Source organism: Malus domestica, chromosome 10 (genome assembly GCF_042453785.1).
Source record: "Malus domestica chromosome 10, GDT2T_hap1".
NCBI classification, from domain to species: Eukaryota; Viridiplantae; Streptophyta; class Magnoliopsida; order Rosales; family Rosaceae; genus Malus; species Malus domestica.
In genome coordinates this window covers 33,969,520-34,113,698 of record NC_091670.1, presented here as the reverse complement: position 1 = coordinate 34,113,698, position 144,179 = coordinate 33,969,520, and the positions used below count along the sequence as shown (strand labels likewise).

The following is a 144,179-nucleotide window of genomic DNA, read 5'->3' as shown; positions in this document are numbered from 1 at the left end:
TAAAAAAAAATATCAAGGAAATTACTGATATTTTCAAAAATCCATTCATGGTTTGTTGGCAATAGTGATATCAAAATTAATTCCCGAGAAAACGTCGGTTTCATAACTAGACTATTTAAGTAGTGCAAAACGCAAAAATCAACACTGCCGGCCAGACACATCGACAATTTTGCAACCATATTAACTTAGTTTTGTAGTCCTTACACGCTAAACCATGATTGGTTTCCAAAAATCATGCCTATCACGACCAATTAGTAAACAAATTCGTAGAGATACGCCTATATTCAATTCTTCAATGACATCAAAGACAAGGTAACTCAAGTAATTGCATCGAAATTGGCGCGTGGAAAATGAAATTTTGATTGGAAAAAGAAAAAAACAATTACTAAGTTAAAGTGCAACTGTACAAGCACAATGTTCTGTTATTATATTTTATTTTATCAAAATGTTGTCTTTGCTTTCGGAGAAGGATTATCTACCCTCCTCCTAATCTCCCTACCCTTCCATGTCCTTATATTTGAATGATCACGGTTAAGCCACGTCAACATCTTATATTGATTTTTTTTATCGAGATAACAAGACAAAAAACAATATGTGAGAGGAGGGGATGGAAAGGGTTGGGAATAGGAGGGTAGAGAATCATCTTCTTTTGCTTTCCCTATTACATGCTAATAAAAAATTCAAGGAAATACATTTTTTCATGAATGTTTATATTTCCATAAGAATTGCATGTACATGATACAAGAAAATAAAAATACCAAATACCAGATATTAAACATCTCAAACATTCCAACAAAAAAAATTGATGATGTGCGACATATATTTGTGGATGTCAAAATCAGATTATTTGTGTATACTAACTCGACTAATTTATTATTCTTATTCCTAAGTTTCAGCTTTAAATTGTGGTTATACTTTGATACTGATGGTAAGAATATCCAATCTCCCTCTAAACTTAAAAGGAAAAAAAAAAAAAAAAACCTTCAAAGGGTTAAGACTATTACCCCAACTTTACTTCCTTTTTACAAATAAATCAGTTTTAAGTAGCATAAAGCCTTCGTGCATGATGTCCATAAAGTCCATTTCATAACTAGACTATTTCAGTAGTGCAAAACGTATCAATATTGTTTATTGGTAAAAATCAACACTGCCGGCCACACACATTGACACACTAAACCATGATTGGTTTCCAAGGGATTAGGGTTCTGATCCGGAGGATCAATCATATATGTTTATCGTACATCGTGCGATTAGAAATTATTTTAAAATTTTTATTTAAAATTGAATACAAATAATACCTAAAAAAAACTAGACACATAATATACCATGAAAGAACACAATTGATTAATTTTCTAGATCCCTACAAAAAAATCCGGAGATGATCCTCATCCGTTTCCAAGATCATGCCTATCACGATCAATTATATATTTTAATTACCATATACCAAGACTTTTTTCATACATTAGCCTCTGCCTCTTTAAATAGTCATTGATTTGTTTTTGTTGCCGTTGGTTCAAGATTGGCCTGGTTCTCTTGGCATTGCTGTCAGCTCTTGGGGTGATCTTTGTAATAAACCTTTTATGTACTGAAGAAATAAAAACAAAAGTACCGAATTGGCAAGTTAAGCAGAAAACATTGAACATTTACGTACTTAATCAACCCAGGATAAAACAGAGAGTGGTTTGATTTTTACTTTATTCAAACCAACAGTAGTTCATTCGGTTGTGGTCTCAAAGGGAACCTGATTTAAACGTGACCGTGACCATGTCACCTTCGAGTGAAGGGAATGCACCCATATTTGTTGAGCCGAAAATGACACAAAAAATAAGTTTTATCTTACGTTTTTTGTGAAAGATACAATTGTTTATTTCTCAGGCTTTTCTAATTTTAGAATCGGCAAAGAAAGTATTTGGAAATATTTTTGCCCTCCACTTTACTTATTTATCATCGTTAGATATGTTAAATTTCTAGATCTTCCTAGTAAATAGACACAAATCTCAAAATTTAAGCTCGTCGAACAATGATAAATAAGATGGTGAGCCAAAATGCACCCTAAGTAATTTTCCACAATGAATACTTCATTAATAATGAAATAGTTATATACATCAAAGTAGTCTTGCTCTCGTCTTCATTTTGAGGATTGTGAGGACCAAATGCATATTAGCCACAAGATAATATTAGTTCAGATCCAAAGAATTAAAATACTTTACAATCCATGAATAATAATAAAGCTCATGTTCTTGTTTTACTTTATTAAGTTGTCAAATATTTTAAGTCTTTGAATATAATAAACTAATATAATCTTAAGACTAATATGCATTTGATCCTTACAACTCTTCTAAATAACGAACTTAGGAGAGCCTATAAATTATTCTCTTCAAAAACCCAGCAGAAAACAACTGTTTATTAACAGTGCCATGCCGGTTTTGCCCCTCATTTGCTTCACGGTTTTCAGCCATTTTTAGGATTGTGTAGTGAATTGGCGCTTTTGCATGTGGTCACGCGCGTTCTTTTGCAGTTCTATTTTTTTTGTTAAAAATAAAAAATAATGATGATTAATTTTTGGGATTTTGTTTACGTGTTTGGATTTTTAGTGTGAGTGTATGATTTGGTTGTTTTTTATTTTCAGGGAGAAGTGATCATCGTTTTTTTGGCGCTTATGTGTGCAGGGTTCCAGGTGCTTCGGTATATGCTTCTGAGTTGTTAAATTTTTTTTTTCCTTCTTTTAGTGAATTTTATGACTTTTTATGCGTGGGTTAATCTGTGAATTATTGTGGTTAGGAACATTAGTAATTCATTTGTGGTTTCGTCCCTTCTTGGCAATTAAATTACTCAGATTACTGAAATATATACGTATATTGATTGAGAAGACAATAGAAAATTCCCCTTTTTAATAATTACAACAATTTAAAGTTCTATTTAAATAATAAAATAAAATTTGACAATTCAATTAAAAAAATAAAAATTTTACTCATTTTTTAATAATGACATATCAGTCATCAATTGTAATTTTTTTTTTTGAGCATACCATAAATTGTAATTTGAATTTTATATTTTGACATTTCATTGGGAGATACTAATGACTCCAAATCTTCTTTTACTTGTTTTAAAGTGTACAAAATTTAATATAACAAATATGATAAATTAGTAAAAGCGAGGGGGACTCGAGGGAAAGGACAGCCTCGACAGTGACTCCGAGTAGCCACCTTATTATTTTAATTCCCCTAAATTGTATAATTACTCAAAATAATTATAGAATAGAAATGAAAAGAAAAAAGTGTGAAACCCCCAGTCTCAAAAATTCAAAAATCAAATAATGTTACTTGGGTCAGGGTGTAAGAGCAAGTCCACCCTTAAAGACTTTGCGCTAGCATCCAGCGCATTTATCCACTCAAGTAAACAGTAATAGACCCTAGTGAACAGTAATATGCCAAAGCATCTCCACCCCTAAACAAAAAGTAGGCTGGTTAATTTATTAAAATATTATTTTTTTTATTATAAAATAATAATTTAATTTTTACTTTTTGACTTCTTCTTGCCTTCATCTCTTGCAACTTCCCATCCCTTCCACACAAAAAAAAAAACCCGACTCTCAGAAACTCACTGCTCCAACCCCAAAACTCCAATCCCAGAATTCCACTTTCCCAGAAAAGCTCAAAAGTTCCAATCCTAGGTGGTTGAATTGCGGGAGGCAGTCAGATTTGGAGGAAATGCACATGCAGATTTGGAAGAGCTCTGCACCAAGGCCCCGGAATCAACCTCAGCCCCGAAGAGCTATGCGACGCGTTGATCGTGCAGGAGGTTGATGGCCCGGCTGACGTCAGATGGCCCGGCATATGGGTCTGTCGATTTTAAGCTGGTCTCTTGCCTGACTTGGGCTGGGTGCCGGTCAAAATGTTTGGCTGTAGTGGATAGCCTAGGTGCTGGGCTGGTTTTTTGGCTGGGTACTGGCCTATCAGTTCCCCCGTGGACTTGCTCTAAGGGTTCACTCAACGGCCTTTTCGTAGTCCACGTGCCCTTGCTTTGTAGGACACAGTGTTCCTGCTGTCCATGTCGATGATGATAGTTTTGTCATTTTAAGGATCAATGGCTGAGATGTTCTTGGGCTATCAAGGGTAGTTGTGAGATTTTGGACTTTGGGGTAGGGACATTTGGGTCAAAACGGGGATATTCAAGGGGAGCTTTCAACCTCATGACTCGGTCTGACTCTGGACGCCACTCAACTCGACAATTAAATAAATTAATATTAGGGAACTTTAATGAAAAGGGCTTGGACTAAGTTTATTTTAACAAAAAATCATGTTATAAACTTTATTTAATAAAAAAGAATTAAATTTTAATGAAAAACCCTTAAATTTTAATAAAAATGACAAAAAAAACTTAATTTTTAACGAAAATGACACAATTTAAAAAAAAAAAACAAAAAACCTGACGCCCGCGCAGTACATGTACACTGTTTATGAAACTGAACACTATTTATAAAACTGAACACTATTTATGAAACCGAACGGTACTATACTATTTATTGGTTCAATTTCATAAATAGTGTCTAGTTTTTTGTCTACTTTCATAAAATGATGTCTAGTTCTTGATCATGTTTCATAAATAATGCCTAGTTATTGGGTACAGTTTCATAAATAATGTATAGTAATTGGTACAATTTCATTAATAGTGTCTCTTTCTTGATCCGATTTTATAAATAATGTCTAGTTATTGGTCAACTTTCATAAATAGTGCATATTTCTTGGTCATAATTCATAAATATTGTCTAGTTCTTACTCCAGTTTCATAATAGTGTATAGTCCAGTGTTCAAACTATACTTAATTCTTGTTTTCGTTTTATAAATAGTGTCTACTTATTGATCCAGTTTCATAAATGATGTCTACTTATTGGTCTAATTTCATTAATAGTGTCTACTTATTGGTGAAGTTTTATAAATAGTGTTTAATTCTTGATTCAGTTTCATAAGGTTTGAAACTTAGACCCTTATTGGTCAAGTTTTATAAATAGTGTTTAATTCTTAGTAATTATATTTAAAAAGCTGTTTTCAATTACCAAATTAAAATTTCCTCACTTTTTTCATATACCTACAATAATAAATGTAGATTTCCATCCAATTTCTTGAGCTTAGGTGTCATCTTCGAGAAAATTTTCCTTGTGTCCGTAACACAAATGATATACCACATGTTATTATATAAGTGTGGTGGAAAATTTTATTTTTTATGTTATTAATTTTTTAACACAAGATTTTCACAACTTGTATGGAGTGTACCATCCTCTGTTCTCGGCACATTGAAAAGTTTCTTATCATCATGACTACTATTAGAAAACTACACCATAAAAATAAAACAGGAGAATGTAATTCAATTCGAAGTTTTTTTTTTTAATTCTATGACCAAAAAAAACTATTAATGTAGCTGAATGATGGGAGAAAAGGTAGGAGAAAAAAAGTTGACTGGGGTGGGGGGGGGGGTTCGCGCCCAACGCTAGTTGGTTTGTTATTTTTTTTTGTTTTTTTTGGTCCTTTGTCCTTATTATTAAAATAAAGTTAGTAGATGATTTTTTTTTGAAACTCATTTTATTAGTTTTCCTTTAATATTAACCTGGAATTTTCAACCCCATCGATTTCCATGAACTATGAGAAATAAACTTGTCCAAACTATGAGAAATAATATTGTCCAAACTAATTGATAATGTTTTCATGTGTTAATATTGTTCCAGATTTCTAATTTCTACATATCAATTATTAAAACAAAAAATCATATCATGAACAAACATATATATATATATATATATTAACTAACACATGATCAAATCAAATAGTAAAAAAATCATCCATTATACATCTATTTCAATAGCATCCTGTATTATTAATTTGGGCTAAGATTAGAAAGCTTAGTTAAATTTAAAAATTAGGACATTACCAAAAATGAAAAATAGAAATTAAGAAATTCGGTGGTGGTGGACAGGAGAGAGGTGGATCCGTGGAGGGTTGGTAGGTTGTGGATGGGAGGAAAAAGGGAATTGGGAACAGGATGAAAAAGAGATTTGGGCTTTGGGCATTACTAGAAAAATGTCCGCTCTCAGTATAGGGTTTTCAAACTATAGTTGGCAACAACTATGAATAATATCTATAGCAAAATTCACTCAAAAGGCTGCAGAAATACAATCGTATTCTCAAATGCAGTAATTAGACAATCCACATTTTACTTGAGTAAATCCCACAAAACCACAAATTAATAGAGTCATCTCCAAATAATTGAAAAACCAAGAAATAGGTGAATCAATGCGATAAAATAAACAGTTCAGTTTGCATCAATATTCTATTAAGTTGACATCCATAATCAATATACACTCAAAATGGCGAATTCGGATGTATATGTTAACAAAAGTTGCAATGGCTCCAGTTCGCTTATATGTTTGAGCGTCAGTGAGGATTTTGACGATTTAGAAGATGCACCTCAAATTGATTGATGGGACAAAGTCTCTTACATTAACCGGCATGTTTATTTAACCTAAACCTTAATTGTTTTTCTTTTGGTTCTAAAAAAACTGTAGACATCGAAATTTCGGTAAATAAATGTTGACCGGTAAATCAAAGTGTCAACGCTCATGTATTACATAAATTTTACACGTAACGTGTGACTCAACGAAAATTGAAATGAGTTGGAAAAGTCATCAAATAGGACACGTGTCAACACCTGGCAGAAACGACTTATTTCATCTGGAATATTATATTCAAAATTAGGCCTTGGAAAATTCTATAAATACAAGCCCATTTCATTCATTTGGGAGGACGAATTCATATTACACCTTGAAGCTCTGAAGCTCTGAAACTCCGAAGCTCTCAAGCATCCAGGTTCCCGAAGAATCAAGAAAGCCTTCTTCGTTCTTCGTTCATCGTTCTTCCAAGATCAAGCCCCGACGGCCCTTGAAGAAAGTGTTCTTCGTTCATCGTTCTTCCAAGATCAAGCCCCAACGGCCATTTGGATCAACAATCATCCACCAATTCAAGATCAAGCCCAGACGGCCCTTGAAGAAAGTGTTCTTCGTTCTTCGTTCATCGTTCTTCCAAGATCAAGCCCCGACGGCCCTTGAAGAAAGTGTTCATCGTTCATCATCCGTTCATCCAAGATCAAGCCCCAACGGCCCTTTGGATCAACAACGTCGACAAATCCACACATCCAACCGTTCTTCAAGATCAAGCCCAAAAGCCCTTGAAGATCCGTTCATCACTGGTCTTCAAGATCAAGCCCAAAAGCCCTTGGAGATCCGTTCATCACTGTTCTTCAAAGATCAAGCCCAAAAGCCCATTTGAAGATCCGCTCAAATCCACCTTCAAGATCAAGTCAACGGCCCTTGAAGAACGTTCATCCTTAGATCAAGCCCAACGACCCTTTGGATCAATCACACATCCACAAATACACACCTTACGGAGATCGAATCAGAGGATCAAAATAGAGAGAGATTGTAACCCAAAATCATCAAATACAAATATTTATTTGTGCACGTTGTTCTTGTCTCTTTCGTTTCAGGAATTTTCCGTGTTCACAAAAACACATGAAAAAGATAAAGCTGATCATTCCAATTGTAATTGGGATAAAATATTCTTCACTTTTTTTTTTCCAAAGCTTTCCAATAAAGAAGAGACTGTTTGTATGGTTAGAGGTTTTTCATGCCAGCAAACGGTCTCCGATATTCCCAATGGTCAAAGAGTAGTATAAATGTAATGAAGATGGAGACTACCCCAGCTTGTCTCTGATTAAATGCATGTAGATACTGAATTTTGTCAAGTTTTTACCAGATTGACTTCAATCATGTGGTTTATTATTTCGTTGAGATCGATGGTGTCTGTTAAATTTAGGAAGATGAGATCAAACACCGTTCTGATTTTATGACAGATTTTCATTTTTAGGAATTAATTTGTGGAATAGAATGCACATTGTTGCCCTGCATTTGGTTTTGAACTGTGCTCTTATTTGTAGTATCTTATGCATAGATTGAGCGCTCGAGAAAAATTTAGGTCACTGATTCATGAAGTATGAAATGTTCTCTTGCATTAAAATCTGTTACTAAAGTCATGTTATGCGTGAACTCCTCATTAACTTTTGCGTGAACTACTAATTATGTGATTGCTCTGTTTTAATTTGTCAAAATATTATATCTTCCCTACCATATTAGATCCTTATTTTCAAAGTGAAGTTTCCCCTTCTATTAGTTTTAGTTCTTTGGATTTTACAAATATCAACAGCCTCTGGAAGTCGGTGTACTTAACTATCGCCATCTCTCACACAAGTGAACGCTTAATATTGCATCAGTTGAAGGTGTAAATGTATTGGTGGTCTCATCAATTTATCGATTAAATTGGTACCGCTGAGGATGTCAGATAGATCATGTTAGGGTCCAAGCTTTTAAGCTTTGACCGAGTTCCTCTATCTTGCATTTCAGAGAGTGGTCTACATATTTTCTAAGTAAATTCAGTGGTATAATGTAATGATGCAACTGCAACTGAAGAGATAACATCTGCAGACATGATTTCACAAAATCATAAAAGTCTTAAGAATTTGAACCGTACCGGAAAGTCAAAATATATATTTTTGGGTGGCAGTATTGTTTTCCAGGGATGTGGCTATCTGACTTGACAAGGAATCGATATGAGGTCAGGGAGAAGAAATGTGTGAAGAAGGTAATATACTGCTCTTTCCTGGTGTTTTTCTCTTTTGTCTTTTTCCTCAGTTTTTTATAAATTTTAAATTTCCACACACACCTTCATTAATATGGAAAAGGGAATACATTTTTGCTAGAGAACAAGTTCCAACTAGATTTGAGGTCAGGTGTTCTATGAAACGGGTTCAATGCTACCGTTGATTTTCAGTTAAAAAATGTATGTGAATAAAAAATGTACACATGATAATGTGTTATTAAACTGTAACTTCAACGATAGACACAATTCATGTAAGGTATTCGTATATAATTCACATTGCTCAAAAGTTTTCGACTTATTGTCATTCACTTTTTGTTTTCTTGGTGGAGGAAATAATTAGGTGCTTAAAGTGGAGAATAATAATATTTAACATTGTCTTTTCATACCAACATTAATAATATTATTTCTTATGGTGGTGACAAGTGAAAAACAGCCTGTATTTGATTTATTTATGGAAGTGTATTTTGACATTCCATTTTTTTTTAGTGTTAATGACATGTTATTCCTCTTTGGCTTTTTAGTTAAACTGATCTCTGAAATTATTATAACTTTTTATTTTAATCTTTGAGATTTAAAACCGATACAAGTGGTATTTGAGATTGTCTACTGTCAATTATTATGGTATTTTAGTAAAAAAAATCTTTGTTAAATTAAAGAAACTATCAGTTTAAGAGGAAGAGTTGATTTTTACAATGGTCTCTGAAATTATTATAACTCCTAATTTTAATCTTTGAGATTTAAAACCGATAAAAGTGGTATTTGAGATTGTCCATCTTTAATTATTTTGGTATTTTAGTAAAAAAATCTTTCGTAAATTAAAGAAACTACCAGTTCAAGAGGAAGAGTTGATTTGACAAAAATATCCTCAATTTAACCAAGATTCTTCATGGAACAGTGGGCAATCTTAGGACGATTTATATTTTAAATATCAGGGATGAGAGTAAGGAGTTATGTCAATCTTATAAACAATTTTGGATTAAAAAAGAACCTTCCTCTTTTAATTCCTAAAATACAATGCAGGAGCATGACTAGTTTTGATTTGTTTGTAACACCTAATAACTCCAAATTTTCTTTTATCTGTTTTATGCCAAGTATACAAAATTTAATATAACAAAGAAGTGGAATTGAAATCACTTGACACGAATATTCCACTAGTAAATTAAATTACATAATTAATGCATTGAAATCACAAATTCTACTATTTCATCTTAAAAGTATGAATTATGTAGTTTAATTTATTATTGTAATACGCATAACCCAGTGTTTGTGTGTTATGTATATGTTTCTTCTCTGGCATATCCCAGAGTCGTACAACTTCACATTTGGGTGATGGGATCTGCCATATTTCTTCACTGGCGTAACCCAGTATCGTACAGCTTCACCTTCAGGTTATGGTTATACTTTCAGGCGACTATGATACCCTAAGTTGAGTACTTTATTATTTTAAATTAGATAATTTTCAAAACTCCCAACAATAGATAATCATAGCCAAAAACCTTCTTATTTCTTTAAATTAGATAACCATAGCCAAAAACCTTCTTATTTCTTTAAATCAAATTTCTTTTATCGGTTCATATAAAATAAGGTCTATATATTTGAGAGTAAGATCCAGTTATGTTGAAAGAAATATCTTATGATATTTTTGAACTAGTCATAACCTTAATTTTTTACTTGAATATGTATTAAATCCCTTTTATTACCAAAGCTTGTAAATAAGCTCTATTTTTATAACATAATCATCTCAATATTAAATTTTTCATCTAGATTTTAAAGCTCTAACTTCAACAAAAATGCCAGAATTGTTTTGGCCTATATTTAACTAAATTTTAAGGTGGAAAGTTTATATGAGTTGAAGAACGACAGTACTTAAGTCGACAAGATCATAAGCTCTTGCAGCGTCTCCTCCGTTTTAGAACCACCTGCAGTCCAAATTAACAAAGATTCAATGCCAAATCAAAGCAAATCATTGATAATTTAAATAAAACCCCCTAATTATTGTTGTAGAGAGAATTGATATCAAGATAAACTACATTATTTGATTCGAATTGAATCCAAAACAGCAAAAAGAAAACGAACAGACCAAAATTAAACTCCGCATATCTCTTCCTCTCCCTCTATCTTCCTCTCTCGTCTGCAACAACACTCCCTCAATGGCTCAATCCCATCCAACGAAGCAGACAACATGCCTCCCAAACTCCAAACGTGCAATGACAAAACTACCCCCATAATCTTCACCCTTGCCCGTCCCGTCTCAAATCTAAACGGGCAAGAGTAATTTTACTTGTTTCAAGACTGCGCCGTTTTGGTCCAGCCCTCTAGGCCTCTGTCTGGCCCTATGAATGCAAAAGCCGAACCTGGCAAATCCATCACAAAGCAAAAATTTGGCCTGCAAATCCGTAACAAAGCAAAATTTTGGGTAGAACAGCAACTTGGTAAATAAATCAAAATCAAAGTATTTTTACTGTAGCTTATGTATAGTGTCAATTTCCTCCTCAACTTTAGACTATAGTGACTAGCAAAGAGTGTACGAGCGATGTTGCGGGATTGAAAATTGTATAAATTTTTTATGTACAATACTATTTACGTACAAATGATAATACTTGAGTGTAAGTACACGGTATTCACTCTTCTCACATTAGGTGCCTTTTCTTCTTTCTTGTCTATGTAATCTTCTCTACCATATTGTTCAAACATAAATTTGTCATGTTCAATAAAAAATCAGATATACAAAAGTATTTACACAATCCCATATTTATGAAACTTACAATCGAAAGCCTAAGCTGCAAGATTTTCCAATTACAAACTCAATCATAATACAACGAATGAAATTATATGCATAGTATTACAGACATAATTTTAATCTTCTACTAATTTGATGAAATATGGAAATGTGCAAACAACATATAACCAATCATCTTGACAATAAATTCTTCAAAACACAACTTTTATGGCCCGCCAAACTGTGAAATAAAAAATAATAATAACTCATGACAAAAGATTTACAAAACACAGGAAAAGTAAAAACATTGGTAACTAATTAGACATGAAAATGCAGAATAAGCCAATTAAACCATCTAAAACAGAAAACTAATACAACAATAGTAGTATTAAGACTCATATCGTCGTAGTAGTACTCTTTGACCATATTAAAACTCATATCGAAAAATATGAAATTTGCATACCCATTTGACCATATTAGGACTCATATCGTCGCAGTGATACTCTATGACAACAAATGGGAAAAATTAGAGGCCATGGGTATTCCTTAAATCCCATCATGTTATCAATTTCCAAACTTTTTGGGCATTCCGGGAAATCACACAGACTATCTACCCTACACTATGTACAATTCCATGTTGAATAAGACACATCAAAAGTAACCAAAATCATGCACCTTAACTTCAGGAGAGATTTACCAAAAAAAATAATAATAATAACTTCATGAGAGATTTTTCAGTGTGATCGGAATACAGGATGGTACATCATGTGTCATTATATAAATGGTAAGATATTTGTGTTAAAAAAATTAATAACTAAAAAAAAAAATATTTCCAGCATTTATATAAAAACATATGGCATATCACCCGTATTCCGATCACAATGAAAATTTTCTCTAACTTCAGGTGCTTGTATCATTAGTATTTGTCATCATTGTAGTTATTTTACTAACATAATTATCATCACCCCAAGTAATATCAAATGATAGCATTTACTCAATTTTATATTGAAGAAATCGCCAATTCAAGACGAGGGGTTCATTTAACAATATTACTCTTAATTTAACAAAGATTTTCTCATGGAACGGTGAACAACATAAGGACCATTTTTATCGATTTTAAATATCAAGGATGAAAGTGATGAGTTATATCAATCTCATTGACCATTTTAAATAAAAACTTTCTCTTTTAATTCCAAATCTCTGTGCAATTTTGTTAAAGAGTAAATGTATTAAATAAATGCATGAGCATGACTAGTTCTCAAATTTTGATTTGTTTGTAATGCCTAATGGCTCCAAATTTTCTTTTATTTGATTGATGCGTACAAAATTTAATATGACAAATAAATAGATAAAATAGTAAACGTTACATAATTTTGGGTCGACCTTTGTGGTGATTGTTCTTCAATTTTAATTTTAATTTTTGGGTTTAATTAAAAACAAAAAATTTTAATTTTAATATATTTATTTGTTGGCAGTATTGTTTTCCAGGGATGTGGCTATCTGACTTGACAAGGAATCGATATGAGGTTAGGGAGAAGAAATGTGTGAAGAAGGTAAGGCCATCTTTAACCGAAAGGTCCATAGTGACACACCCCGACTCAAAATGTCCACTAGGACTCTGCATCGAGCTGTGCTGGCCGACACTTAGAAGGTGACAAAACCATAAAGTGTGATGATGTGGAAATATTGTGAATAAATTTAAACCTAAAAGTGCCTAAATACCAGAGTGCACTGGTGAGTGGGAATGAACCCACTTCACACGTGATGTTAGAGTATAAGCAAGTACAGAAGAGTGAATTAAGAATTGTACCCTTGAATAATCTCCAATACTAAGAATCGCCACGATTCCTTGACGATAAGAAAACTCAGCTAAGAAGACCTGGAGGGTGAAGACAAGACAAATGTGAGTGGCCCAGGAAATAAAATTTTAATAGAAACCATATAAATTTCTATAACCCCTTTCTACAACACCTGTATAATTTCCAGACTTAGAATATAAAAATATACATCTACATATATATATATATATATATATATATCAATTCAAATCATGCTTCACATATTTATAATCATATGCTAACTCATCGCATATTCATCACGTCTGCTAGCTCATCACGTATTCACCACATATGCTAGCTCATCACATATATTCATTATACATATGCTAGGATTTCATCACATATCTCATCATAAATATATATGCTAGCATCTCATCATATATCATCACATATATGCTAGCATCTCATCACATATCATCACATATATGCTAGCATCTAAGTCAGAGTCACCATAATTGACCTATACGACACTACACTGCACACAAGTCGGAACCACTAAAAAGGTTTGTACGACAAGACGGGGTATAATATAGTTATGCTCAATGCTACGCACTTAAGATAGTCATGCGATAAATCGCTAGTCACCTACGAGTCGGAACCATCTATGGTGGTCTGTATGACAAGACTGTGCACCTAAATTGGATCCAATGTGAGCATAAGGTGCGGGAGGTGACATTATAAATAGGCATGTACCATATCTCTAGCTAATCACAATCACCCGGGGTGCAGGTTTAGGAGCTTAAATGCACCTAATATAATATGTACAACTCATAGGCAACCTGTACGACAATGTCGAAGTTGCCTACTATTGCAACTTGTACGATTTAGTGTCAGAGTTGCTAAACACGTAATTATAGTCATATCATATCCCCATCAATTCAACTAATACCGCATACTTACTTGAGCTTACCTAAACTTACCTGAACTTACCTGAACTTACATGTGTGTCCTGTATTCACCTTTGCACTTCAGAGCATTCACAGCACCACAATTATATATATATATATATATATATGCAAACAATTCAACTCATCGTTTATGCATTATTCAATAGACATGGCATTTTTAAAGCATAAATCATATAATTGCATTTTCTGGGAAAAACATCAAGTGTATACGTATATACTTAAAACCAAAAGCCCACACATATTGCTCAATTCCTTAAACAAGGCTATGATCTCGATTATTTAATCTCATTTCTTATATGGCTGCATCTAACGTCTCGTTAGACTGCCTACGTACCCTAAACAGGGATCAAGCTATTCGTAGTTTGCAATCATTTATATTAATACGCATATGGATAGATCATGATGAAATCTAACTCAACCATCTCCTAGTATTTTATAATATATGTCATGGCATAAGTTTCTCAGTTTTATTTAAAAAGCATTTATAAAATTATCAATCATAAAACATATGATGAGCAAGGAAAGATCCACTCACATGAAGTCCACATTATGATTCTTTAGCACACACATCGAGGCGTCCCGAACGGTTGGTGCATGTGGCCAAGTCCAATTTGGCCTAGAAAAGCTTCAATTTCATCAAAACCCGTCGAAAACCCTAGTTTTGGGTGTCCTCAATTCGGCTCCATAGCAACTTCGACGCCTCAATCATTGCCTGAGCTTTGTTCCTGGGTTTTAGAGGAGTATTTTGGTGGTGAAGATCGAATGTATTTCATTCGAAATTGAGTGGATTGTCATCAAAAGCTCCACAACACCCTTGTCGCCATAACTCGTGAAATAACTTCACTTACTTCGAATTTTTGGGTGATTAACTAAGGAGGGAATGTGTGATAATGTTTGCAGGTGGTGGGAGGTTGTAAAACACCGAAAATTTGACAGAAAGCCCATCGGAAATTGATAACAAGGGTGCGAGTCGTAACCGGGTCAAAAGAAACCTGACCCGTTCCTCACCTTTTCTCCTCCCTCTTTTCCCTCCTTTCCTTCCCTTCTGATTGGGCAGTTTCTTCCTCTCCCCTTTCCTGATTTGTCCACCCTCTCTTCCTCTTCTTCCTGATTAGGCAGTAGCCCTTCCCTCTTTCTTTTTCTGTTTCTTTTTCTTTTTTTCCCCTCATCTTCTTCCTCTTTAAATAATTAATTACTAAATAATATCAACATTATAAAATATATAAAAATATAATTAGTGACTGAAACAAAACTATTTCCCGAGTTTACAGTTCCGTAATGTCGCATACTTCAGGAAAACGCTAAAGGATTAATTCATACACCTCATTATACACTGATCAACGAAAGTCAATACCTTCGCTTCTAAGGGCATTTTTGTAAAATCACGCTTTTAAAATTAATAGAAATGTAAAATTTGGGACGGGTTGTCACACAGAGGGCCAAATGGCCGAAAATAGCCCAAAAACTATCTCCAACAAAGGGCTAGGCCAAATGGCTCATGGGCCCCACTGGACAAAAAAGGGCCAAAGGGCCAATCGGCTGGCCCAAAGCAGCCAACCCCGGGCCGGGCCAGAATTTTCATTATTCATGTCGGTTATATCTGAAAGCATTGTACTTATTCTTGTCGGTTATATCCGACATAAATGGTAGGCCAAAATTTCAAATACAACGGCTAGTTATCGTTGGATTCATTTTTTTTATGAATTTAATTTGTAGTTTTTAAATTTAAGTTGTAGTTTTTAAATTTAAGTTGTTGTACTTTTTAAATTTAAGTTGTTATGTACTTTTTAAATTTAAGTTGTTATAATTTTTAAATTTAAATAATAAATTATGTTTGGCCCTATGGCCCTCAGTTGGAGATAGTTTTTTGTGACAGGGCTAAAACAAGCCCTATGCCTCTTTGGCCCTCGATTGGAGATGGAGGCAAATATGACTATGTATTAAAATATTAATATCTTGGAAGGCCAGAGAGCTAAAACGAGCCATTTGGCCAATCTTCGGTTGGAGATGGCCTGGTCCAAAGGGCCGAAAATAGCACGAAAACCATCTCCAACCGAAGGCTAGGACAAATGTTAGATCCCACATCGCCTAGGGGAGTGGATCATCTATGCCTTAAATGTACATGCCCACCTCTTTATATCACGAGACTTTTTGAGAGCTCACTGACTTTGGGTTCCATAGGGACTCCGAAGTTAAGTGAGATCGCGCGAGGTCAATCCCATGATGGGTAACCCACTGGGAAGTTCTTGTGTGAGTTCCCAGAAACAAAATTGTGAGGACGTGGTCGGGGCCCAAAACGGACAATATCGTGCTACAGCGGAGGCGGGGCCCAAGATGTGGTGGAGCCCGGGTCGGGATGTGTCAATTTAGTAGCAGAGCCAATCCTTGGCCGGAAGTGTGCCGACGAGGAAGTCGGGCCTTTAAGGGGGGTGGATTGTTAGATCCCACATCATCCAGGGGAGTGGATCATTTATGCCTTAAATGTACATGCTCACATCCATATAGCACGAGGCCTTTTGGGAGCTCATTGGCTTCAGATTCCATAGGAACTCCGAAGTTAAGCGAGATCGCACGAGAGCAATCCCAGTATGGGTGACCCACTGGGAAGTTCTCGTGTGAGTTCCCAGAAACAAAACCGTGATGGCGTGGTCGGGGTCCAAAGCGGACAATATCGTGCTACGGCAGAGATGAGGCCCGGGATGTGGTGAAGTTCGGGTCGGGATGTGATAACAAAGGGCTCGTGGGCCCCACTGGATAAAAAAAGGCCAAAGGGCCAACCGGTTGGCCCAAAGTAGCCAGCCCCGGGTTGGGCCAGAATTTTCATTATTCATGGCGGTTATATCCGACATCATTGTATTTATTCCTGTCAGATATATCCGACAGGAATGGTAGAACAAAATTTCAAATACAACCGCTAATTACCGTTGGATTCAATTTTTTTTTGGACCAAATTTTTTTTTTTTATGAATTTAATTTGTAGTTTTTAAATTTAAGTTGTAGTTTTTAAATATAAGTTGTAGTTTTAAAATTTAAGTTGTTGTTGTTTTTAAATTTAAGTTGTTATAATTTTAAAATTTATATAATAAATTATGTTTGGCCCTATGACCCTTTGGCCCTCGGTTGGAGACAGTTTTTTGTGACAAGGCTAAAACAAGCCCTATGGCCCTTTGACCCTCGGTTGGAGATGGAGGCAAATATGACCATGTATTGTTCATTAAAATATTAATTTCTTGGAGGGCCAGAGGGCTAAAACGACCCCTCTGGCCAGCCTTCGGTTGGAGATGGCCTAATATGCTGCTCTTTCCTGCTGTTTTCCTCTCTTTGTCTTTTTCCTTAGTTATTATTATTATTATTATTTTATAAATTTTAAATTTCCACACACACCTTCATTAATATTGAAAAGGAAATATATTTTTACTAGAGAACAAGATCCAACTAGATTTGAGGTCAGGTGTTATATGAAATGGATTCAATGCTACCACTGAGTTTCAGTTCAAAAATGTATTGATATGTGAAGAAAAAACTTACACATGATAATCCATTATTGGACTGTAAGTTCACGTGACGGCAAACACGATCCATAATCATTCCTTTATAATTAACATGCTCAAAACATGGTGATAAATTGTCATTCAGAGCAGTTCCAACGTGGTGGAGGCCTCCTAAGGCTATCCATTATGCTATCCATTATGCTATCCATTATGCTATCCACCCAGTAAACAGTAACCGTCTTAATGAACAGTAATCGCCTTTTGCATCTCCGCCCCTACACTTGAATAGCCCTGGCAATAGGCAATAAAATAATAGTATCTGTTTATTTATAAAATAATACAAAATATTTTACTTTCTTCATTTTCCCTGAAAATATTTTACTTTCTTTCAATCTTTGCATCCCCACAAAAATCCCATTTATGGGTTTTCTTTCATATTCACTTAATTCCCCCATCGAGCTCTCAGAGCTCTTAGTCATCTGTTTCCCGTAAAAAAACCCATATCTTTTAACCCGAGCTTCATCTCCAGTCAAACCATCTCCTTCTCATCGTCAAGATCCATCTCCAAGCTCTATTCCCCACCTCCTCGCCCTCCAAGCCCCTCTCCTCCCCTCATTCTCCCCAACTACCGCTGCCGCAACTCGCCGGGTCAAATCAGTCTCTGACTCAACTGACCCAGTCCCAAACCCTTTACGAGATGATGTCCGAGAACCAGAATCGAGACTCCAGGCTCCTCCCGGACTGGAAAATCCATGAGAAAATCCTTGCATCTTCACCCTAACGTCAGCATGCATCAACTCCACCTTGGGCTCTAGGGCTGACAACTCCTGCCGAGCCTCTCCATCGGGGCCGCTCGAGCTCCATCGCCAGCACACGCTGGACCTCCCCACTCGGGCTCTTTGGCCCTGTTCCGCAGCCTGTCCCTCGAGCACGAGCTCCCACTAGAGCTGCTTTCAGTAGAACGAATAATTAGGTGCTTAAAGTGGAGAATAATAATAATAATATTTAATGTTGTCTTTTCATGCCAACAATAATAATATTTCATATAGTGGTGAAAAGTGAAACACAGCCAGTATTTAATTTATTTATGGAAGTGTATTTTGACATTCCATTTTTTAGTGTCAATTACATGTGTTTTCTCTGGTTTTTTTTTATAACTAAAATGGCCTCTAAGATTGTCGTAAGTCTTCATTTTCTTTTATGAGATTCAAAACCGATAGAAGTTGTCACGCCCCGGCCTCGAATTATTTATTTTCGGGGATTTAGTTTGTTGACAGGCCCAAATTAAAACTCTTGTATATTTAGCTGCCAATACTCTCGATTCTTTAATTTAGTTCCTTAATTCCACGAGTCCTATAATTTAAAATCTCTTACCAAAACATAATAATTATACTTTCAATTAGTAACCTTTACTTCTTCTAGATCAATCTTTCAATCTAAGAATTTTCTCAACTAAAATGTAATTCTCAATCTTTTAAGGTTGCATCTAACACTGTTAGACTACTTACATACCTTGGAACGAGATCAAGCCCTTCGTAGTTCACAATTCAAGTTCAATTAAATTTCGACATTTCTACAAATGACTAACAATCACCCTCTAGCTTTAAACAAGTGTATTACACCAAGTGCTTATTAAATTTGGTTTCAGAACATCAAAATTAGCTTAAAAATACAGCGTCGGCTCACTGGCCACGCGTTGCCGCACGTGCCGCCACCCCGAATTGCCAGAAAATATCAACTATTTTAAAAAATTACCAAATTTTACAGGAATATAGAACTCAGTGAGTGGAGCAAGTTTCATACATGCGACCAAGTCCCATTTGGCTGGGAAACACCTCAAATTGGCCATGAACTGTCGAAAACCCTTGTTTTTTGGGGTTCTTAATTCAACTCTAAAACAACTCCGATGCCCCAACCAATGCATAGGCTTTGTTCTAGGCCTTAAGGGAAGTTTAATGGTGGTAGTAATTGGATGGAAACATTTCAAAATTTGGGGAAACTCAAGCAAGAGCCGCTACACCCACGGTGCGATTTTCCTTCCAAGGCCAAATATCTTATTTTTTGGGTGTAATAGGAAGAGGGAACGATTTGGTTTGAAGTAAGGATTAATTTGGCACCCTTCCCGTCATCAACGATGGCCGGAATTGGAAGATTCGGCCGGGTCGGGTCATGAATACAACCGGGTCGAAGGGTTCCCTCCTTCTCCCCTCTCTCATTTCCTCTCCTTGTTCTCTCCCCCCATTGCCCCCCGGTGATTCCTTCATTCTCCTCTCCTTTCTATTCTTTTATTTTAATCACAACCGTCCATCATTTATTTTTTCCTTTCATCACAGCCACACACGTGGCACAACTCATTGCTCCAGATTTTCTGGAGCCTTCTAAATGGAAATAAAATTACCAGAATATCCCTGACTTTAAACGTTAATAACTTCTTCGTTATAACTCCGTTTCACGAACGGTTTGAGCCTACGCGTTCGTGAGACCGAGTTCTATTCAAAAATATAAATTGTGACTTCGAGGGGTCTACGAATTTTAAATAATTAATTCTCAAACTTCAAACTTCATAACCAGTTTACTTTAAAACTAAACTCAAATGAATTAATATGATTTCTCCAAAAATGACATAAATCTCAGTAATACAAATCCGTAAATTATAATAATTTTCTGGAAACAAAACTTTAAAAGTTATCGATTAAATTTTTCATAACCATAAATCGATTTATTTTCGATTTTCCCCCATATTCATAATTGTGAATATATAATTCATATATTTAAATTTTCAGAGTATTACAGAAGTGATCCTTAAGATTTTCCATCGCAAATTATTTTGGTCTTTTAGTGAAAAATCTTTGTTAAATTGAAGAAACCACCAGTTTAAGAGAAGTGATTAATTTGACAAAAATACACTCAATTTAACAAAGATATCTCATGGAACGGTGGAGAACCAATTCTATCGATTTTAAATATCAATGATGAAAGTAAGGGAATTATGTCAATTCTTAAGCCAAAAGACTTCCTCTTTTAATTTTAAATCTTTAAATGGTAAATGTATTAAATAAAAAGATAAAATAGTAAACGTCACATAATATTTTGGTCGACCTTTGTGCTTGCATATGCTGCAAAAGCGAAGGGGACTCAAGGGAATGGACAGCCTCGACGGTGATTCCGAGTAGCCACCTTATTATTTAATTCCCGAAAATTGTATAATTATTCAAAAAAATTATAGAAAAGAGAAGAAAAAAATGTGTGAGACTTGAGAGCCCCCAAGTCTCAGAAAATCAAACACTGTTACCGGGGTGTGAGGCCCCACTCACCTCCTTTTCCTAGTCCACTGCCCTTGCTTTGTAAGACACAGTGTTCCTGCCGTCGATGTCGATGATGATGTTTTGTCATTTTGATGATCAACGGCGGAGATGTTCTTGGGCAAGCAGGGGTAGTTGTGAGATTTTGGGCTTTGGGGTGGGGGCATTTTGGGTCAACAGAGGTCACCAATTGAGAAAGTGAGAAGTAAGCGTATGCACACGGGCTAATTAAAGGGCAGCTTTCAGCCTTATGACTCGGTCTGAGTCGTTCTACTCTGGACGCCATCCAACTCCGGCGATTAGATAAAATTAATATTAACTAGAATTTTCTTTTTCTTTCTCAATGGTGTTTTTTATTGTTATTTTATTTAAATTTATTGCTTTCTGGCATCGATTAATTATTGTTGGCTACAAATATCTTTGGCTCTTTTTTCACTTTTCTCTTTGTTACTAATTCCTCATAAAACAGAAAATTTTACTATGCTTTGATGTATGTATTGCACGCCATCAGTAAACCATTGTGCTGAAGAGAATTAGAACATACTAAAAACAATGTGCGGACTTTTGATGTAAATGTTTTTAGAACCAATATATAATAAAAATGTAAATCCTGAAAAAGTACTTCAAGTACTTCATACCAATTGATGCTTCTTGCAGAAAGTGTTTTTGAACTCAAAATCATTTTCTTTAAAAGTGTTTTCAGTCATTTTAAAAATACTTTTAAATGAGTGATGCTGCTCTTGCACATCAAAACATAAAAAGCAAAGGTATTTCTCAACAGTTCACTCGTGAAAAACGGTGTGGGAAAGAGAATTAGCCCCAAGTCTAGTCAAACGGAGTGGAATTTGCTAACTTGTAGAATGGGCTAAGGACTTGGATTTTTTGATCCCATCGATTTCCTAAAGCTTCAGCTTCTTACCAGAAGTATGTCTTACACGCCATGAGTAAAAATTGTGCGGAAGAGAATTAGAGCATACTAAAAAAAATGTGCGGACTTTTGATGAAAATATTTTTATAACTAATTCTTAATAAAAATGCAAAGTGAATTTTGAAAAAATACTTCAAGTGTTTTTTACCAGAAGTACATAACTGGTGCTTTTTTCAGGAAGCACTTTAAGTGCTTTTGGAACTTAAAATCATTTTCTCTAAAAGTGTTTTTCAATCATTTTAGAAACGTTTCCAAACGAGTGATGCTTTTACTGCACACCAAAACACGAAAAGCAAAGGTTGAGATTTAACTAAATTTCGTTTGGTCAAATCTCAACAATTCATTTGTGAAAAATGGTGTAGGAAAGAGAATTAGAAGTGCTTTTGGAATTTAAAATCATTTTCTCTAAAAGTGTTTTTCAATCATTTTAAAAACGTTTCCAAGCGAGTGATGCTTTTACTGCACACCAAAACACGAAAAGCAAAGGTTAAGATTTAACTAAATTTCGTTTGGTCAAATCTCAACAATTCATTCGTGAAAAATGGTGTGGAAAAGAGAATTAGACACAAGTCTAGTCAACCTGAGAGGACTTTGCTAACTTGTAGAATGGGCTGAGGACCTAGAATTTTCGACCTCATCGATTTCCTAGCAAGCTTCAACTTCGAAAAAAATGGATAGGTTCCATGCTTGCTTATTCAGCCCTACTTTTCACCTCAACATTTTGCTCTTTCTCGTTTGATCAAATTTCAACTACTACAAACAAGGTCTATTTTAAAAGTTACAATGAATTTAACCGTTTGATCAAATTTCAATAGTTCGAATCCCTGAACTTGATGAATTAAAAGGAAGGAATCTGAAAATGATCCCTTTCCAATAGAAGATTTTGATCTCAAGGGATTATGATTTCTTTCCAACACTTTCGCAGCTGTTTCCGGGTAGTTTGTTTTTTGCGTGGGACCGGTCCAACGTCTAGAACCCGAAACAAAACACTATAAGTCATGAGAAAGGAAAGTCCAGGCTCACACTGGTTGGGTCTTTTCATAGGCCGAGGTAGGTAATGTTAAATATCCTACATCGGCAAGAGCAAGAAAAAAAGAAGAGTAAATATCTTAATGTTACTTTAACTAATATCAAGGTCTTTTATGATGAAATCTTACATCTAATAAGTTGACGACAATATCGATATTGTTGGAAGTGAACATTTGATCTGTTTATTTGATAATTTAACATGATATTAAAGTCAAACAACAGACCCGTACCCCACGCGATGGGTGGAGGTTTCCTGGCCCCGCTCGATGATGGCGTGTCCCTTGGCCTGCCTACCCACACATAATTGTTTATGTAATACAATCAATAATCATAACTCCAAAAGTCAAGAAATTGTAAACAATTCGACTACATTTGACGGGATACGGACTTGCTTTGGCAACCGAAGTCATGAAAAATGTGCTGAGGATTTGGATGATCTGTGCACCATTGACTTCAATATTTGTCTTTGAGCTGATTGCTGCCTCCCTACAATTTCACTTTGCATGCTTTCAGTAACCATCGGCAGCAAAGAAATCTTCGTACAATGGATAGCTGCTATCCAAATTTCAATGTTGTTTACTATTTTCTCTTTCTGTTTACGGTCACTTCCTACATGCGGATGGGTGACGGACTTCCAAGCGGTGGGGACTCATGCATTGAAGAAGAGAGAGGAGCACTGCTCAGCTTCAAACTAAATGTTACTGATCCTTCGGGAAGGCTTTCTTCTTGGGTAGGACGCGACTGCTGTCAATGGAAAGGAATTTTGTGCAACAACCGCACGGGTCATGTTGCAAAGGTGGACCTTCGGAATACTTATCCATCTCCAGTATGGTCTGATCCCGATCACTACGACAAGTTGGCTTATGAACGCTCTTTATTGTCGGGTAAGATAAATCCTTCTTTGCTTAGCTTGAAGCATTTAAATTACCTAGATTTGAGCTGGAACAGTTTCGAACTCCCTAAGTTCAATGGTCTGCTTGACAATTTGAGGTATCTCAACCTCTCCTTTGCTTTATCATCGGGAGCTGAGATTCCAGAGTTTATTGGAAACTTGTCGTCTTTGGAAACACTCGATCTTTCGTATAATTATTTCGAAGAGAATCCAATTCCTAAGTCTTTTGGCCAGCTTAAGAGTTTGAAATATCTTGATATCTTCTTCTCACGTTTTGGGGGAGAAATTCCCCCTAACCTTGGAAACCTGTCAAACCTGAACCATCTTGACCTCGGGTGGAATTACTTGGAAATATCTTCCGAAGGCTTGAATTGGCTTCCTCGCCTCTCTTCCTTAACATACCTCAATCTCGACTTTGTCAATCTTCGCAGCACGGGAGCAAGTTGGCTATATGCAGTTAACATGCTTCCTTCGCTGTTAGAGTTGCATTTGTCTGGTTGTAAAATTGAAAGAATTCCACTCTCAATCCAAAAGGTAAATATAACTTCACTTTTGGTACTTGATATCAGAATGAATTCTATCATTTCTCCACTACCTAGCTGGTTTTCTAATCTTACTAGTCTTCGAAAACTCAATCTGAGTGAAAATGAAAATGATTATGGAAACTATTTCACTGGTCCGATTCCTCGTGAGTTTGCAAGGCTCGAATATCTGGAAGGCCTTGATTTTTCTGGTAATGGACTCGAAGGTCATATTCCCAAACTAAACTTTTGCAAGCTAAAGACCTTAAACTTTCAAGGAAACAAATTTGGTGGGGGAATTCAAGGGCTTTTGAGTGGTTTCTCAAACTGTACAGATGGTGTATTGGAATCACTGGATTTGTCCTCTAATAAGCTGGAAGATGAGTTGCCTGACTCCCTTGGGATGCTACACAACTTGCAATATGTCAACCTTGAGTTCAACAATTTTTCGGGTAAAATCCCGGAATCTATTGGAAAGTTGTCATCCTTGAAAACTCTAAACCTCAGTTACAACAATATGATTGGACCGATTCCGGATACTTTGGGACAATTGTCTGAGCTAGTTCACCTAGATTTGTACGGGAATTCATGGGAAGGCACTTTAACAGAATCTCATTTCGCAAATCTCACAAGATTACAATCTATTGATGTGTCTACATATCGACCTATGTCCCTCAATGTCAGTCTGACTTATGAGTGGATTCCTCCTTTCAAGCTCTACACAGTTGGCATTACAAATTGCAGTGTTGGTCCTAATTTTCCTGCATGGCTTCAGTTGCAAACTGAACTTTCTGATGTCATCCTTCGTAGCACTGGAATCTCGGGTACCATACCAGAAGAGTGGTTGTTGAAGGTATCATTGCAGCTCAAATATTTGGATTTATCATACAATCATATCAAAGGAAGGCTTCCACTCCAACTGAAATGTCCAAATCTGTATCATATAGATTTGAGCTATAATAAATTCGATGGTCCACTCCCACTTCTGTCCGCCAATCTTACTGTCTTTAATCTTGAAAGCAATTCATTTTCAGGGCCAATTCCTTCGAACATTGACCAATTGATGCCGACATTGAAAGGATTGTATCTTTCTGATAATCAGTTGGAAGGCACAATTCCACCATCCATTTGCAACTTGCAAAGATTGTCAATCCTTTCTCTGAGAAATAATCTTTTATTCGGAGAATTTCCCCAAGAATGGAGTGTGTGGCCCCGAATAGATATTGTCGACGTTGGATACAACAATCTCTCAGGTAATATGCCAAGTTCGATGGGTGTCCCAAGCTCACTTCATGTATTAAAGATGAATGATAACAATCTTGGGGGCACAATTCCTTCTTCTATATGGCGAAACTGCACGTCTTTGAGGAGTCTCGATCTTGGAGGCAACAAATTTACAGGAAACATGACTTTAAGGATAGGATCAAATGCGCCCGGGTTGTTTTTCGTACGATTGCGATCCAACTTATTAAGCGGACATATCTCCGACCAGTTGTGCAATCTTCCATTCCTTGACATCCTAGACCTTAGTCACAACAACTTCTCAGGGCCCATTCCCAAGTGTTTGAAGAATATGACGTCTTTGGTGGAAGGTTTTTCCAATGCCACTGACTATGAAAGCTATATTGAGCAAGCCAGATTGACGTTGAAGGGAAGAGAACTCGTATATAACAAAACTCTGTTCTTGGTGAAAAGCATCGACCTTTCATCGAATAATTTAGAAGGTGAAATCCCTGAAGAAATAACAAGCCTCATTGCGTTAGGTACCTTAAACTTGTCAAGAAATCAACTGAGGGGAAACATTCCTTTCAAGATCGGAAACCTGCGTTGGTTGGAAACTCTTGATCTCTCACACAATCACCTTTCAGGACAGATTCCTCAAAGTTTGTCTTCTTTAACCTCCTTATCTCACTTGAACTTGTCTTATAACAACTTGGCTGGAAAGATTCCTTCTGGGAACCAACTCCAGACACTCGAAGATCCCTCCATTTACAAGGGCAACCTTTTACTGTGTGGAGTTCCTCTTTCAACTAAGTGCCCAGGAGATGAGACTTTTACTGCTACAGATGAGAAAGACAGCAACGAAGATGGAAATGATAAGTTGTGGTTCTATGTCAGCATGGTGCTGGGTTTCACCGTAGGCTTTTGGGGTGTTTGTGGTACATTGCTTGTGAAGAAGTCATGGAGGTATGCTTATTTTCGATTGTTCGATGACATCAAAGATAAGGTAATGCTAGCAATTGCAGTCAAAGTGGCTCATTTTCAAAGGAAACTTTGATTCGAGAAGAAATCTCTCAAGATTAAAATATGACAAGCCAAGTGCTAACTACCAAGTTCATGTACTACGTATTTAGTTTATCTATGACTATCATGTATGTGTAATGTACTGCAAGCTACTAAATAAATCATGTTTTTCAATATTTTCCTGAAATTTCCAATTAGTATTCGAATACAAGTTCTCACATAGAAAGCAAACATCGTGACTATATTTCTTTGGCGGTATTTGGGAAGAAGTATGAGAAATTACAAGAATTGTAGTGTCTGCAATTTTGTTAGAAAGAGTAAATTAAATTTAATACTGGAACAATGCCATTGAACCATGAACATATAGTGTGGAGAAATTCAAAGTTGAAATAAGTGGAAGACGACATAGGAAAGAGAAGAAAGTTTAAAGAATATTATGATCAAATTGGAACTCAGTTGAAAGTTCAACAGAAAGATGAGTCGAACTGGAAAATGCACACACAGACCAACTTGAAAGAATGCACCAAAATTGTTAACTTGGCATGCAATTCCTTTCTTTTTTTTCTGTTTAGATAATTTGCACAAATTTTCCAACAAGAATACAAGTGTTCACATATAAAAAATGCAGATGCCCCCACCAAAATATTCGGTAATCTGTAGAGAAAGTGGGAAAAAGGCAGAAGAAGAGAGGCAAGTTCATTGAATGAGAAGCACACAGGAAAATGCACACAGAAAGACCAACTTGAAAAGCGATATACACTAAAGTGTGAGGGAAATGTTTGAATCCGAGATACAGTGAGTTGAAATGGCTACTTTATCCGACTATTAAGGGAATCCACCACGAGCAAGATTAAATTATATTTTATTCCTAAATTTCCAAACTTAATAATTATTTTTTTACTACAAAGATTCTGTTATGATTAACTATTAGGGATATGCCATTTACCAAGACTTTAAGTCAATAGGTCCTGATTAGTGCTAATTAAAAATGGTTACTCATTTTTCTTTCAGAAACCCACCAAGCCACCAAAGACTTTGATGCCAAGACTTTACATGGTCGACTCTTTTCTGTTTTAATCCCTATTTGCTAATCTAGTCAAATTCGGTGGACTAGCAAGTGGCAAAAATGCAAGTGGATTGAACACTTGAAATCCGGCGGCTAATAATTTCGACCTCTCCTTAAAAATTCGGTTCTCATGCTCAGTAGCCATCTGCATTCTGCACCAAACAAAGCAAAGAAAACTTTATTCTTACAACAATATCTATCTTTGCAAATTTATGCAATCCCACCTATCACCTCAATATTGCTCACTGTTTTCTCCTTTTGCTTTTGGCCTCTTCATATCTATACACTACTAAAGTCTGTCTTGGTGATGCACTCCCAACCGCCAAATGCATCGACCAAGAGAGACGTGCGCTTCTCACCTTCAAAGAAGATCTCACCGATCCTTCCGGCAGGCTTTCTTCTTGGGTCGGTCGCGATTGCTGCCAATGGAAAGGAATTTCGTGTAACAACAACACAGGTCATGTCAAAAAGATGAGTCTCCAGAATCCATACATATATACACTATCGGTCTTTGATGCAGCGCAAGATGAGATGGAGTACTCGTCGTTGGGTGGTAAGATAAATCCTTCTTTGCTTAGCTTGAAGCATTTGAATTACTTAGATCTAAGCCAGAATGATTTTCGAGGGATTCACATTCCCGAATTCTTTGGCCAGCTAAAAAATTTGAGGTATCTCAATCTCTCCTCAGCTTCATTTGGAGGAGAGATTCCACCTCATCTTGGTAACTTGTCACATTTGAACCATCTTCATCTCAGTGAAGAGTCTGACTACTCCTTACTTAAACTACCTTCCGAAAACTTGAATTGGCTTTCTCGTCTCTCTTCCCTAAAATACCTCAATCTTGAAGGGTTGGACCTCAGCAACACAAGTTGCCTACATAATTTTAACATGCTTCCCTCCCTACTTGAATTACACTTGCCATCATGCGAAATTGAAAGCCTTCCACTCTCACTCAAAAACATTAGCCTCATATCACTTTTGGTCCTTGGCGTGTCGTATAACGATTGGAAGTTTCCATTTCCTGATTGGTTTTTCAGTCTTGGTAGCATCACAAAAATGGATTTAAGTGGGAACTCGTTGATTGGTCCCTTTCCCATTGAACTTGAGAGCCTCAAATCACTTGAACACCTTCATTTATCTTTCAATGGACTTAAAGGTCGAATTCCCATGCTTGAAAATTTTTGCAGTCTAAAGACCTTAAATCTTGCCAGCAACAAATTTGATGGGGGGATTCAAGAGCTGTTCGACGGATTATCAAGTTGTCCCAATAGAAAACTCAAGTCACTAGATTTGTCTTCTAATATGCTGCAAAGCAATTTGCCGGCGTCCTTGGGGATGCTACGCAATTTGAAGTATCTCAGCCTCTATAACAATCTTATGAATGGGTCCATTCCTGAAAGTTTAGGACAACTTCCTGAGCTAGTTCACCTCGATCTGTCGTTCAACCCGTGGGTAAGCATTTTGACTGAATCCCATTTCATGAACCTCACAAGATTGAAATACTTTGCATTAGGCAGAGTGGATCCATACCCAACTCTACCTATTCACCTCAGTTTCAATGTGTCTTATAATTGGGTACCTCCTTTCATGCTTCACACAATCAACATTGCGAACTGTAAAGTAGGTCGTACCTTTGGGGTATGGCTTCAATCTGAAACTGAACTAGTCTTTGTCAAACTTCAGGGTACTGGGATTTCCAATTCTATACCAAAGCACTGGTTCTTGAAATTATCTTCCAACGTCGAATATTTGGATTTTATCTTACAACCAAATCACTGGAAACCTTCCAATGGAATTGAATTTTCGGAATACTCTAATTTTGGATGTGAGTAACAATCGAATTGATGGGCCATTCCCGCTTTGGTCTGGTAACCACGTGATCCGCCTTGAGCTTGAAATGAATTCAATTTTCGGGCACATTCCTTTGAATTTGGACGAAAGGTTTCCAAAACTGGTGGCATTGTAACTCGCGGAGAATCGTTTGAATGGTACTATTCCAAGCTCCATTTGCAACATGCAAAACTTGCTAGTCCTTTCGCTGAGAAACAATGAGTTATCATGAGAATTTCCTCAAACATGGAGTCAGTTGCATGAGATCTTGGTCATAGATGCTGCACACAACAATCTCTCAGGCAAACTTCCTAGTTCGATTGGTGTCCCGGGCGCTCTTTTCGGGTTGAAGCTGAACAACAACAACTTCGATGGTGAAATTCCTCTTTCCTTGCAAAATTGCACTTCTTTGAGGCATATTGATCTCGGAGATAACAAATTCACTGGAAAAATACCTTCATGGATAGGATCAAGGGTGCCACTGGTATCGATCTTACGACTGCGGTCCAATTTTTTCGGTGGAGAAGTTCCCCAACAGTTGTGCAATCTTGGCTACCTTCATATCCTAGACCTTGCACACAACAACTTTTCAGGGACTATTCCTAAGTGCTTGAATAAACTGAGTGCTCTGACGCATGGAAATTTCAGTGCTTATGACTTATATGCTTTTTATGACCAAGAAACATCAGTGGTGAAAGTAAGACAACTCGACTATCAGCCGCAGACTATAATGTTCGTAAGAAGCATTGATCTTTCATCGAATAACCTCGAAGGTGAAATCCCTGAAGAAATATCCAGCCTCGCTCTACTGCATAACTTGAACTTGTCGATGAACCAATTGAGAGGAAGCATTCCATCAAAGATTGGGAACTTGATGTTGCTCGAAGCTCTTGATCTTTCGATCAACCACCTTTCAGGAGAGATTCCTCAAAGTATTTCACTTCCGACGTTCTTGTCTCACTTGAACTTGTCTTATAACAACTTGACCGGTAGAATTCCTTCGGGCAGCCAACTTCAGACACTCACGGATCCATCCATTTACGAGGGTAACCCGTCACTGTGTGGGGTTCCTCTTTCAACCAAGTGTCCCGGAGATGATCACACTCCTACAAAAGACAATGATCATGAAGATGGAAATGATAAGTTTTGGTTCTACGTTAGCATAGCACTCGGATTTATCGTAGGTTTTTGGGGTGTTTGTGGCAGATTAGTCGTCAAGAAGACATGGAGGTATGCTTATTTTGGATGGTTCGATGCCATTAAAGATAAGGTACTGCTAGCAATTGCAGTGCAAATGGCTCGTTTTCAAAGGAAGGTTTGATTAGAGTAGAAATATGAATGTCGTTCTTGAATTCGGAAAATTTTTAATAACTATAAAATACATGTACTGTGTGATTTTTATTTTTTGTTCTTCCTTTTGTTGGAATTTACGAATGTACTTGCACTGGATGTTTGATGAATAGGTTTGGAATATCACTAGTATTAAAAAAACATATGATCCTCAATTGCATTGCCAATTGCCTCTCTCTTCTCTCTTCCAAACCCTTTCCACCAAATACTAATTGGTGTGCCAAGACTTCCACGGCTACCCATATCATTCCATAGAAAATTTCGTATCTCCTATTATTTAATAACATATAAGAAAGCAACAAGTGTAACAATGACTATTTTACGATGTTTCTGGTAGGCTTTTGTTTGGGTGGGCCATGATTGAATATTTTACAATGACTATTCCCAAGTGTATCCATAAAATAATACAATTGATTAGACACTCAAAATGTATCCATGTTGTATATGCTACGATTACGGTCCAACTATTCTTGTAGACATATTTTCCAACAACTTTGCAATCTTCGGAACCTTCATATCCTCGCTCGACCTTAGTCTTCGTATCTTAAAGATATAGTGGAGGGCATAAGGTAGCACTTGCAATTGCGTTGAAAGTGGCTCATTTAAAAAAATATTCTTTCTTTTTGAGTTTGATAGTATTATGCATATGTGGTGTTTTTTACTTTCTGCTTTGTGTTTTTTGAACTTGCAATCTATGATACAAATAAAGGAACTCTTATCTTTCAAAAGATGTTCCCACAGACAATTATGTATTAACCTGGAATTAAATAAAAATTATAGTTTGTACTGATCAATCGCATAATAATATATGTGACCATCCAATGTTGCAATTTAACAAAACAACGATTTGTTCATAAAGGACATAAGCGCACGATTTGTTCAACAACGGTTCTCTAATATCTTCGAGCAATTCGTTTGACGACATACTTTCTTGAGGTCCGGTAGGAGCATGTCCCTTTTACTATCTGGTTACCATGCCTTTTTTAGCTTGAATTGGTCCTGGCTTCCTTCAGGCTCTACAATGCAACGCATTAAGAGAAATCCGTCTTTCAGCAAGAGTAGACCAATTTCATCACTACGGTTTTTGAAAAAGCATTAAATTGATTACAAACCAGCCGTTTGAAGGATCTACTTTGAGCAGCGTTCTTTCCATCTTCCATGCCAGGTTTAGCACGATCAAGAGCCTGAGGGGAACAAAAATATGTTGATTTTAAACATTTCTCAATGCAACCGGGTAAAATGGCAGAGAACTTATGTGCCGCACTATAATAGACTAAAGTAAAATACTGTATTACAGAATGCAAACTAATCTCAGACTCAACACAGTTTGTCTCCCCAGTCCCAAAAACCAATCCACTACATTTGGCTCCGTGTCTTCGTATCATTTTGAGGCCATGAGTTTCCATTTGTGCTATTTCATTTCAGATGGGATTCATTGCAAACTAGGGATCAAACCTAAGTAAAAGAATAGCTGTGTTCGATCTCTTTGCTTGTGATACAAAATACTGATCGGTCAAGTTAACAAAACATGTGCATGTACTGAGAGAGGAGGGAGAAGGCGAGGGTGGAATATGGGGAAAAATTTCCATTTTTCATTCAAGATCTCTTTTCTCAGGGTAAAATCAATTTAAAATTTTTAGAACGTTGGCGTTTTAATATAGAACGACTCAAGATATTATCAAGCAACCGAAGAAATAGAGATACTGTAGCTTAAACTATACTGGAAAGGGAAAAATACTACCTCAATCAAAGATTCCACGCGACGTCTCATCCTTGTATGCATGAAACCCTCTGAACACTGCAAAAGAACATGCACAAAAGGAGATTGAGATCAAACATATCCAATGAAGAAATACATACATATTAATCAGTGAAGACAGTGCGCTTCCAAGCAGCAATCATAGTCAGTACGTTATAGACGGACAGAGACGGACAGACAAAAAAGTTGTGCAGGACAAGGACTAATAGCATGAAAAAGTTGGTCCAACATTACTGATAAATGAAGTTTAGGAAAACTGAACGATGGGCTGCAAACAAGAGTAAATCAGACAAAGCAAAAACATATACGACAAAGAAAAAAATCTGACTTCCTGCACATAAGCTACTAACTTTATACGATTTCCAGATCATACCATATCCAGTTATCAATAGAAAGTAGTATGACATAATTTGTTCAGTTGATGAGGACAAAAGGTGGAAGTAACAAGTTTAGGGGAAATTTCTTATCATCGCATACAGACAATATAATATCCATCATACCTTAACAACAGAGGCTCCGGTAGCAAACTTTTTCCCCAATTTCTTTGAAGCATCACTAAGTTTGACGCCTGAATTGTAATCAAAGAAACCGTGTTAATTAAGGTAGGAACAAAATAAGAATCTCCGAATAGAAAGATAAAGGATGTACAGTAGCAGATTGCTCACCAAAAAGCTCCAGCCCTTTCACAATGGTGGTAGAACTGCCAAGGGGGCAACATCAGATGGAGAGGGGCAAAGCAGCTGGATGCCCAGCCTTTGACAAGATCTGGACGATGGAAAAAAGGTTTGGGATTTGTCTTGCATATGATTCTCTACATTAATATGAATTCAGGGCCGGCCTTGAGGGAGTGCAAAGTGTGCGATCGCACAGAGCTCCCGATTCCAAAATTCTAAAAACCTATATATATAAAGCATGATCAAGATCCCAATGCCTTCCCGGCAGAGTTGTCAACCGGCAGTATTGTCATTTTGTTCACTGGTTCGACTCTACACTTGCTCATGTTTATTAATTTTGATTTCTTTCCTATTGGGCATTGTCCGGTAACCATTTTGGGCCTTTTTTTTTTCAACTAGACTATTTGTTTCTTTTTTTGGAATATTTGTAGTTTAATTTCTTTCATTGTTTGTCCAAAAAAAAAAACATTTCTTTCATTATATAACATAACTTTTACGAATAAATCTGCAATTAGTAATATCATAATAAATTAAAATTCTTAAAAGTTTAAAAATATAATCTTTAAAAGCCCCTTCCTTATATGACACCATTTAATAGAATACATTTAATAATAAGAATCGTTTATTCTTTGATCTCTGTTTAAAAGTTATCAAATTATAAGTTTCATCCATTTGAAGACTTTAGTCATCTATATATCAAAAGAAAATTATAATACAATTTTGCTCACACCTCCCGTTAGAGACACGAATCTCGAATCTCAAATTTTCAACTAATCCAACGGCAACCAACCAAGAGGTGAGGGGTGCGGAGGTGGGGGGTGTGAGAATAATCCTTGCTTTAAAGCGTGAGCAAAAATGCAATAAAAATTAACATTTCATTGTAAGCTATCGATATCATAACCGGTGATTCATTTAACACAAATTTTTCATGAGATGAACTCTAGATGCTAATAAAGATCATTAATGGTTATGAATATGGTATTTTGTACGGTGATACAAAAACTACATAGCCATCACTCCATGCTTTTTGTATTTAAAAATTAAGGAGTTTCGAACAAAAATACAGAGGATTTCAGGATAGGTGCATACCACCACATTATGCTTCATGTTGTTTTTTTATTTATATCAATTTAATCCATAATTAAAAAAAATACAAACTATTAAAGAAAATGTAGCAATCAAAATTTTAAACCATATAAGGCCTCCGTTTGAGTCCCGCACAGAACCTCCAAAATCTCAAGATCGGCACTGAATATGACTCATCACATGATTCATCCCAAATTTTATCCGATGCATTTGGAGGCAGAGCCCAAGTTTTCATTTGATGCTCGGCTTTGCTTTTATGGATGCAGCTGTGCATTCAGACTTTATCGAGGGCCTTTGAAAGTAGGGCGAGATCCATTTCTAAATTGATTTGGGTTTTTGGTTTCAACAATCACCAACTCTTTATTTATTTATTTATTTTGTCTTTCTGTTTTCTCTCTTTTTACCATCGAGAAGAGAATTAGCACAAGATTAAAAAAAAAAAGGCCCAAAAGAATATGCCTTTCTCCCAACAGGTATTGGGCTTCAGCCCACCAATGGATCCACCCAGGCAAAAGCAGATGTTGTGCTTCTTGTAAATATTTAATTATTCATGAAAAGAAGTAGAGATTGTTGTGCTTCTTGTTGTTAAGCCTCAATGTTGGAAACAATCAAAAGTTGAAGTGGTCAAAAAGAACCCCATTTGGTCATTAAGCATGAAAGCAGCAGGCCACTATTCTGGGTTGATGCCATCACCTCCCTTGGATTTCAACGGTAAAAGATAATGATAAAATAAATCATAAAATAATTACTGAAAAAGAAAAGGAAAATTTTATTTCTTTTTCATTGAAGCGAGATTTTAATCTAATCAAAATGAGTAATACATTCTTTAACTAACGCCAATGGTAGGGAAAATTGAAAAATGATCAAAACAAACCATATAATAAAGGAAATGATTTCGACATCTCTTGGTCATTACATGTAAACCTTTTTTTTCTTTCCAATAACTGTGTTGAACAATCAAAAGAGAATTAAGGACCAAAATTAAGACAGGTGCAGAAAATGAAAAACGTTGGCGACAAAGACTCCCTAATACAAAAAGGGCACGTGGATTCATTGTAAGAATGCTGCGTGGTTTCACCCCATTGGACCTAAGTAAGGATGGGCAACAGTTATAGCAGGTGGGTAATCGTGATTATTTACCCATAACCGTTTACCCGTTGGGTAATTGTATAAATGGTTATACACATACCCATAACCGTTTATAAACAGTTAACCATACTCATAACCGTGTATTCATTTAACCATAACCGTTTACCCATTTAACCATAATCATTTACCCGTTTATCCTTTTTTTTACACATTTACCCATTTTTTCACCCGTCTACATGTTTTTTTTTAACAACTTGAAAATTACAAAAAAAAAAAATTGTCATAATTTTCGTTTTCTGACAATTAAACACTGTTATAGGTACATTTTAGCATGCACTTCCCTATTTTAATCATTTAAGTACTCATACAATTCCAATAATTAAAAAATAGTTTACGAACGATATTTTTCTGCTACACCCAAGCAAGTTTTTAATTATAATTCATATAATTACAAAGTAAAGCTTCTAAAAACAAAAAGTAATCATTATAGTCCATATGATTATAATTCATATGGATACCCGTTATAATTGCGGGTAGTTCATTTGATCATCCTCTTTTCAATGCGTTTTAAACTTCCTCTAAGTTTGAAAGACCAATTCTTTTTTACAAATACAAAGTGTTTTATTTGAACAATTCTCTGTTTCCTTCCTCTCATGAAATGCAAAACCAAAAAAGTCCAATTTAATTTCTGTTGCTAGTTCAAGAGAATATTATTGATGCAAATTAACCCTTGTAAGAATTTTTTTTTAGTAGAAAGAGTACCTGGTGAATCAAGACCGATGGATACCCGTTATAACCGCGGGTAATACTCATAAAAGCCCATTTAAATTTCACGGATAACGGTTATACCTATAACTGTTTGTTCGTCTAAACAGTTACCCATAACCGTAACTGTGAATTTTAAATGAACGGGTAACCGTGGTTACCCAAACCCATGACTAATGTGTCTAAGCAATATTGGAATGTCATATTCCTTACCGGAGGAATGGTTGTTGAAGTTGTCTCCTCAAGTCCTTAATTTAGAGTTATCTCGCAACCAAATTCGTGGAACGCTTCCACTCCAACTGGAATTTCCAAATGTACAGTTGCTGGATTTGAGTTATGTTGATGCACAAAATCGGTGAGGATTTTGGCACAACAGAAAATGTCAAGTTTGTGACCTTCGCTAAATTGCTCCGGTCACTAGTGTGGATAAGTATGTAAATGGATAGAAACAGGGAAGCAAACACAAGATGTACATGGTTCACCCAGATTGGCTACGTCTACAGAGTAAAGGAGTTCTCATTAATTGTGAAGGATTTACACAAGTACATAGGTTCAAGCTCTCCTTTAGTGAGTACTAGTGAATGATTTAGTACAAATGACATTAGGAAATATTGTGGGAGAATGATCTCCTTTTATAGAAGAGAGTTTCTAGCTTTGTTCTGATATTGACATGTGTCGTGTTGTGATTGGCTTCTGATGTTGACACGTGTTGCGCTATGATTGGCTTCTGATGTCGACACGTGTCATACTGTGATTGGCCTCCTGATTGGAGGGAAACTCTTTTGGGTCCTTGACGGTATAACATTGACCGGTGCTTAATAGTTTCGGGATTGGTCAAGTATGGTACAAACAAGTTATAACCAACTTGAGGGCTCACTCTCACCCTGGTCCAGAATTGGTGCCTCGGTTCTTGATCTTAGAAGCAATTTATTTTCCGGACCAATTCCCTCAGCTATGATAATTTGTTCCCCTACTTGGATGAATTGTATCTTCTCGAGAATCATTTCAGTGGTAGTATTCCACCCTCCATTTGCAACATGGTAAACTTGGCAATCCTTTCGCTAAGGAGTAATCGGTTTTTCGGAGAATTCCGACATGCATGGATGGAATAGAGTAATAAAGGTTGATGTTGCAAACAACAATCTCTCTGGTAATATTCCTATTTCATTAGGGGTCTTGAGCTCTCTTTCAATATTAAAGCTGTCCAACAACACTTTCTAAGGAAAAATCCCTCGTTCCTTTTCTTGTCGTTTTTATTTGTGCCAATAATGGGTAGTTTTGTAGTAGTGCTAATGAGCATTGATCTCGGTGGCAGCAGATTGACCGGAAGCATACCTTTGTGGAATGGATCAACTATAGCAGACTTGTTTATGCTACGATTGTGATCCAACATTTTAAACGGACATCTTCCTCAGCAAATGTGCTACCTTCCCTCCCTTCATACTCTAGACCTTGGTCACAACAATTTTTCCGGGACCATTCCCAAGTGCTTGAAAATATGACTTCCTTGGGAATCTTGAACTTGTCGATGAATCAATTAAGCGGAAAAATTCATTCAAATGTTGGAAACATGCGATCTCTCACATAACCATCTTTCGGGATAGATTCCTCAAAGTTTGTCTTCTCTAACCTTCTTGTCACATTTGAATTTGTCTTATACCAACCTGGTCGGAAAAATTTGGGCAATCAACTCCAAACACTCATTGATCCCTCCATTTACAGGGGCAATCCCTTACTTTGTGGGGTTCCTCTAGCTAAATGCCCAGGAGATGACAGTGCACCAACTTTTCCTTCTGATGGTGAAGAAGGCAATGAAGATGGAAACAATGAGGATGTACTTTGGTTCTATGTAAGCATGGGACTTGGCTTTTTCGTGGGATTTTAGGGTGTTTGTGGCACGTTACTTGTCAAGAACTTGAGGAGGTATGTCTATTTTCAATTCTTCGATGATATCAGAGACAAGGCACCTCAAGTAATTACATCGAAATTGGCTTGTGGAAAATGAAATTTGATTGGAAAAAAAAAAGGAACAATTAATAAGTTGAAGTGCAACTGTTGTACAAGCAAAATGTTCTATTATTTTATTTTATGGTTTTTTTTTTATTAGCACCCCAATTAATGTTGAATAAACCCCACAATTTAAATGATTTATATATCTAATATACAATGACAATTTCGACCTTATAAGATTTTGAAAAAATAAAATTCTGAATACACTCCAAATTACTTTTTATATGCATATCCCAAATTTTCTTTCTTTTTATTTTTATTTTATTTTTATTTTATTTTATTTTTAAGATTTCAACTCTCAAAATCACTCTTAACCTCCATTGTAGAGCACATCCACTCATTCCTTAGGGCCGGGCGCGTTGGGATGCCATTAACTTACATAATGCTAGTGGCAGAACACATCCACTCATTCTTCAGAGCTATTGTTGACCTTTACATCCGCTTTCAGTTACCATTAGTTTTGTGGCAACAAATTAGCTCTCACTAATAAGAAATTTACTTAAGATTAAGCTCAACTTTCTCCACTAGCAAACTTCGACAAACTTTGAAAAGAAAAAGAGCAAAGTATGACTACCATGTGTCTGCATGGAAGAACAGTTGTGTCCCGTGGTTCAGACATGCAAATTACACATTCTTTGTGTACGTCACCTTCAACTGAATTACCAATGCCATATATCTCCTGTAGTTCATACCTCATGCCATTCACCACAAGAATCTGCTTGACAACCCTAAGCCTAAATTGGAATTCATTTTTCTCTGTCTAAAACAGTTTGAGTTATCTAAGAGTTTGTTGTTACAAACATGGGGCTTCCCTCTGATCTATCATAGGCAGGAGGGCACAACTATAAGATATATATCCAAGTCAGCTACTTTCAGTAACATTGTATCCTTAAACATTGAGAAATTAATTCCAGTTTTTTGGGGGCTGTCTGAACTTGTGGCCCTAACCTTGTTCAAAATGTACCGTCACGGGTGGATGAAGGTTAAAATGTATTGTCATTTTTGGGATACACCCCCTCGCTGATCAATGTTCACTAGTTAGAAAAACGTTGAGCAAATCCTTGTTAGAAAAAGTTGAGCAAATCAATCCTTGTATGACATGAATGATTTTGTATCAAATGGTACATAGCAGAGACAAAAAATAAAGGAACAAACTATTGTGAAGAGTATGAGATGTATGTAGAAAATGCACACTGTATGTAGAAAATTTAATGTGTATGTTGAGAGTGTGGGATGCGAGGGTATTATGGGAATACATGTGGGCTATATTAAGATAAATTTTCATTAAAAAAGTAAATGTAAGGTGTATTAAGTTTGTAGGGTGTATTCAATAATGTGTGGGGTGTTAATATAACAAGCCTTATTTTATTTTATCAAAATATTGTTTTTGTTTTCCCAATCCTGTAGTCTAAGGGACTTGCGAATAAAAAATTCAAGGAAATTATTGATATTTTCAAAAATCCATTCATGATTTGTTGGCGATAGTGATATCAAAATTAATTCCCGATAGAACGTTGGTTTCATAACTAGACTATTTAAGTAGTGCAAAACCTATCAATTATTGTTTATTGGCAAAAATTAGGGGTGCAACTTGGATTGGGTCAATCCAAACTCGTATATGTCCAATCCGACTTTAAACCCGAACAAGTGAGTTTTTTTTTAGTTATAACCCGTCCGAACTCAACCTAATTTCAACTCGTTCATTGATTGGGTTAAGTTGAGTTGATCATTTGCATGTCCATTCCCCAACCCAACCTAACCCGACTAACCAAACTCATTCTAACCAGATTGTAATCCATATCAATTAATGCTCATATTACATCCAAGTTTGCCAAGTCAAAAAACCAACGCCCTTTCTAATATTTTTTTAATAAATTACCCTTTATAACTACTTAAGTTTTTAGGAAATAAGAGGCTGTGATTAGTCAGCCCATATTCGTAGTCTCTAAATCCTAAAGCTTTATAGTAGATTGATTAATGAAATTAGAGTAAGCTAGCTTTGGTGCTACTTGGCTTAATTTTTTTGGGAAATCTTGGAAACTAAGTTGGTACAAAATTAAACTTGAAAAAGTTGGGCAACCCAAACCCAACCTAAGTAAACCATAACCCAATTAAACCCGAGCCCAAATGAACCAGAATAAAACTCACCCGAACATGAGCTCGAATTGTAAAAGCTGGGTTAGGATTGGGTTGACCTTCCAACCCGCCCGAGTTGCACCCCTAGCAAAAATCAACACTGCTGGCCACAAGCATCGGCACTTTCGCAACCATAAGTAACTTAGTTATGTAGTCCTTACGCACTAAACCATGATTGGTTTCCAAAATCATGCTTATCACGATCAATTAGTAAAGAACTCGTGGAGATACGTCTATTTTCAATTCTTCGATGACATCAAAGACAAGGCAGCTCAAGTAATTGCATCGAAATTGGCTTGTGGAAAATGAAATTTTGATTGGAAAAAAGAAAAGAACAATTACTAAGTTCAAGTGCAACTGTACAAGCACAATGTTCTGTTAGTATATTTTATTTTATCAAAATGATGTCTTTGCCTTCCTATCCTGCCATGTATAAAGGACATGCTAAAAAAACAATCAAGGAAATTACTGATATTTTCAAAAATCCATTCATGGGTTGTTGGCAATAGTGATATCTAAATTAATTCCCGAGAAAAAGTCGGTTTCATAACTAGACTATTTAAGTAGTGCAAAACGCAAAAATCAACACTGCCGGCCAGACACATCAACAATTTTGCAACCATATTAACTTAGTTTTGCAGTCCTTGCACGCTAAACCATGATTGGTTTCCAAAATCATGCCTATCACGACCAATTAGTAAACAAATTCGTAGAGATACGCCTTTTTTTTATTCTTCAATGACATCAAAGACAAGGTAACTCAAGTAATTGCATCGAAATTGGCTCGTGGAAAATGAAATTTTGATTGGAAAAAAAAAAGAACAATTACTAAGTTAAAGTGCACCTGTACAAGCACAATGTTCTGTTATTATATTTTATTTTATCAAAATGTTGTCTTTGCTTTCGGAGAAAGATTCTCTACCCTCCTAATCTCTCTACCCTTTCATGCCCTCATATTTGAATGGTCACGGTTAAGCTACGTCAACATCTTATATTGATTTTTTTTTATACAGATAATAAGACAAAAAACAATATGTGAGAGGAGGGGATGGAAAGAGTTGGGAATAGAAGGGTAGATAATCATCTTCTTTTGCTTTCCCTATTACATGCTAATAAAAAATTCAAGGAAATACATTTTTTCATGAATGTTTATATTTCCATAAGAATTGCATGTACATGATACAAGAAAATAAAAATACCAAATACCAGATATTAAACATCTCAAACATTCCAACAAAAAAATTTGATGATGTGCGACATATATTTGTGGATGTCAAAATCAGATTATTTGTGTATATTAACTCGACTAATTTATTATTCTTATTCCTAAGTTTCAACTTTAGATTGTGGTTATACCTTTATACTGATGGTAAGAATATCCGATCTTCATCTAAACTTAAAAGGAAAAAAAAAACCTTCAAAGGGTTAAGACTATTACCCCTACTTTACTTCCTTTTTACAAATAAATCATTTTTAAGTAGCATAAAGCCTTCGTGCATGATGTCCATAAAGTCCATTTCATAACTAGACTATTTAAGTAGTGCAAAACGTATCAATATTGTTTATTGGCAAAAATCAACACTGCCGGCCACACACATTGACACACTAAACCATGATTGGTTTCCAAGGGATTAGGGTTCTGAACCGGAGGATCAATCATATACGTTTATCGTACATCGTGCGATCAAAAATTATTTTAAAATTTTTATTTAAAATTGAATACAAATAATACCTAAGAAAAACTAGACACATAATATACGATGAACGAACACAATTAATTAATTTTCTAGATCTCCACAAAAAAGATCCGGAGAGGATCCTCATCGGTTTCCAAGATCATGCCTATCATGATCAATTATATATTTTAATTACCATATACCAAAACTTTTTTCATACATTAGCCTCTGCCTCTTTAAATTTTCATTGATTTGTTTTTGTTGCCGTTGGTTCAAGATTGGCCTGGTTCTCTTGGCATTGCTGTCAGCTCTTGGGGTGATCTTTGTAATAAACCTTTTATGTACTGAAGAAATAAAAACAAAAGTACCGAATTGGCAAGTTAAGCAGAAAACATTGAACATTTAAGTACTTAATCAACCCAGGATAAAACAGAGACTGGTTTGATTTTTACTTTATTCAAACCAAGTTCATTCGGTTGTGGTCTCAAAGGGAACCTGATTTAAACGTGACCGTGACCATGTCACCTTCGAGTGAAGGGAATGCACCCATATTTGTTGAGCCGAAAATGACACAAAAAATAAGTTTTATCTTACCTTTTTTGTGAAAGATACAATTGTTTATTTCTCAGGCTATTCTAATTTTAGAATCAGCAAAGAAAGTATTTGGAAATATTTTTGCCCTCCACCTTACTTATTTATCATCGTTAGATATGTTAAATTTCTAGATCTTCCTAGTAAATATACACAAATCTCAAAATTTAAGCTCGTCGAACAATGATAAAAAAGGTGGTGAGCCAAAATGCACCCTAAGTAATTTTCCACAATGAATACTTCATTAATAATGAAATAGTTATATACATCAAAGTAGTCTTGCTCTCGTCTTCATTTTGAGGATTGTGAGGACCAAATGCATATTAGCCACAAGATAATATTAGTTCAGATCCAAAGAATTAAAATACTTTACAATCCATGAACAATAATAAAGCTCATGTTTTTGTTTTACTTTATTAAGTTGTCAAATATTTTAAATCTTTGGATATAATAAACTAATATAATCTTGAGACTAATATGCATTTGATCCTTACAACTCTTCTAAATAACGACCTTAGGAGAGCCTATAAATTATTCTCTTCTAAAACCTAGCAGAAAACAACTGTTTATTAACAGTGCCATGCTGGTTTATTAAATTAGTGAACAGTAATATGCCAAAGTATCTCCACCCCTAAACAAAAAGTAGGCTGGTCAATTTATTAAAATATTATTTTTTTATTATAAAATAATAATTTAATTTTTACTTTTTGACTTCTTCTTCCCTTCATCTCCTGCAACTTCCCATCCCTTCCACACAAAAAAAACCCCAACTCTCAGAAACTCACTGCTCCAACCCCAAAACTCCAATCCCAGAATTCCACTTTCCCATAAAAGCTCAAAAGTTCTAATCCTAGGTGGTTGAATCGCGGGAGGCAGTCGGATTTGGAGGAAACGCACATGCAGATTTGGAGGAGCTCTGCACCAAGGCCCCGAAATCAACCTCAGTCCCGATGAGCTATGCGACGCGTTGATCGTGCGGGAGGTTGATGGCCTGGCTGACGTCAGATGGCCCGGCATATGGGTCTGTCGATTTTAAGCTGGTCTCTTGCCTGGCTTGGGCTGGGTGCCGGTCAAAATGCTTGGCTGGAGTGGATAGCCTGGGTGCTGGGCTGGTTTTTTAGCTGGGTACTGGCCTATCAGTTCCCCGGTGGACTTGCTCTAAGGGTCCACTCAACGGCCTTTTCGTAGTCCACGTGCCCTTGCTTTGTAGGACACAGTGTTCATGATGTCCATGTCGATGATGATAGTTTTGTCATTTTGAGGATCAACGGCTGAGATGTTCTTGGGCTATCAGGGGTAGTTGTGAGATTTTGGACTTTGGGGTAGGGACATTTGGGTCAAAACGGGGATATCCAAGGGGAGCTTTCAACCTCATGACTTGGTCTGACTCTGGACGCCACTCAACTCGACAATTAAATAAATTAATATTAGGGAACTTTAATGAAAAGGGCTTGTACTAAGTTTATTTTAACAAAAAATCATGTTATAAACTTTATTTAATAAAAAAGAATTAAATTTTAATGAAAAACCCTTAAATTTTAATAAAAATGACAAAAAAACTTAATTTTTAACGAAAATGACACAATTTAAAAAAAAACAAAAACAAAAGACCTGACGCCCGCGCAGTACATGTACACTGTTTATGAAACTGAACACTATTTATAAAACTGAACACTATTTATGAAACCGAACGGTACTATATTATTTATTGGTTCAATTCATAAATAGTGTCTAGTTTTTTGTCTACTTTCATAAAATGATGTCTAGTTCTTGATCATGTTTCATAAATAATGCCTAGTTATTGGGTACAGTTTCATAAATAATGTATAGTAATTGGTACAATTTCATTAATAGTGTCTCTTTCTTGATCCGGTTTTATAAATAATGTCTAGTTATTGGTCTACTTTCATAAATAGTGCCTATTTCTTGGTCATAATTCATAAATATTGTCTAGTTCTTACTCCAGTTTCATAAATAGTGTATAGTCCAGTGTTCAAACTATACTTAATTCTTGTTTTCGTTTCATAAATAGTGTCTACTTATTGATCCAGTTTCATAAATGATGTCTACTTATTGGTCTAATTTCATTAATAGTGTCTACTTATTGGTGAAGTTTTATAAATAGTGTTTAATTCTTGATTCAGTTTCATAAGGTTTGAAACTTAGACCCTTATTGGTCAAGTTTTATAAATAGTGTTTAATTCTCAGTAATTATATTTAAAAAGTTGTTTTCAATTACCAAATTAAAATTTCCTCACTTTTTTCATATGCCTACAATAATAAATGTAGATTTCCATCCAATTTCTTGAGCTTAGGTGTCATCTTCGAGAAATTTTTCCTTGTGCCTGCAACACAAATGATATACCACATGTTATTATATAAGTGTGGTGGAAAATTTTATTTTTTATGTTATTAATTTTTTAACACAAGAGTTTCATAACTTGTATGGAGTGTACCATCCTGTGTTCTCGGCACATTGAAAAGTTTCTTATCATCATGACTACTATTAGAAAACTACACCACAAAAATAAAACAGGAGAATGTAATTCAATTCAAAGTTTTTTTTTTTTTTAATTCTATGACAAAAAAAAAAAAACTATTAATGTAGCTGAATGTTATTTTTTTAATTTTTATTTATTTTTGGTCTTTTGTCCTTATTATTAAAATAAAGTTAGTGGATGATTTTTTATTAAAATGTAAAGATTTGAAACCTTTTTTATTAATTTTCCTTTAATATTAACCTGAAATTTTCAACCCCATCAATTTCCATGAACTATGAGAAATAAACTTGTCCAAACTATGAGAAATAATATTGTCCAAACTAATTGATAATGTTTTCATGTGTTAATATTGTTCCATATTTCTAATTTCTACATATCAATTATTAAAACAAAAAATCATATCATGAACAAACATATATATATATATATATATATATATATTAACTAACCACATGATCAAATCAAATAGTAAAAAAATCATCCATTATACATCTATTTCAATAGCATCCTGTATTATTAATTTGGGCTAAGATTAGAAAGCTTAGTTAAATTTAAAAATTAGGACATTACCAAAAATGAAAAATAGAAATTAAGAAATTCGGTGGTGGTGGACAGGAGAGAGGTGGATCCGTGGAGGGTTGGTTGGTTGTGGTTGGGAGGAAAAAGGGAATTGGGAACAGGAGGAAAAACAGATTTGGGCTTTGGGCATTACTAGAAAAATGTCCGCTCTTTGTATGGAGTTTTCAAACTATAATTGACAACAACTATGAATAATATCTACAGCAAAACTCACTCAAAAGGATGCAGAAATACAATAGTATTCTCAAATGCAGTAATTAGACAATGTACATTTTGATAAACCAAGTCCGAATTCAAAGGTTCCCGCCACAACACTTACTGAAGATCACAATCAGATTAGTCCAAAGGAAGGTTGAGATAAGCCTTATCTGTTGCAAGTATTTCGAATATAAAATAGGTTATTTATCTTTTGTATTATCTGTAAATTTGGTTTGAAGAGTTTGTTCTTCATCCAAATACTTCTCCTTGGTTTGAAGAGTTTGTTCTTCATCCAGATACTTCTTGTAATCCCTATAAAACAACATCAAATGGTATACGCTCAAATCAACAAGCACAATTCTTTTATGGTATCATCCCTTTCCAAGTCTTACAACATATTCCCTTCCCTATACAATGTCTTCTTCCGCTGCCCTTACCAATGTTTCTGCTTTTCTTCCTTTAAAGCTTGATCGCCATAACTATCCCTTGTGGCGTGCCCAGTTTGTTCCACTCCTTCGGAGTCGCAGTTTGATGCCTTATGTTGATGGCACTTCTCAGTGCCCTCCTGCTTTTCTCCTGGATGATGACGGTCAACATACTGACACAATCAATCCTCTCTTTGAACCTTGGATCCAGACTGACCAGATGGTTCTCTCGTGGCTCACTAGTTCCCTCTCTCCTCCTGTTATGCATGTTGTCGTCAAATGCATTAGTACTGCCGAGGCCTGGAAGGCGTTACAGGACCGTTATGCACCTTCCTCACACAATCGTGTTATTCAACTTCGCGGGGAACTTCTCAATCTCCGCCGTGGTGATCTCCGTATTGCCGATTATTTGGATAAACTCAACACCTTGGCTGATCAGTTGGCCTTATCTGGTTCTCCCATTGCTGACGCGGACTTAATTGCCACGATCCTGAATAATGTCGGCCCGTTGTATGAGAACACAGTTGCCTCCATCCAAGCCCGAGAAACTCCTATCTCGTATGCTGCTTTGGAAGCACTGCTTCTCAGTGCTGAAACTCGTCATCTTACCTTCAATTTGTCTGGCGACACTTCTGCTCCTGCTTTGACTGCTATGGCTACTACTCGTGGCCGTCGGTATCCTGCTCCTGCAGGTTTTGCGCGTGGCGGAGGCCGTGGCGCTGTTCCTTATCGTGGTGGACATCAGGCTCGGCCCCATGCTGCTGCTGCTCCTAATCCAGGACGTCCCAATGACGGTATTCTTGGTGCCGAACCCTCACCGTCTGATCGCCCACCCCTTCGCTGCCAGATTTTTCGTCGTAATGGTCACTCTGCCATTGACTGTTACAACCGTATGAATACGTCTTACGAAGGTCGTGTTCCAAGTGCTCGTCTCACAGCCCTTGCTGCCCAGTCTACCCGTGTACCCCAGTCTGTCTCTCCTGCTCCCACCACATGGCTTCTGGACTCTGGGGCCAACACCCATATTACCCATGATCCTGGTCAACTTACAAATGCACAGCCCTACACAGGCACAGATCAAGTCGGTGGTGTTCATGGTGGTCAAGGTTTGCACATTTCCCAAATAGGCACATCTTTTATTCACTCTCCCACTAGCTCCTATCCTCTTTCTAATACTTTATATTGTCCTGATGCCTCTCAAAATATATTATCTATCAATCAGTTCTCTTCTGACAATGACTGTTTCTTTGTCCTTCATCCTAATTTCTTCCGTGTTCAGGATATCCGCTCGGGGAGGACCCTTTTATCAGGCCAGAGTAACACTGGTGTTTATCCATATGCAAGTTTTAATTTCAATAAAAGACATGGACTATTTTCGTGCATGGGAGTCAAGGTTGATGATCGTATTTGGCACTCCAAACTCGGTCATCCTTCGTCATTTATTTTAAAACATTTAGTTTCTACTAGCAAAGTGCCTCTTACTAGGCACCATTTTAATTCTGTCTGTCATTCATGCCCTTTGGGCAAAAGCAAGAAATTGCCATTTTTACCATCAAATTCTATTTCCCATTTTCCTTTACAACTTATTCATTCAGATGTATGGACGTCCCCTACTTTGTCAATTTCTGGTTTTCGTTATTATGTGATTTTCATTGATGATTTTTCGCGATATACATGGCTATATCCTTTAAAACTTAAATCTGATGTGTTCTCCACATTCATTAAATTTAAAACTGAAATGGAGAATAAATTTCAACGAAAAATCCAAACTTTTCAAACGGATGGTGGAGGAGAATATATTAACAACAATTTCAAATCTTATTTAGAAAAACATGACATTCATCATCAATATACATGCCCTCACCATCCTGAACAAAACGGTATGGCAGAACGTAAACATCGTCATTTGGTTGAAACTGGTCTAACTCTTCTTGTTCATGCGTCCATGCCACAAACCTATTGGGCTGAAGCTCTACATACTGCTAATTTTTTAATAAATCGCCTGCCAACTAAAGTTTTGAACTTATCTTCTCCATACACAAAATTATTTCATCGAGAACCATCCTATGATTTTTTTAAAGTTTTTGGGTGTGCTTGTTTTCCATACCTACGTCCATACATGTCAACAAAATTGCATTTTCGTTCCAAAAAGTGTGTTTTCTTAGGTTATTCTCAAAATCAATTAGGGTATAGGTGCCTTGACCCATGCACCGGTCGTGTCTTCATGTCTAAACATGTTCTTTTTTATGAAAATTGTTTTCCACTTCATGAAAATCCCAGTGTTACTCCCGTACCATCCTCTCTGCATGATAACCATCCCATTACTCTTGGGAACCCTGAACTCACTTTTCCATCCCCCCCAAATTCGCCACCTAATCCTACTTTATCCCATACTTCCATTACCCATTCCAACCCTCTTTCAGACACTCCCATTCCTTCACCCGTCTCTATCACACACCCTTTGACTCCTATTTCCTCTCATATCCCCTCACCTTTACCCTCCTCCCACCATACCCTACTATCCCCCCCCCCCCATTTCCACACCTCCAGTAACGTCACTTCCACCTACCCCACTTCTCCCTCCCCTTTCGACAACCCCATCCACTCTAGCACCCCCCACTATCCATCATATGGTTACCCGTGCAAAAGATGGCATTTCTAAACCTAACCCTAAGTATGCCCATACTTCCACCATCACTGCTATGTCTGAACCTACATGCTACAGTCAAGCTAATAAATTTCAGGAATGGAGGACAGCTATGGCTGATGAATTCAATGCCCTACAACGTGCGGGCACATGGTCTTTGGTACCCTATACTCCTACCATGAATGTACTACCAAATAAATGGGTCTTTCGTCTTAAACGCAAGTCTGATGGGTCTATTGATCGGTTTAAGGCTCGTCTTGTGGCAAATGGTTTTCATCAACAACCAGGTCTTGATTATGGTGAAACTTTTAGTCCCGTGGTGACCCACTCAACCATTCGGCTTATTATTGCTATGGCTGTTCATTTTTCATGGCCTATACGTCAACTGGATGTTCAGAATGCGTTTTTACATGGTTCCATATCTGATGAAGTTTACATGAAACAACCCACTGGTTTTGTTGATCCTCAATATCCCACACATGTCTGTAAATTGCGCAGATCGTTGTATGGCCTTAAACAGGCCCCTAGGGCATGGTTCCAATGTTTTTCTAATCATCTGGAACATCTTGGTTTTGTGGCCTCCCAAGCTGACTCATCTCTCTTTGTGTACTGTCATGGTTTAATTCGTATTTACTTATTAATCTATGTCGATGACATACTTATCACAGGCAACAACATTCAGTGTATCAACTCCTTGATCAAGGACATGGGCTCGGTTTTTTCAATGAAAGATCTTGGTCCTCTCACGTATTTTTTGGGTATGGAGGTTCATCGCTCCAGTCATGGTCTTCATCTCTCACAGTCTAAATATATTTCTGATTTGCTTCAACGTACCAACATGGTGGACTGTAAACCGGTCTCCACTCCTGCAGTTAGTGGCAAACGCCTCAGCTTATATGATGGCGAACCCTTACAAGACATCACCGAGTTTAGGAGTGTGGTGGGTGCACTCCAATATCTTACTTTCACCCGCCCTGATATTGCCTTCTCTGTCAACCAAGTTTGCCAGTTCATGCATCAACCAACCACCACACACTGGATTGCTGTTAAACGCATCCTTCGCTATTTGAAGTCCACTCTCGATCATGGCCTTGTGTACAAACCTGGCCCTCTCACCCTCACTGCCTTTGCCGACTCTGATTATGCAGGAGACCCCGATGATCGCAAATCCACTGGCGGGTTTTGTATATTTCTTGGTCCAAACCTTGTGTCCTGGAGTTCTAAGAAACAAAAAGGAGTGTCTCGCTCTAGCACAGAATCCGAATATCGCCAACTTGCCATAACTGCAGCTACTCTTTCATGGTTTCGTCAACTTTTTAAAGACATGTATCTTCATCTGTCTCCTCCAAAGGTGTGGTGTGATAATATTTCTGCTATCTCCCTTGCCTCTAACCCTGTTTTTCATGCACGGACCCGTCACGTGGAAGTTGACTATCATTATATTCGTGACAAGGTTACTCGTGGTGAACTTCAGGTGAGCTATGTAGCTACTCAAGATCAGGTTGCTGATTTTTTGACTAAAGGTCTGTCTACTCATCGTTTCAACTATCTTTTATCCAAGCTTCCCGTTCGCCGGCGACCGCTCAGCTTGCGGGGGTGTGATAAACCAAGTCCGAATTCAAAGGTTCCCGCCACAACACTTACTGAAGATCACAATCAGATTAGTCCAAAGGACAAATTAATAGAGTCATCTCCAAATAATTGAAAAACCAAGAGATAGGTGAATCAATGCGATAAAATAAGCAGTTCAGTTTGCATCAATATTCTATTAAGTTGACATCCATAATCAATATACACTCAAAATGACGAATTCGGATGTATATGTTAACAAAAGTTGCAATGGCTCCAGTTCGCTTATATGTTTGAGTGTCGGTGAGGATTTTGACGATTTAGAAGATGCACCTCAAATTGATTGATGGGACAAAGTCTCTTACATTAACCGGCATGTTTATTTAACCTAAACCTTAATTGTTTTTCTTTTGGTTCTAAAAAAACACATGAAAAAGATAAAGCTGATCATTCCAATTGTAATTGGGATAAAATATTCTTCACTATTTTTTTTCCAAAGCTTTCCAATAAAGAAGAGACTGTTTGTATGGTTAGAGGTTTTTCATGCCAGCAAACGGTCTCCGATATTCCCAGTGGTCAAAGATTAGTAAAAATGTAATGAAGATGGAGACTCCCCAGCTTGTCTCTGATTAAATGCATGTAGATACTGAATTTTGTCAAGTTTTTACCAGATTGACTTCAATCATGTGGTTTATTATTTCGTTGAGATTGATGGTGTCTGTTAGATTTAGGAAGATGAGATCAAACACCGTTCTGATTTTATGACAGATTTTCATTTTTAGGAATTAATTTGTGGAATAGAATGCACATTGTTGCCCTGCATTTGGTTTTGAACTGTGCTCTTATTTGTAGTATCTTATGCATAGATTGAGCGCTCGAGAAAAATTTAGGTCACTGATTCATGAAGTACGAAATGTTCTCTTGCATTAAAATCTGTTCCTAAAGTCATGTTATGCGTGAACTCCTCATTAACTTTCGCGTGAACTACTAATTATGTGATTGCTCTGTTTTAATTTGTCAAAATATTATATCTTCCCTACCATATTAGATCCTTATTTTCAAAGTGAAGTTTCCCCTTCTATTAGTTTTAGTTCTTTGGATTTTACAAATATCAACAGCCTCTGGAAGTCGGTGTACTTAACTATCGCCATCTCTCACACAAGTGAACGCTTAATATTGCATCAGTTGAAGGTGTAAATGTATTGGTGGTCTCATCAATTTATCGATTAAATTGGTACCGCTGAGGATGTCAGATAGATCATGTTAGGGTCCAAGCTTTTAAGCTTTGACCGAGTTCCTCTATCTTGCATTTCAGAGAGTGGTCTACATATTTTCTAAGTAAATTCAGTGGTATAATGTAATGATGCAACTGCAACTGAAGAGATAACATCTGCAGACATGATTTCACAAAATCATAAAAGTCTTAAGAATTTGAACCGTACCGGAAAGTCAAAATATATATTTTTGGGTGGCAGTATTGTTTTCCAGGGATGTGGCTATCTGACTTGACAAGGAATCGATATGAGGTCAGGGAGAAGAAATGTGTGAAGAAGGTAATATACTGCTCTTTCCTGGTGTTTTTCTCTTTTGTCTTTTTCCTCAGTTTTTTATAAATTTTAAATTTCCACACACACCTTCATTAATATGGAAAAGGGAATACATTTTTGCTAGAGAACAAGTTCCAACTAGATTTGAGGTCAGGTGTTCTATGAAACGGGTTCAATGCTACCGTTGATTTTCAGTTAAAAAATGTATGTGAATAAAAAATGTACACATGATAATGTGTTATTAAACTGTAACTTCAACGATAGACACAATTCATGTAAGGTATTCGTATATAATTCACATTGCTCAAAAGTTTTCGACTTATTGTCATTCACTTTTTGTTTTCTTGGTGGAGGAAATAATTAGGTGCTTAAAGTGGAGAATAATAATATTTAACATTGTCTTTTCATACCAACATTAATAATATTATTTCTTATGGTGGTGACAAGTGAAAAACAGCCTGTATTTGATTTATTTATGGAAGTGTATTTTGACATTCCATTTTTTTTAGTGTTAATGACATGTTATTCCTCTTTGGCTTTTTAGTTAAACCGATATCTGAAATTATTATAACTCTTTATTTTAATCTTTGAGATTTAAAATCGATACAAGTGGTATTTGAGATTGTCTACTGTCAATTATTATGGTATTTTAGTAAAAAAATCTTTGTTAAATTAAAGAAACTATCAGTTTAAGAGGAAGAGTTGTCACAGCCCGTCCCGGAATTTTAATTCCGAGGACGTGAAAAGACGAAAATGCCCTTAAACGGGACTAAGGGGCGAAAATTTAACAATTGATTTTACTTAAAGTTCCTAAGTTATTTGGTTTTAGGAACTTAAACTAGGCTTAAGTTTGGATTTTTATGTTGGAATTTATGAAATTGGGATTGGGTTGGACACGTGGGATCCCCACACCTCAAAACCCTCCCCATAACCCGTAACATTGTCTCTTTCTCTCTCCTCCCTCACGAAACTCTCAGTTCTCTCTCCCTCTCCTTCGAACTCACACGGACCACCACAAAACCACCCTAAATCTATACCAACGACGAATCTAAGACCACCATTGGAACCCTGAAGACTTCACGAGCACGATGGTATCCATTTCAGGTAAGTTCTACTTCGGGAAACCCTAGTTTTTAAGGTCCCGTGTTTATGTACTGTTCATGATCTTTTAAATGGTTACGTTTTAGGCTAAAACAAGATCACAACGAGCTTTAGAAAGTCCCAAGGAAGCTCGGAGTGCTTCGTTGGCATGATTTGGACGTCGGGATCACGAACTGTAAGTTTGGCCGATTTCTTGAATTTTTTGAAAAGTTTGATCCCGTTGTTTTTAGGCCTTAAAACTAGTCCAACGCGATAGTAGATGTTTAGGGCTTCAATTTGGTATAAATTACGTGAAAAATGGATGAAAAACGAAGGAGAATAGCAAGTTTGAAATTTTTCCAGAAACCGGCGAACAGTCGCCGATGACCGGCTACTCGCCGGAGAAGACAGGGAATATTCCGTCAGTTTTGACGGAATATGCTAACGGCGTTGACTGACGCCATTAATTATTTAACGGAATATGCTAGGATTTAACGGAATATTCCCTAACTGCCGTTACTGTGCCGTCAGTGTGCACGGCACGTGGCCGCGCGTGGGGGCGCGTAGGTCCGTGCCACGTCAGGCGCGTGGGGGCGCGTGAGACCTCCAAAAATTATTTTAAAAATATGGGGATGATCCTGAGGTTGTGTAGGTCATAGTGGTATATTCATATACCCAATTTGAGCAATATATGAGGAGTTATTAGCTAAGAGTGGGATTATGCGTTAAATAACGTCAATTTGGTTACTTCTCGTATAGGCGAGGATTATACGGACATTGGGCATGGCTAAGGGAGGCTCAGGGACCTTCGACACGTCGATGTATTCTGTGAGTGGGCAGTTTTGTATTCCGTATACATATATACTTGCCGTTTTCCCAGAAATTGAAAATGCATGAAATTATGCTTTAAATGAAAATGTATAAAAGTATATGAGAAATATTAGTTGAAATGCCATGCATAGAAGTATGCGAAAAGTATATAGAATTATATGATAAACGTGAATCGAATTGCCATGCATGAAATGATATGAATTGTTATATGATGCATATGAATGAATGGTGCGGCGGACGCACAGGTGAGTATTTAATTACTGTTATGATGATGTTGATGTATATTGAGCTCAAATCCTGCACCATGGTTTAGTGCTTATAGTATTCACCGCATCGCACGCTCGCCTTGGATCCAAGTAAATGCTGGTCGCACAGTCCACGCGGAGTGGGTGTGACGGACCAGTCGTAGAGTGTTAGTGAGATTTCGACTGGTGGGTGACCTTAGATTATGTGCACAGATGATTGATGAGAGAAGCACTAGAGCGTAATATTAACCATTGAGTCGTACAGACTACATTAGGTGGTTCCGACTTATGTGCAGAAGGCCGGACAGGTCACAGAGGTGACTCCGGCAGAGTGAGAGTGATAGATTTTGAGCTCTAGGTTCAACCGTACAGGGCTATTAGAGGGCCTCCGGTTGATTACTTTCTTGCACCTGATATGATTATTGTTGATGCATCCATACTTAACTGTTGAATTAGACATGGCATGGCATGATTGATAAAGAAAAATGTTGAGATAGTAAAAATGAAGTTTTGAGAATATATATGTATATTTATATTTTACATTTTTGGGAAAGTATACAAGTTTTACGGAGAGGGGTTACAACGTTTTGAGAAATGTTTGGATTTGGAAAAGAATTGTTTTACTGACCCACTCAATTTTGGTTTTGCGCCCCTCCAGGTTCAGGAATCACAAAGGTGTGGTGACTACGAGGAATTCGACGGTGTTCTGACAGATTGGACAAAATTAGGACTCACCTTCGGGTGTATCAACTTATAAATTGTATCTTAAAGCTTCCGTACTGTGCAAATGGTTACGTCACTCTCACGTGACGGCCAGCATGCCCTCCTTCGGGACGGGGTGTGTCAAGAGTTGATTTTTACAGTGGTCTCTGAAATTATTATAACTCCTAATTTTAATCTTTGAGATTTAAAACCGATAAAAGTGGTATTTGAGATTGTCCATCGTTAATTATTTTGGTATTTTAGTAAAAAAATCTTTCGTAAATTAAAGAAACTACCAGTTCAAGAGGAAGAGTTGATTTGACAAAAATATCCTCAATTTAACAACCTCATGGAATAGTGGGCAATCTTAGGACAATTTATATTTTAAATATCAGGGATGAGAGTAAGGAGTTATGTCAATCTTATAAACAATTTTGGATAAAAAAAGAACCTTCCTCTTTTAATTCCTAAAATACAATGCATGAGCATGACTAGTTCTCAAATTTTGATTTGTTTGTAACACCTAATAACTCCAAATTTTCTTTTATCTGTTTTATGCCAAGTATACAAAATTTAATATAACAAAGAAGTGGAATTGAAATCACTTGACACGCATATTCCACTAGTAAGTTAAATTACATAATTAATGCATTGAAATCACAAATTCTACTATTTCATCTTAAAAGTATGAATTATGTAGTTTACTTTATTAGTGTAATACGTATAACAACTGATATAAGAAAAGACAAATAGATATTCCTCAACAAATAAGTAGATAAAATGGTAAAGGTATCATAATATTTTGGTTGACATTTGTGGTGATTTGGTTGGCTTGCATGTGCAGCAAAAGAGAAAGGGACTCAAGGGAATGGACAGCATCGACAGTTATTCCGAGTAGCCATCTTTTTATTTTAATTCCCCTAAATTGTATTATTATTCAAAATTATTATAGAAAATAAAAACAAAAAGTGTGAGAAATTCAAAATCAAATACAGTTACCCGGGTCTGGGAGTAAGGGCCCACGCACCACCGTTTCGTAGTCCACCTGCCCTTGCTTTGTAGGACACTGTTCCTGCCGTCGATGTCGATGATGGTGGTCTTTGTCATTTTGAGGATCAACGGCTGAGATGTCCTTGAGTTCTTAGGGGTGGTTATGAGATTTTAGACTTTGGGGGGAGGGCATTTTGGTCAGCAGAGGTCATTGACTGGAAAAGTGAGAAGTGTACCGTACAAAAAAGAAGGCAGAGGTCATTGACTTCAGCTTCTTATATATTGGCTTGTATCCTCACCTCAGTAGCCAGCCATCTGCAACAAAAAAGAAAAACTTGGTAAAAATGGGTAGGTTCCATGCTTGCTTATTCAACCCTACTTTTCACCTCAACATTTTGCTCTTTCTAGTTTTGGCCTCTTCATATCTTTCACTCACTTCAAAATCATGCATCGAGGAAGAGAGAGGAGCACTTCTCAGCTTTAAACAACACCTCACCGATCAGTCCGGTCGGCTATCTTCTTGGGTTGGTCACGATTGCTGTCAATGGGAAGGGATTTCGTGCGACAACCGCACTGGTCATGCTACAAAAATTGACCTCCGTAATACTTATCCAGATCAGTTTAGAAGTTATGAAGAGTGGGAGAAGAAGTATAAAAGGTCTCAGTTGGCAGGTAAGGTAACTTCATCCTTGCTTACCTTGAAACATTTGAGCTACCTAGACCTAAGTTTGAATAATTTCCAAGGGATTCACATTGTTTGCCAACTTCCAACTTTGAGATATCTCAACATCTCCTCTGCATCATCTGGGGGTGAATCTGAATTTCCCAAAAGCATTTTCAACCTTACTAACCTCCAAACACTTGACCTAAGTGAAAATTCTTTCACCGGTCATTTTCCTCCCCAACTTGCAAGCCTCGAATCTCTTAAACACCTTGATTTATCTTCTAATCATCTCAAAGGTAGAATTCCCAAACTCCTTGGAAACTTTTGCAATCTAAAGACCTTAAACCTCGCTTTCAACAAATTTGATGGGGGGTTTCAAGAGCTTTTGAGTGGTTTCTCAAATTGCACAAATAACATATTAGAGTCACTAGATTTGTCTTTCAATCAGTTTGCAACAGAATTGTCCGACTCCTTAAGAGTTCCAACAAACTTGCAGCACCTTCACCTCGGAGGCAACTTGTTTTGGGGCTCGTTTCCAACTTCTGTTGGAAACTTGTCATCCTTGAAAAGTCTAAACCTTCGGGACAACAACATGAACGGATCTATTCCCGAAAGTTTGGGCCAACTCTCTGAGCTAGTTCACCTGGCTTTGTATGGGAATTCATGGGAAGGCATTTTAACAGAAACTCATTTCATAAATCTCACAAGACTGCAATATCTTTCTCTGTCCACGGATGGAGCTATGCCGCTCATTTTCAATGTGAGTTATGAGTGGATTCCCCCCTTCCAGCTCCACACAATTGACATTACAAATTGTAGTGTAGGTCCTGCATTTCCTGTATGGCTTCAATCTCAAACTGAGCTACTTGATGTCACCCTTCGTCGTACCAGAATCTCAGATTCTATACCAGAGGAATGGTTCTTCAACTTATCTTCCAAAGTTGCAAGTTTGGATTTATCGCGCAACCAAATCCGCGGAAAGCTTCAATCCCAACTCAAATTTCCAAATTTAGAGTATATGGATTTGAGTCATAATCAATTTGAAGGTCCACTTCCACATTTATCTTCTGATGCCACTTTTCTTTATCTCAAAAATAATAGTTTTTCCGGGCCTATTCCTTCAAATTTCGGACAACTGATGCCCAAATTAGGAGAGATGAATCTTGCGGAGAATCACTTGAATGGTACAATTCCATCCTCTCTATGCGACATGCAGAACTTGAGAATCCTGTCCCTAAGGAGCAATCAGTTTTACGGAGAATTCCCAAAAACATGGAGTGTGTGGCATGATATATGGGTTGTTGATGTGGCAGACAATAACCTATCTGGTAATATTCCGAGTTCAATGGGTGTCCCGAGTTCTCTATATATATTGAAGATGAACAACAACAATTTTGATGGCGAAATTCCTATCGAGTTGAAAAATGCAACTTCTTTGCTCAGTATTGATCTTGGGGGCAACAAATTAACCGGAAGTGTTCCTTTATGGATCGGATCAGACTACTCCAAGTTGAATACGCTGCGTTTGCACTCCAACTTTTTAAGTGGACATATCCCGCGCCATCTTTGCAATCTTCCCTGCCTTCACATCCTAGACCTTGGCCATAACAATCTTTCAGGGACTATTCCCAAGTGTTTGAAGAATTTGACTGCTTTGACTTTCTCTCCATCCGATAATTATTCAGACCCTATATATTATGAGATCCAAACAACAGTCACGGCGAAAGGAAGCGAACTCGTTTATTACATCACTGCTTTGAAATGGGTTTATAGCATTGATCTTTCATCAAATAATTTAGAAGGAGAAATTCCTAAAGAAATGACCAGCCTCATTGCATTGGGAACATTGAACTTGTCAAGAAATCAGTTAAGGGGGAACATTCCCTCAACGATTGGAAATTTGCGTTGGTTGGAAACTCTTGATCTCTCACACAATCGTCTTTCGGGACAAATTCCTCAGAGTTACTCATCTTTATCGCTCTTGGCTCATGTGAACTTGTCTTTCAACAACTTGGTTGGAAGAATTCCTTCGGGCAACCAACTCCAGACGCTTGAGGACTCTTCCATTTATGAAGGCAATCCATTACTCTGTGGGGTTCCTCTTTCAACTAAGTGCCCGGGAGATGAAACACCGTCTTTTCCCTCTAGTGATGCCGGAGATAATAAAGATGAAGACAATAATGGAAAGCTTTGGCTCTATGTCAGTATCACACTCGGCTTTATCACAGGCTTTTGGGGAGTTTGTGGCACATTAATCGTAAAGAAGTCATGGAGGTATGCGTATTTTCGTTTCTTTGATGATATGAAAGACAAAGTAGCATTAGCAGTTGTATTGAAAGTGGCTCGGTTGCAAAGAAAAATTTGATTCGAAAAAATGTACTTAACTCATATAGTATTCTTATTATGCGTGATGTTTTATGTTGGTCTTTATAATGTGTAATAAGCTACTAGGACACGATGTGTTCTGTTTTAAGTACTTCAGTTGTTTGCTTTGATTAAGATTTAACTTCAATTGCTTGTCGGAAGTTCGAAATTCATATTTGATGCAGATAAAAATAATAATGTTCTAACAACAGTTGCATTCAAGGACTTAATTATCTATTCAAACAAAACAAAAATGTGGATTTACAAAACGCTGAATAAGTTTACAAAGGAACATGTCTTTGATAACATATATCTAAATGAAATCTGAGCCACTCCCAAAACGCTGGAGATCTGGATAAGTGCCCCCCTCCCCCGACCTTGGCAGATTCCGATTAGGCTCAAAACCAGGAACATCTTACGAGCGCCTCGTGGCAATGGCGGATCCAGACTTCTAACATTGGGTGGTCCTAGTATTGGACTTGAATTATCCAAAATCGGATCAGAACCATCCAAAATTGGAGTTAAACTATGAGAAATAATATTGACCAAACTAATCGATAATGTTTTCACGTGTTAATATCATTCCAAACTTCTAATTTCTACACATATCAATTATTAAAACAAAAAATCATATCAGTTAATAAACATATATATATATATATATATATATATATATATATATAACTAACAAATGATCAAATCAAATAGTAAAAAATCATAAATGACATCTAATAAGCATAGCAATAACTATAATCTATTGGAAATTCAAAAAGTTTCATCCATTATATATCTTTTTCAATAGCATCCTGTATTATTAATTTGGGCTAAGATTAGAAAGCTTATTTAAATTTAAAAATTAGGACATTATCAAAAATGCAAAATAGAAATTAAGAAATTCGGTGGTGGTGGACAGGAGAGAGGTGGAGCAGGTGGTGGAGCAGGTGGTGGATCTGTGGAGGGTTGGTGGGTTGCGGATGGAAGGAAAAAAGGAATTGGGAATAGGAGGAAAAAGAGATTTGGGCTTTGGGTATTACTAGAAAAATGTCCGCTCTCTGTATCAGGTTTTCAAACTATAATCGACAACAGTTATGAATAATATCTACAGCAAAATTCACTCAAAAGGCTGCAGCAATACAATCGCATTCTCAAATGCAGTAATTAGACAATGCACATTTTACTTGAGTAATTCCCACAAAATCACAAATTAATCCAGTCATCTCCAAATAATTGAAAAACCAAGAGATAGGTGAATCAATGCGATAAAATAAGCAGTTCAGTTTGCATCAATATTCTATTAAGTTGACATCAAGAATCAATATACAATCAAAATGGCAAATGCGGAAGTATATGTTAACAAAAGTTGCAATGGCTCTAGTTCGCTTATATGTTTGAGTGTCAGTGAGGATTTTGATGATTTAGAAGATGCACCTCAGACTGATTGATGGGACAAAGTCTCTTACATTAACCGGCATGTTGATTTAACCTAAACCTTATTGTTTTTCTTTTGGTTCTAAAAAAAAAAAAACATGAAAAAGATAAAGCTGATCATTCCAATTGTAATTGGGATAAAATATTCTTCACTTTTTTTTTTCCAAAGCTTTTCAATAAAGAAGAGACTGTTTGTATGGTTAGAGGTTTTTCATGCCAGCAAACCTTCTCCAATATTCCCAATGGTCAAACAGTAGTAAAAATGTAATGAAGATGGAGACTGCCCCAGCTTGTCTATGATTAAATGCATGTAGATACTGAGTTTTGTCAAGTTTTTACCAGATTGACTACAGCAGATGATACTTAGTATCAATGTCTTATAATATGTGTTATGTATATGCTTTGTAAACATCTTTTCACTATATTTTTTAGTATAAGAATTTAAATGAATTAGCTATTTCGAAAGAGAGAATGTCAATCATGTGGTTTATTATTTCTTTGAGATTGATGGTGTCTGTTAGATTTAGGACGATGAGATCAAACACCGTTCTGATTTTATGACAGATTTTCATTTTTAGGAATTAATTTGTGGAATAGAATGCACGTTGTTGCCCTGCATTTGGTTTGAACTGTGCTCTTATTTGTAGTATCTTATGCATAGATTGAGTACCTAGTGCACAAGGCTCCCGCTTTACGCAGGTTTGGGAGAGGTGAATGTCGGCTAGCCTTACCCCCATTTATGCATAGATTGAGTACTCGAGAAAAATTTAGGTCACTGATTCATGAAGTATGAAATGTTCTCTTGCATTAAAATTGGTCCTAGCTGTTCCTAAAGTCGTGTTATGCGTGAACTCCTCATTAACTTTTGCGTGAACTACTAATTATGTGATTGCTTTGTTTTAATTTGTCAAAATATTATATCTTCCCTACCATATTAGATCCTTATTTTCAAAGTGAAGTTTCTTCTTCTATTAGGTTTAGTTCTTCGGATTTTACAAATATCAACAGCCTTTGGAAGTCGCTGTACTTAACTATTGACATCTCTCACACAAGTGAACGTAATATTGCATCAGTTGAAGGTGTAAATGTATTGGTGGCCTCATCAATTTATCGATTAAATTGGTACCGCTGAGGATGTCAGATCATGTTAGCGTCCAATCTTTTAAGTTTTGACCGAGTTCATCTATCTTGCATTTCAGAGAGTGGTCTACATATTTTCTAAGTAAATTCAGTGGTATAGTTTAATGATGCAACTGCAACTAAAGAGATAACATCTGCAGACATGATTTTGCAAAATCATAAAACTCTTAAGAGTTTGAACCGTACCCGAAAGTTTATATGAGTTGAAGAAGGACCGTACTTAAGTCGGCAAGATCATAAGCTCTTGAAGCTTCTCCTCCATATCAGAACCACCTGCAGTCCAAATTAACAAAGATTCAAAGCCAAATCAAAGCAAATCAGTGATAATTTAAACAAAAACCCCTAATTATTGTTGTGGAGAGAATTCATATCAAGACCAACTACGTTATTTGATTCGAATTGAATCCAAAAGCAGCACAAACATAAAGGGTAAAGAATTAAGAACCGGAGAACCAAAATGCCAAAATTAAACTCAACATATCTCTCTCTCCTTCTCTCTGTGCAGCCCATACCGCTGCTTGCTTTGCTGCACCTCTGCCTGTCTGCAAGATCTCTCCTCCTCTCCCTCTCTCTCTCTATCTTCTTCTCTCGTCTGCAACAACTCCCTCAATGGCTCAAGCCCATCCAACGAAGCGGACAACATGCCCCCCAAACCCCAAACGTGCAATGACAAAACTAGCCCCATAATCTTCACCCCTGCCCGTCCGATCTGAAATCCAAACTGGCAAAAGAGTAATTTAATTGTTTCAAAACTGCGCCGTTTTGGTCCAGCCCTCTAGGCCTCTGTCTGGCCCTTTGAAACCTGGCAAATCCATAACAAAGATAAAAATTTGGCCTGCAAATCCGTAACAAAGCAAAAATTTGGGTAGAATGGCAATTTGGTAAGGAAATCAACATCAAAGTATTTTTTTACTGTAGCTTATGTATAGTGTCAATTTCCTTGTCATCTTTAGACTATAGTAACTAGCAAATGATGCCCATGCAATGTTGCAGGATTGAAAATTATACTAAAAGTTTATGTACAATACTATTTACGTACAAAAGATACTACTTGAATGTATGTACAACTGTAAATACTATTTACATACAAAAGCTTAGGTACATATATATTTAATAGATATGCTAGATGGTACGCTATGAGGTGTTCATTCTTCTCACATTGGGTTGTTGAGGTGCCTTATCTTCTTTCTTGTCTATGTAATCTTCTCTACTATATTGTTCAAACATAAATGTGTCGTGTTCAATAAAAAATCAGATATACAAAACATTATGAATTTACACAATCCCATATTTATGAAAATTACAATCGAAAACCTAAGCTGCAAGATTTTCCAATTACGAACTCAATCATAATACAACGAATGAAATTATACACACAGTATTACAGACATAATTTTAATCTTCTACTAATTTGATGAAACATGGAAACGTACAAACAACATATAACCAATCATCTTTACAATAAATTCTTCAAAACACAACTTTTATGACCCGCCAAACTGTGAAATAAAAAATAATAATAACTCATTACAAAAGATTTACAAAACACAGGAAAAGTAAAAACATTGGTAACTAATTAGACATGAAAATGCAGAATAAGCCAATTAAGGCATCTTAACAGAAAACTAATACAACCATAGTGTTACTAAGACTCATATCGTCGTAGTAGTACTCTTTGTCCATGTTCAGACTCATATCGAAAAATATGAAATTTGCCTAAACATACTTTCACTGCGAACATGAAGAGCACATAGTGAATCTATGAACAATAATGTCTACCTAAACATAATTTTCTACGATTCTTTGAGCATTCTAAGAGAGTGTTAGCAGATCGAAGATATCAAGAACTACTTGCTGATTTCAAGATGTTGGAGCCTAATCCTATATTATTAGCAAATGTAGAAATGTTGCAGCAAGCGGTGGAGGTTTATACCCCAGAGGTAATTAAACTTTTCCAAAAAGAGTATACATGTTTTCTTGGTTGTAGTATTCACAAAGTTGATAAGCTGAGACGATTACGGAGTACATAGTATTTTGTGCTAGTCAACGTCACGAACAACAACAACAACAACAACAAAGCTTTTTCCCACTAAGTGGGGTCGGCTATATGAATCCTAGAACGCCATTACGCTCGGTTTTGTGTCATGTCCTCCGTTAGATCCAAGTACTCTAAGTCTTTTCTTAGAGTCTCTTCCAAAGTTTTCCTAGGTCTTCCTCTACCCCTTCGGCTCTGAACCTCTGTCCCATAGTCACATCTTCGAACCGGAGCGTCAGTCGGCCTTCTTTGCACATGTCCAAATCACCAGAGCCGATTTTCTCTCATCTTTCCTACAATTTCGGCTACTCCTACTTTACCTCGGATATCCTCATTCCCAATCTTATCATTTCTCGTGTGCCCACACATCCCACGAAGCATCCTCATCTCCGCTACACCCATTTTGTGTACGTGTTGATGCTTCACCGCCCAACATTCTGTGCCATACAACATCGCTGGCCTTATTGCCGTCCTATAAAATTTTCCCTTGAGCTTCAGTGGCCTACGACGGTCACACAACACGCCGGATGCACTCTTACACTTCATCCATCCAGCTCGTATTCTATGGTTGAGATCTCCATCTAATTCTCCGTTCTCTTGCAAGATAGATCATAGGTAGCGAAAACGGTCGCTTTTTGTGATCTTCGCTAGATTGCTCCGGTCATTAGTGTGGATAAGTATATAAATGGATAGAGATAGGAAAGCAAACACAAGATGTACGTGGTTCACCCAGATTGGCTACGTCCACGGAATAGAAGAGTTCTCATTAATTGTGAAGGGTTTACACAAGTACATAGGTTCAAGCTCTCCTTTAGTGAGTACAAGTGAATGATTTATTACAAATGACATTAGGAAATATTATGGGAGAATGATCTCGTAATCACGAAACTTCTAAGTATCGGAGTGTGGTGTTGTCTTGACTTGCCTTATCTGTCTCATAGGTAGATGTGGCATCTTCTCTGGAAGTACTCTTCCTCCATCCAGGGGTGGTATCTTTAACTGGTGGAGATGCACAAGGTAATGTATCAATTTCACTTGAAGCTTACTTGTAGTTTCAGGCTTGGTCAAGCGCGATACAAACTATGTAGTAGGAGTCCCCCAAGTCGCCGAGCTAGGGGGTCTGCTGAAAGAGGTGACAGACAAGGTAAGCAATCAGAGCTCCGACTGATTGTTCACCTTCTCCCCATCTTGCAGCAGCATGAAGGATAAAGAGAAGAAAAATGAGAAGAGATGATATGAGATACTTTTGCTTTTGAAGAAGTAACTTTCCACAGGCTTATTCTTGAACTGAGCTGAAGGGTTTTCTGGTTTCCTCCAGAGTATAAGGCCGACTGGAGAATTTGAGGGTCAAAACAAGTCCATCAAATCTAGAGTACGTTCCACCCTGCTGATATGGGATACTTTTGCTTTTGACAGAGTAATGGATGTATCGGCACGTGTGCTGTTACGCTTGTCTCCACATGCTTCCTTGTATCCTTCGCACTTGCCCTATCTGTTCCTCAAGCAGATGCGGAATCTTCCCTGGAAACATAAGATGTTGAAGATGAGTACTCGAGAGCAATGCCAGGTAAGTAATCAGGTAAGGGGTTCCAGGCAGTCAGTTCCTGGCTGGAAGCTTGATTCCAAGTGCTGACTGATTGCTCTCTTTCTCCTTGTTTTGCAGGTAAAAACAAGGCCAAAGGAAAAGACAGGGAAAAAGCATGATATGGGATACTCTTGCTTTTAACCCTGATGATATGAGATATTCTTGCTCTAGTATAGCTTGTTTGCAGAGGTATTATCGGGGGGAAAGAAAGCTGAATATTTCGAAAGGCTTCGTTGGGAGTGCCCTCTCAGATATGATGAAGGGTTGAGCATTTTTGCAGGTCTGCCTGTCCGTTGGGGATAGAGGTCGACATATATAGGAGTCTCCCTAACAACAAGTAGTAATGCTATTCCTTTACCCTGCTTGGTCATAGCACGGTAGTGGGAGCTGCCAGTTTCACATGTTTTAACTCTGTCAGAGCACTTTGAAAAAAGTGGTCTGTGGTATCTGGCTCTCGAGATTCGGAGAACGATGCCTCTTCGATTTTTGAGAAAGCAATCATGCTGGGGGTCTGGCTCTCGAGATTCGGAGAGCAGTGTCTCTTCGATTTTTGAGGAAGTAATCATGTTGGGAGTCTGGCTCTCGAGATTCGGAGGGCGGTGCCTCTTCGATTTTGGAGCAAGCAATCTTGTTGGGAGTGTTGTCTCGAATGTGAGTAAAGGTTGGGCATGTTTGCTAGTCTACCTTGCCACGAAGCACAAAGGTTGACACACAGGGACTTTCCAATTATCCAGCAATGGTACTGTTCCTTTACCCTCCCTTCGATTTTGAGAAAGTAGTCATGTTGGGAGTCTGGCTCTCGAGATTCGGAGGACGGTGCCTCTTCGATTTTGGAGCAAGCAATCTTGTTGGGAGTGTTTTCTCGAATGTGAGTAAAGGTTGGGCATGTTTGCTAGTCTACCTTGCCACGAAGCACAGAGGTTGACACACAGGGACTTTCCAATTATCCAGCAGTGGTACTGTTCCTTTACCCTTGTGGGTAATAATATGGTAGCTAGACCTTCAAAATTTATGTGTCTAAACTTTGTTAGTGCTGTTTCTTTGCTATTCTTTTACCTTTCTTGGTCAGAGCGATGTAGTGGGAGCTGCAAGCTTCACGTGCTCAACTTTGGCAGAGAACTTTGGCAAAGTTATCTGTGGTACCCATGAGCTATTGTTGCGTGTGGGAAGTGGGTGATTGAACAGTAAGATTCATGTGCTTTCTACTTCACCAGAAGTCTTCGACAGAATGCCCATAATTTCTGCAAAGCTGAGTGTGCGTGTGACAGGTGCTGACAAGGCTAGAAAAGTAGGTGCCTCTTCGATTTCTGAGATCGGCCCTCGTGGTCTCTGAGCAGCCCAGCTTTTGAGAAAGCGAGCGCCTCTTCGATTGATTCGGAGAACGATGCCTCATCGATTTTTGAGAAAGCAATCATGCTGGGGGTCTGGCTCTCGAAGATTCGGGGAGCAGTCTCTTCGATTTTTGAGAAAGTAATCATGTTGGGAGTCTGGCTCTCGAGATTCGGAGGGCGGTGCCTCTTCGATTTTGGAGCAAGCAATCTTGTTGGGAGTGTTTTCTCGAATGTGCGTAAAGGTTGGGCATGTTTGCTAGTCTACCTTGCCACGAAGCACAGAGGTTGACACACAGGGACTTTCCAATTATCCAGCAATGGTACTGTTCCTTTACCCTCTCTTCGATTTTTAAGAAAGTAGTCATGTTGGGAGTCTGGCTCTCGAGATTCGGAGGACGGTGCCTCTTCGATTTTGGAGCAAGCAATCTTATTGGGAGTGTTTTCTCGAATGTGAGTAAAGGTTGGGCATGTTTGCTAGTCTACCTTGCCACGAAGCACAGAGGTTGACACACAGGGACTTTCCAATTATCCAGCAATGGTACTGTTCCTTTACCCTCTCTTCGATTTTTAAGAAAGTAGTCATGTTGGGAGTCTGGCTCTCGAGATTCGGAGGACGGTGCCTCTTCGATTTTGGAGCAAGCAATCTTATTGGGAGTGTTTTCTCGAATGTGAGTAAAGGTTGGGCATGTTTGCTAGTCTACCTTGCCACGAAGCACAGAGGTTGACACACAGGGACTTTCCAATTATCCAGCAGTGGTACTGTTCCTTTACCCTTGTGGGTAATAATATGGTAGCTAGACCTTCAAAATTTATGGGTCTAAACTTTGTTAGTGCTGTTTCTTTGCTATTCTTTTACCCTTCTTGGTCAGAGCGATGTAGTGAGAGCTGCAAGCTTCACGTGCTCAACTTTGGCAAAGTTATCTGTGGTACCCATGAGCTATTGTTGCGTGTGGGAAGTGGGGTGATTGAACAGTAAGATTCATGTGTTTTCTACTTCCCCAGAAGTCTTCGACAGAATGCCCATAATTTCCGCAAAGCTGAGTGTGCGTGTGACAGGTGCTGACAAGGCTGGAAAAGTAGGTGCCTCTTCGATTTCTGAGATCGGCCCTCGTGGTCTCTGGGTAGCCCAGCTTTTGAGAAAGCGAGCGCCTCTTCGATTTCTGAGATCGGCCTTCGTGGTCTTTGAGCAGCCCAACTTTTGAGAAAGCAAACGCCTCTTCGATTTCTGAGATCAACCCTCGTGATCTCTAAGCAGCCCAGCTTTTGAGAAAGCAAACGCCTCTTCGATTTCTGAGCAGGCGACTCTTCGATTTCTGAAGCTCCGTCGAGTGCAGATTTTTATAGGGGCTGGCATTAAGTTCCAAAGCACACTTGAATCTCCACCAGTAGAAGCTTCATTCTTGCACTTCTAAGATCTTGATTTGTCCGACCTCTTCTCTCTTCAACAACTTTGAAAATGTCTGGCCCCTCCGACCGTCGTTTTGACTTGAACCTTGTTGAAGAGGCAGCCCCGCCTTCTCCAGACAACATATGGCGCCCATCCTTCGTCTCCCCTACTGGTCCTCTTACCGTTGGGGATTCCGTGATGAAGAATGATATGACCGCTGCGGTGGTGTCCAGGAACCTTCTCACTCCCAAAGATAACAGACTACTTTCCAAACGGTCTGATGAGTTAGCTGTTAAGGATTCGCTGGCTCTCAGTGTTCAGTGTGCAGGTTCTGTGTCTAATATGGCCCAACGCCTATTTGCTCGAACCCGCCAAGTTGAATCATTGGCGGCTGAAGTGATGAGTCTCAAACAGGAGATTAGAGGGCTCAAGCATGAGAATAAACAGTTGCACCGGCTCGCACATGACTATGCTACAAACATGAAGAGGAAGCTTGACCAGATGAAGGAAACTGATGGTCAGGTTTTACTTGATCATCAGAGATTTGTGGGTTTGTTCCAAAGGCATTTATTGCCTTCGTCTTCTGGGGCTGTACCGCGTAATGAAGCTCCAAATGATCAACCTCTGATGCCTCCTCCTTCTAGGGTTCTGTCCAGTACTGAGGCTCCAAATGATCCCCCTCCGGTGCCTTCTCTTTCTGGGGCTCTACCGACTGCTGAGACTTCTCCTAAGCAACCTTTGTGAAGGCTCCCTCTTGTGTGTTTATTTTGACTCATGTATATGTACATATTTGTAGCTTACTCTTGGTTAAATTTGAACTTGGTTAAATCAACATCACGAACACTTGGTTAAATTTGATTTGAAGCTTGGTCAACGTCGCTTGTTGGTGATGGATGTACATATCAAAAGAGCGTCTGTCCCATAGTTTTCCTAGGTCTTCCTCTACCCCTTCGGCCCTGAACCTCTGTCCCATAGTCGCATCTTCTAATCGGAGCGTCAGTAGGCCTTCTTTGCACATGTCCAAACCACCGTAACCGATTTTCTCTCATCTTTCCTTCAATTTCGGCTACTCCTACTTTACCCCGGATATCCTCATTCCTAATCTTATCCTTTCTCGTGTGCCCACACATCCAACGAAGCATCCTCATCTCCGCTACACCCATTTTGTGTACGTGTTGATGTTTCACCGCCCAACATTCTGTGCCATACAGCATCGCCGGCCTTATTGCCGTCCTATAAAATTTTCCCTTGAGCTTCAGTGGCATACGGCGGTCACATAACACGCCGGATGCACTCTTCCACTTCATCCATCCAGCTTGTATTCTATGGTTGAGATCTCCATCTAATTCTCCGTTCTTTTGCAAGATAGATCCTAGGTAACGAAAACGGTCGCTCTTTGGTATTTCTTGATCTCCGATCCTCACCCCTAACTCGTTTTGGCCTCCATTTGCACTGAACTTGCACTCCATATATTCTGTCTTTGATCGGCTTAGGCGAAGACCTTTAGATTCCAACACTTCTCTCCAAAGGTTAAGCTTTGCATTTACCCCTTCCTGAGTTTCATCTATCAACACTATATCGTCTGCGAAAAGCATACACCAAGGAATATCATCTTGAATATGTCCTGTTAACTCATCCATTACCAACGCAAAAAGGTAAGGACTTAAGGATGAGCCTTGATGTAATCCTACAGTTATGGGAAAGCTTTCGGTTTGTCCTTCATGAGTTCTTACGGCAGTCTTTGCTCCTTCATACATATCCTTTATAGCTTGGATATATGCTACTCGTACTCCTTTCTTCTCTAAAATCCTCCAAAGAATGTCTCTTGGGACCCTATCATACGCTTTTTCCAAATCTATAAAGACCATGTGTAAATCCTTTTTCCCATCTCTATATCTTTCCATCAATCTTCGTAAGAGATAGATTGCCTCCATGGTTGAGCGCCCTGGCATGAATCCGAATTGGTTGTCCGAAACCCGTGTCTCTTGCCTCAATCTATGCTCAATGACTCTCTCCCAGAGCTTCATTGTATGACTCATTAGCTTAATACCCCTATAGTTCATGCAATTTTGTACGTCGCCCTTATTCTTGTAGATAGGCACCAAAGTGCTCGTTCGCCACTCATTTGGCATCTTCTTTGTTTTCAAAATCCTATTGAAAAGGTCAGTGAGCCATGTTATACCTGTCTCTCCCAAAAGTTTCCACACTTCGATTGGTATATTGTCTGGGCCTATTGCTTTTTTATGCTTCATCTTCTTCAAAGCTACAACCACTTCTTCCTTCCGGATTCGACGATAAAAAGAGTAGTTTCTACACTCTTCTGAGTTACTCAACTCCCCTAAAGAAGCACTCATTTCATGTCCTTCATTGAAAAGATTATGAAAATAACCTCTCCATCTGTCTTTAACCGCGTTCTCTGTAGCAAGAACATTTCCATCCTCATCCTTGATGCACCTCACTTGGTTTAGGTCCCTTGTCTTCTTTTCCCTTGCTCTAGATAGTTTATAGATATCCAACTCTCCTTCTTTGGTATCTAGTCGTTTATACATATCGTCGTAAGCCGCTAACTTAGCTTCTCTGACAGCTTTCTTCGCCTCTTGCTTCGCTTTTCTATACATTTCACCATTTTCATCGGTCCTCTCCTTGTATAAGGCTTTACAACATTCCTTCTTAGCCTTCACCTTTGTTTGTACCTCCTCATTCCACCACCAAGATTCCTTTTGGTGTGGGGCAAAGCCCTTGGACTCTCCTAATACCTCTTTTGCTACTTTTCGGATACAACTAGCCATGGAATCCCACATTTGGCTAGCTTCCCCCTCTCTATCCCACACACATTGGGTGATTACCTTCTCTTTGAAAATGACTTGTTTTTCTTCTTTTAGATTCCACCATCTAGTCCTTGGGCACTTCCAAGTCTTGTTCTTTTGTCTTACTCTTTTGATATGTACATCCATCACCAACATCACGAACATCACGAACACTTGGTCAACGTCACGAACACTTGGTTAAATTTGAAGCTTCAACACATATAGTTGATTGTAGCTGTATGAAATTCTCTTTTGTTGGGATTTTATGTGGTCATGCAATCAAAGTGCTTGATAAGAATAATGTGAAGAAAAAAAAAATCTCATCACAGTACATATTAAATCAATGGACAAGAGCGGCAAGGGCTAGAGATATGAAAGATTACCATGAAGTGGGTGCTCATGACAATCCTAAAGAATCTATGGGAAAACGTTATAGCCATTTGTGTAGCAATTTTCATGAAATTGCTTCCTTAGCTGCAGAACATGACAACTTAATTGAGTATGCACATCATCGTTCAATTGAGATGCTTAAAGGCTTGGAAGAAATAAAGAAAAGCCTTGGTGAAAAAGATTGCACAAGTGGTGTTCAAAATTTGAAAGGCAAGGTTGATTCAACTGGTAAAGAACATGTTGAGATAATGGTTGAGCCTAATAATTGTGAAACAACAATTGTTTGTGCAGTTAAGAGAAAAGCTACGGTCAAACGTCCACGTGGTCGATTGAAGGACCCACTTGAACAAAAAAAGTCTAAGTCGACATCCAAGCGTAAAAAAACTCCCAAAAGACGACAAATAGCTATGGAGGTACCTAAATTGTATTCTTTGCATGTACGAAGTGATTAATGTGTTATCTTGCAAATGTAATTTTATTTTTTTGGTCAAATTTTTTTGTAGGAATTTACTTGCACATGTGAAAGTTCACAAACACTCTAGGGTATAGGACATGAGGCTCATTTATTTGATAGCTTGCCTCAAGTAAGGACCTTTAACTCTTTTAATTTTAATAAAGTTATATCAAAATTTAATTTCTAGACATAAGAATTGAGCTTGAGAATTCAAACTTACTCTTTAAACATAAATGTAGGGATATGTCCATGTTGGTACTGATTCAGAACAACATTTTCAAGCTACACAAGAAATTCAATGCACCAAGGTATTGCCTTACTTTTAAAGAATTTTTAGCTTGTCAACTTCTTCTATCTCGTTTTTATTTTCTAATATATTAATTTCAACTCTCATTTTTTTTCTTTCACCTCTCATAGGATATATCAAAGGGAACCACGTTTTCATTTTTAACTTCTGGAAGTTTGGACGAGATTACATGTTGGTACCAAAATGTCCCTCTCACTCAATTGCTTAATGTGAGTATTACATATATGACAACTATAAATACATACAAACAAATATAGATGTGTAGAAAATGTTGATCCTCTTATATATTTAACTGCTTGACTTTTTGTGTGTAGAAATCAACAACAAATTTCCATGCCTTTTCACAAGATGAAGGAGCCAAACAAAATGGAAATTGAGCAGGACTTCATTTGTAGATTGTTTGTAAAATGGAAAATTGGAGGTGTGGAGTATACACCCAATATTTTGGCTTCCTGCAATATGAAGAAAAAATTGGAAGATGTTTCTTTTTGTTTTTGGCAAATTTTGTGCGGCATAGAAAGTTGAAGTGGAGGTTTCACATTTTTCCTTTTGAATTGTACTACGTAAGTTAAAATAACTTGTAATTGTCATTTAATTGGCATGGCTGCTTCCCAAAATAGTTATTCTATTCTTGTATACAAGTATTTCTATCAATGCATTCTCATACAAAAAATTTCTTTAAATACTGATTTAATGCAATCCATGAGCTAAATGCTTAAATCAGAAAAATTTCTTTAACCCAGATACACCTATAGTATAGTGCAGGGTATAAAATATCGATAATATCAAAAATATCAGTAGTCCAAAAACACAGAAATTTCGGGATATTATCGATATTGATAAAAATTGAATAAAAACCACGAAAATTGTAAGAAAAACTTGGAAATTTTTATTGAAACTTTGCAGGATGTTTATTTAGTCAATTATCTATTAGTTTATCACAAAAAATTGGAAGGAAATGCATTGCATGATAGATATAACTTATTTAAGTTGATTATATAGCGAGCTGGCAAACATTATGAGTGTAGAAAATATGTAGTAATTAATGAAAGAAGTTTAAACACACCATAATCATTTATATATAATGAATTAGTACAATATTTTACACTTTGTACATTGCATGGTAAGATACATGAGTGACTGAGTAAGGTCTAAAATATCGATGATATCGGAAATATCGGTAGTAAAAAAAAATATCGGTAGTCCAAAAACACGGAAATTTCGACGTAAATATCGGGATATTATGAATATTTTAGACCATGAGTGCAGCAAAGTTTTTCTTAAACCTTGATGTATATCACTATAAAATTATCCCAAATATATATCAAAGATTGCAGAAATTCAGACTATCAGTAATGAGACAGCCGGAATGTTTTACCCTAATCTTCTTAGGATTTTAACTAAACAACTTGCTTCTGTAACAGCTATATTAAAGCATAAATATTCATGAACACTCATCACCAATAGCAAAAAGGCACAAAGTACTTTTACAGAAATCTAAAGATCATTTTATCCTCTTCGAAGATCGATCGATTCCAGAGAAAGGGAGAGAGGAGGAGGGAGACGGAGGCAAGAGGATAAAAATGACGGAGGCGATTTATTGGAAGCATGTCTTGTCTTGTGTTGCTAGTCAATAAGTCAGTGGAATCCTCACAAAATCCCTCAATTTCCTCCCTCACCCTCTGCAACACTGGCAGATCCCTCACATGCTCCTTCAATCCGGTCCGTCAGATTTGGAATGTAATTACTTTAGTCTAAAGAAGCCTTTTCAATTGCACTATTCAAATGAATAGTAACTTGGAGTGGATTTTGAGTTATTTACAAAATTACCATCATCTCTTCACTGCAAATTGAAAATTTCGATTTATTTACAAAATTACCACCGGTTTTGCACAATTTAAGAGCTCCTACGCGTCAGTCATCATGGAGCTTCGACTACATTTCCTTTCGTTTCCATCCCCATTTCTTTCCCTCTTTTTCTCTCCCGACTCTCTCTCACTGCCCTATTCTCTCACTCCCACTCACCATCTCACTCCAGGCAATACATACATGAACTCGATGAGAAGCCACCATCTCTTATCTACAAAGCGAAGAAGAACTCAGCAGATTGTATGTTATTCCTCCCCAATATTTTCTGTATGTTTTCTTCAATTATTTGTTTTTGGGTTTGTTTCTTTCCCGAGAATAAGAAGAAAGAAACAGGAAAAATTAATATTGGGTAGTTAATTTATGTTGGAGTGTTATATTTATTCAAGACATCAGGGGAATTAGGTACATAATTGATTGATTACCTGAGTGAATTTCTTTTATTTTTTCTAAAAGAATTTGTTTTTTTTTTCTGGGATTTTGATGTTTTCTTGAATTTTACCACTTTGGTCGTGGCAACTTACCGTTATAAGTCTACGGAGTAAGTTGCACAATTATGCAACTTACCGTTATAAGTCTACGGAGTAAGTTGCATAATTGTGCGGCATCTTTTATATGCAAAGAAGAGACGTGTTGAATCTCACTCCGCCATTCGCCCCTCCGTCCTCTCATGATCTCTCACACCCTCTCTCTAATTTCAGAACAATATTAAGCAGCTTGAGCTCTCTTTGCATTGAATCAATGGGAGTCATCTAGAGGTGATTTTTCTTTGCCTTTTTGTTGGGTTAGTGAATTTTTAGCTTAATTTGGGTAGTGTAGGTTCCGTTTTGGCTTAATTTCAATTTTCAACTCTAATAAAATATTGGTTTTAGGGATTTCTTCTTTTTATCATCTTCATGTTTGATTGGTGATTTAGCGTTTGGATTGTCTACTTCTTTGATGAAAACTCTCACCGTTGGGACTAATATAGGTTTCTCATATTTTCTTGCACCATTTGTCACGCCCCGATCCCAACATACGTCCAGAATCGACACATGACGTCACCAATACCCGTACATCTAACATACCCCGCCTCCGGGATATGTACAAAGCATAAATCAAGATTCAAATTTCATAGCATTTTTCGTACAATTTATGACTGCATCCAACCTCTTCGTTAGACTGCCTACGTACCCTCAATAGGGATCAAGCCATTCGTAGTTCAACGTTCATCAAACTTTAATCTTTTCGTAAAATACTTATAGTGAAAAAAACATAGGGTACCACACTACGCATCAACCACAAGCCATACACAACTATCATCTTGTCATGCACGCAGGTATGCTATTCCCACACATATATTTTCCACTTCATCCTTCATATAAATCACTACATTTCACATGATTCTCCATTTCAAAATTTGCAACATCTCAAAGAACAATCAATGGATCACCATGCTATTCTCTAGCCAAAATAGTCAACGAGTCTAATTATAATGACAAAAATCACAACCAACATTATTACACAATCACATCAAACAACAACACATCATATACCAAAATGCAGGGCTAGAGTGACACATTTTGGCCGAAGCCTACATCTCAGAAGTTGATATCAATCCAAGGAACTAACAAGTCAATGATACGATTTCGGACCATCACTCAACGAAATCCAAACCAGGATACGATTCCGGACTATCACTCAACGGAATCGTAGAGTATAAGGGATTCCGGACCATCACTCAACGGAATCCAAACAGAACTTAGTTCCGAACCATTCAACAGAACCGAACGGAAGTCCAAGAAGCATAACTACGGCTCGAAGGAACAAGACAGGATTCAAGTTACTCAATTCACGAAGACTCAACAAAACGAACTAATATCGAGCAACAAATCCCCATCACAATGGGTTATCGGTCCATTACTATATCTCACATCTCCCAAGCAATTCAATAGGCATTTCAATCACATGACACAACCATTTTCAATTCACAAGTCAAATCACATTTCACTACATTATACCAATCACTATGCTTCCAACATTATATCTCTATCCATAGCTTGTAACATATCAGGGAATCACGAAGCACAATATTAATATTTAATTACGTTAAGCAATCAGTGAGATAGCACATCATTTCACGAGTTTAATTAAAGAACTCTACATAATTCCCTACTTGAGTTATGGATAATAACATGATAATTCTAATTTGTATGCACAAGATCCATTGTGCATAATTCTCATTCACTCGAATATAGGATTCTAAGATAACCTTATGGAAATGAGCAAAAACAAGGATTCCGAACCACTCAACGAAATCCAACAACATTGGGTTCCGGACCACTCCACCGAACCAAATTACAAGTATGAGATAATCTATAAAAAGAAAGACCATTGATCACAGTTTATAACCTCAAATATAAGTTCGTAAATATGAAAACATAATCAAGTATCTAACAACTCCGAATAAGTCACTTAGACATCCAACGACTTATCCCATTCAAACCATCAAGATTCTCAAAAACCATCATTCATATGTACATTAAAACTAGGGCCAGAGGGACGCAATTCAACTGAAGCCCACATAAGTAACCAAACAAGAAGTGGCCCCCCCCCCAAAGCAGATTAACCAAGCAGAGCCACCCTTAAGAAAGTAACCAAGTAGGTAGTGACCCCCCAATGTGGATTAACCAAGCAGAGTCACCCCTACAACTATTAGGAAGTGATCACCCAATACGGATTAACCAAGCATGATCACTCCTAAGCATACATGGCCATAAGGATTACCCAACGCGGGTTAACTAAGCGCGATCCATATATAGTATGGTCCCCCAATGCGGATTAACCAAGCAGGACCACTAGTCAAAATAATCAGGTAGGTAGTGATCACCCAATGCGGATATACCAAGCATGATCACTCCTAGAATGCGTATGGTCCCCTAATGCGGATATACCAAGCAGGACCATCAATGTACAACTACTACATGGTGCAGTAAACTCAACACCTCAACTTATCCACATCTCAACCCCAATGAGTTACAATGTAGTCGCCTACACCATCAACTTCTCGAGGTCACCACTAATATGTCACCCAAGCATATAAGTGCTACAACATACCTCTAATAGGATTCTAGGATCACATTGTCATGAAAATAATCATACTCATCATCAGTGGCGGATCCAGGAATCTTACCCCAAGGGGTCACAGTGTAAAAGTTCAAATAAAAATTTAGGATGGAAAAACATATTGAAAATGAAATCATAGTACTTTCATTCATAATTCATAATGGAAACAATATTACAAACTATTGTCCTTCAGAGCAGCCTTGTCCTTCACCTCTTGTGCCGTCTGCTTCATGCCACTCGGTTATTGTCTATCCAGTGTCCATCCATTTCTAATCAATTTATCTCTACACATTTCTTCGTCACTATGTTGGAGTTCATATTGAAAACACTTAACACAGTACAAATGTAAAATCCTCAAACGCTATCCCATGAAAAAAAAAAAAAAAAAAAAACCAGTTCCTGGACAACATTTAAAAATTGATCCAAAATAAAGCAGAAAATTTCACATTCCATCACAAATTATGTAGGAAATAATTTAAAAAACAGTAGTGACTAACCAGAAGCAGTGTCATAAGTAGCATCAGAAGCCTTCTTAGAACTATCCTTCAAAAAATTCTCATCATCCTGCTTCAAAAAATTCTCATTATCCTGCTTCAGCCCAAGTCCTCCGGTGATTTTCTCTTTAGCCCACTCCGTCCACGACTCCGACCCTTCTTTACCCTCTCTCGCCTTCTCCGCCGCCCTCGCGTCATCCGTCTGCCTTGACTGGTCCTTAAACTCCACAAACTCATCAAGAACTTCCTCGTTCGCAGACGGCGTATGCCCCACGCTGGAGCCGCGGCATACGGTGGCAAGCATCACCACCACCGCCACCGCAATGACAAGGAGTAGTTTGTAAGATTGCTTTGCACCCATGACCGTATAAACGTTTTCTGAAGATTCAAATCTGAAATGTATTTTCTGAAAAACTGAAGGTTTTGAGACGTTTTCTGAAAGGATCAGGAAGCAATGTGTGAAAGTTTAGGGTTGGGGAGGACTCCTGCCGAGTTTTGAAAAAAAAGAAGCGCGCGAGCGCTGCTTCTTCTTCCTCTTCCTGACGACCCCGACGACCCCAGCTCCAAGAGGTCGCATATGGGAGCTTCAAGGTTGTTTCCATGGTTTCCAAGGGGTCGTGCGACCCCGACGACCTCACTGTGGATCCGCCCCTGCTCATCATTCACATTACTAAAAGGATAATTAAACTCACATATATCACAACCATCATTAGTACATAAGCCAAATCATGCTAATAAGCATATGTCTACGGCTAAATATATAAAATCACATTTCAATAGAAATCGCATTTATAATACCAAGCCATATTCACAAATGATATAAATATAAGAATTTAAAGTATCGTCAACTGTAAGAATATCCAAGTGGTGGACCTATCTAAATACACTCAACCAACAACATTTCATAAATCGAATGCCACACATCGGAATATCCGACTTTTTTCTAAAAATTCTCATATTTTACAAGAATGAAGATCTCAACAAGGGAAACATTATTCACAACTAGGCCAACAACAAATTTTAACCGGAAACCATCCAAATTCATCGGGGAAAACCGGGTTTCTAGGGTTTTAAACACCCAACTCTAAAACGAATACGAAAGCACAAACCAAGCATACCAACTTGGAGATTATGAAGAGTAGATGAAGTTTCATACCTCACTCGAAGGAAATGGTTGCCGGAATCACCGGAAAACCCACGGGACTTTGCTGCCTCGAACTGGAAAAGTGGATCAGAAAATGGGAAATCTAACACCACAGGGTCGTAGGGCTCTTCAAGAGCTTTCCATTGACACCAAGATCACCCAAAACGGAGCTCGAATGAAGAAGATATGAACAGGTCAAGTTTATGGGTCAAAAGGGTCGAAAATGCCCAAAAAGGGGTCAAAATCAGACCCTCCTCCCCCCCTTTTTTTTTCTGTCCGTTCCCTTTTATTTCCCATTTCTCCCTGGTCACTCTCCCACTATGTGGGAGTTTTAAAATAAATTAAAATATAAAGATTAGTAACACAACTTCAAATATCCGTAACTATACCGTTAAAATTCGGACTCGCAAGCGGCTTTCACCTATACGTTCGTGACCTCGAAATCTATTCAATGATATAAATTGTGACCTCGAAAGGTCCACGGATTTTAAATAATTAATCTCCAAACTTCGTAACTAATTTAATTAAAATCTTAATTCAAACAAATTAAAATAAATTCTCGAAAAATAATATAAAATCTCAATAATACAAATACATAGATTATAACAGTGAAATCCAGGAACGAGATTTCACACCATTTGTAAGGGATTTAATTTTCCTTTTATGGGTTTTCTTATACTCAAGGTATGATACATTATGGAATTCATGGTTCAATTGGAAACCACGATGACATATCAACGTGTGTAGGACCCTTGATTTTGTATTATTTACATTCCTGCCATTGCCAAAAAGCATGGGCTACAGAGACAAAGAGAGGGAGATAGGCGGGGGATGGCAGGGAGGGGAAGGGAGAGGGAGGAGTGAGGTTGCCATAAAAAGGGGTTATGGTTGATTTTTTTTCTCCTCAAATCAAGGGTTGGTGTCGGGATTGAGGGATGTGTCAAAATTGCCAATAGAAGCCTAAATTAATGGGTAGCTGTCGGTGATTGAGAGATTGAGAGGGAGAAAATTGGGGGAGGTTGTCACTGACCCGATGGAGTGAGGGATTTTGTGAGGATTACACTGACTTATTGACTAGGAACACAAGACAAGACATGCTTCTGGTAAACCGCCTTCGTCGTTTTCCTCCTCTCACCTCCGTTTACCTCCTCTCCCCTTCTTCATCTCCCTCCTCCTCTCTCTCTCTATGGAATCGATCGATCTTCGAAGAGGATAAAAAGATTTGAAATGGTGTGCTTCTTCTACTGTGATTCTGTGTTTTTTATTTTTTTGGGTTTGGCTTCTTCTGTTATTCCACTACTAATTTACAAAAATAATGAATTTTGTACATTTTTGTTTTTATTTTACTTTTTGTTATATTTCATTGCAATATCAAATAGAGTTGATATTTTAAAATCTCACTGCAATTTTTTTTGTTATATTGTTGGTGGGTATCTTTAATTATGCCCTGAAGGAGGAAGGCAAAGAGGACATACCTGGGTTTGGGGCATAAAAGGGATCTTTAGATTTCTGTGAAAGTACTTTGTGCCTTTTTGCTATTGGTGATGAACGTTCATGAATATTTATGCTTTAATATAGCTGTTACAGGAGCAAGTTGTTTAGTTAAAATCCTAAGAAGATTAGGGTAAAACATTCCGGCTGTCTCATTATTGATAGTCTGAATTTCTGCAATCTCTGAGATATATTTGGGATAGTTTCATAGTGATATACATCAAGGTTCAAGAAAAACTTTGCTGCACTGCACTATAGGAGTATCTGGTTGATAAAATTTTTTTGATTTAAGCATTTAGCTCCTCGACTGCATTAAATCAGTATTTAAAGAAATTTTTGTCTGAGAATGCATTGATAGAATTTTTTTGGCCCAAAAATTAATTCACGGAGCTTCCTGCGAGTTAGTCTTAGCTTTTGATTTAATTTTTTTTAGAATTATTATCATTTTTTTTATCTCTGCTGCTGTTTTGGATTTTTCTTAATGATTTTTATGCGATGTTCATCTGTGTAGGCACTCAAATTAGTGTTTTGGAGTGCATCTTGACCAGACCACCACAAAAGAGAAAACGGAAACCAAAATCAGAGCCATCAAAACAAACAAATGTTGGTATGTCCTAAAAAAGGTTGGTTTGTGCACTTTCAAAGAATATATGGAAGAAGAGAATATTCATCATGGTGTAGAATGTGATGGTAATGTGGTTGAAAAAGATAAAATATTGCACGAAAAGATCTCGGAGCTCATTGACGAAAATATGCAGCACCGGGCTGAGTTGATAAGGAGAAACAAGGAGAATAGTGAAACAATTGAGTGGCTTTTATCCCAGGTGCATAAGCTAACGGATGAGAACAAAATTTTGGGGATTAATCTGGGAATCCATAAGGATACTACTGATCATACAATTGCAATCCATAAGGATGCTACTGATTATACAATTACAAGGCAAAACAAGCCTCAGTTTTCAAAGTCTAAGTCCATGGGGCCATCTTTCCCTGGAAGGCTCACTGGATGCCTAGAACTTGGATCTTAATTAGCTACTTTTCAACTTTAGTAGGTAGCGTTATAAGTTTTCAAATGTATCTGTTTACATGCTTTCATAATACATGTGAAGATTCCGAGTCAATTATAACATATTTCAATTTTTAATTTTATGAGTATAGAAAAGGAACTTAATGCTTCGTTATTTTGATCTTGCAGCTGAAGCCAAGTCTGGATAGAGAGAAAGATCTCATGGCAAGAATCATGGACTTGATGAAGGTGAGGTTAACAAAGTGTGCTTTAGCACCAAGATTGGAATCTGGGTGCTCTGAGTTTTGTTTTGTTGTGATTTTTCTATAATCTAGATGCTGAAATACTTGGAGTTGGAATTAATAAGAATTGATTGAACATGGATTTTTTATTAGATTGGTATGGCTGACATAGTTAAGAAGTAGTTTAAGATGCAGTGATAAGGGAATTTCTTTAACTGAACATATTTGTTTTCGTGAGGTAGATAGAATCCTCTGTAATTTAATTAATTAGATTGAAATTTGGGGTCTGGATTCTTAAACTATGGTGATTAATGTAGCTTTTTTGGTGAATTTTTCAAGTGGGGAAAAAGAGGTGGGTGTGGGATTTATATTGTTATTCTCAGTTGGTATATAAATATTTGAGTGTGCAAGAAATGGTTACCATACAAGAAATACAAGAACTGAAATTAGAAGGGATAAGGGCAATTTGCAGAGGGTTGGTTCGGGGATGGTAAAAGTTGCGTACGTGGGGAGATTAATGGTGGTGGTTTCGTGGTGGTGTAGTTCTCCGTGAAAAATGGCGACGGTGGTCGCCTTGCTATTTTTGTGCAGCGAGCACAGCATCAAGAGAGAGAGAGAGAGAGAGAGAGAGAGAGAGAGAGAGAGAGAGGTGAGAGAAATAGGGAGAGTAGTAGAGAGGGAGTGAGACATGAGGGTGGTGGCAAGCTGGTGCCTCGAGGGAGTGGTGAGTGAAGTGGTGATGGTTTCTCGAACGGGAGATTTATGGTTTACTAGAGAACTTGACTCTCTCTCAGTCTGGTCTTTGGAGAAGAAAACCAAACATAGCTATGCATTAGCAAAATTTGAAATGAGGGTTTTTAATCTTTGGCATGCTATTGTCTTTATTTGATCATTCTTTGAAAAAAATTCTGATGGACAAGTGAAATAAACTGAATGAAAACTTGGAGAAGAAGTTCCGATTTTTAATATCTTTAATCGGGGATTATTGTGATGCCCTTTGACAAAAATGTGAATGCATTATGTTGCTTAGAACACAAGTCAATATTTTTTAAACTGGAACAAAACTCCATTATCTAGACTTGAGTTTTGCTAAAATTGTTTTATAAATTTCATTATAGTTAACAAAAAATAAACTTATGAAATCTCAATTATGATTGTTCATGTGCCCCTACTGAGAAATGTGTTAGGTATGATGGATGCTATAGATAGAAAAATGTTGGCTTAAGGTTGGATTCCAGGTAAATATGTGCTATCCTGGATGATGGAATTGCATAGCATCCTAAGTTTCTATATTTTCCTGAACAGATTTATTGAAAATATTTTTCAAGGATATTCAACAATAATTTTAATCTTCTGACTTTCTCATTGTTGCAGTCTCTAATGCTTTAGCTAATCCTATTAGCCTATTGTTAGATCAATTAAAGGAGTGTTTTAGCCTTCTGTTAGTGTTTCGTCTTATGTACTTTCTCATTGTTAGATCAGTTGTGATTCTGTGTGGTTCATGTTTCCGGGTGTAAAATTGTTCATACAATCTCACTTTTGCATCTAATTAGTGAGCCAAAAAGAAAATTTTTAACATTTTAAATCCTAATTATCTCTATTTTAGCCAATGCATATTTTTTCCACCTAAAAGTCTTTGATGCATGTCTTTTTTTTTTAGTATTGAAACATACATTGTTCGAAATTTGTTGAGCACTTGAAACTTTACAAGTTAAGACTTGGAATTTTATGATATATGATAACTGTTTTGTATGTTTGTTGTTAATTAAGCACGTGGGATACAACTCGGTCTTAGACACTTAATAAAGATTTATTCTCATGATATTGGCTTCAAGTGCTACAGAGTGATTACAGAAACCAACGCAGAAAAAGCTTTTCAGGTAACTTTTACATTTATAGCATTTCAGAATTCGCATAAATACCAGAAAACATCTTGAAAGACTACCATTTCAAGCGGATCTTTTCTTTCATGTGGAAACCAAGCTTCCTTTTTCTTAACTCATTCTACTAAAACTTGAAATTATGTTCAATTTGTTGATTGGCTGTTAGCACTTAAGTTGATCTATTTATTTCCAATGTACCATTTTTTATGCATGAGTGCTTTTTTGTTGCATGTTTAGAAGATGAATGCATCAATTCTTAGGTAACCTTCTTTTTGTTCTGTGATGTAGGACAGAGTAGGACAGCAGAAATTAGATTGTTTAGCGGAAGTGAAAAGACATAAAACTTAAATTGAAACATCATTTCCATTTATGCTTCTGTTTTATAGGACTGGGGGGGGGGGGGGGGGATAAAAACAGTATATTTTGTTGTTGCATGTTTCATTAATTCAAACTTTCAAATATACGCTCTCTTCATTATGCGCAGTATGTTGATGTGAACTGAATCTAAATAATTTGTCTTTCTGTTGAAAATATTCATAGTATGTCCTGCATTACAGTTTCAAAACCCATAGCAGCGCGTGGGCAATTTTATTTTCCCTCTCCCTATATGTAGTTTAATATAATTCAACGAGTTCAAAGAGAATGATCAGAATGAAGGTTTGTATTAGATCCGATGTGCTTCCTCTTTCTATGCATTTTGGTTCAAATTAGGGTTTTAGGTTGAAACCCGAAACAAAAAGAGAATAAAGTTTTCAGGATCTTCGGATTTTGTGTTTCGATGAGAGGAAAAAATGAGAAACTAGTTAAGAAAAGTTGTGGTTGGATTTTCCATGTTTACCTTTTTCAAGGTACGGTGTTCATCGATCTTAACTTTAAATTTGTTTCTCATTTTTTTTTGTAGTTTTGGATTTGTAAAAACCGTCGATTGAATCGGGTGCTGGTATGGTCCCTTACAAGAGAAAAAAGTTTCATTTTTTTCCCCTTAAAATTTTAGTTTTTGTTAATTTATTTTTTCTTCACAAAGGAACTTAGGTGGTAGCTGTATTACTAATTAGCTACAGAATTTATATATTCTTATGAGTACGGTATGGGTGCAGGTTTGCTATGTTGCTTTTTGGGATGAAATTACTTTAAATACAGAGGAAAATTTGATTGATATTATTGGGTTGTATGCAGAAATCTAGGTTTTACCTATTTTGATAATGCTTGGTTTTTGTGTATTGAGTTGGATAGACAGTTCATAGGTTTGGTTCCATATTTATTCGGGGAAGAAAAACACAAAGAGGGCAACACAATAACCCTAGGATGATTATATATGGAATGAATTAAATCTGTTAACGAATTATATTTTGGGTGGTGTTAGGAAGAAACGCCCGCACTCCAAATATTTATGAATTGGATTCATTATAAAATAGGTAAATTGTATGCATTACTTCTTTTGGCACTAAGTCTTTTGTTAAATTTTATTTTGCTGACTTTTAGTTTTTGACTTTCCTTTGGCAGGACTTTTAATTAAGCATGCATCTTTGGTGTAATATTATCATATTCTTGAGGTTTGAATTTTTTACTCTTACTTTTGTGACCATTATATGTTTGCGTATCTATCTTTTGGGTTATCCATCAATTAAAAATTATTATGTGAGGATTTTGATTGTTGACTTATCATTGGTATATTTCAAGTGGTTTTTGATATTTTGATAGGTGTTGGAAAAAAAAGATGAAATTGTTTTGCGCTCAACGCATAGTTAATCTTAAAATAGGGTTTATTAAATTGGTTTGATGATATATAGGTGGTAACAAATTAATGATGTCAACTCCTACAAGGAAGAGGCTGATGAGAGACTTCGAGAGGCTGCAACAAGACCTGCCTGCGAGGATTAGTGGGGCGCCTCAGGATAACAATATAATGTTGTCGGCGAGGTTAGTTATTTTTGAGGCTTTGCTTCTACAAACATGAACTCTTTACATGGAAACCGAATTTTATGTGAATTTTAATTGTTATATATCAAACTCCTCTGCACTGAACTCTGTGTATTACAACAATTATAATTAGAACTTGGATGAAATGGGCTCCATCCAGCAAAACTCCTGCCCTAACAATAATAATTAGAACCAAATTTGATAATTTCTCATAGTTTAGGCCATTTGGCCAAGTCCGAATGAGAAACACAGATGTTTTCTTTATCTTATGCTATTTGTTTGGCTGTAAATCGTATGGAGTAAATCTCTTGGTGTCATTCTAAAGAAACTGGAAATATGTCTCATGCAAAATTAATGTTGATGTTTATCAATGGAAATAAGTTTTGAAATGATTACCTTTCTTTATACAAGTTCTCTTCACAATGCAACCTATATTATAGTGTCACTTTTACTTGCTTTCGCACAGGGGGGTGTCTGGACATGTAATTGGCGTGTCATTACTCACTAAATCTTTTTTATCCTTATCTTCTATATTAATATCACCATTTTTTTGGGTGCTCATTGAGTGGTTTGGCAGGTAATAGATAAACGTTTTAATGCATTCATTTAATGTTTTGCAGATCCGCTAAATTCTTCAAGAAGTCCGGTTTACAGAACTGAAGCTGTTTAAGCACAAGGTGTCCCAGTTTATAGATGAGGTATTATAAAATTTAAAAAGCGTCAATATTATCATTACTGATCCTTAACATTTAACTATCAAAGCTTGAGTTTATAATAATTAATTCTTCACTGATGATATGTTGTGATGGGGTTTAGTAATTTTCAGTATTCTTCAATTCTTTTTAATCTACAAAATCAAATAACCCATGGAATTTATGGCATACAATTAGTTTCCTTTCAGTTGGGTTGAAATGATATTGATTGTGCTGTTATGAAGCTCCTTTTTATAGTTAGGTTGAAAATCATGTTGATAGATTCTTTATTTGGTTGGTCCTATCTATAACAAATGGGATTGTTTTATTTGATGTTTGAATCAAAATTTGATCTTTTTTTGTGTGAAATTATGATGGAATCGCAAATTTGTGAGGTATATCTTAGATTATTGGTTGCATAGTCACCTTCCCACAACTATCACATTGTCTCCTGACTAGATGAATTTTTATAATTTCCAGAATCTACGGTTGCAATGCTTTTGATGCATGCAATTAGGAGGATGCTACCACTCTTATGGAGCTTCTTTGGCATGGTAAGTTGAAGTTGCATATCATTTTGTATTCGTTCACGAAATTCGTTATCTTGCTATCCTAGCAATTAGCAGTGTCTGACAACTGGTGAAGTATATGAATATATGTGTGGAAGTTTGAATTATACAAATGAAAGTGAACTTTAACAACTCTAACTTAGATTTTTTATTAATTTCTTTCATTTGTGTTCGACTATTTTACTTTTTTGGTACACAAGTACAACTATAGATCGAAAACCACATAAATTACCTAACAGCCAAGAAATTGTTTGTGGTAGAACATAACATGATGTAAAGCTCAAATTTTGGGCACTTAGATATATGTTTTTTTTTTCAATTACAATCTGTCAGCATGAAAGTTCAATTGGATTTATTCTGGTCTCCACGAATTTTTCTTTGTTTGGTTACCGATTAATTTATGTGGTGAGAGTTTAGTTTTTGCTTTTCTGCCTATGTATATATGATTTGAAATGGACAGTTCAATTTTCTATATATAAATTTGTACTCGAAGAGTTCGAAGGAGAGGTGAATTACAAACAATGGGGGGAAGAGTGATGGAGTTGAGGAGTTGAGAGTTAATGAGGTATACTTGAATTTCTGTATGATGTCCTTGGTATTGGGAGATCATTGAGACTAACTATCTGGTTGATTAATCACAATATCCTTGGTATTGGAAGATCATTGAGACTAACTATTTGGTTGATTAATCACTAATTTGAACTATTTGTGCTTAGAAAATTAGCTACTTAAACAAGTACTGAACACTTTCTATGTTTTTTTATTAACTGCTGAAATAGGTGCTTGCCCTGCAGGACACATATTTTGCCTTCTTAACTACAAGGGCAAAATATGTGTGAACTGCATGTTGCTTATGTTTCTTATGTTTCTTATGGAAACAAAACTTTTTTGGCAACCATGTCTTTGTGATCAAGAACGTTCAGTTTCTTCCTACTAATTGTGCAATGTCTTTACATGTCAACTTAGTAGAATGTATATAAAAGTCAAACTACTTATCTTATCGACCTTATTCACTCATGTGTTCCTCTGTTCATTCATGATTGTGTTGAATTTTTTCAGGTTAAATGTGTTTTATTCATGCAGTTACGCCTGAAACAGTGATTCCCACTGCAACGCGTGGGCTTATTTTCTAGTCAGGGCTAAAATAAGCATTTAATGCTCTGGGCTTTAACCATTCAATGGACATCACCGAAGCCTACTTCGGGCCCAAAAAGACCCAAATTCTGGTCAGTGGCAGAGATGTAAATCTCCCCAACTCACCCTTTTATTTAGACTTGGCATTCGTGTCGTGTTTTCCGTGTTCGTGTCATTTTCGTGTCATACCCAATATCTTAACGGGTCGTGTCGTGTAACACCCGTTAAAATAAACGGGTAAAATGACCCTACCCGAAATCGACCCAATAATATTAACAGGGAATATGACCCGATCCGTTACCCGTTAAGAAAAATATATTTTAAACCAATAAATAATCAAATGAAAAACATAATACTAAATAAGTATATACATTCCATATTATCATATTCAAAACATAAAAACGCAATTTTGTTTTAAGTATATTTTCGCTTACCTAAAGTCTTTAATAGTTTTTTAATTAATGTAGAAGTGTAAAAAAATATAGAAAAAAATATATAAACACTCGTAATGACAAGCTTTATAACTTTCATGAAGAGCTTAACTTCGAAATTCTCCACTATAATCATATAAATCATAGATCAAAATTTAACCGTTGATTGTTGTTTACATTTATGCTTCATTGTTCTCATCAAATTTCGTTTTTTTAGATTTTCTTTTTTGAAAACATGATCTATTAGAGGGTGCAGGTAGATAAACGGTTTGGATTGTTGATATTATATTTAGAGTTTTACGGTTAGTGAAAATATTGCTTGATGTTTATAAAGTTTCTACAAATTATATGACATTGACTCATATTTCAGTTAACCGTAAATATCGAAACGTGATATCATCTTCTTACATCTGCCAGATGATCATGTTTTCAAAAAATAAAATTTTAAAAATGAAATTTAGTAAGAAGAATAAAGCGTAAATGACAATCGACGGTTAAATAAATTTAAGGTTTCACTACTACAAAATTATCTATTGCTGGCGATCCAAAAACTTTTTTCAATGATCCAACCATCAAACTTATTTGTATACATTCCAAGATTGCATACGTAAAAAATCGTAAAAAACAAACATTCAGAGATCACGTAACGGAACAAAAGTTTTCGACGGTTATAAACGAAAAATCATAATTTAACGGTTATTTTAGCTTCGATTTTGATGATTTTTTACAAATACACTTCTCGACCCTATAAGAATGTAATGAATAAATTTGATCTTTAATTTAAAGTATTTACACTAGTGGATACCACAAAAACTTATTTTATACTTAATAGAAGTATAATATTAACTCTAAGTGTTTGTTTAATATACTGTTTTGACGCAATATGCATTCTACAAAACTTTTTTCAACGATCCAACCGTCAAACTTATTTGTACACATTCTGAGATCGCATACGTAAAAAATCGTAAAAACAAACATTCAGAGATTACGTAATGGAACAAAAGTTTTCGACAGTTATAAACGAAAAATCACAATTTAACGGTTATTTTATCTCCAATTTTGATGATTTTTTACAGATAGACTCATCGACCTATAAGAATGTAATGAATAAATTTGATCTTTAATTTAAATTATTTACACTTACTTAATAGAAGTATAATATTAACTCTAAGTGTTTGTTTAATCAACTGTTTTGATGCAATATGCATTCTACAAAACTTTTTTTCAAAAATCCAACCGTTAAACTTATTTGTACACATTCCGAGATCGCATACGTAAAAAATCGTAAAAAACAAACATTCAGAGATTACATAACAGAACAAAAGTTTTCGACGGTTATAAACGAAAAATCACAATTTAACGGTTATTTTAACTCTGATTTTGATGATTTTTTACAAATACCCTCCTCGACCCTATAAGAATGTAATGAATAAATTTGATCTTTAATTTAAAGTATTTGCACCAGTGGATACCACAAAAACTTATTTTATACTTAACAGAAGTATAATATTAACTTTAAGTGTTTGCTTAATCTACCATTTTGACGCAATATGTATTCTACGAAACTTTTTTCAACGATTCAACCGTTAAACTTATTTGTAAACATTTCGAGATCGCATAGGTAAAAAATCGTAAAAAACAAACATTCAGATATTACGTAATGGAACAAAAGTTTTTTACGATTATAAACGAAAAATCACAATTTAACGGTTATTTTAACTCCGATTTTGATGATTTTTTACAAATACCCTCCTCGACCCTATAAGAATGTAATGAATAAATTTGATCTTTAATTTAAAGTATTTACACTAGTGGATACCACAAAAACTTATTTTATACTTAATTGAAGTATAATATTAACTTTAAGTGTTTGTTTAATCTACTATTTTGACGCAATATGCATTCTACGAAAGTTTTTTTAACGATCCAACCATTAAACCTATTTGTACATATTTCGAGATTGCATACGTAAAAAATCATAAAAAATCATAAAAAATCATAATTCGATATGAGGTCAGGGAGAAGAAATGTGTGAAGATGGTAATCTGCTGCTCTTTCCTGCTGTTTTCCTCTTTTGTCTTTTTCCTCAGTTTTTTTATAAATTTTAAATTTCCACACACCATCATTAATATGGAAAAGGAAATATATTTTTGCTATAGAACAAGATCCAACTAGATTTGAGGTCAGGTGTTATATGAAATGGGTTCAATGCTACCGTTGCGTTTCAGTTCAAAAATGTATTGATCTGTGAATAAAAAACTAAACTAACACATGATAATGCGTTAATAGACTAACTTCGACGATAGACACAATTCATGTAAGGTATACGTATATAATCGACATTGCTCAAAAATTTGCTACTAATTGTCATTCACTTTTTGTTTTCTTAGTGGAGGAAATAATTAGGTGCTTAAAGTGGAGAATAATAATATTTAACATTGTCTTTTCATACCAACATTAATAATATTTCTTATAGTGGTGAAAAGTGAAAAACAGCATGTATTTGATTTATTTATAGAAGTGTATTTTGACATTCCATTTTTTTTAGTGTTAATAACATGTTATTTCTCTTTGGCTTTTTAGTTAAAATGATCTCTGGAATTATTATAACTCTTTATTTTAATCTTTGAGATTTAAAACCGATAAAAGTGGTATTTGAGATTGTCTACGGTCAATTATTATGATATTTTAGTAAAAAAAAATATTTGTTAAATTAAAGAAACTACCAGTTCAAGAGGAAGAGTTGATTTTTAAAATGGTCTCTGAAATTATTATAACTCCTAATTTTAATCTTTGAGATTTAAAACCGATAAAAGTGGTATTTGAGATTGTCCATTGTCAATTATTTTGGTATTTTAGTAAAATATATTTTTTAAATCAAAGAAACTACCAGTTCAAGAGGAATAGTTGATTTGACAAAAATATCCTCAATTTAACAAATATTTATCATGGAACGGTGGGCAATCTTGGGACAATTTTTATCAATTTTAAATATCAAGGATGAAATGTGAAGTTATGTCAATCTTACAAAAGAATTTTGGATTAAAAAAAAAACCTTCCTCTTTTAATTCCAAAAATACAATGCAGGGGTATGACTGGTTCTCAAATTTTGATTTGTTTGTAATGCCTAATAACTCCAAATTTTCTTTTATTTGTTTTATGCCAAGTATACAAAATTTAATATAACAAAGAAGAGGAATTGAAATTACTTGACATGCGTATTCCAAAATTAAATTACATAATTAATGCATAGAAATCTCAAATTCTACTTTTTCATCTTAAAAGTATGAATTATGTAGTTTAATTTATTAGTGTAATACGCATAACAACTGATATAAGAAAAGACAAATGGATATTCTTCAACAAATAAATAGATAAAATAGTAAGACCATCTCCAATCCTTGGGCTAAAAGCTAAATTTTTTAGCCTGGAAAATTTAGCTTTTAGCCCAGAAACATATTTTCTGCTCCAACCCTTCTACCCTAAAATTTTAGCCTGGAATTATTAAAGAATGAAATTAGCCTAAATTTTTTTCTTAAATCAATTTTTTTTTTAAAATAAATATGTAGATTATTGTAAATTAATTTTATGAACATTTTAATCTAAAAAAATTTAAATTCCGATAAACATTTCGCATTTAGCCCGAAGGGAAAGCTGGGGGGTATTTGGCCCAGAAATAGCATTTGGCATTTAGCCTAAAATTTTAACATGGGTTGGAGAGTGTTTGGGGGGGGTAATTTAGCTTTTAGCCCAGGGTTGGAGATGGTCTAAAGGTTGCATAATATTTTGGTTGGGTTGCATGTGCAGCAAAAGAGAAGGGGACTCAAGGGAATGGACAGCATCGACAGTGATTCCGAGTAGCCATCTTTTTATTTTCATTCCCCTAAATTGTATAATTATTCAAAATTATTATAGAAAATAAAAACAAAAAGTGTGAGAAATTCAAAAATCAAATACCGTTACCCGGTCTGGGAGTAAGGGCCCACGCACTACCTTTTCGTAGTCCACCTGCCCTTGCTTTGTAGGATACAGTGTCCCTGCCGTCGATGTCGATGATGATGGTTTTTGTCATTCGGAGGATCAACGGCTGAGATGTTCTTCTTGAGCTCATGGGGTGGTTATGAGATTTTAGACCTCGGGGTAAGGGCATTTTGGTCAGCAGGGGTCACTGACTGGAAAAGTGAGAAGTGTACGTGCCTTTTTGACTCGGTCTGTCTGTGACTCAGTGGACGCCACCCAACTCGGCAATTAGATAAACTAGAATTTTCTTTTTCTTTCTCAAATGTGTTTTTTATTTTTATTTTTATTTAAATTTATTGGTTTCTGTCATCGATTAATTGCTGTTGGCTATAAATATCTTTTGGAGTTTTTTCATGCTAATCTCGTGTGCAAAGCTTGCTTCTGTATTTCTCCCTTCAATAACAACGCTGTTTCACTTTTCTTTTTGTTACTAATTTCTCCCTTCAATAACAATGATGTAGGGTGGGACGCTGTTGAAAGGTCTCGCTTGGCAGGTAAGGTCAGTTCATCCTTGCTTACCTTGAAACATTTGAGCTATATAGACCTAAGTTACAATTATTTCCAAGGGATTCACATTGTTTGCCAACTTCCAACTTTGACATATCTCAACTTCTCATTTGCATCACCAACTTGCAAGCCTCGAATTTCCCAAAAGCATTTTCAACCTTACTAACCTCCAAACACTTGACCTAAGTGGAAATTCTTTCACCGGTCATTTTCCTCCCCAACTTGCAAGCCTCGAATCTCTTAAACACCTTGATTTATCTGAAAATTACCTCAAAGGTAGAATTCCCAAACTCCTTGGAAACTTTTGCAATCTAAAGACCTTAAACCTCGCTGGCAACGAATTTGATGGGGGGTTTCAAGAGCTTTTGAGTGGTTTCTCAAATTGCACAAATAACAGATTAGAGTCACTAGATTTGTCTTACAATGAGTTTGCAACATAATTGTCTGACTCCTTAAGAGTTCCAACAAACTTGCAGCACCTTGACCTCCACGGCAACTTGTTTTGGGGCTCGTTTCCCACTTCTGTTGGAAACTTGTCATCCTTGAAAAGTCTAAACCTTTGGGACAACAACATGAACGGATCTATTCCCGAAAGTTTGGGCCAACTCTCTGAGCTAGTTGACCTGGCTTTGGTGGGAATTCATGGGAAGGCATTTTAACAGAAACTCATTTCATAAATCTCACAAGACTGCGATCTATTTTTCTGTCCACGGATGGAGCTATGCCGCTCATTTTCAATGTGAGTTATGAGTGGATTCCCCCCTTCCAGCTCCACTCAATTTACATTATAAATTGTAGTGTAGGTCCTGCATTTCCTGTATGGCTTCAATCTCAAACTGAGCTACTTTATGTCACCCTTCGTAGTACCAGAATCTCAGATTCTATACCAGAGGAATGGCTCTTCAACTTATCGTCCAAAGTTGAACGTTTGGATTTATCTCGCAACCAAATCCGCGGAAAGCTTCAATCCCAACTCAAATTTCCAAATTTATATTATATGGATTTGAGTCGTAATCAATTTGAAGGTCCACTTCCACATTTCTCTTCTTGTGCCACTTTTCTTTATCTCCAAAAAAATAGTTTTTCCGGGCCTATTCCTTCAAATTTCGGACAACTGATGCCCAAATTAAGAGAGATGAATCTTGCGGAGAATCACTTGAATGGTACAATTCCATCCTCTCTATGCGACATGCAGAACTTGACAACCCTGTCCCTAAGGAGCAATCAGTTTTACGGAGAATTCCCCGAAGCATGGAGTGTGTGGCATGATATATGGGTTGTTGATGTGGCTGACAATAACCTCTCTGGTAATATTCCGAGTTCAATGGGTGTCCCGAGTTCTCTAGTTATATTGAAGATGAACAACAACAATTTTGATGGCGAAATTCCTATCGAGTTGAAAAATGCAACTTACTTGAGGAGTATTGATCTTGGGGGCAACAAATTAACCGGAGGTGTTCCTTCATGGATCGGATCAAACTTCTCTGTGTTGTCTACTCTGCGTTTGCACTCCAACTTTTTAAGTGGACATATCCCGCGCCATCTTTGCAATCTTCCCTACCTTCACATCCTAGACCTTGGCCTTAACAATCTTTCAGGGGCTATTCCCAAGTGTTTGAAGAATTTGACTACTTTGACTTTCTCTCCATCCGATACTTATACACTGCCCGAAGGTCTTGAGGTGCAAACAACAGTCACGGCGAAAGGAAGCGAACTCGTTTATTACAAGATTGCTTTGAGATGGGTATATAGCATTGATCTTTCATCAAATAATTTAGAAGGCGAAATTCCTGAAGAAATGACCAGCCTTATTGCATTGGGGACCTTGAACTTGTCAGGAAATCAGTTAAGGGGGAACACTCCCTCAACGATTGGAAATTTGCGTTGGTTGGAAACTCTTGATCTTTCACACAATCGCCTTTCGGGACAAATTCCTCAAAGTTACTCCTCTTTATCGCTATTGGCTCATGTGAACTTGTCCTTCAACAACTTGGCTGGAAGAATTCCTTCGGGCAACCAACTCCAGACACTCGAGGACCCATCCATTTATGAAGGCAATCCATTACTCTGTGGGGTTCCTTTAACTAAGTGCCCGGGGGACGAAACACCGCCTTTTCCCTCTAGTGATGCTGGAAATAATAAAGATGAAGATGATAACATAAAGTTTTGGCTCTATGTCAGTATCACACTCGGCTTCATCACAGGCTTTTGGGGAGTTTGTGGCACATTAATCGTAAAGAAGTCATGGAGGTATGCCTATTTTCGTTTCTTTGATGATATGAAAGATAAAGTAGCATTAGCAATTGCATTGAAAGTGGCTAAAAAAATTTATTAAAAAAATGTACTGAACTCATATAGTATTCTTACTATGCGTGATGCTTTCTGTTGGTCTTTATAATGTATAATAAGCTACTAGGACACGATGTGTTCTGTTTTAAGTACTTCAGTTGTTTGCTTTGATGAAGATTTAACTTCAATTGTTTGTCGGAAGTTCGAAATTCATATTGATGCAGATAAAAATAATAATGTTCTAACAACAGTTGCATTCAAGGACTTAATTATCTATTCAAACAAAACAAAAATCATATCAGTTTACAAACCGCTGAAAAAGTTTACAAAGGAACATGTCTTTGATAACATATATCTAAATGAAATCTGAGCCACTCCCAAAACGCTGGAGATCTGGATAAGTGCCCCCCTCCCCCGACCTTGGCAGATTCCGATTAGGCTCAAAACCAGGAACATCTTTCGAGCGCCTCGTGGCAATGACGGATCCAGACTTCTAACATTGGGTGGTCCTAGTATTGGACTTGAAGTATCCAAAATCGGATCAGAACCATCCAAAATTGGAGTTAAACTATGAGAAATAATATTGACCAAACTAATCGATAATGTATTCACGTGTTAATATCGTTCCATACTTCTAATTTCTACACATATCAATTATTAAAACAAAAAATCATATCAGTTAATAAACATATATATATATATATATATATATATATATAACTAACAAATGATCAAATCAAATTGTAAAAAATCATAAATTACAATCTAATAAGCATAGCAATAACTATAATCTATTGGAAATTCAAAATTTTTCATCCATTATACATCTTTTTCAATAGCATCCTGTATTATTAATTTGGGCTAAGATTAGAAAGCTTATTTAAATTTAAAAATTAGGACATTATCAAAAATGAAAAACAGAAATTAAGAAATTCGTCGGTGGTGGACAGGAGAGGTGGAGCAGGTGGTGGATCCGTGGAGGGTTGGTAGGTTGTGGATGGAAGGAAAAAGGGAATCGGGTTTTCAAACTATAATCGACAACAGCTATGAATAATATCTACAGAAAAATTCACTCAAAAGGTGCAGCAATACAATCACATTCTCAAATGCAGTAATTAGACAATGCACATTTTACTTGAGTAATTCCTACAAACCACAAATTAATAGTCATCTCCACATAATTGAAAAACCAGGAGATAGGTGAATCGCTGCGATAAAATAAGCAGTTCAGTTTGCATCAATATTCTATTAAGTTGACATCAAGAATCAAAATAAAATCAAAATGGCGATTTCGGAAGTATATGTTAACAAAAGTTGCAATGGCTCCAGTTGGCTTATATGTTTGAGTCTCAGTGAGGATTTTGACGATTTAGAAGATGCACCTCAGATTGATTGATGGGACAAAGTCTCTTACATTAACCAGCATGTTGATTATAAAAAAAAAACTTTATTGTTTTTCTTTTGGTTATAAAAAAAAACATGAAAAAGATAAAGCTGATCATTCCAATTGTAATTGGGATAAAATATTGTTCACTTTTTTTTTTCCAAAGCTTTTCAATAAAGAAGAGACTGTTTGTATGGTTAGAGGTTTTTCATGCCAGCAAACCTTCTCCGATATTCCCAAAGGTCAAACAGTAGTAAAAATGCAATGAAGATGGAGACTACCCCAGTTTGTCTCTGATTAAATGCACGTAGATACTGAATTTTGTCAAGTTTTTACCAGATTGACTACAGCAGATGATACTTAGTATCAATGTCTTATAATATGTGTTATGTAAATGCTTTTTGTAAACATCTTTTCCCTACATTGTTTAGTATAAGAACTCAACTGAATTAGCTATTTCGAAAGAGAGAATGTCAATCATGTGGTTTATTATTTCGTTGAGATTGATGGTGTCTGTTGGATTTAGGAAGATGAGATCAAACACCGTTCTGATTTTATGACAGATTTTCATGTTAAGGTCCAATCTTTTAAGTTTTGACCGACTTCATCTATCTTGCATTTCAGAGGGTGGTCTATATATTTTCTAAGTAGATTCAGTGCTATAGTTTAATGATGCAACTGCAACTAAAGAGACAACATCTGCAGATATGATTTTGCAAAATCATAAAACTCTTGAGAGTTTGAACCGTACTCGAAAGTTTATATGAGTTGAAGAAGGACCGTACTTAAGTCGGCAAGATCATAAGCTCCTGCAGCTTCTCCTCCATATCAGAACCACCTGCAGTCCAACTAACAAAGATTCAATGCCAAATCAAAGAAAATCAGTGATAATTTAAACAAAAACCCCTAATTATTGTTGTAGAGAGAATTCATATCAAGATAAACCACATTATTTGATTTGAATTGAATCCAAAAGCAGCGAAAAGAAAACGAACAGAGCAAAAAGACAAACCATAGAAACGAACTGACCAAAATTAAACTCAGCATATCTCTCTCTCTCTCCTTCTCTCAGTGCAGCCCATACCGCTGCTTGCTTTGCTGCACCTCTGTCTGTCTGCAAGATTTCTCCTTCTTTCCCTCTCTCTTCTTCTCTATCCGCAGGCCGTACCCTTGTCTGCAACAACACTTCCTCAATCCCATCGAACGAAGCAGACGGTATCCCCAAATCCCAAACATACAATGACAAAACTACCCCCACAATTTTCTCCCCTGTCCGTCCGATCTGAAATCTAAACGGGTACCAGAGTAACTTTGCTTGTTTCAATACTGGGCCGTTTTGGTCCAGGCCTTTAGGCCTCTGTCTGGGCCTTTTGAATGCAAGCCGAACCTGGCAAATCCGTAACAAAGCAAAGTTTTTTGTAGAAAGGCAATTTGGTAAATAAATCAAAATCAGGGTAGTTTTACTGTAGGTTATGAAAAGTGTCAAAATTTCCTCCTCAACTTTAGACTATAGTAACTAGCAAAGGATGCACATGTGATGGTACGAGATTGAAAATTCTATTACAGTACTATTTACATACAAAAAATAATACTTGAATGTGTGTACAACTAACTGTACATACGATTTACATACAAAAGGTTAGGCGGATATATATTTACTAGATATGCTAGATGGTATACTAAGAGATGTTCATTCTTCTCATATTGGGTTGTTGAGGTGCCTCATCTTCTTGTCTATGTTACCTTCTCTACCGTGTTGTTCAAACATAAATATGTCATGTTCATGAAACTTACGATCGAGAGCCTAATGCAAGATTCCCTGATTACAAACTCAATCATAATACAATGAATGAAATTATGTACACAGTATTACAAACATAATTTCAATCTTCTACTCATTCGACGAAGCATGGAAACGTACAAACAAGTGCAACATATAACCAAAATCATGCACCTTTAACTTCAGGTGCTTGTATCATTTGTAGTTGTCATCATTGTAGTCATTTTACTAACATAATTATCATCACCTCAAGTAATTATGTTTATCAAATTGCCCTTTTCGAGGCCACTAATTTTTCCACAAAAGTTTTAGATATCTCATTTCCAACCATACATCCAAATAAAACAAAAAGTAAAACTCCACAGTACCAACACACAATCAAAACTCGAACTCGAAAACTCATATCCAAATTAATATCAAATGATAGCATTTACTCAATTTTAAGAAGTTGAAGTGAGAAAGGTTAAAATAAAACTAATCTGAGTTCGAGATCTAAATACATGAACAACACCAGTAAAGTTGCATTCTTCTTTTTCAAGTAAATGGTGTCACATATCGTGTGTTAAGTGTACATTTTGACAAGGATAATGGGATAAGACCGAGTATGCTTTTCCAAGTGGATTACGACAAATATTGCATATACTAAGCTTACGCATGTACGGTATCAGCGTAAACCTTGTATTTCTTTATGCATCACCCCCCTTGCAAAAAATATGTAACTACGGCAATCTTTGTGTCAATTCAATGTTTTTTGTTAGCCCCATATGTAATGGAACCTAGTCATGAAGGAAAGTTATAACTTCAACATGCCTACTAACCAAATGAGACCCATGCCTATTCGTCATTGACATGTATAAACATACTATAAAACCCCAACTAAGATATAGCAACTACATATTGATTAACAAATAGCAAGAAATCAAATCTACATATTGTTATAACTCTACGTGACGGTAAACACGATACATGCAATTCATTCCTCCAGTGGCAGAGCCACATAGAGATGAGGTTGGCTAAGGCTCATCCTGGAATCGCAATCTCATACATGTTGTTCACAAATATAACAATGATGAGTATGTGGTGTAATGGTGAAGATGTAACAATCCGTCCCAAATTTTTACTATTTTTATAATATTAAAACATGAAGTTGCGAAAATGCCCTTCGAAACAAAACGTTGACTTTTGTTGATCACCTTGTCATGTCATGTGAGATTCATTTTTTTGGCGTATACTTGTAGTACTCGTCGCTACGAATGCGTGGACGCAAGCGGAATTGAATTTGGAGCTAGAATAGAGATTTTACGAAATTCAGAATGATTGGGGCATTTCGGTAATTTTACGTTTCACGGGATATTTTTCCGTTTCGTCTTTTCTTGCTTTGTTTGGTGTGCCAATGGGGCCCACCCCTGTTTTGTTGTCTCTCGGCCCACTCTCTTTCTTTTCTCCCTTTTTCCTTCTTCTTTTTCTTCTCCCTGTGGGCTTCTCTCTCTAGAACCTTCTCTTTGCTTTTCTCTCCCTTTCATCTCTGCACTCTTCTCTCCTATCCGAGGCACGGACGGACACACAAACAACATAAACAATGATGGCAACACCTCCACCACGGCTCACGCTGGCAAACCACTATCACCATTATCTGAATATCGTCGTCTTGACCCTAGGCCAAGGCCTTAGATCTTCGGTAATGGCAGAGATCATTGTACATCGTCTTCCCTGATGAACCTACGGTGAGTTCTCGCTATTCCCGACGTATGTAAGTGCCTAGAACCCTTTAGATTGTGTTTTAAGGTTATATTATGGTAGTTTTTAAGTTATACTCACATGTTGGACGTAGAAACAGCTCGGAGGAACCTTCCCAAGTTTTTCGACGAATGAACCTACTTTTGAAGGTGTTTTCCTGCCAACTCCAGTCATCACTCGACCTCTTTTTGGTACGAATCTCCTCACTCCCAGCTTCATTTTCATAGGTAACACATCATTTTTGGTAGAGAAATGAGCTTGAATGGAGCTCTGGAAAAATAGCCTAGAATTCGGCCAATTTTAGGCCTCGCGAGGAAGGCAAGTACACCAATACTCGCGGACGCGTGGGGCAGCTCGTGGAGCACACGTGGCTCCACCGAAGGTACTGTGCTCACCGGCATCCATGGCAGCGCTGACGACTTTTGAGGCCAATTTTCCACCTACCCATCTCGGCGGGTGGTGACCCGGGCCGCCACACATTGGCGTCGCATGCGGCGGTCCGTGGGGGAACCCGATGTCCCTCCTTAGGTTTTTCAACGTGCCGAATTCGAATCCGCCATCCGTTTTCTCAAATTCGATTATTTTAGTAGAGTTTTAATAAATGGTCCCTATTTGTGTTTAGGTGCGTTGGTTGGAAGCGATCTCATCCTCCCTAGTTCGATCGACTCTCCGGTAGCGGAATATTTGTGAGTGGACCTTTTCTCAAAAAGCATGTTTTTATAAAATATTAGGTTTGCATGCATTTCATATTTCATGAATTGAATATGTTTTATATTATGTTTTACAAATTTCTATATTTATGGTTTACAGAGAACATATATTTTGTTTAAATTGTTTTTACGAAATATTTATGGTTTATAAAAAGGCATGTTTATAGAAATTACGTTTATGGAATTTCTTATGATTTCGGATGATGAGGTTTTAGTATTCTACACCATAGTTTGAAATATTGATAATATCGACAAAATATCGAGGATATTTCGGTTTTTTCGAATCACAGATCTTTCGGAACATATCCATGTACATATCGTACAAATATCGACAATATTGACGATAATATCAGAAAATATCGATGTCGATAATTTCACTCACACTTCAGCAATATTTTGTCAAAATATTAGTGTAATATCGCTAAAATATCAAAAATATCGATGTAAATGAAGGAAAGAAAAGGAAAAAAAAAAGAAAAAAAAGGGAAAAAAGGGAAGAAAAAAAACACAAAGGGGATTTGAACCCCTCCCATTTTAATCCTCCAACACCTTAACCACGATATATCACGTATGTTTTAGTGATAAGATGCTAAAATATTTATATTTATATGAGTGACATGTTAACAATTACATGCAAAACTATTTTGGGGATTTATCATTTGATGAATACTCTTCACAATAAACTTACTCTACACATAGAGATGATGAAGATAATGAAAATTTTGAACCTCATAGGAACTTCATGTGGTACTAAATCACTCATGTATCTTACCATGCAATGTATAAAGTGTAAAATATTGTAGTAAATCATTATATATAAATGATTATGGTGTGTTTAATCTTTTTTTCATTAATTACTACATATTTTCTACACTCACAGTGTTTGCCAGCTCGCTGTATAATCAACTTAAATCAGTTAAATCCATCATGTAATGCATTTCCTTCTAATTTTTTTTGATAAACTAATGGATAATTGACTAAATAAATATTCTCCAAAGTTTCAATAAAAATTTCCAAGTTTTTCTTACAATTTCCGTGGTTTTTATTCAATTTTTATCGATATCGATAATATCTCGATATTTCCATCGAAATTTCCATGTTTTTGGACTACCGATATTTCCGATACCATCGATATTTTATACCATGCTCATGACTTATAGTGTTTTGTTTCGGGTTCTAGACGCTGGATCGGTCCCACGCAAAAAACAAACTACCCGGAAACACCTGCGAAAATGTTGGAAAGAAATCATAATCCCTTGAGATCAAATTCTTCTATTGGAAAGGGATCATTTTCAGATCCCTTCCTTTTAATCCATTAAGTTCAGGGATTCAAACCGTTGAAATGAGATCAAACGGTTAAATTTATTATAACTTTTAAAATAGGCCCAAGCATGGAACCTATCCATTTTTACGAAGTTGAAGCTTGCTAGGAAATCGATGAGGTCGAAAATTCCAGGTTCTCGGCCCATTCTACAAGTTAGCAAAGTCCTCTCAGGTTGACTAGACTTGTGTCTAATTCTCTTTTCCACACCATTTTTCACGAATGAATTGTTGAGATTTGACCAAACGAAATTTAGTTAAATCTTAACCTTTGCTTTTCGTGTTTTGGTGTGCAATAAAAGCATCACTCACTTGGAAACGTTTTTAAAATGATTGAAAAACAATTTTGGAGAAAATGATTTTAAGTTCCAAAAACACTTCTAATTCTCTTTCCTGCACCATTTTTCAGAAATTAATTGTTGAGATTTGACCAAACGAAATTTAGTTAAATCTCAACCTTTGCTTTTCGTGTTTTGGTGTGCAGTAAAAGCATCACTCATTTGGAAACGCTTCTAAAATGATTGAAAAACACTTCTAGAGAAAATGATTTTAAGTTCCAAAAGCACTTAAAGTACTTCATGAAAAAAACACTAGTTATGTACTTCTGATAGAAAGCACTTGAAATATTTTTTCAAAATTCACTTTGCATTTTTATTAAGAATTAGTTTTAAAAATACTTTCATCAAAAGTCTGCACATTTTTTTTAGTATGCTCTAATTCTCTTCCACACAATTTTTACTCATGGCGTGTAAGACATACTTCTAGTAAGAAGCTGAAGCTTTAGGAAATCGATGGGATCAAAAATTCCAAGTCCTCAGCCCATTCTACAAGTTAGCAAATTCCACTTCGTTTGACTAGACTTGGGGCTAATTCTCTTTCCCACAACGTTTTTCACGAGTAAACTGTTGAGAAATACCTTTGCTTTTTGTGTTTTGATGTGCAAGAGCAGCATCACTCATTTAAAAATGTTTTTAAAATGACTTAAAACACTTTTAAAGAAAATGTTTTTGAGTTCAAAAACACTTAAAAGTACTTTATGCAAAAAACATCAATTGGTAGGAGAAGTACTTTTTCAAGATTTGCATTTTTGTTAAAGATTGGTTCTAAAAACATTTACATAAAAAATCCGCACATTGTTTTTAGTATGTTCTAATTCTCTTCAGCAAAATGTTTTACTGATGGCGTGCAATACATACATCAAAGCATAGAAATTTTTTCTGTTTTATGAATAATTAGTAACAAAGAGAAAAGTGAAAAAAGAGCAAAAGATATTTGTAGCCAACAATAATTAATCGATGCCAGAAAGTAATAAATTTAAATAAAATAACAATAAAAAACACCATTGAGAAAGAAAAAGAAAATTCTAGTTAATATTAATTTTATCTAATCGCCGGAGTTGGGTGGCGTCCAGAGTCTAACGACTCAGACTGAGTCATAAGGCTGAAAGCTGCCTTAAGTAAGCCCCGTGCATACGCTTGCTTCTCACTTTCTCAGTTGGTGACCTCTGTTGACCCAAAATGCCCCCACCCCAAAGTCCAAAATCTCACAACTACCCCTGATTGACCAAGAACATCTCCGCCGTTGATCATCAAAATGACAAAACCATCATCATCGACATCGACGGCAAGAACATTGTGTCCTACAAAGCAAGGGCAGTGGACTAGGAAAAGGCCGGTGAGTGGGCCCTCATACCCTGACCCGGGTAACAGTATTTAATTTTCTGAGACTTGGGGGCTCTCAAGTCTCATACTTTTTTTTCTTTCTCTTTTTCTGTAATTTTTTTGAATAATTATACAATTTTCGGGAATAAAATAATAAGGTGGCTACTCGGAATCACTGTCGATGCTGTCCATTCCCTTGAGTCCCCTTCGCTTTTGCCGCATATGCAAGCACAAAGGTCGACCAAAATATTATGTGACGTTTTCTATTTTATCTTTTTATTTAATACATTTACCATTTAAAGATTTAAATTAAAAGAGGAAGGCTTTTGCCTTAAGAATTGACATAACTTCATCACTCTCATCTCTGATATTTAAAATCAATAGAAGTGGTTCTCCATGGTTCCATGAGATATCATTGTTAAATTAAGTGTATTTTTATCAAATCAATCATTCCTCTTAACTGGTGGTTTCTTCAATTTAACAAAGATTTTTCACTAAAAGACCAAAATAATTGACAATGTAAAATCTTAAGGACCACTTCTATCGGTTTTGAATCCCAGAAAAGAAAATGAAGACTTACGACAATCTTAAAGACCATTTTAGTTAAAAAAAAACTGAGAAAAAACATGTAATTGACACTAAAAAATGGAATGTCAAAATACACTTCCATAAATAAATTAAATACTGGTTGTGTTTCACTTTTCACCACTATATGAAATATTATTATAGTTGGCATGAAAAGACAACATTAGATATTATTATTATTATTCTCCACTTTAAGCACCTAATTATTCGCTCTACTGAATGACAAATCATCACCATGTTTTGAGCATGTTAATTATAGAGGAATGAATTATATGGATATTGTTTGCCGTCACGTGAACTTACAGTCCAATAATGGATTATCATGTGTAAGTTTTTCTTCACATATCAATACATTTTTGAACTGAAACTCAGCGGTAGCATTGAATCCGTTTCATATAAGACCTGACCTCAAATCCAGTTGGATCTTGTTTGCTAGCAAAAATATATTTCATTTTCCATATTAATGAGGGTGTGTGTGGAAATTTAAAATTTATAAAAATAAAAATAAACTGAGGAAAAAGACAAAAAGAGGAAAACAGTAGGAAATAGCAGCATATTAGGTCATCTCCAACCGAAGGTTGGCCAGATGGCTCGTTTTAGCCATTTGGCCCTCCAAGAAATTAATATTTTAATGAACAATACATGGTCATATTTGCCTTCATCTCCAACAGAGGGTCAAAGGGTCATAGGGCTCGTTTTAGCCCTGTTACAAAAAACTGTCTCCAACCGAGGGTCATAGGGCCAAACATAATTTATTATTTAAATTAAAAAACTATAACAACTTAAATTTAAAAACAACAATAACTTAAATACAAAAACTACAACTTATATTTAAAAACTACAACTTAAATTTAAAAACTACAAATTAAATTCATAAAAAAAAATATGGCCCAAAAAAAAAATTGAATCCAACGGTAACTAGCCATTGTATTTGAAATTTTGGCATACCATTCATGTCGGATATAACCAACAGGAATAAGTACAATGATGTCGGATATAACCGACAGGAATAATGAAAATTCTGGCCCAGCCCGGGGCTGGCTACTTTGGGCCAGCCGGTTGGCCCTTTGGCCTTTTTTTGTCTAGTGAGGCCCACGAGCCATTTGTTGTCACATCCCGGGCCCTGACCACACCATCATGGTTTTGTTTCTGGAAACTCATACGAGAACTTCCCAATGGGTCACCTATCCTGGGATTGCTCTCGCACGATCTTGCTTAACTTCGGAGTTCCTATGGAACCCAAAGCCAGTGAGCTCCCAAAAGGTCTCGTGTTATATGGAGGTGGGCGTGTACATTTAAGGCATAGATGATCTACTCCCCTGGGCGATGTGGGATCTAACATTTGTCCTAGCCCTCGGTTGGAGACGGTTTTTGGGCTATTTTCAGCCATTTGGCCTTCTGGACCAAGCCATCTCCAACCGAAGGCTGGCCAGATGGCTCGTTTTAGCTCTCTGGCACTCCAAGATACTAATATTTTAATACAAGACCATATTTGCCTCCATCTCCAATCGAGGGCCAAAGGGCCATAGAGCTCGTTTTAACTCTGTCACAAAAAACCGTCTCCAACCGAAGGCCAAACATAATTTATTATTTAAATTTAAAAACTATAACAACTTAAATTTAAAAACTACAACAACTGAAATTTAAAAATAACAACTTAAATTTAAAAACTACAAATTAAATTCATAAATAAATAAAAATGAATCCAACGGTAACTAGCCGTTGTATTTGAAAATTTGGCTTACCATTCCTGTCGGATATAACCGACAAGAATAAGTACAATGCTTTTGGATATAACTGACAGGAATAATGAAAATTCTGGCCCGGCCCGAGGCCGGCTAGCTGGCTGCTTTGGGCCAGTCGGTTGGCCCTTTGGCCCTTTTTTGTCCAGTGAGGCCCACAAGCCATTTGGCCTAGTCCTTGGCTGGAGACGGTTTTCGGGTTATTTTCGGCCATTTGGCCCCTATGGACCATTCGGTTGGAGATGACATTACCTTCTTCACGCATTTCTTCTCCCCTGACCTCATATCGATTCCTTGTCAAGTCAGATAGCCACATCCCTGGAAAACAATACTGCCAACAAATAAATATATTTAAATTAATTTTTTTGTTTTTCATTAAACCAAAAAATTAAAATTAAAATTGAAGAACCATCACCACAAAGGTCGACCTAAAAATTATGTAACGTTTACTATTTTATCTATTTATTTGTCATATTAAATTTTGTACGCATCAATCAAATAAAAGAAAATTTGGAGTCATTAGGCGTTACAAACAAATCAAAATTTGAGAACTAGTCATGCTCATGCATTTATTTAATACATTTACTCTTTAACAAAATTGCACAGAGATTTGGAATTAAAAGAGAAAGTTTTTATTTAAAATGGTCCATGAGATTGATATAACTCATCACTTTCATCCTTGATATTTAAAATCAATAAAAATGGTCCTCAAGTTGTCCACCGTTTCATGAGAAATCTTTGTTAAATTAAGAGTAATTTTGTTAAATGAACCCCTCATCTTGAATTGGCGATTTCTTCAATATAAAATTGAGTAAATGCTATCATTTGATATTACTTGGGGTGATGATAATTATGTTAGTAAAATAACTACAATGATGACAAATACTAATGATACAAGCACATGAAGTTAGAGAAATTTTTCATTGTGATCGGAATACGGGTGATATACCATATATTTTGATATAAATGATGGAAAATTTTATTTTTTTTAGTTATTAATTTTTTTAACACAAATATCTTACCATTTATATAATGACACATGATGTACCATCCTGTATTCCGATCACACTGAAAAATCTCTCATGAAGTTATTATTATTATTTTTTTTGGTAAATCTCTCCTGAAGTTAAGGTGCATGATTTTGGTTACTTTTGATGTGTCTTATTCAACATGGAATCATGTATTCCGATCACACTGAAAAATCTCTCATGAAGTTATTATTATTATTATTTTTGGTAAATCTCTCCTGAAGTTAAGGTGCATGATTTTGGTTACTTTTAATGTGTCTTATTCAACATGGAATTGTAAAGAGTGTAGGGTAGATAGTCTCTGTGATTTTCCGGAATGCCCAAAAATTTTGGAAATTGATAACATGATGGGATTTAAGGAATACCCATGGCCTCTAATTTTTCCCATTTGTTGTGAAAGAGTATTACTGCGACGATATGAGTCCTAATATGGTCAAATGGGTATGCAAATTTCATATTTTTCGATATGAGTTTTAGGGCTGGTTTGGTATTGCTGTACTTTGAAAAAATGTTGCTGTGAGAATAAGCGGCTGTGAAAAAAATCAGCAGAGTGTTTGGTAAACTTTTTTGTAAAAGTGCTGTTGGAAAAAAAAAGCAGTTTGATAGTGGGTCTTTTCATGAAAGGAGCACTGTAGCTATGTGTGCTTTGAAAAAAAAGCCAGTTTTCCAAAGCTGCAAATAGCAGCTTCAGCTTTTTCCTTTGATTTCAGCTTATTCTCACAACAGCTTCCAAAATAAGCATTTTTTTTTTCAGTTTACCAAACACCTAAAACCCTCACAGCTTTTTTTCATGAGTGCTTTTTTTTTAAGCACCTCACTCCCAAACCACCCCTTAATATGGTCAAAGAGTACTACTACGACGATATGAGTCTTAATACTACTATGGTTGATTAGTTTTCTGTTTTAGATGGCTTAATTGGCTTATTATGTTTTTACTTTCCCAGTGTTTTGTAAATCTTTTGTCATGAATTATTATTATTTTTTATTTCACAGTTTGGCGGGTCATAAAAGTTGTGTTTTGAAGAATTTATTGTCAAGATGATTGGTTATATGTTGTTTACACATTTCCATATTACATCAAATTAGTAGAAGATTAAAATTATGTCTGTAATACTATGCATATAATTTCATTCGTTGTATTATGATTGAGTTCGTAATTGGAAAATCTTGCAGCTTCGGCTTTCGATTGTAAGTTTCATAAATATGGGATTGTGTAAATACATAATGTTTTGTATATCTGATTTTTTATTGAACATGACAAATTTATGTTTGAACAATATGGTAGAGAAGATTACATAGACAAGAAAGAAGATAAGGCACCTAATGTGAGAAGAGTGAACACCATGTACATACACTCAAGTATTATCATTTGTATGTAAATAGTATTGTACATAAAAAATTTATACAATTTTCAATCCCGCAACATCGCGCGTACACTCTTTGCTAGTCACTATAGTCTAAAGTTGAGGAGGAAATTGACACTATACATAAGCTATAGTAAAAATACTTTGATTTTGATTTATTTACCAAGTTGCCATTCTACCCAAATTTTTGCTTTGTTACGGATTTGCAGGCCAAAATTTTGCTTTGTGATGGATTTGCCAGGTTCGGCTTTTGCATTCATAGGGCCAGACAGAGGCCTAGAGGGCTGGACCAAAACGGCGCGCAGTCTTGAAACAAGTAAAATTACTCTTGCCCGTTTAGATTTCAGACGGGACGGGCAAGGGTGAAGATTTTGGGGGTAGTTTTGTCATTGCACGTTTGGAGTTTGGGAGGCATGTTGTCTGCTTCGTTGGATGGGATGCCTTCAGGCGATTATGATACTCCTAGTTGAGTACTTTATTATTTTAAATTAGATAATTTTCAAAACTCCCAACAATAGATAATCATAGCTAAAAACCTTCTTATTTCTTTAAATTAAATAACTATAGCCAAAAACCTTCTTATTTCTTTAAATCAAATTTCTTTTATCGGTTCATATAAAATAAGGTCTATATATTTAAGAGTAAGATCCATTTATGTTGAAAGAAATATCTTATGATATTTTTGAACTAGTCATAAGTTCATGAGAAAGGAAAGTCCATGCTCATACTGGTTGGGTCTTTTCATAGGCCGAGGTAGGTAATGTTATATATCCCTCCATCGGCAAGAGAAAGAAAAAAAGAAGAGTAAATATCTTAATGTTACTTTAATTAATATCGATGTCTTTTATGATAAAATCTTATACCTAATAAGTTGAAAATAATATCGATATTGTTGGAAGTGAATATTTGATCTGTTTCTTTGATAATTTAACATGATATCAAAGTCAAACAACAGACCTGTACCCCATGTGATGGGTGGAGGTTTCCTGGCCCCGCTAGATGATGGCGGGTCCCTTGGCCTGTCTACCACACATAATTGTTTATGTAATACAATCAATAATCATAACTCCAAAAGTCAAGAAATTGTAAACAATTCGACTACCTTTGAGGGGATACAGACTTGCTTTGGCAACCGAAGTCGAGAAAAATGTGCTGAGGATTTGGATTATCTGTGCACCATTGACTTCAATATTTGTCTTTGAGCTGATTGCTGCCTCCCTACAATTTCACTTTGCATGCTTTCAGCAACCATCTGCAGCAAAGAAATCTTCGTACAATGGGTAGCTGCTATCCAAATTTCAATGTTGTTTACTATTTTCTCTTTCTGTTTACGGTCACTTCCTACATGCGGATGGGTGACGGACTTCCAAGCGGTGGGGACTCATGCATTGAGGAAGAGAGATGAGCACTGTTCAGCTTCAAACAAAATGTTACTGATCCTTCGGGAAGGCTTTCTTCTTGGGTTGGACGCGACTGCTGTCAATGGAAAGGAATTTTGTGCAACAACCGCACGGGTCATGTTGCAAAGGTGGACCTTCGGAATACTTATCCATCTCCAGTATGGTCTGATCCCGAAGATCACTACGACAAGTTGGCTTATGAAAATGTGAGGGTAAGATAAATCCTTCTTTGCTTAGCTTGAAGCATTTAAATTACCTAGATTTGAGCGGGAACAGTTTCCAACTCCCTAAGTTCAATGGTCTGCTTGAAAATTTGAGGTATCTCAACCTCTCCTCTGCATTATCATCTGAGGGAGCTGAGATTCCAGAGTTTATTGGAAACTTGTCGTCTTTGGAAACACTCGATCTTTCCAATAATTATTTCGAAGAGAATCCAATTCCTAAGTCTTTTGGCCAGCTTAAGAGTTTGAATTATCTTAATATCTCCAACTCAGGTTTTGGGGGAGAAATTCCCCCTAACCTTGGAAACCTGTCAAACCTGAACCATCTTGACCTAGGGGGGAATTTCTTCTTGAAAATATCTTCCGAAAGATTGAATTGGCTTCCTCGCCTCTCTTCCTTAACATACCTCAATCTCGACTTTCTCAATCTTCGCAGCGCGGGAGCAAGTTGGCTATCTGTAGTTAACATTCTTCCTTCGCTGTTAGAGTTGCATTTGTTTGAATGTGCAATTGAAAGAATTCCACTCTCAATCCAAAAGGTAAATATGACTTCACTTTTGGTACTTGATATGTCAATGAATTCTATCATTTCTCCACTACCTAGCTGGTTTTCTAATCTTACTAGTCTTCGAAATCTCTATCTGAGTGGAGATTATTTCAATGGAAACTATTTCACTGGTCCGATTCCTCGAGAGTTTGCAAGCCTCGAATATCTGCAAGGCCTTGATTTTTCTGGTAATAGACTCGAAGGTCATATTCCCAAACTAAACTTTTGCAAGCTAAAGACCCTAAACTTTCAAGGAAACAAATTTGATGGGGGAATTCAAGGGCTTTTGAGTGGATTCTTAAACTGTACAGACAGTGTATTGGAATCACTGGATTTGTCCTCTAATGAGCTGGAAGACGAGTTGCCTGACTCCCTTGGGATGCTACACAACTTGCAATATGTCAACCTTGAGTTCAACAATTTTTCGGGTAAAATCCCGGAATCTATTGGAAAGTTGTCATCCTTGAAAACTCTAAACCTCAGTTACAACAATATGATTGGACCGATTCCCGATAGTTTGGGACAATTGCCTGAGCTAGTTCACCTAGATTTGTCCAGGAATTCATGGGAAGGCATTTTAACAGAATCCCATTTTGCAAATCTCACAAAATTACGATCTATTGATGTGTCTACATATCGACCTATGTCGCTCATTGTCAATCTGACTTATGAGTGGATTCCTCCCTTCAAGCTCTACACAGTTGGCATTACAAATTGCAATGTAGGTCCTAATTTTCCTGCATGGCTTCTGTTGCAAACTGAACTTTCTGATGTCACCCTTCGTAGTACTGGAATCTCGGGTATCATACCAGAAGAGTGGTTCTTGAAGATATTGTCGCAGCTCAAATATTTGGATTTATCGTACAATCATATCAGCGGAAGGCTTCCACTCCAATTGAAATGTCCAAAACTATATCATATAGATTTGAGCTATAACAGATTCGATGGTCCACTCCCACTTCTGTCCGCCAATGTTACCATCTTTAATCTTGAAAGCAATTCATTTTCGGGGCCAGTTCCTTTGAACATTGACCAATTGATGCTGACATTACAAGGATTGTATCTTTCTGATAATCAGTTGAAAGGCACAATTCCACCCTCCATTTGCAACTTGCAGAGCTTGTCAATCCTTTCTCTGAGAAATAATCAGTTATTCGGAGAATTTCCGCAAGAATGGAGTATGTGGCCCTTAATGTTGATTGTCGATGTTGGATACAACAATCTCTCAGGTAATATCCCAAGTTCAATGGGTGTCCCAAGCTCACTTCTTGTATTAAAGATGAATGACAACAATCTTGGGGGCACAATTCCTTCTTCTGTATGGCGAAATTGCACTTCTTTGAGGAGTATCGATCTTGGAGGCAACAAATTTACAGGAAACATGACTTTATGGATAGGATCAAATGCGCCCGGGTTGTTTTTCATATGATTGCGATCCAACTTATTAAGCGGACATATCTCCGACCACTTGTGCAATCTTCCGTTGCTTGACATCCTAGACCTTAGTCACAACAACTTCTCAGGGCCCATTCCAAGTGTTTGAAGAATATGATGTCTTTGGTGGAAGGTTTTTCCAATGCCACTTTACTGTGAAAGCTATATTGAGCAAACCACATTGACGTTGAAGGGAAGAGAACTCGTATATAACAAAACTCTGTTCTTGGTGAAAAGCATCGACCTTTCATCGAATAATTTAGAAGGTGAAATCCCTGAAGAAATAACAAGCCTCATAGCGTTAAGTACCTTAAACTTGTCAAGAAATCAACTAAGGGGAAACATTCCTTTGAAGATCAGAAACCTGTGTTGGCTGGAAACTCTTGATCTCTCACACAATCACCTTTCAGGACAAATTCCTCAAAGTTTGTCTTCTTTAACCTCCTTATCTTACTTGAACTTGTCTTACAACAACTTGGGTGGAAGGATTCCTTCTGGGAACCAACTCCAGACGCTCGAAGATCCCTCCATTTACGAGGGCAACCTTTTACTGTGTGGAGTTCCTCTTTCAACTAAGTGCCCAGGAGATGATACTTTTACTGCTACAGATGCGAAAGACAGCAACGAAGATGGAAATGATAAGTTGTGGTTCTATGTCAGCATGGCACTGGGTTTCACCGTAGGCTTTTGGGGTGTTTGTGGTACATTGCTTGTGAAGAAGTCATGGAGGTATGCTTATTTTCGATTGTTCGATGACATCAAAGATAAGGTAATGCTAGCAATTGCAGTCAAAGCAGCTCATTTTCAAAGGAAACTTTGATTCGAGAAGAAATCTCTCAAGATTAAAATAAGACAAGCCAAGTGCTAACTACCAAGTTCATGTACTACGTATTTAGTTTATCTATGACTATCATGTATGTGTAATCACTGTAATGTACTGCAAGCTACTAAATAAATCATGTTTTTCCATATTTTCCTGAAATTTCCAATAAGTATTCGAATACAAGTTCTCACATAGAAAGCAAACATCGTGACTACATTTCTTTGGCGATATTTGGGAAGAAGTATGAGAAATTACAAGAATTGTAGTGTCTGCAATTTTGTCAGAAAGAGTAAATTAAATTTAATACTGGAACAATGCCATTGAACCATGAACATATAGTGTAGAGAAATTGAAAGTTGAAATAAGTGGAAGACGACATAGGAAAGAGAAGAAAGTTTATAGAATATTACTCAGTTGAAAGTTCAATAGAAAGATGAGTCGAACTGGAAAATGCACACAGACCAACTTTAAAGAATGCACCAAAAATGTCAACTTGGCATGCAATTCCTTTCTTTTTTTTCTGTTTAGATAATTTGCACAAATTTTCCCACAAGAATACAAGTGTTCACATATAAAAAATGCAGATGCCCCCACCAAAACATTCGGTAATCTGTAGAGAAAGTGGGAAAAAGGCAGAAGAAAGAGAAGCAAGTTCATTGAATGAGAAGCACACAGGAAAATGCACACAGAAAGACCAACTTGAAAAGCGATATACAGTAAAGTTTGAGGGAAAGGTTTGAATCCAAGATACAGTGAGTAGAAAATGGCTACATTATCCGACTACTAGGACAATCCACCACGAGCAAGACTAAATTAGACTTTATTCCTGAATTTCCACACATAATAATTATTTTTTACCACAAAGTTTCTGTTTGATTAACTATTAGTGCCATTTACCAAGACTTTAAGTCAATAAGTCCTGATTAGTGCTAATTAAAAATGGTTACTCGTTTCTCTTTCAGAAATCCACCAACCCACCAAAGACTTTGATGCCAAAACTTTACATGGTCGACTCTTTATCTGTTTTAATCCCTATGTGCTAATCTAGTCAAATTCAGTGGACTAGCAAGTGGCAAACATGCAAGTGGATTGAACACTTGAAATCTGGCGGCTAATAATTTCGACCTCTCCTTAAAAATTCGGTTCTTATGCTCAGTAGCCATCTGCATTCTGCACCAAACAAAGCAAAGAAAACTTGATTCTTACAACAATGTCTATCTTTGCAAATTTATGCAATCCCACCTATCACCTCAATATTGCTCACTGTTTTCTCCTTTTGCTTTTGGCCTCTTCATATCTACACACTACTAAAGTCTGTCTTGGTGATGCACTCCCAACTGCCAAATGCATCGACCAAGAGAGACGTGCGCTTCTCGCCTTCAAAGAAGATCTCACCGATCCTTCCGGCAGGCTTTCTTCTTGGGTCGGTCGCGATTGCTGCCAATGGAAAGGAATTTCATGTAACAACAACACGGGTCATGTTGAAAAGATGAGTCTCCAGAATCCATACATATATAAGCTATTGGTCTTTGATGCAGAGCGAGATGAGATGGAGTACTCGTCGTTGGGTGGTAAGATAAATCCTTCTTTGCTTAGCTTGAAGCATTTGAATTACTTAGATCTAAGCCGCAATGATTTTCGAGGGATTCACATTCCCGAATTCTTTGGCCAGCTAAAAAATTTGGGGTATCTCAATCTCTCCTCAGCTTCATTTGGAGGAGATATTCCACCTCATCTTGGTAACTTGTCACATTTGAACCATCTTGATCTCAGTGAAGAGTCTGACTACTCCTTACTTGAAATACCTTCCGAAAACTTGAATTGGCTTTCTCGTCTCTCTTCCCTAAAATACCTCAATCTTGAAGGGTTGGACCTCAGCAACACAAGTTGGCTACATAATGTTAACATGCTTCCCTCCCTACTTGAATTACACTTGCCATCATGCCAAATCGAAAACCTTCCACTCTCACTCAAGAACATTAGCCTCAAATCACTTTTGGTCCTTGACATGTCGTATAACGATTTGAAGTTTCCATTTCCTGATTGGTTTTTCAGTCTTGGTAACCTCACTAAACTGGATTTAAGTGGGAACTTGCTGATTGGACCCTTTCCCATTGAACTTGAGAGCCTCAAATCACTTGAACACCTTCATTTATCTTTCAATGGACTTGAAGGTCGAATTCCCATGCTTGAAAATTTTTGCAGTCTAAAGACCTTAAATCTTGCCAGCAACAAATTTGATGGGGGGATTCAAGAGCTGTTCGACGGTTTATCAAGTTGTCCCAATAGTAAACTCGAGTCACTAGATTTGTCTTCTAATATGCTACAAAGCAATTTGCCGGCGTCCTTGGGGATGCTACGCAATTTGAAGTATCTCAGCCTCTACAACAATCTTATGAATGGGTCCATTCCTGAAAGTTTAGGACAACTCCCTAAGCTAGTTCACCTCGATCTGTCGTTCAACCCGTGGGTAAGCATTTTGACTGAATCCCATTTCATGAACCTCACAAGATTGAAATACTTTGCATTAGGCAGAGTGGATCCATACCCAACTCTACCTATTCACCTCAGTTTCAATGTGTCTTATAATTGGGTACCTCCTTTCATGCTTCACACAATCAACATTGCGAACTGTAAAGTAGGTCCTGCCTTTGGGGTATGGCTTCAATCTCAAACTGAACTAGTCTTTGTCAAACTTCGGGGTACTGGGATTTCCGATTCTATACCAAAGCACTGGTTCTTGAAATTATCTTCCAACGTCGAATATTTGGATTTATCTTACAACCAAATCACTGGAAACCTTCCATTGGAATTGAATTTTCGGAATACTCTAATTTTGGATGTGAGTAACAATCGAATTGAGGGGCCATTCCCACTTTGGTCTGGTAACCACGTGATCCGCCTTGAGCTTGAAATGAATTCAATTTTCGGGCACATTCCTTTGAATTTGGACGAAAGGTTTCCAAAACTGGTGGCATTGTATCTCGCGGAGAATCGTTTGAGTGGTACTATTCCAAGCTCCATTTGCAACATGCAAAACTTGCTAGTCCTTTCGCTGAGAAACAATGAGTTATCAGGAGAATTTCCTCAAACATGGAGTCAGTTGCATGAGATCTTGGTCATAGATGCTGCACACAACAATCTCTCAGGCAAACTTCCTAGTTCGATTGGTGTCTCGGGCGCTCTTTTCGGGTTGAAGCTGAACAACAACAACTTCGATGGTGAAATTCCTCTTTCCTTGCAAAATTGCACTTCTTTGAGGCATATTGATCTCGGAGATAACAAATTCACTGGAAAAATACCTTCATGGATAGGATCAAAGGTGCCACTGGTATCGATCTTACGACTGCGGTCCAATTTTTTCAGTGGAGAAGTCCCCCAACAGTTGTGCAATCTTGGCTACCTTCATATCCTAGACCTTGCACACAACAACTTTTCAGGGACTATTCCTAAGTGCTTGAATAAACTGAGTGCTCTGACGCATGGAAATTTCAGTGCTTATGACTTATATGCTTTTTATGACCAAGAAACATCAGTGGTGAAAGTAAGACAACTTGACTATCAGCCGCAGACTATAATGTTCGTAAGAAGCATTGATCTTTCATCGAATAACCTCGAAGGTGAAATCCCTGAAGAAATATCCAGCCTCGCTCTACTGCATAACTTGAACTTGTCGATGAACCAATTGAGAGGAAGCATTCCATCAAAGATTGGGAACTTGCTGTTGCTCGAAGCTCTTGATCTTTCGATCAACAACCTTTCAGGAGAGATTCCTCAAAGTATTTCACTTCCGACGTTCTTGTCTCACTTGAACTTGTCTTATAACAACTTGACCGGTAGAATTCCTTTGGGCAGCCAGCTTCAGACACTCACGGATCCATCCATTTACGAGGGTAACCCGTCACTGTGTGGGGTTCCCCTTTCAACCAAGTGTCCTGGAGATGATCACACTCCTACAAAAGACAATGATCATGAAGATGGAAATGATAAGTTTTGGTTCTACATTAGCATAGCACTCGGATTTATCGTAGGTTTTTGGGGTGTCTGTGGCACATTAGTCGTCAAGAAGACATGGAGGTATGCTTATTTTGGATGGTTCGATGCCATTAAAGATAAGGTACTGCTAGCAATTGCAGTGCAAATGGCTCGTTTTCAAAGGAAGGTTTGATTAGAATAGAAATATGAATGTCGTTCTTGAATTCGGAAAATTTTAAATAACTATAAAATACATGTACTGTGTGATTTTTATTTTTTGTTCTTCCTTTTGTTGGAATTTACGAATGTAATTGCACTGGATGTTTGATGAATAAGTTTGGAATATCACTAGTATTAAAAAAACATATGATCCTGAATTGCATTGCCAATTGCCTCTCTCTTCTCTCTGCCAAACCCTTTCCACCAAATACTAATTGGTGTGCCAAGACTTCCACGGCTACCCATATCATTCCATAGAAAATTTCGTATTTCCTATTATTTAATAACATATAAGAAAGCAACGAGTGTAACAATGACTATTTTACGATGTTTCTGGTAGGCTTTTGTTTGGGTGGGCCATGATTGACTATTTTACAATGACTATTCCTAAGTGTATCCATGAAATAATACAATTGATTAGACACTCAAAATGTATCCATGTTGTATATGCTACGATTACGGTCCAACTATTCTTGTAGACATTTCCCAACAACTTTGCAATCTTCGGCACCTTCATATCCTTGCTCGACCTTAGTCTTCATATCTTAAAGACATAGTGGAGGACATAAGGTAGCACTTGCAATTGCGTTGAAAGTGGCTGATTTAAAAAAATTCTTTCTTTTTTGAGTTTGATGGTATTATTATGCATATGTGGTGTTTTTTACCTTCTGCTTTGTGTTTTTTGAACTTGCAATCTGTGATACAAATAAAGGAACTCTTATCTTTCAAAAGATGTTCCCACAGACAATTATGTATTAACCTGGAATTAAATAAAAATTATAGTTTGTACTGATCAATCGCATAATAATATATGTGACCATCCAATGTTGCAATTTAACAAAACAACGGTTTGTTCATAAAGTACATAAGCGCACGTATATATTCTTCTCTTTTACACTTCTAGAGAAATCAAATACCTCTTGTGCTTGCATCAACAATGGTTCTCTGATATCTTCGAGCAATTCGTTTGACGACATACTTTCTTGAGGTCCGGTAGGAGCATGTCCCTTTTGCTGTCTGGTTACCATGCCTTTTTTAGCTTGAATTGGTCCTGGCTTCCTTCAGGCTCTACAATGCAACGCATTAAGAGAAATCCGTCTTTCAGCAAGAGTAGACCAATTTCATCACTACGGTTTTTGAAAAAGCATTAAATTGATTACATACCAGCCGTTTGAAGGATCTACTTTGAGCAGCGTTCTTTCCATCTTCCATGCCGGGTTTAGCACGATCAAGAGCCTGAGGGGAAAAAAAAATGTTGATTTTAAACATTGGTCAATGCAACCGGGTAAAACGGCAGAGAACTTATCTGCCGCACTATAATAGACTAAAGTAAAATGCTGTATTACAGAATGCAAACTAAGCTCAGACTCAACACAGTTTGTCTCCCCAGTCCCAAAAACCAATCCTCTACATTTGGCTCCGTGTCTTCGTATCATTTTGAGGCCATGAGTTTCCATTTGTGCTATTTCATTTCAGATGGGATTCATTGCAAACTAGGGATCAAACCTAAGTAAAAGAACAGCTGTGTTCGATCTCTTTGCTTGTGATACAAAATACTGATCGGTCAAGTTAACAAAACATGTGCATGTACTGAGAGAGGAGAGAGAAGGCAAGGGTGGAAGATGGGGGAAAAAATTCCATTTTTCATTCAAGATCTCTTTTCTTAGGGTAAAATCAATTTAAAAATTTTAGAACGTTGGGGTTTTAATATAGAACCACTCAAGATATTATCAAGCAACTGAAGAAATAGAGATACTGTAGCTTAAACTATACTGGAAAGGGAAAATACTACCTCAATCAAAGATTCCACGCGACGTCTCATCCTTGTATGCATGAAACCCTCTGAACACTGCAAAAGAATATGCACAAAAGGAGATTGAGATCAAACATATCAAATGAAGAAATACATACATATTAATCATTGAAGACATAGTGCGCTTCCAAGCAGCAATCATAGTCAGTACGTTATAGACAGACAGAGACGGACAGACAAAAAAGTTGTGCAGGACAAGGACTTATAGCATGGAAAAGTTGGTCCAACATTACTAATAAATGAAGTTTAGGAAAACTGAGCGATGGGCTGCAAACAAGAGTAAATCAGACAAAGCAAAAACATATACGACAAAGAATAAAATCTTACCTCCTGCACATAAACTACGAACTTTACACGATTTCCGGATCATACCATATCCATTTATCAATAGAAAGTAATATGACAAAATTTGTTTAGTTGATGAGGACAAAAGGTGGAAGTAACAAGTTTAGAGGAAAAAGGTCACCTTAACATGGTAACTAACATAAGCATGAAAAGTTGATAAACTCCAAACTGTTCGATCCAATTTCTTGCCTTCCACATGACGAGGGAAAATAACTGCATTGGTACACCGTACATTTTATTAAAGTGAAAAATAAAAAACAAACTGCCCATTTCCCTGACATTACCAAAAGTGACAAATCCTGCATTGGCAGACAGTGCTTCAGTGGGAGCTTCCTTTAGTTCTAAAGGAGGGGTAGGAGACCACAAACAAGGAGGGGCGCTATTAAGTCCAGCTGCACGTCTTGCTTCCACAAATTCCTAAATGGTAATAAAACCATCACACTTAGCAACTAAAACACATCAAAACAAGAGTACATAGATCCATGGCAGCATAGCTTGGAGGTAGCAGAGTTCAACAAGCTAACATTATCTAAGGTATCTAGCAAACCTTATCAGCCTCACCAACATATAATTAATAGACTTCACATTCTCTTCCTGGGTAAAAAAATTTAAATTTGCAATTTAAGGTCATATACTTATCAAACCTGCAAGAAGGAAGTTGCAAGAACAATATCTATAGAGTCCTTGAATCTCATAGGGAACACTACCGTCACTTTGTCTACCTGCAAAAAACATCGCAAGGTTTATCAGAATAAGGTTTCAACTGCAGTCCCTATAAGTAGCTAAAGTACAAAACATAAAAGCAACAAAGAGCAAAATGATAATTTGTTAGCCTTAATACGTAAGTTTACCTGAGGAATAAGGAAAAAGGACTCGTTTGGTCGATGCAAAAGAGCGACAAGCCCATCAGTATTGGACGCAACATTCCTTGCACCAAGCTTCTTCAGAACCCCTCGCAATGGAGCACCTAGCACCACTTCTCTTACAGATGCAATCTTTAGCAAAAGAGCATGTTTGTACTCTACGCAAAATCGCATCCGCATAACAAAGTCAAAAAAGGAAAAATTGGAAGTCAGCCAAAAAAATCAATAGATAAAAAAGGTCGTACCCAGTGCACAAGGCTCCCGCTTTACGCAGGGTCTGGGAGAGGTGAATGTCGGCTAGCCTTACCCCCATTTATGGAGAGGCTGCTCCCAAGTCTCAAACCCGAGACCTACCGCTCATGGGCGAAGGCACTTGCCATCGCACCAAGTGCGACCTCTTAAAAAAAAAATCAATAGATAAATACATAAAATTCGAATGTATAAGAAAAACGAAAGCCCGAAAGAGGATAATCTAGTAGAATAGAATCTAAAGCAACCCTAATAAAGTGAGACAATGTTGGGTTTTACACCAATGGACCAAGCAGTCCAAGAAGGGTTTTATACCAATGAACCAAGCAAGTCCAACAAGCTAAAGTTATCTGGAAACAAGCCAATCTTGTCTATCAAGCTAAATGCATACTAAAACACAAAAACTTCGAAAAGAATATTAGCAACTAGAAAAAACACCCCGACGACTATTATTCATTGCCTTGACCGGCTTTAACAAGATCTCTTAAATGTTTTGAAAACATATATCCATGGGTATGGCAAGCTTTATAATGACCTTAGAAAAGGAATTCGTTGAACCTTCATCTGGAGGAAGTTTGTTGAGATTGAGCTTCAAGGTAAGATTAAACCCATCTCTTGGGGGGTCAAGAATTTGAACCACCGCGCCGTATGCAGCCTTTATAGCCTCTATAGCTCCGGAGGGAAGGCCGCCCAAGAACACAGTTTCCGGAGGTGGAGTCGGTAGCGATACCGAAAGCAACAATATATGTGGGTTCTTCATCGTCACCTGCATAACATCAATGCCATTACACAACCCGTCCAACCAAAACTGTTCAAAATCCGAAATTGAATTCTGGGTTATCACCTGAATGTGGTAGCGAACGTCGTCGAACTCGGCCCAGTGGTAGTCCGCCTCCACCGCCTTCTCGATGCTGCAAAACCATACAAAAATGAGAGGGTGACAATGAGGAAGAAGAAAAAGAAGAAATTGGACCGTTGAATTGGGTAAAGGAACGAACTTTTGGAGGCGATTGAGCAAGGTGTCGAGTAGAAATCTTGAGTGGGACTGCAATAGAATCATTGGGACTGAATTGGGTTTGAAGATTTGACGGTTTTTGTGGCGCCTGTGGCTTCTGCTCTCAGTATCTGTTCGTCGGGAGAGAGAGCTCAGAAAATGCAGAACTGGCTGAGATGGATCTACACTTGAGAATTTGACATGGCGTGTCGCTCAGGGAGTCTGCGGTTCAAACAACGGAGAACTTTTTTATTGTCACGGAATACGCCTGTTTTTTATTTACGGAGGTGAGGGAATTTTTTTTTTTTTTAAGTTATTAATTTTTTAACACACATATTTCACCATTTATACAATAACATATGGTATACGATCTCGTGTTTCAGTTACATCGAAAAATCTCTCCCAACAACGTCGTGTTTTTGGAGAAATTTTTTGTTGCGATGGAAACACAAGTGGTACATCACGTGTTTTTATGTAAGTGGTGGGAAATTATATTTTTTAAATTATTAATTTTTAACACACATACTTTACCATTTGTACAATGACAAGTATGTCGATCATATTGAAAAATCTTCCGTGATTTTGGCCTTTACCTCGTTTTTTCAACTTTACCTCTCTTCTTTTGCTATTTGGTCCTTTTGGAATTCGGATGCCGGAATGGTACCCTAATTCTTTCCTTAATTCCAAATTCCACCCTCTCTTCTTCTCGTTATGCCACTTTGTGCAGTTGCTCTTGGCTTCATGTCTTTGAGACATTCTGTTAGACATCCTTGTCAAACATCCTTTCAAACATATTGCTTTCAATAATTCTGTTATGAATTTACTATAATTTTATAAAATTTAATCAGATATTTAGAATTCAAGCATTTACGGGAACAAAACACTTTTACTTGTTATTTTACATAAAATTGTGACATTTCAAATTTCAACATGTGATTATCTATGATTTTGGCACTTAGTAATAGATCTTATAATGAAATAAACTGTGAAATTTTCCTCAATTAGTTACTCGTCTAGTAACTCCGCCTATGTCTTACATGGCCGGTCCCAAGCCCGGATAAAGGAGGAGGGGGAGGGCGTCAGGTAGTCGACAGCCGGCACTCCATGATCACGTCGAATCCTTATGAAAATGAATCCAGAACAAAATCACGCTAAAGCTAGGGCGTCACCCGTAAGTGGCGCGCTGTGTGGCCCGAGCACAGTGATAAGTGAGCAAGGGTCGCTGTATCTCCATCGGCACCCAGATGCAGTGTTAAATGAGCAAGGGGGCCATAGAAACTTCTTTTCGAACGACTCCACTCAAAGTTGTTTGGGAGCATATGCTCCTATCAACTTTACCCGGGACACACAAAAGAAGTACTTTGATCCTATTAGACGGGGGAGGGTGAATAAGCTATGACAGAAGGGTAGAGTTCAAGAGAGCAAAATGCGTTTAGGAACGTGGAATATAGGAACCTTAACGGGAAAATCTATGGAAGTAGTGGAAGTTATGGTGAGGAGAAGGATAAATATTATGTGCCTACAAGAAACTAAGTGGGTTGGTAGTAAGGCAAAGGATCTAGAAAACTCAGGGTTTAAACTTTGGTATTCGGGCACAAATAGAACGAGAAACGGTGTTGGCATCATCGTGGACAAGACCTTGGTACAAGATGTTGTAGATGTCAAGAGGGTAGGAGATAGAATCATGGCAATCAAGATTGTAATAGGACAAGAACTTATCAATGTGATTAGTGCGTACGCACCTCAAGTAGGGTTGGATACGAGTTCGAAGGAGAAATTTTGGGAAGATCTTGGAGACTTGGTGCAAGGAATTGCTCAGACGGAGAAGTTATTTATAGGAGGAGATTTAAATGGACACGTGGGCAGGGAGACAGGCAACTATGGAGGTTTTCATGGTGGCCATGGTTTTGGGGAGAGAAACGAGGATGGGGAAGCTATCTTGGATTTTGCAATGGCATATGATCTCTTCTTAGCCAACACCTTCTTTAAGAAGAGAGAAGAACATGTGATCACCTACAAGAGTGGGTCGTCAAAAACACAAATAGATTTTCTTCTAATGAGGAAAGGGGATCGTATAACTTGTAAGGATTGCAAAGTTATACCAGGAGAGAGCGTGGCTAATCAACATCGCTTGTTGGTGATGGATGTACATATCAAACGAGTAAGACAAAAGAACAAGACTTGGAAGTGCCCAAGGACTAGATGGTGGAATCTAAAAGAAGAAAAATAAGTCATTTTCAAAGAGAAGGTAATCACCCAATGTGTGTGGGATAGAGAGGGGGAAGCTAGCCAAATGTGGGATTTCATGGCTAGTTGTATCCGAAAAGTAGCAAAAGAGGTATTAGGAGAGTCCAAGGGCTTTGCCCCACACCAAAAGGAATCTTGGTGGTGGAATGAGGAGGTACAAACAAAGGTGAAGGCTAAGAAGGAATGTTGTAAAGCCTTATACAAGGAGAGGACCGATGAAAATGGTGAAAGGTATAGAAAAGCGAAGCAAGAGGCGAAGAAAGCTGTCAGAGAAGCTAAGTTAACGGCTTACGACGATATGTATAAACGACTAGATACCAAAGAATGAGAGTTAGATATCTATAAACTATCTAGAGCAAGGGAAAAGAAGACAAGGGACCTAAACCAAGTGAGGTACATCAAGGATGAGGATGGAAAGGTTCTTGCTACAGAGAACGCGGTTAAAGACAAATGGAGAGGTTATTTTCATAATCTTTTCAATGAAGGACATGAAATGAGTGCTTCTTTAGGGGAGTTGAGTAACTCAGAAGAGTGTAGAAACTACTCTTTTTATCGTCGAATCCGGAAGGAAGAAGTGGTTGTAGCTTTGAAGAAGATGAAGCATAAAAAAGCAATAGGCCCAGACAATATACCAATCGAAGTGTGGAAACTTTTGGGAGAGACAGGTATAACATGGCTCACTGACATTTTCAATAGGATTTTGAAAACGAAGAAGATGCCAAATGAGTGGCGAACGAACACTTTGGTGCCTATCTACAAGAATAAGGGCGACGTACAAAATTGCATGAATTATAGGGGTATTAAGCTAATGAGTCATACAATGAAGCTCTGGGAGAGAGTCATTGAGCATAGATTGAGGCAAGAGACACGGGTTTCGGACAACCAATTCGGGTTCATGCCAGGGCGCTCAACCATGGAGGCAATCTATCTCTTACGAAGATTGATGGAAAGATATAGAGATGGGAAAAAGGATTTACACATGGTCTTTATAGATTTGGAAAAAGCGTATGATAGGGTCCCAAGAGACATTCTTTGGAGGATTTTAGAGAAGAAAGAAGTACGAGTAGCATATATCCAAGCTATAAAGGATATGTATGAAGGAGCAAAGACTGCCGTAAGAACTCATGAAGGACAAACCGAAAGCTTTCCCATAACTGTAGGATTACATCAAGGCTCATCCTTAAGTCCTTACCTTTTTGCGTTGGTAATGGATGAGTTAACAGGACATATTCAATATGATATTCCTTGGTGTATGCTTTTCGCAGACGATATAGTGTTGATAGATGAAACTCAGGAAGGGGTAAATGCAAAGCTTAACCTTTGGAGAGAAGTGTTGGAATCTAAAGGTCTTCGCCTAAGCCGATCAAAGACAGAATATATGGAGTGCAAGTTCAGTGCAAATGGAGGCCAAAACGAGTTAGGGGTGAGGATCGGAGATCAAGAAATACCAAAGAGCGACCGTTTTCGTTACCTAGGATCTATCTTGCAAAAGAACGGAGAATTAGATGGAGATCTCAACCATAGAATACAAGCTGGATGGATGAAGTGGAAGAGTGCATCCGGCGTGTTGTGTGACCGCCGTATGCCACTGAAGCTCAAGGGAAAATTTTATAGGACGGCAATAAGGCCGGCGATGCTGTATGGCACAGAATGTTGGGCGGTGAAACATCAACACGTACACAAAATGGGTGTAGCGGAGATGAGGATGCTTCGTTGGATGTGTGGGCACACGAGAAAGGATAAGATTAGGAATGAGGATATCCAGGGTAAAGTAGGAGTAGCCGAAATTGAAGGAAAGATGAGAGAAAATCGGTTACGGTGGTTTGGACATGTGCAAAGAAGGCCTACTGACGCTCCGATTAGAAGATGCGACTATGAGACAGAGGTTCAGGGCCGAAGGGGCAGAGGAAGACCTAGGAAAACTTTGGAAGAGACTCTAAGAAAAGACTTAGAGTACTTGGATCTAACGAAGGACATGACACAGGATCGAGCACAATGGCGTTCTAAGATTCATATAGTCGATCCCACTCAGTGACTTGGATTTTCCAAGTCTCCAACCGAGAAGTTTTCCTCACTCGGGAAATTAAGGGAACACTACCCCAACCTACATGCTCCACTCAGAAAGCTTCAACATACAAGCTTCAACAAAAGAAAATTCAAAGAACTTAGCGAAGAAGGCTTTGGTGTATTTAACACAATACGTTGAAATGAAGGAAAGCTTATTTATTGATATCCTCGATAAGCTACAAATATGTACATATACATGAGTCAAAATAAACACACAAGAGGGAGCCTTCACAAAGGTTGCTTAGGAGAAGTCTCAGCAGTCGGTAGAGCCCCAGAAAGAGAAGTCTCAGCATGATTGCTTTCTCAAAAATCGATGAGGCATCGTTCTCCGAATCAATCGAAGAGGCGCTCGCTTTCTCAAAAGCTGGGCTGCTCAGAGACCACGAGGGCCGATCTCAGAAATCAAAGAGGCACCTACTTTTCTAGCCTTGTCAGCACCTGTCACACGCACACTCAGCTTTGCAGAAATTATGGGCATTCTGTCGAAGACTTCTGGTGAAGTAGAAAGCACATGAATCTTACTGTTCAATCACCCACTTCCCACACGCAACAATAGCTCATGGGTACCACAGATAACTTTGCCAAAGTTCTCTGCCAAAGTTGAGCACGTGAAGCTTGCAGCTCCCACTACATCGCTCTGACCAAGAAAGGTAAAAGAATAGCAAAGAAACAGCACTAACAAAGTTTAGACACATAAATTTTGAAGGTCTAGCTACCATATTATTACCCACAAGGGTAAAGGAACAGTACCATTGCTGGATAATTGGAAAGTCCCTGTGTGTCAACCTCTGTGCTTCGTGGCAAGGTAGACTAGCAAACATGCCCAACCTTTACTCACATTTGAGACAACACTCCCAACAGGATTGCTTGCTCCAAAATCGAAGAGGCACCGCCTTCCGAATCTCGAGAGCCAGACTCCCAACATGATTACTTCCTCAAAAATCGAAGAGACACTGCTTTCCGAATCTCGAGAGCCAGACCCCCAGCATGATTGCTTTCTCAAAAATCGAAGAGGCATCGTTCTCCGAATCTCGAGGGCCAGATACCACAGACCACTTTTTCAAAGTGCTCTGACAGAGTTAAAACATGTGAAACTGGCAGCTCCCACTACCGTGCTATGACCAAGCATGGTAAAGGAATAGCATTACTACTTGTTGTTAGGGAGACTCCTATATATGTCGACCTCCATCCCCAACGGACAGGCAGACCTGCAAAAATGCTCAACCCTTCATCATATCTGAGAGGGCACTCCCAACGAAGCCTTTCAAAATATTCAGCTTTCTTTCCCCCCGATAATACCTCTGCAAACAAGCTATACTAGAGCAAGAATATCTCATATCATCAGGGTTAAAAGCAAAAGTATCCCATATCATGCTTTTTCCCTGTCTTTTCCTTTGGCCTTGTTTTTACCTGCAAGACAAGGAGAAAGAGAGCAATCAGTCAGCACTTGGAATCAAGCTTCCAGCCAGGAATTGACTGCCTGGAACCCCTTACCTGATTACTTACCTGGCATTGCTCTCGAGTACTCATCTTCAACATCTTATGTTTCCAGGGAAGATTCCGCATCTGCTTGAGGAACAGATAGGGCAAGTGCGAAGGATACAAGGAAGCATGTGGAGACAAGCGTAACAGCACACGTGCCGATACATCCATTACTCTGTCAAAAGCAAAAGTATCCCATATCAGCAGGGTGGAACGTACTCTAGATTTGATGGACTTGTTTTGACCCTCAAATTCTTCAGTCGGCCTTATACTCTGGAGGAAACCAGAAAACCCTCCAGCTCAGTTCAAGAATAAGCCTGTGGAAAGTTACTTCTTCAAAAGCAAAAGTATCTCATATCATCTCTTCTCATTTTTCTTCTCTTTATCCTTCATGCTGCTGCAAGATGGGGAGAAGGTGAACAATCAGTCGGAGCTCTGATTGCTTACCTTGTCTGTCACCTCTTTCAGCAGACCCCCTAGCTCGGCGACTTGGGGGACTCCTACTACATGGTTTGTATCGCGCTTGACCAAGCCTGAAACTACAAGTAAGCTTCAAGTGAAATTGATACATTACCTTGTGCATCTCCACCAGTTAAAGATACCACCCCTGGATGGAGGAAGAGTACTTCCAGAGAAGATGCCACATCTACCTATGAGACAGATAAGGCAAGTCAAGACGACACCACACTCCGATACTTAGAAGTTTCGTGATTACGAGATCATTCTCCCACAATATTTCCTAATGTCATTTGTACTAAATCATTCACTTGTACTCACTAAAGGAGAGCTTGAACCTATGTACTTGTGTAAACCCTTCACAATTAATGAGAACTCTTCTATTCCGTGGACGTAGCCAATCTGGGTGAACCACGTACATCTTGTGTTTGCTTTCCTATCTCTATCCATTTATATACTTATCCACATTAATGACCGGAGCAATCTAGCGAAGATCACAAAAAGCGACCGTTTTCGCTACCTAGGATCTATCTTGCAAGAGAACGGAGAATTAGATGGAGATCTCAACCATAGAATACGAGCTGGATGGATGAAGTGTAAGAGTGCATCCGGCGTGTTGTGTGACCGTCGTAGGCCACTGAAGCTCAAGGGAAAATTTTATAGGACGGCAATAAGGCCAGCGATGTTGTATGGCACAGAATGTTGGGCGGTGAAGCATCAACACGTACAAAAAATGGGTGTAGCGGAGATGAAGATGCTTCGTGGGATGTGTGGGCACACGAGAAAGGATAAGATTGGGAATGAGGATATCTGAGGTAAAGTAGGAGTAACCGAAATTGTAGGAAAGATGAGAGAAAATCGGCTCCGGTGATTTGGACATGTGCAAAGAAGGCCGACTGACGCTCCGGTTCGAAGATGTGACTACGGGACAGAGGTTCAGGGCCGAAGGGGTAGAGGAAGACCTAGGAAAACTTTGGAAGAGACTCTAAGAAAAGACTTAGAGTACTTGGATCTAACGGAGGACATGACACAAAACCGAGCGCAATGGCGTTCTAGGATTCATATAGCCGACCCCACTTAGTGGGAAAAGGCTTTGTTGTTGTTGTTGTTGTTGTAGTTACTCGTCTAGTGATATCACCTCTTTTCAATGTCAAAAGAGTTTCAATTTCAAAACCTCTACTCTTTTAATATAAAAAACTTTAAATTTCTCATTTGAGAAAATAATGAATTTTCCAAAAACTTAGTTAATGGTAAGTTGAAAATGCATATAAAATTCAGGAACAAACTAGCAGAGCATCCCATCTAAAATAAAGGACTTTAGGGCAAAATTGAGTGAATTTTAGAATTTTAATCACCAAATTAAAAAAAAATAAAAGTGAGTTTTATACACTTTTTAAATTTTTTACACACTCATATTTAATTTTAACCGTTAATTTTATTTCACTTATTTAATCCAACGACGTTTACGAAATATCAAGAGTGCATGAAAATCACTTAAAAAATGCACGTTTTAGACCATCTTCAAATGAAATGTCAAATTTTGAACATAGTATTTAAATTTGACAGCTTATGTGGCATTTTGACATATTTTCATGTTTTGCTCTCCACCCAATATATCAAATTAAACTATTATTTTATTACATTATTATTTTTTTCTTAATTTATTCTTATACTTTAAATTTTACATATAAATAATTCATAATAATTATGAGCCTTTGGAGCATCAGCGTCGAACCGTAATCCGAACCCCCCACTTTTCATGGTGTTGGAGTTGAGCTCCATGGCGGGTGGGTCTTCGTTGTTGAGAATCTGGGTGGGGAGCCAAAACGCAAGGTCGTCTAACGTATCAGCCATCTAGGTAGTCCTTGAAATAGCTGAGAAAAGTATAGAGAGAGTGAAGAAAAAAGTAGAGATAGAAAGTGGGGTTTGATGGGTTTGAGATATGGGGGTTTTGCTGCTAGGTGAAGGTATAATAATGGCGAAGCCAGCTAGGTTTGATGGTCCTACAGAGAGACTTACAGGGACCCAGCAGATATGGAGAATCTTAGGTTAGTGAGAACGAGAGAACAGAGGAGGAAGATATATCTGGGACGATGAGAAGCTTTATTGAAAGTTGAGATGAAGCCCCTAATAAATGACAATAAAATATTAATAAATGACATTAAAATATTAATAAAAGACATTTAATAATTGGGTAAATTACATAATACCCCATCATATTTGAGGTCTATTACAAGTTACAACCTCATACAACATCTTTAAAACATTTGACTTTCATATCTCACGTACTATTTTATTTCAAAATAATAACTCCGTTAGATTTTCCATCCATTGGTCGGTTAAATGTTGACGTGGCTGCCACATGGTAAAAAAATAATTTTTTATACATTAAAAATATTATAATATTAACCCTATTAAAAATAAAATAAATAAAAAATTGAAAACCTTTAACCCATTCCCTTGGACCACCTCTTCTCCTCCACTCTCTTCACCTCCTTCCCACCCCACCCCCACCTCCCTCCCAGTTTTCTTCCATAACCGAAACCATCTGGGTCAGCCTCGGCTAGGCGACTCTCAGACCCAAATACCCGTCCCAAGAATCCCGAGGCTTGTCCATTGACATCCGACTGGGTCTCTCGCCGCTTTTCCACCACGAAACCCTCGTTCTCAACCTTCTTCATCTTTTGCTTTCGCCGTCATTGCCTCACCTTCCTGCTCAAAACCGACATCGTCCCCCAAAATGTCCTTTCAATGTCCTTCAAATCGCTACCCGCACCCTTCTTTTTATCCCATTCCAGATTTATCAACTCCTTCATCGTCTTAAACTTCGCATCCAAATTGAAAACATTAGCTTCATCTCCACCTTCGTTTTTCTCCTCATCTCTCACTTCGACATCAAACTTTCTCGGCACTCATTTGCGGTCGTCATCGATGTTGAAGAGCTCTGACTCGGAATAGGGGTTCTGGGTCAGGGGTTGCGATGGAGGTAGGGGTGGAGTGGGAGGGGTGGGTTTTTGGATGGGAGGGGAGGTGAAGAGAGTGAAGGATAGGAGGTGGTCAGGGGGAATGGTCTCTATCTCACTCTCCCTAGTCTCTGTGGAACTAGGTGAAGCCCAGAAACCAATAACTAGCTCCAGCAAACCCCATGAGTTTCTAGCCAAATCTCGGTCGACTTCGGTTATCCCACGACCAATCTAAGTTACAAAACCCTTCCTCTTGACTCTATGCTCTTTTTCGTATGTAGATCATAAAGTCGTACAGAAAAGCCGACAAAATGAGAGAGAAGAGTGACATGAGAGAGTGAGAGAGTCCACGGTGGTTGTGGTGGTATGAGTGTGTAGATGGGTGCGTGCGTGGGTGCACTGTTGGGGAGAGAGTCCGAGAGAGAGATAGAAAGTGAAAGAGTGAGAGAGAAGAGTGACCTGAGAGAGTGAGAGATTCGAGAGAGACTCGGGAAAAGATTTATGGGTTTGGGTTTTTCTGGTTTTTTTTATTTTTAATTTTTTTAATAGGATTAATATTATAATATTTTAATGTATAAAAATTATTATCTTTTGTCATGTGGCAGCCACATCAGCACAAATGTGACAGTCACGTCAGCATTTAACAGACCAATTGATGAAAAATCTAACGGAGGTATTATTTTGAAATAAAATAGTACGTGAGGTATAAAAGTAAAATGTTTTAAAGATGTTGTATGAGGTTGTAGTAGACCTCAAACCTGAGGAGTATTATGTAATTTACCCTTAATAATTAGTAAAAAAAAAAATTTGAAGCAGTAAGCCCCTTTGCTGCCATTCCATGTCATGCCACATAGAATTTGACATTTCGATTGGAAACAATTAGTGGCTGTCTTTTTTTACTGTTATACCTTATGTGGACAATTTGACATCTCCTTTTGCAATCTGAAGCCTTATGTCAAATTTTGTAATTCTCCAACCGAATTATTAAATGTTATTTTATTATTTAAATAGAGCTTTAAATGATTGTAATTATTAAAAACTGTTGAAATAAAATTTTTATTGGTTGAAATGTTAGTTGAATAAGGGACCCATTATTAAAATGAATTAAAAATAAATTTGACATCAAATCACTAAACCTTCAAATCCAGTTAGCAAATAAAACCTCGATTGAAAAGATGTTTTATATCAAATATGCACAATAGCATTCCACTCCACCTAGATTTTGATATCTCGCTCTGCTCTTACCAAATTACAAGGGGAGTTTTAAAGAAAAATCCATGGTATTGTACACTTTAACAAAAAAAAATATTTTTACACTAAAAAATCAATCTTAATACTATTTACTCTGTCATTTATTTTGTGGTTATCCTTAAAACTTCAAGTTTTCAATACCTTGCTAATTACAAAAGGGCGGAAAGACCTGGTCTTTGAAAGGTAAAAGGAACCGAACAACAATGGAAGGGAGGCGAGTGAGAAGGTTCAGACCAAGATCACAACCTCAAACACATCGCAGTCTTCTACCCCTTCACTCCCCCGCAAACTCATCTCCACCGCCTCCTCCTCCCTCGACCACCGTCTCCTGCTGCTACTGCGACTTCAAATTCTGGGCTTTCAACCAACCCCTCTTCCATTTCGGCAAGACCCATTGCCGGATTCTCAGGGCTTGGTTCTCCGTTGGCGTCGGATTCGGTTTAACCTTGCTCTTCTCCGTCTCCCTCCTCCTCATATGGGAGCTGGGCAGAGCTCTCAATCTCTTCCATGGAAGCTTGTTCGTCGACTTGGCAGCGAGATTTTTCTCCTCCTTCGGCACCTCAATCGCCGACGCAGCCTATATTATCACCGCCACCGTGATTTCAGTCGCTGTCCACGAACTGGGTCATGCTCTCGCCGCCGCAAGGTCTCTCCTTCTTCTGCTTCTTTCTTAGTCCTTACCTTTTATGCGTTTGGTGCTTTTTGGGTTTTTGTTTTTTGATTATTCTGAAGCGAAACGTAGGCTTGATTGCAAGCAGTGAGTGCCTGCAAATGGAGTATGTTGCTGTGTTCGTTGCGTTTCTGTTTCCCGGTGCTCTGGTGGCTTTCGATTTGGAGTCTCTGCAACAGTTGTCTTGTTTTGCTGCTCTTCGGATATATTGTGCTGGAATTTGGCACAATGCAGTGGTATGCTTACTTGCGTTTTGGTTATTTATCGAAAGGGTTAGTTTGTTTGCAGAATTGAATGCTGATTTGTATTCGAATTTTGCAGTGTTGTGCGGTTTGTGGGTTCGCCTTACTACTCCTGCCCTTCATCTTGTTTCCGTTTTACATACATGGTGACAGCCCCATGGTACTTCACTGACTACTAGCGTATTGAATTGTATAATGAATTCATGTTATGTTTTTGTGACAATGTCGATATCAAAATGGTCTGAAAGGAATACAATTTGGATCACCTGTTTGTTTCTATATTTTGTGATTGTCTGGAAATAGGTTTTGGGCGTACCTTCTACATCGCCTTTGTCCGGTTACTTGTCACCTGGTGATGTGATTGTGTCGGTGGATGGTGTACCTATCCATAATGTCCAAGAATGGATGGAGATGACATCTCTAATAAATCAATTGGCACTTGGAGATGGAAACCATTCCATAGATGTCCCAGGCTTTGGGACGGCCAATAGAAGGAAGGGGTACTGTGTGCCTAATTCTATGATGGAAGAAAGCAAGCAGATTATCATAGCCGATAACCTGTCTTCTTGTCCCAATGATCTTACTGCATTTACAACTGTTCCCTGTGTTTATGCAAGCATGTTAGGTGATGGTCATCCAATTAGAATTGAGAAAGCCCACTGCTGGAATGCCAAGGATGTGATCAAACTTAATAAGTGCGGTGATGGATGGGCGGCGGTTATAACAAATGGCAGCAACTGCATATGTTCAGAGGTCGGTATCTTGTTGTTTGCAAAAGATGCAATTTTAGGAATTCAGTTACTTGTTTCAATGCAAATAAATTCAATTTGTTGATGCCTATAGAACGAGTCCTGCTCAAGTCCAATTCCAATTCCAGGCTTGGTATGGGTTGAGGTCACATATTCAAGGCCCTATTCTCTGGAATGCTTGCGAGTTAGAAGAAAATCTTTTGTGGATCCAAGAACATCTGAAGGCATGGAATCTAACTGTGGTGGGACTTTTGTGTTTGTTGGGGACATTATCTTCATGGCATGCTCCGTTCAGTTAACTGCATATCGACCTCGCTGGGCATTTCCCTTGGGTACATATCTTCCAAATGTACTAGAGAGGATTTTGATATGCACATTCCAAGTCTCTCTAACACTTGCCCTTCTCAACAGTTTGCCCGTAAGTTTTTTATTTATTTTATTTATTCTACTATTGTCTTATTAAGATTTTAAGATTTTTCAAGCCTGATCAGAACCCTGCATGACCATGGATATCAAAATCGAATGTCCATGCATGCATACCTTCTGGCTTGCAGAGAGATTGTTTGAGGAAGGTTTTGTAAGGCCTAGGAACCAATAGTATTTAATCACGTAGTTATTGACCTCAAATTCCACATTTCCTCTGTGAAATTACCTCACATGGCTAGCAGTAGGCTTATTTGCTGCTAAGAGCATGGAGATCTATTTGATCAATGCCCTGCTCTTTCTTCCACTCCATAAGCACCAAAAGATATACAAAGGTACCATCAATAGAACCTGAGTGTAACCCAGACTGCTCCAAACAGAGAAAAGACAACACAATACCCGTGCTTATCTAATAATGCTTTTAGCCACATCAGATCCATGCAAATATAGACTTTTTTTTTCGAAATTAAATATTCCTTGGCCTTGCTATCACCCTTAGTCGGCCATAACATTGTAAATTTAGCCTAAAAGATTCCCCAAGAGAAACAAGTTTGGTCTCATATTCTTCCTGTTAAAGTGGTCCTATTCTGTGCAGCCTAAGATGCTGTTAGTTGGGCTTACTTTGAGAATGATCTGGCTGAGGTTGTTCATATACTTGAGGCCAAAATTCATCCCGATGAGCTTGGGCTAAGCCTAGCTCAGTTGTTATAAGCCTGCTCCAACTTTTACCCTGATGAATCCATCAAGCTGACCATGGGCTGACTGTAGCGGTGGCAAATCAACCCATTGGGTTGTTAATGGGTACCTGTTAAGACCTGTTTAATTTGATATCACCTTAATATAGAGGTGAGATTGGTAGTGGTGGTGATAGTATAAGGTGAAATCAAACTAAATAGGTCTCAATGGGTACCCATTAGCAACCCAATGGGTCGATTTGCCACCTCTAGGCTGAGGTCTTTCTTTGTGGTCTTAGCATGACCAAGCCAGTTCAAGACTAAAGTTTAGTTCTGCTTGTCCCGTGATAGGTTTTGGGATGCTTTAGCCTTTAGTGTTGCTATCATGTTCATTCAGTTTAGTACCTCTTAAGTTTGTACAATTTGGGAGTGAATTAATGTTGGCATAGTGTCTATTCAGCTGAACCACTTACATTGTCTCTGGTCGGTACATAAACAACAATACAAGTTGTGCTATTTTGTCAGTCATCAAGTGTTTTTTGCTAAAATTATATTTTGTAGGTGTACTTTCTGGATGGAGAATCTATTTTAGAGGCGACTCTTTGTCACTTCGCTTTTCTGTGCCAAAGGAGGAGAAGGAAAGTTCTTCAAGTTTGCCTTTTGATGGGAACACTCATTTCAGTCATAGCCTTCTTTAGGATCGCTTTGTATACTTTGTAAGCCATAGGTAAGTAGTGTGATATTTTTTTTATTAATGTGAAAACTATTACATAGCTTTACGTATGTTCGTTTTATATTATAGAATATTGTTTACGTGGCATATGAGCTTCAGGATGAATGTAATTCATTATCTATCGTGTGACAAAAGTTTGTTACTCAATCTGGACTATAAAATTACATTTGTTACGATACAAGCTGACAAGATAAAGTTACACAGTACACTAACCAGTTGACCTAATGGATTTCTAATGGATGTGGAATTTTGACTGGGTGGATGTGATATGCATTCTTGTGAATATTATTTACCGCGGGCGACTTATACTAAGTTTACTTAAGCTTTCAATGTAATTGAAGCATCAACTTCTCCTTGTTCTTAGTCTGTTTACAATGAAATACATGTCGGGAAGGCTATCCTTGTTAGGGTATGTGCCTTCCATTTCTCACTTTCATTTCTCTTTCATATACAGTAACCCTTGGCCTTAGAGAAAGCATGGAGAAGCTCAAAATCCCTGAAGTTGCTGCATGTCTGTTTTCAATGGCATTATCGTTATAGAGAGCAAAACACATGTTCACTGATGCCTCACACTTTATAATCATTACCTAGAAAGGATGTGCTTCAGGCTATGAGAAGCAAGTTACTGAAGCTGAGCCTTGCCTGATGAATAGTGAGCGAGGGGGCGTCAAACCATCGGCTATCCTTGGTATTCCACTTCTAAAACTGATAGTCGCACTTCTTGTTCCATAAAATCCGTAAGTTATGTAGTCTAGAAGATAGATCAAGGTTACTCAAGAGGATTTAACTTGTTCAACCGTCTGTGGGATCCTCAATAGAACGAAGAAACGCTGGTGCGTTTGTCGTTGTATCTGGGAACAACCCGGTTCAGTTTTGGTGGCTTACGATCAATTTGTACGCATCGATCGTAAAACGATTTAAGCTTATTGATTTTCATTTTTCTGGAACAATATATTGAAGAACCTTGTTTGTACATTCTGGTTGCTTCCAATAAAATCCCAAATTTTTATCTGATGCATTTGGAGGCAGAGCCCAAGTTTTCATTTGATGCAAGGCTTTGCTTTTATGGATGCAGCTGTGCATTCAGACTTTAACAAGGGCCTTTTTATTTTTTGGTTAACAGGGCCTTTGAAATTAGGGCCAGATCCATTTCTAAATTGATAGAGTTGGTTGATACATTCACAATTTGATCGAAATTTCTTGAACGAGAAGAGAATTAATGCTACACTAAGAGCTAGTTGTTATGTAGGACGTTATTCAGCCAAAACGGGATTAAAATAAAGAAGAAGAAAAAAGGCCCAAAAGAACATGCCCTTCTCCCAACTAAATGATAAGAGGTATTGGGTTTCAGCCCACCAATGGATCCACCCAGGCAAAAGCAGATGGTGGGAAAAGCTGTAGGGGTTGCAAAATGTGGGAATCCAATGAACCTTTTGAAAGATATAAAGAAGGTTGTCAAGTTTTTCAAATCATATAAATATTTAAATATTCATGAAAAGAAGTGGAGATTGTTGTGCTTCTTGTTGTTAAACCTCAATGTTGGAAACAATCAAAAGTTGAAGTGGTCAAGAAGATCATCAAGCATGAAAGCAGCAGGCCACTATTCTGGGTTGATACCACCACCTACCTTGGATTTCAACTGTAAAAGATAATGATAAAATAAAACATAAAATAATTACTGAAAAAGAGATAGAAAATTTGATTTTTTTTCTTTCTTTCTTTATTGAAGTGATATTTTAATCTAATCAAACTGAGTAATACACTCTTTAAACAAATCCAATAGTAGGGAAAATTGAAAAATGATAAAAACAAACCATATAATTAGGGAAATGATTTCTACAGATCCCTTGTTCTTCACATGTACACCTTTTTTTTTCCAACAACTGTGTTGAACAATCAAAAAAGAACGAAGGACCAAAATTAAGACGGGTGTAGAAGAAATGAAAAACATCGAGGACAATTACTCCCTAATACAAAAAGTGCACGTGGATTCATCGTAAGGATGCTGCGTGATTTCACCCCATTGGACCTAAGACTATTTACTCACTAAACATCTTAAGGGTCACCATCAAGTTGATTAATATAGGCATGCATTGTGGATAAGGCTTTTTCATTTGCTGCACTCATCTGTCCCTCTTTACACGTGAAGGGGTTTCAAACTTTCAATAGGCTCAAGGGAGATTTCCTTTCTTTAACCTTTTATTTCCATTCCGACCCCAATAATTATTTAAAAATTGACAAAACCACCTAACTTTAACTGCCAACTTTATAGTTTTTTGCAATTACTTTTATATTTCTATCAGTTTGTATGTGCATATTTCACACAGAGCCAGATGGAATCCGAGGAGGACCTATTGGTATGAATTTTTAAAGGTATTGTGGTCCAGTACTTAATCATGCTCCTTGCTAGACCTCCCCTCAGATCAATTAACAATTGATTAGTATCTTAATTTTGTATGATCAGTTACTTTTTAACTTACTTTATAGGTTAATAACTTGGCGGTTTACGCAACAATACTAAATCAATTAACCCTAATGGTGACAAGTGAAGACATGTAATCTTAGTTAATGTAATCCGAAAAAATGGTTTATAATTTTGCCAGACAATTAAACATGTTGTGGTGTTAAACGACTAAACTGATAATGTCACTCAATTTGACAAACTAACAAAGATGTATAGAACGAGATAACTAATTGGTAGTTTCAAAAGATTTAAGCTAACAGGTAATGAGTCGAGCAATGTATGTCAAATTTACAGACAAACGATGATTGAGCCATTAATTATGGGAAAGATGGACAAAGTTTCGAAATTTCGTGCTTATATCAAGCATCCTTAAAATTGCATGCCCGGATTAAGTTGGTGGGAAGGCATTGCGTTTGCTTTTATCATGACATGTTCTGGCACTTTAACTTCCATAACTACCGTAACTTCCCCACCAACCATCACATGCAACAGCCTTCCATTATTTGTATGGGGTCTTTGAGATTTGACTCCTTCCCGCTCAAATGTCTCTCGGACGCCCTACGCACACAGTATCAATAAATCAACATGTTGGAGAGAGGAGAGGCCCCAGCTATCATACACCAAATCTGTGTTTATTATTTTGTACAAGGTCATTGTCGGTTAGGTGCTTGCCTCTGTTTTACCTAATCACGTTTCTTTTACATGTGTTTATCAAGGTTTTACAGTAAATTTTCAACTACGTTCTTATGTAGAAATAGAAATCTAGACGCTCAAAAAAGACATCGTTGGTCATCTAGTATTCAGTACTAGATCCTATCAGCATTATTTTAGTTAAGCAAAATTCAACAATTATCAGATAATAAGTTATTACTGACCGCTTATTATATATAATTCCTCTCATAATATGTAGGTTATGATATCAATATCAATGAAACGACTAGCTAGTATCATTGAATCAGAAGGCTTTGGTGAATCACTGCCACGTACGTTGTCGGCATGTTACCCATTTGACTAGGTAGCAGATGTAACATGCACTCACATGGTCCTTCATATGGAGCTAAATATATAGAGATATGCGAGCAATAGTACGCCATCACCATCATTGCCTTCTGGAACAGTTCTAATATATGATCTCTCTCTCTCTCTCTAGATCTCTCTCTCCCATGTGTTCCTCTATGTTATTACAAGAATCATAACACTTTATTATTGGTTTCAAAATCCCGAATTAAAAGTAGGGTTTCATGATTCCCCAACTAACTACTCGATTGATTTCAAAAAGGGGAAGGCATGTATATATGGTCTTCATCATCATTTTTCCGCTTCCAAGCTGCCACGTACTTTGGATTCTTAAATTTCATCATATCATGAACCAAACATGTTAGTACTCACTATAATAATTTTATAATATGTATATTTATTATAGGGTTTAAGTATAAAAAACTACCCAATTTTATAATATGTATATATGTAATTTTCAGATAACATTTTGAAAATTGATCATCTGGTAGGTTATCGGAAATTTTACCAACAGTAAATGATGATGTTAGTAACATTAAATGATGAGGAGGACAAATATTAAAGTTGATTTTTGGAGTTCTAATCCTTCAAATTAATCCATTTTAGCCAAGTTAAACCATAAATTTACTTAGCTAAATGGCATCAATTTGGAGATTCAAATCTCTATAGATGACTTGAGAGTTTAAACATGTTTAATATTTATCTATGTCATCACTAAACGTAAGTGAACCTAATAGACATCCATTTTTCAAAACTTTAGGTAGTTATTTGGAATGTTTTTAAAGGTTATGATCAATTTAGAATTACCCCTAAAAGTTAGATAGTTATCCCGACTTAGCATTTATTATATTATTTTTGTCCATCTCACACACCCATTTTTATTCTCACACATCCCTCTCAATTTTCGGCCGTTGAATCAAACGAATCGAAGAAGATAGTTAACAAGGATGTGTACAAGGTAAAAATAGGTGTGTGAATAGCACTATCATTTAACATATTATGTTAACAAATTAATAGGTCGACAAAATAATATACTAAATACAGTGCAAATATACATATATATATATGTGTATATCTTCCTTTTATTACTGTGAATTCGATTGTCGTTAAGAAAACATTATTTCATTTACCCCAAGATATAACAAGATGACAATTTTTTTTTTACTAAACTTTATTCTGAAACAAGTTGTCTGCCATCACGTGAAATTTTACTACTTATATTGCAAAGAAAAAAACGCACTCATGTGAGCTTTTTCTTCCAAGAACAATGCTTCTTGCATAACAAACAAACAAAATTGTATATAATTCACAACTTGATATGTAGGACAAGAAGGAGATCCTTTTTTACGAAGAAAAATTAGGAAATAATATCGAACTCAAGATTAAAATGAAAATGTTTAAGAAAGGAAAATTGTGTTCGTAAATAAACACAATACTAAAAGGGAATTTATCACATGGTTAATGTATTCAACATTTAGGCTTTGGTACATTTATCTACTTAGGGTTAATTCCTATATATGATTTGTAGTCAAGTTCATCGTTTTTGTTAGAAATTACATATCGAGAATTGGACAAAATAAATTACAATGTACAAACAAATGGTTTTATTTTTAATTACACCGACATTTTAGGATAAATTTCATATTCATGTCAGGTGAGTAGATGGTTAAGTTAAAGACAATATTTGTGTTGGATCATTTGACCCGTCTCTTTGAATCTTAACAATATGGTATCAGAGTACTACTGGTTTACCTTAAATGACTAATGTGGAATTGGCTTCATGTCTAGCTCACTAAATAGTGGTCTTACATAAGGAGGCGTGGTGAATAAGGTATTACAACTTATATTAAATGGTTTAACTTCTAATTGCATCGAGAGATGTGTAAATTCTGGACAATATTGATATAATTAGTGATAGATCCTTGGCCAATCTATAAAATCTTAAGAATTTCAGCTTAGGTTCATCTTTCGTGTTAAATAAAATACACACATTTGTATCTCTCAGTTGATGTATGCATTTATATATCCGGGATCCATGGATTACTTTTACGTAGCATACTCATGAATCATCTAGTATTCTTAGTTTCTCATTTCTCATCTATCAATCAACAATATATCTGAATTTGTCTCATTTGAAGTATTCTTTTCCCTTCACAAAAAACAAGTGTTCTTTTCCATGTGGGTTCTTTGGATTTCTTAGTTGAATACGTAGTTATTCTTCTAGTTTGGCTTCTATCAAGCGCAACATATGTAATCTGATAATTTTTAATTAACTGGATTTGAATCATTGATGGACAATAACAAACAGCAAATATGTGTCTCTGCGCATAATATACCTAAATATGTTCCAGCATATTTTTAATGGTCTTTTTGTTATAATTTTGGCTCTCTTCTAGTGAATTTTTCCATTGATGTATCGGGCCAAGATTAAATTTAGCAAATTAGAGAATAACTAGAAACACACAAGTTTTATATACACTGGGTCGGCATAACTTTTGCCTACGTTCAGTTGTGGTTATGATTTATCTGGATAGAGAAACCATAGTTACTTTGATTAACAATAAAGTTACAATACTTTTGCAAAACCTAGAACTAATCTTTCTCCTCTATCGGCTGTCTCTGTTTTCAGCCTTGCCACACCCTATTTATAGGTATAAGGTGCAGTTTACATGCCTATAACTTGATTGGGTTCCCTATTCTATATGAGATAGGAAAGCACTTTCATATCCCAATTAAGCTTATAGGATTCCGAATTTAAATTGTACAAGAAAACTTAATTCTTTCCTAACGCTTTTTAGGAAAAGAATGTGTGCACCTTAGCTTTCTTAATACAATCCTAAACAAAATAAGACACTAACATGACAAGCCAAATTTCTAACACTTTTCAACCTAGGAGTTAATTTGGTATCAACATAAAACTATAACACTCAGCATTCGGTGTTTGATGAAAATTAAAAGAGGATAGCAGCATATATTGATCATTCACACACACTAGTGAATTCTGAGATAGTATTGAGACAGGAAAATAATTAGAAACAAAACAAGGTACATGGGGTATCACTAATATCACTACCCACATGGCTTTGCCTACACAAGGCATAAAATCTTCAACCGATAGATAGGGTTAGGTACGTTTGTTACAAAGTCCAATTCCCTCTATTACTCGGTTTTGGATATTATATGATTATGCACAATATAGTTTTTTCTCAATAGTTCAAAAATTTATAACTTTTAAAATGCAGATATGTCATTTTTGATACCGTAGATGTATAATAATTGTTTATGAGGCGTTGGTAATTTTGAACTGCATGTTTTTATACGCTTCTGAATAGTTAATTTTACATTAACGTTAGTTAGATTCCTTAAACGCGGTAAGACTGATGAGACTCAATTGATCAAGAGAAGTCAAGCACGGCATTGATTAATTATGTTGATAATTTTGTTAATCAAAGCACGCGCATGCAGTTATCAGCGTTGAATTATCCTTAATCTGCGTTGTCGCTGACAAAGCACATCGACCCTCTCGAAGAAACGAAGAAAGAAAAAACAAGTCTAGAAAGATAGAGTAATGCTAGGGAGATCAAATGTATAGACTAAATTAGCAAACCAAATGAGGTGTCACCAATAAAAAATGAGCATGTTTATCAACGATTAAGTAATAATTCAATCATCAACTTCCATGTCATTTAGTTTACAAAATTTAGTCTACAAATTGAGTCTACTCAAAAAAATATGACTAAATCTATTTTATTTATTTTCTAATTAAAATTATTCAACATTGTCTATAAAAAAAGAAGCAAGATAATGTGTGTGTGTGTTTTTTTTTCTTTCTATTCACTCTCGTTTCATGTTCAACTTTTTGACTTAATTGTAGTGGTTTTGAAGATCTTTACGTATGTAAGTTCATCTCCATTATAGGTCAGATTTAGTTCTAAAATTGACAAAATTAATCTCTAACCAATAAGTGATAAAATACGAAGGGAAATAAAATATATAGCCCTGATTAGAGATCATAAAAGTTAGCATTAAAATAGTCTTTAAAATATTAAATTTTCGAGGGCTAAATATGGCCACGGGCTACGATTAGTCCTCCATGACTGGAGATGACCTAGTTCTTGACTAGAGATGGCCTAAGTAGAGCTAGCATGTGTATATTTTTTGTTCACGTACTCCATATCTTATTTTATTGACAAAGAAAATCATTGTGATGGAGTAACATGTATCATGTAAGTTGTTCTCTATTTATATAAGATTTAGGTAATATTTTGGACCTGCTTTTGCAGTATCTGTTTATGTGATTTAGGTTGTTGGATGGTTGTTCAGATATTAAAATAACTTTCCGTTATTATCAACAGATAATATTTGTAATTTTTTAATCATAATATTATACTATTAAAATTTATTAAAATCATCTTGACATTTTCTTATGCTAATAAATGCAGACGGGAAGCAAGCAATATAGTTCGAATTGATTTGGGAGTTTTGGCATGTGGTACGGATAACATGACAGGCTTTGTCCTATGTTGACATTAGCAACACAAAGTGATAAGTTTCAAGCTCAAAGAATAAGAGGAGTGATAAGCTTTGTCCTATCTTGAAAAAACTCATGGGTAGACGACTAAAGGATATGGCACACAGTCATTGGTCACCTTCAAGTCAATTTAGCAGAGATTGAATCAATATATTACAATGGTTTTCAACGAGCTAGAATTGCAATTGGACTTTACAGGCTAGGGTGGACAAACGGGTATAGGATCAAGGTTCAGGGCGGGTACGGACTGGTTCCAACTTTTTAATAAGAGAAACGGGGCGGCGCGGGGTGGGTCGATGAAATTTTAGGGGTGGACCGGTTCCAAATGTATAGAAAAAATGAGGGCCCAAATTGGCTCGTTTGTAATTGCAATGGATGGACGAGATTGAAGAGATCATCTGTCCATCCAATCTTAACCATTAGTTTTACCCTAGGTCTCCTCGTCCTCGACCTCGACTCTATCACTTGAGTCCTTGAACTCGATTCTCTCTCGCCATCTCGCGTGCGTCGTCCCCTCCCCTCTACAGTTCCACCCACACTCCGTCACTCTCCGTCAATCATCTCCTTTATAATACCCTGAAAAATGTAAATATAGGAATTTGGCATTCATAATTATGAATATGTAAAAATAATTGGGAATTTATATTAATTCATAAAATTTTAGTGTTAAATTAAACTAGTTACGAGGTTTAAAGTTTGGATATTAATTATTGAAAATATGTAGACCCTTCAAGGTCAAAATTTATGTTTTTGAATAAAGCTCGATCTCACGAACGCGTAGGCGTAAACAGAACAAAATTTGGAGATATAACGAAGAAGTTATTAACAAACAAAGTTAGGGACTAAATGGTCAATTAATTATTTTTAGAAGACTCCAGATTTTTGGAGCAAAACCTGATGGTGCCACGTGGGTGGCTGAGATGAAAGAAAAGAAAAAAAATGACAGATGGATGGCTGGGATGAAAAGGAAAAAAGAGAAAAAGGAGAGAAACGAGGAAAGAAGGGGGGAGGAGGACCAATGGGGAAGGGAGAAAGGAGGAAAAAAGAGAGAAGGGGGGAGTGGGGGATCCCGCGACCCAAGGACCGGACCCTACCCGGTCGGGTTTTCTCTCCTATTCCGACGACTTTTAGCCATTTTTCCGGCGAATTACATCAAATTAACCATTTGTAAACTCTCCACGACCTCCCCCTTCCTATTACATCCTAGAAATTTAGGGATTTGGACTTTAAATCGGGAGAAACCGCACGATGGGGTGTGGCGATAGTGTGTTCGAAATCCACTAAATCTGAAGCAAACTACATCCATCTCCACCACCATTAGACTCCGCTTGAGGTTTGGAACAAAGCCCAAACAAGGGTAGGGACGACGGAGCACCGGAGGTGACGAATCGAGGACACCCATTTATAA

At 37.0% G+C, this 144,179-nt stretch overlaps 7 protein-coding genes and 5 long non-coding RNA genes across 18 annotated transcripts; 8 read left to right on the top strand and 4 right to left on the bottom strand.

Annotated features, from left to right (window-relative positions):
- The first annotated feature begins 23,464 nt into the window (after window positions 1–23,464).
- Window positions 23,465–26,611, top strand: LOC103455600 (receptor-like protein EIX2). Its single transcript, XM_008395179.3, has one exon. The coding sequence runs from the start codon at window positions 23,465–23,467 to the stop codon at window positions 26,609–26,611; it is 3,147 nt and encodes a 1,048-aa protein (XP_008393401.2).
- Window positions 26,612–28,114: 1,503 nt separating this feature from the next.
- Window positions 28,115–30,794, top strand: LOC103429626 (receptor-like protein EIX2). Its single transcript, XM_070806366.1, has 2 exons — window positions 28,115–29,468; window positions 29,752–30,794. The coding sequence occupies exons 1-2, from the start codon at window positions 28,115–28,117 to the stop codon at window positions 30,792–30,794; spliced, it is 2,397 nt and encodes a 798-aa protein (XP_070662467.1).
- Window positions 30,795–31,521: 727 nt separating this feature from the next.
- Window positions 31,522–33,568, bottom strand: LOC103412296 (uncharacterized). The gene is made up of 5 exons (XR_525676.4): window positions 33,248–33,568; window positions 33,083–33,150; window positions 32,565–32,621; window positions 31,936–32,007; window positions 31,522–31,839 (listed from the first exon to the last, which is right to left on the bottom strand). It is a non-coding gene; the product is annotated as an uncharacterized lncRNA (long non-coding RNA).
- An 18,431-nt stretch (window positions 33,569–51,999) lies between these two features.
- LOC114827717 (uncharacterized) lies at window positions 52,000–92,172 on the top strand. Of its 2 annotated transcripts, none has more exons than XR_003776930.2 (2): window positions 52,000–52,081; window positions 91,600–92,172. It is a non-coding gene; the product is annotated as an uncharacterized lncRNA (long non-coding RNA). The 2 variants fall into 2 exon arrangements; XR_011571933.1 differs by lacking the exon at window positions 91,600–92,172 and adding an exon at window positions 55,778–55,962.
- Window positions 59,164–62,169, bottom strand: LOC108174345 (uncharacterized). 3 transcript variants are annotated; one of them, XR_003776927.2, is made up of 3 exons: window positions 62,032–62,169; window positions 61,706–61,792; window positions 59,164–59,429 (listed from the first exon to the last, which is right to left on the bottom strand). It is a non-coding gene; the product is annotated as an uncharacterized lncRNA (long non-coding RNA). The 3 variants fall into 3 exon arrangements; XR_001791160.3 differs by having other exon boundaries at window positions 61,997–62,141; XR_011571932.1 differs by having other exon boundaries at window positions 61,981–62,130.
- LOC139188494 (uncharacterized) lies at window positions 84,518–85,665 on the top strand. Its single transcript, XR_011571972.1, has 3 exons — window positions 84,518–84,599; window positions 84,837–84,966; window positions 85,587–85,665. It is a non-coding gene; the product is annotated as an uncharacterized lncRNA (long non-coding RNA).
- An 868-nt stretch (window positions 92,173–93,040) lies between the features above and the next one.
- LOC103446026 (receptor-like protein EIX2) lies at window positions 93,041–94,654 on the top strand. Its single transcript, XM_008385084.1, has one exon. The coding sequence runs from the start codon at window positions 93,041–93,043 to the stop codon at window positions 94,652–94,654; it is 1,614 nt and encodes a 537-aa protein (XP_008383306.1).
- A 191-nt stretch (window positions 94,655–94,845) lies between these two features.
- On the bottom strand, window positions 94,846–97,193 carry LOC103445956 (uncharacterized). The gene is made up of 3 exons (XR_003776929.2): window positions 97,022–97,193; window positions 96,744–96,830; window positions 94,846–95,128 (listed from the first exon to the last, which is right to left on the bottom strand). It is a non-coding gene; the product is annotated as an uncharacterized lncRNA (long non-coding RNA).
- A 12,153-nt stretch (window positions 97,194–109,346) lies between these two features.
- Window positions 109,347–113,387, top strand: LOC114827457 (receptor-like protein EIX2). The gene is made up of 5 exons (XM_070806365.1): window positions 109,347–109,482; window positions 109,580–111,316; window positions 111,932–112,290; window positions 112,929–113,078; window positions 113,307–113,387. Exons 1-5 carry the CDS (start codon window positions 109,347–109,349, stop codon window positions 113,385–113,387), a joined length of 2,463 nt encoding a protein of 820 aa, XP_070662466.1.
- A 167-nt stretch (window positions 113,388–113,554) lies between these two features.
- Window positions 113,555–116,512, top strand: LOC103413790 (receptor-like protein EIX2). The gene has a single exon (XM_008352233.3). The coding sequence runs from the start codon at window positions 113,555–113,557 to the stop codon at window positions 116,510–116,512; it is 2,958 nt and encodes a 985-aa protein (XP_008350455.2).
- A 792-nt stretch (window positions 116,513–117,304) lies between these two features.
- LOC103446025 (actin-related protein 2/3 complex subunit 2A) lies at window positions 117,305–121,083 on the bottom strand. 2 transcript variants are annotated; one of them, XM_029110094.2, is made up of 10 exons: window positions 120,807–121,083; window positions 120,653–120,719; window positions 120,367–120,574; window positions 119,548–119,717; window positions 119,341–119,418; window positions 118,981–119,113; window positions 118,818–118,909; window positions 118,331–118,387; window positions 117,703–117,774; window positions 117,305–117,606 (listed from the first exon to the last, which is right to left on the bottom strand). In XM_029110094.2, exons 1-10 carry the CDS (start codon window positions 120,866–120,868, stop codon window positions 117,574–117,576), a joined length of 972 nt encoding a protein of 323 aa, XP_028965927.2. In that variant the 5' UTR covers window positions 120,869–121,083; the 3' UTR covers window positions 117,305–117,573. The 2 variants fall into 2 exon arrangements, with proteins under 2 accessions (XP_028965927.2, XP_070662116.1); XM_070806015.1 differs by having other exon boundaries at window positions 118,818–118,885; window positions 120,807–121,062.
- A 10,351-nt stretch (window positions 121,084–131,434) lies between these two features.
- Window positions 131,435–135,773, top strand: LOC103445955 (membrane-bound transcription factor site-2 protease homolog). 3 transcript variants are annotated; one of them, XR_003776924.2, is made up of 7 exons: window positions 131,435–131,914; window positions 132,027–132,174; window positions 132,260–132,340; window positions 132,484–132,933; window positions 133,058–133,347; window positions 134,588–134,753; window positions 135,214–135,773. XR_003776924.2 is itself a non-coding variant. In XM_029110092.2 (7 exons), exons 1-6 carry the CDS (start codon window positions 131,472–131,474, stop codon window positions 134,744–134,746), a joined length of 1,605 nt encoding a protein of 534 aa, XP_028965925.1. In that variant the 5' UTR covers window positions 131,435–131,471; the 3' UTR covers window positions 134,747–134,753; window positions 135,214–135,773. The 3 variants fall into 3 exon arrangements, 2 of the variants coding, with proteins under 2 accessions (XP_028965925.1, XP_028965926.1); XM_029110092.2 differs by having other exon boundaries at window positions 133,024–133,347; XM_029110093.2 differs by having other exon boundaries at window positions 131,454–131,914; window positions 132,011–132,174; window positions 133,024–133,347.
- The last annotated feature ends 8,406 nt before the right edge of the window (window positions 135,774–144,179 follow it).

Excerpts from the sequence above, each read along its gene's own strand:
- LOC114827457 (XM_070806365.1), top strand. The coding sequence starts at position 109,347 with ATGTTACTGATCCTTCGGGAAGGCTTTCTTCTTGGGTTGGACGCGACT. Across the intron at positions 109,483-109,579 it reads ACTTATCCATCTCCAGTATG|ATTTGAGCGGGAACAGTTTC; the intron begins GTCTGATCCCGA and ends TAAATTACCTAG. Across the intron at positions 112,291-112,928 it reads TCGATGACATCAAAGATAAG|ATGCCCCCACCAAAACATTC; the intron begins GTAATGCTAGCA and ends TAAAAAATGCAG.
- LOC103429626 (XM_070806366.1), top strand. The coding sequence starts at position 28,115 with ATGAGTCTCCAGAATCCATACATATATACACTATCGGTCTTTGATGCA. Across the intron at positions 29,469-29,751 it reads GGAATACTCTAATTTTGGAT|ATGCTGCACACAACAATCTC; the intron begins GTGAGTAACAAT and ends TCTTGGTCATAG.
- LOC103446026 (XM_008385084.1), top strand. The coding sequence starts at position 93,041 with ATGCCGCTCATTTTCAATGTGAGTTATGAGTGGATTCCCCCCTTCCAG.
- LOC103413790 (XM_008352233.3), top strand. The coding sequence starts at position 113,555 with ATGTCTATCTTTGCAAATTTATGCAATCCCACCTATCACCTCAATATT.
- LOC103455600 (XM_008395179.3), top strand. The coding sequence starts at position 23,465 with ATGGATAGCTGCTATCCAAATTTCAATGTTGTTTACTATTTTCTCTTT.
- LOC103446025 (XM_029110094.2), bottom strand. The coding sequence starts at position 120,868 with ATGATTCTATTGCAGTCCCACTCAAGATTTCTACTCGACACCTTGCTC. Across the intron at positions 117,775-118,330 it reads GCGTGGAATCTTTGATTGAG|GCTCTTGATCGTGCTAAACC; the intron begins GTAGTATTTTCC and ends TTTTCCCCTCAG. Across the intron at positions 117,607-117,702 it reads GTAGATCCTTCAAACGGCTG|AGCCTGAAGGAAGCCAGGAC; the intron begins GTATGTAATCAA and ends GTTGCATTGTAG.
- LOC103445955 (XM_029110092.2), top strand. The coding sequence starts at position 131,472 with ATGGAAGGGAGGCGAGTGAGAAGGTTCAGACCAAGATCACAACCTCAA. Across the intron at positions 131,915-132,026 it reads CATGCTCTCGCCGCCGCAAG|TGAGTGCCTGCAAATGGAGT; the intron begins GTCTCTCCTTCT and ends GATTGCAAGCAG. Across the intron at positions 132,341-132,483 it reads TACATGGTGACAGCCCCATG|GTTTTGGGCGTACCTTCTAC; the intron begins GTACTTCACTGA and ends GTCTGGAAATAG.